This window comes from Macrotis lagotis, chromosome 1 (genome assembly GCF_037893015.1).
Source record: "Macrotis lagotis isolate mMagLag1 chromosome 1, bilby.v1.9.chrom.fasta, whole genome shotgun sequence".
In the NCBI taxonomy this organism is placed as follows: Eukaryota; Metazoa; Chordata; class Mammalia; order Peramelemorphia; family Peramelidae; genus Macrotis; species Macrotis lagotis.
In genome coordinates this window covers 426804035-426948213 of record NC_133658.1, presented here as the reverse complement: position 1 = coordinate 426948213, position 144179 = coordinate 426804035, and the positions used below count along the sequence as shown (strand labels likewise).

The window sequence follows — 144179 nt, the reverse complement described above, 5'->3', positions numbered from 1 at the left end:
AGGATAGTTAGAAATTTACATAAATAGAAGGTATGGATGTGAGTTGACTATGATGGGATGATTTACCAAAAACCAGACATAAGAAAGAGGGATGCACTAGAAGATGGGAAAAGTAAGAGATTGAATAAGATAAATTATCTCACATAAAAAAAGCATGAAAGAGTTTTTACAATATAGGGGAAGATTGGTCATGGTGGTGAAAGGGTGAAAGGCAACACTTGAACGTTACTCTCATCAGGATTGGCTCGAAGATGAAATGACATACACTCTCAGTTGGTACTAGAAATCTCTTTCTCTTCAGGGCCCTAGTGAATGGTGAGGGACGAAAAAAGGATAATAAGAGAAGAGAAAGCAAATTAGGAGAGATTGGGGTCAGAAGCAAAAGAAAGAGAAAAGGAGAGATAGAGACATCAGAGAGACAGAGAGAAAGAGAGAGAGAGAGAAAGAGAGTGACAGAAACAGAGACAGAGACAGAAACAGAGAGAGACAGAGAGAGAGAACTTAGACAGAATGAAAAGAAATATGCAATTAGTAATCATATCTATGAATATGCATGACTTGAACTCACCCATAAAATGGAAGTGGATAGTAGAGTGGATTAAGAACCAGAGTTTTACAATATAGTATTTACCAGAAACACATTTGAAACATGGAGATAGAGTCCATTATGCTTTAGCTAAAGCACAGAAGTTAGGATGGTAATCATAATTTCAAACAAAGCAAAAGCAAAGATAGATCTAATTAAAAGCAAAGAACAAGAAAACTGCTGTTGCATCCCATCTTTTCAGCTGTATTGAACTCTTTATGAGTTCATTTGAGATTTTCTTTGCAAACATACTGGAGTGGTTTGCCATTTCTTTCTCCAGTTCATTTCATAGATGAAGAATTAAGGCAAGCAGGATGATATGACTTCCCCAGGATCACATATCCAGCAAATATAGGTATCTGGATTTGGACCAAAACCTCCTTATCCCAGAGCCACCACTCTATTCAATGTGCTATAAGTAAAGTAACAGCATCTTGCTGAAAGGGACCATAGACAATGATGTAATTAAGCAATACTAAATATACATGTACAAAGTGGAATAGCATCCAAAATTTTAAAGGTGACCTTAAATGAGTTACAGGAGGAAATATAGAGTAATATTGTACCTTTGGGGACCTCAACTTTTCCCTCTCAGAATTAGCTGAATAAGAAACAGGTTAAGAAGGTAAATAAAATTTTGGAAAAGTTATATATGATAGACCTCTTGAGAAATGTGAATGGTAATAGAAAGGAATATTCCTTTTTCTTAGCAGTACATGGCACTTACATAAAATTTGATCATATATTAGAACATAAAAATCTAATAACCAAATTCAGAAAAGCAGAAATGTTAAATTCATCCTTTCAGATCATAATGCAATAACATTACATTCAATAAATTGAAAAATGAATTTGAAATTAGAAAATTCAATAAAATTAAATACTGGTTAGAAAAGAAACAACCTAATCTTGAAGAATGGATGGTTCAAAGAAAAAAAAACAGAAAAAAATCAATATTTACATTAAAGAGAATGATAACAATGAGACAAAATATCAAAATTTTGGGAATGCAGTCAAAGCATTATAAAGAGGAAAATTTATAATTCTTATTGCTTACATCAACAAAATTGTTGGTGGGTTTGTTGTCTGGTTGGTTGTTGTCCTTTATTCTTGAAAAGGACCAAACTGACAGCACTGAATTGAAGTCACAATAAAGTGGGTCCAACTGACTGATCAGACCAAAATGAACTCAGAATGTTCTACCACATATAGGACATAAATGGAATGAAAGAGTCTCTAAATTTGTGCATCTCACATTTCTTTTAAACTATTGAAATTCTACTTTGCTTATAGTGCACAGTGTCTTCTTTGATGAATGCGAGTACTTGACTCATGTGATATCTCTGTAAAATAGATTTTTTTGGGCGATATATGTTTGACATTTGAATAATATGAGTGGTCCATAACAATTGCTCTCTGTAGTGGAAATAAAGTACAAATCAGTAAATTAGACATGCAACTAAAACAAGTAAAAAAGAACAAATCACATATCCCCAGTTAAGCACCAGATTGGAAATCCTGAACAACAAAGCAGTGATTAATAAAATTAAAATAAGAAATCCACAGAACTAATAAACAATACTAAGACATGATTTTATGAAAAAAATAAACCATTGGTAATCTGATTTTAAAAAAGAAAGAAGAATACCAGATTACCAGTATCAAAAATGAAAAGGATGGCATCACCACCAATGAAGCAAAAGCTAAAATAAATATTAGGAGCTATTTCTTCCAAACTCTACTATCCACTTCCATTTTTCCAATAGCTCTAACAATCTGAGTGAAATGGATGAACAGTTGCAAAAATATAAACTGCCCAGATTAACAGGTGAATTCAAATATTTAACACTATTCTTAGAAAAAATTTGAATAAGCCATCAATGAACTTCCTAAGGAAAAATTCCCTAGGACCAGATGATTTCCCAAGAAAAATTCCAAAAATAGTTAAGGAATATGTTAATTCCAAATATTCTATAAACTATTAGGAAATCCTACCAAATTCCTTTTACTATATAAATGTGGTACTGATACTTAAACCAGAGCAAAACTAAAGAAAGAAAACTATAAACTAATTTCCTTAATGAATATTGATTCAAAATTTTAATACTAGTAATGGAATTAAAGCAATATATCACAAAGATCATATACTATGACCAGCTAGAATTTATGCCATAATGCAGGACTGGTTAGATAGGAGAAAAACCATTAGCATAATTGAACATATAAGTAACAAAATTATTAGAAATCATATGATTATCTCAATAGATGTAGAAAAAATCTTTTGACAAAATACAGCACCATTCCTATTAAAAACACAGTAGAAACAAACAAAACTTTCCCTTAAAAGATAAATAGTATCGATTTAAATGCATTAGCAAGAATTATCTATAATGGTGAAAAGTTAGAAGCCTTCCTTATAAGATCAGGGATAAAACAAAAATATCCATTATCTATTAGAATTGCTAGTTATAGCCAAAAGACATTCTAGGAATTAAAAATAGCAATGAGGAAACAAAATTATTACTTGTGCAAATGATAAAATGATATACTTAGAGAATTTTAGAAAATCAACTCAAAAGGAAGTTGAAACAATGAACAGCTTTAGCAAAGTTGCAAGATATAATAAACCTACATAAATCACCAGTATTTCTATATATATTAGCAAAATGTCCAGTAACAAGTGATAAAATAAATTTCATTTAAAATAATTACAGATAGTATGAAATTCTTGGACATAGACCTCCAAGAAAACCTAGGAATTATATGAACATACTTCAAAAACACTTTGCACACAAATATTGTTCATGTGTAGACTGAGCCAATATAATAAAAATGACAGTTCTAAGTTAATTCATTTATTCAGTGTCATACCAATAAAAATACAAAGAAACCTATAGAACTAACAAAATAAATTCATTTGGAAAAACAAGAAAATCAACAGAATTAATGAGGAAAATGTGAAAGAAAATGCCCTCAATGTATTACATCTCAAACTATGTCATAAAGCAGTAATCCTCAAAACAATTTGGTACTGACTAAGAAATAGAGTGGAACAGCGTAGGCATACAATACACAGTAGTAAATTACCATAGTAACCTAGTGTTTGATAAACACCAAGAGTAAACTTTTGGAATAAGAACTCACTATTTGACAGAAACTGGTGAGAAAACTGGAAAATAATAAGACACAAATTAGGCATAGACAAACAATAATTACTGTATATCAGGATTAAAGTAAAAAATAGAACATGATTTAGAAAAAATGGTGATTCCCCAGCAAATTAGGGAACATCGAATGGTTTACCTGGCAGATTAATAGATAAGGGAAGGAGCTACAACTCAATGAGAAATAGAGAGCAATGCAAGATATTAAAAAGGATAATTTTTATTACATTATATTAAAGAGGTTTTGTACAACATAAATTAATAATTGGAAAAATTTATTTATAGGAAATGTCTCTGAGAAAAGTCTTATTTTTCAAAGGTTTGGAGAACTGAGTCAAATTTGTAACAATACAATCCATTCCCCAATTGATAAATCATCAAAGGATATGAAAGGCAGTTATCAGAAAAAGAAATCAAAGTTATCTATAGTTATATGGAATAAACACCCTAAATCAGTGTTGATTAGGGATGCAAATTAAAGCAACTCTAAGGTACTACCTCATGTGTAACAGATTTGTAAATATGAAAGAAAAGGAAGATAATAAATGTTAGAGGGAATGAGGGAAAATTTGGTCACTGATATGTTGTTGGTATAATTGTAAACTGATCTACAGTTTTGGAGATCAGTTTGGAACTTTGCCCAAAGAGTTATAAATCTGTATGTACTTCTTGACTCAGGAAAAACAGTTAAAATCTGTGTTCCAAAGAGGCCAAAGAAAAAGGATAAGGTTTTGTATTGCAAAAATATTTATAACAATAGCAGTTTTTTTGGTGTGTGTTGGTAAAGAGTTGGAAATTGATCAGATGTCTATCAATTGGAGAATGAATGGACAGGTTGTGTGCATGATTATAATGGAATACTAAGAATTTGCAAGAAGGATACTTTCAGTAAAAGCTGAGAAAACTTACATATGATGTAAACAGAAACAGGAAAGCATTACACTTAGTAAAAACAATCTTGTATCATGATTGATTGTGAATAAATTATCTATTATCAGCAATACAATGATCCAAGACAATTCCAAAGGATTCATGATTTAAAATGTTATCTACCTACAGAAAAAGAATTGTTGGAGTCTGAATGCATAACAGAACACACTACTTTTCTCTCTAGTTTTTTTGTGAGGAGAGTTTGTGTTTTCTTTTATAACATGACTAATGTGGAAATATGTTTTATATGATTACACATATATGGTCTATATCAAATTGTTTGTTGTCTTAGGGAGAAAAGAAGGAGGAAAAGAGAATTTGGTTCACAAAATAAAAAAAACCATCATAAAATTGTTTTGCCCTATAACTGGGAAAAAGTAATCATTATTTAATCAAAGGATGCCCAGAAGAGGTTAAAGTATAAAAAACTGAGAAGGCAGTAAGTGGATCGGGTTGTAAGAAGCATTCAAAACTGAACAAAGGAGTTTGTAGTTCATTCTAGGGATGAAAAAGAGTCACTGGAGATAATTATGATTATGTGTGTGATGATAGTATTGTTATAGTGATATAGTTAGACCTACACTTTAGAAAAATTACCTTGGAAGTTATATGGAAGATAGATTCATTTAGGGAGAGACTTGGGGGAGGTGACCTACTAGAAGATTATGTTAGTTCTCTTGGTGATAGGCAAAAAGGGTTTGAACCAGGGCAGTATCTAGTGACTAGACAGAAAGAGGCATTCGTGAGACATTCTGTGACATGATACCATTGGTAATGCATTAAACATAAAGGATGAATAAGTGGTGATGGTAACAATAAAGTTTCGAACATGAATGACTGGAAAGATGGTAGCACATGAAAAAGGGGGAGTTTGGAAGAAGTAGGCTTGAGGTGGAGTGGAAGGGGGAAAGGTGATGAACATGTAGAGTATGAGAAATCTATGGTGCATTGCAATAGAACTATTTAATAGATATTTTGTAAAGGATGACTGTCACTTAGAAGGAAGACCAGAGTTGCATATATAGATTTTGAAATCCCAAAGCAATGATCATTGAACTCTTGAGAATTGGTGAAATCATCAAGTCCAAAAATGCTAAGAGAAATGATAAGGTGGCCTAGGATAGAATTTTGGGGGTACCTACAGTTAGTGTGACATAGATGAAGATCTAATAAAGGATGTTGACAAGCAGTTGTCTGATAAGTAGCTTAGATGTAGCCTAGAAGAAGAGAGAAAATCAGGAGAGGTTATAATCATGAAAATCTGGTAAGAGAATATCTGAGAGGGAAAGTGAGTAATAGTGTTAACTGATGGTTGAGAAACTACTGTTTGAGAATAATTTCAGTTTTTTGAATACCTAATGTGTCTTCATCTCTATGCTCCTCATTTTGCTTATTGGTATGAGAGCTAGACTTAAAGTAGTAGAGTTCATACCCTGGTTCTGCTACTCATTACTTGTGTGACTTCCTTCAAGTCATTTCATTTCCCAATTGTCCCTCTACTCCATATACCTTGCCATTTGTCCTGCTAGTGCCCCCAAGTTTCTCCACCTGAAGCAGTAGCTCCAAACAAAATATCAGAATTGTTCACTCTGCTCCAAAGGGAGCTAATCCATTTAGTTTGGTCTTCCATTATGGACTACAATGCCTTCATTTTGAATGACTCAATTAGTTTACTATGTCTTGTCAGACCTAAATATTGGATCAGATCAAGCTTTGCTTTCCATTCAGTCATGCAATGTAGCTATCTTTTTATTGTTCCTCCATCTGTGCACAAAAATTATCACACCTATCTCCATCAGTTTCTATATCTTTTTCTGGGTTCAATAAACAAATCAATACTAACATATTAATATTCCTAGAGTGGTCATATAACCTGAAAAACCTTATAGATCAAATCACTTTCCTAATGCCTCTCTAGATTCTGTCATCCATGTATTATGTCTCACCCTCTAAGAACATAAACTCCTTGAATGTAAAAATTGTCTCATTTTTATGTTAGCATTTGAATATTGTGCTCAGTACATAGTAAGCATTTAGTATATGCTTTTGTGATATCATTTCTCTGGGTCTGATTTCTCCTTTTCAAATTTTTGTAAATTTGAAGGCTGTAGATTAGAGATTGAATTGAATAATTTCCAATGCCCTTGCTGCCTCAACTTCTGTGATCCTATTATTAGTTAGAATAAGTAAAATATTTTGTAAATCTTAAAAAGTTTCACTAATGTGAGTTATTCTTATCTTTGTATCTATGGCCTAATATCCCTTCTACTCCTAACATTTCATTTTATGATTCTAAGGCTCCTTCCAAGTTAGCATTCTAAGACTCTATGACTTCTGTGTCTGGAAAGAGAATATTTTTACCCTTATGTAACCTCCTCAGTGTTTCAAATTCAGCTCCAAAAAGTCCTATGAGAACACCAACAGCTGAATAAACAGCAGAACTACAGTGTGCAAAGATTACTCATCAAGGTACTAAATATTTGAGCATATGACCCACTAAGCAATGAACTTCAGAGGGGAGAGAGAAATGTAATGCTGCAGATCCATATGGAAAGAGTTGGTAAGGACCAGGAGGATCCTATTAATGACTTCCAGGGAACTGTATGTTGGAAAATAGTGAAAGAGGAGAACACTGAGGGGAGCAAAGCAGCTTCAGGGGAAATCAGGTCAAGTCCATCCCTTAGAAAGTTTGAACTTCATCCCAAGATTTTCATTAGAAATATAAGCAATTTTTCAATAAATAAATAATGCAGAAATCCCACCGAATTTTAAGCTTTGACATGAGCCCTTTGGCTGGGCTTAGGGCATGAGAGGTGAGGGAGAACCCAAAAGATGGAAAACAGCAGGCTGAGTACACATTATGGAGCCTGTGTTTGTGCAAATTGGCAAACCTCCAAGAATGTCCTGGACAGCGGGTGGTCGAATGGTTGTGCTGACACTTCAACATCTGTTGAAGTATGGACTTGGGTCCCCTGCCAGTAGAGTGTTTTGTGTTTTTTGTGGGTTTCTGTGAGTGTATGTTTTATCATCTTATAAAAATATGTGCTAGAAAAAAAATAAAACCCGAGTAAGAAACCAAGAAAGTTAGAATAAAGATCAATGGTTTTGGTGAGGAGAGGGAGAAGGGCAATGAGAGAATGTTCTTCACTCATTTCAGTCACCTCTGATTCTTTATGACCCCATCTGGAGTTTTATTGGCAAAGAATGTTTTGTGATTTCCTTTGCCAGATAGTAAGGAGTTAGGAAAAATCACTTAGAGGAAATCGAGTCCTCTATTCAGTTCATTAATTTCCTTCACCCCAAGATCCTCCCAGGCATTATTGATATTAAATGTTACATACTAAGTGCCAATTAGTAAAGGAAGCAACACTCAGAGATAGACACAGTATAAACAACACCCATCCAACCTCCTTTATCACTAATAATTAAAATTTTCCAAAATGGAATTGTTCCAGGAAGGTAAAAGAATACAACCCGTAATTCCCTCAAGACAAATAAAAAGTCATTACCCATGTTGCCTTTTTCTGGATTAGAGAAATCCTGTACCCCTTCACCAAACACTCTAGCCTCAGCCACATAATTGTGATAGAGATGGTCAAAGAATAAAAAGCTAGCCTCTGCTATGTGCTGTGTGGATTATTGACCATATAACTTTCCTGTCTTCCACCTCTATCCAACTCCCCCTTACAGAGAGGTATAGTACATAGATAGCTATATTTGAAATCAGAGAACATGTCTTTAAATCCAGGTTTAAGTTATTTACTACCTGTATAACTTTAAGCAAGCCACTGCACCTCTCAGGGTCTTGATTCTTTATCTGTAAAATGAAGGGATTTGGTTACATGACTTCAAAGGTCCCTTCTAGCTTTAAATCTAAAATCTGATCAGCTATATATTCCTATGAATATTTCCCTTGTCTTCTAACCAGCAAAACTCTATCTCTTGTTTCCCTAATCTGTCATTCACATTCATCATCTCTTAAGTTGTAGAGCCCTTTGCTTTGCAAGTTGACAACTACTTCTTTACAATTTCTTTTCTTCACCATCTCCCTTTCCATGTATGGTACCCATTGTAATCTTCAGCTCTATCATTAATGAACTATCCTTTTATGTAGATATCTTCACACTTTCCATCTTTTAACATTCTTTAAATTCTGAAATTCTCAGGAAAAATATATTATTATTTGATACCTTCTATAGAAATTCTATCCAATTGTACTCTTTGCTATCTTTATAGTAGACCATTTTTGATACAACAGCAAGCAGCAAGGCATTGGTTGGGTAGTTACCCAGTTGGGTCAGAGGTTGACCTTCAATAGTTTGAGAAATAACCTTGATACATTAAAAAGAAAAAAACCCTGACCAAATAATGTTAATACCATATTACCAATGTTAAAGGACAAATTATAAATAATTTATGTTTTTCAGGTAATGTTCTTTGTAAGAGGGTTTCTTGGATTTTTTTGGAAAATACCTTGTGGGTTAAAAACAAAATGATTTATTAAAAAAGAAATAGCTACTAAGGAATAACCTTAGTAACTGTTTTCATAATATTATCATTAACATTATCTCAAGGTTGTGGCAAATGATGTGATAGATGAAAGAAATTAATATGCTTAATTTGCTATTCACTAATAGGACAAAGATAGTTATAGTAAGAGTATCAGCATTTAGAATTAGCAGGAATGAATTCAAGATAAATAAGCCTCATAGTTCTGGGGAAAGAAACTGGATATGGAGTCAGAAGACTTTAGATCAAATCTCAGATTTGTCACTTACTCTGTGACTATGGATAAGTCATTTAGCTGTTCTGATTCCCAGTTTCTTCATTGGTAAAAAGAGAGCTTTAAATTAAATGACTTAGCAATAATTACAGTAATAATAATAATAATAATAATACAAACACTGAAATTTAATTCTATGTAATTAGTATGGCCAAATTAGCTTTGGAGAAGATGTTTTTGTTTTTGTTATTACAGAGATGGGGAAATACAGAGGTGGAATATTGCATCTGCTGTCAGGACAAGTTGATGTGTTGATTTGTTTTATAGAATTGTCTTCCTGAAAAGAATATGTAAAGGTTTGCCAGTTGATAACTAAGTTGTTCTATTCAATGCTCAGAGAAGAACAGATAATCTGAGAATGGACAATGCCATTGAATATAAAAAAAAACAGAAGAAACGTCTTCTCTCATTTCATGTTCAATAGATTAGAAAAGAAACCAGAGAGAATTTATTCCCATCTAACAAGAATCATAAGAAGGCAATTTCCAAGTGCCATTAATTACTTCTGAACTAATCATCCTACAAATGTCTATTCAGGTTGATTCTTGTTAGGAAGGAGAACTTCTCATTCCTTAACAATAGGCAGCAATGTCTTACCTTATGAATTCTATCATCTACAAGATTAGAAGGTGATTGGAACTATCTCTGTTTTAGAGATAATTTTTAATCAAATGAATCATTACCAGGAAACAAATAAATCACCTTTAGTCAATATGTTTTTTTGTGATTCTATTTCTCTAGCTGGAGCTTAGTTGCAACAGGGGTGCTTTATTAAGATCCTCATTCCAAACCTTGGTGAAAGTAGAAGTTAGAATTCTGCCAAAGATAGCTAGGTAGGAAGGTTTATAATACCTCAGAAAGTCATAGAAAAGAGAAGACTAAAGAGCTTTCCTTGATGTACTGACATAACTCTGTTACCACCCCTCATTTGAGGTTTGCTTCATCTGTCTAGAAGATTTTGTTCCAAGTTTGTGTTACAATTATCTACTATGCTCCAGTTCATTTTACCTCTTTACACAGGGAGTTTAATTACCTAGATGACCATCTTTCTTTCCATACCAATCCCTGCCCTCAACTTTGATGAATGCAGTTTCCCACTGATGTAAGTTTGATACCCTAGAACAGGGGAAGGGAACCTTTTTTCTGCCAAGGTTCATTTGGATTTTTATAACATCATTCATGGATTATATTTGGTCAAATATTAAATTAAACCACCTATAAAAAGTATCTAGATTTATTGAATTTTGAGTCCCCACCTGCAGTTTCTTGCCAACATCAGACCAATATGGTCAGCTGGCCAGAGGCTTCCCACCACCTGCCCTAGACTCACAGTTCGTTAACCTTCTAAGGCTTGCCTGCCTTCAATCTCTGTCCCCCTCTCTTAGTACAATGTGGTGACTTAGATTTTGCTATCAAATTGGAAAAGAAATTGAATTTTGTAGAAATTTGTAGAAAATTTGTAGAAATTTGTAGAAATAGCTACATCTATAGGTATATATAACACATGTATCACAGCTTGCAACAAAAGCTTTTTCCTAGATATCTCCATGATATTTATCTCTTTCATTTTCTTCTCTGACCACCCTTTCTTGTCCTGCCATGCTTCCATCTCTCATTCATGTCAATCCTATTTATTGTCCCCAGCATAATCTCCAGTCTCTACATATCCCCCCCTTAATAATCATAGATACAAAGAATCTTAAAATTCAGAGGAGCTCCCAAGACCTAATCTAAATGGAAAAGGAAAAAATATACCCTCTATAAACATCTCCCAGCAAAAGTTCAATAATCTTTGGATTAAAGCCCTCTAGCCTGTGGGAACCTAATACATTCTGAGGAAGTCTTCCTAATTGTTAAGATCAAAATTAAATTAAAACCTTCCTATCTACAACTTTCAATCATTGTTCCTAGTTCTATCCTCTGTGGCCACGAGGTACAAATTAATTTGTCTTCTTTAAAATTTCCTTAGACACTTAGAAAATTATTATCATTTCCCACTAAATCTTTTATTCTCCAAGCTAAACATCCCAATTCCTTTACTTGACACTCATATAGCATGATTTTAAGACCTCTATTTTATTTTTTCTCTGTTCAATGAATTCAAGCTTAACTATGGATTTAAAAAGCCTTTTTGTCTAGCTTATACAATATACCTGAATAGAAAATATACACGCATACACACACACACACACACACACACACTCACACACACACACTCACACACATACACACACATATATATAGTATTTGCATATATGTGTGTGTGTGTGTGTGTGTGTGTGTGTGTGTGTGTGTGTAATGAGCAAACAAATATGAAGAAAACCAATATTCATGTTGGTTATGTCTGAAAATATATATCTCATTCTCTTAGCCAGGAAATGGGAAATATGATTCATCATCAATATTCCACAGTCATTACTGATCCTTTCATTGATCAGTCTTTCACAGTTTTTTCCTTTAAAATTATATTGTCATTGCATAAATTGTCCTCTTTATCCAGTTTAACTTCTCTGTCTATCAGTTTGCAAGAATCTTACCTTTTTTGAATACATCCTTTGTACCATGAGTTGGTTGTGCACTTTTCAGATAACTGGCAACCTTTTGGTTGGTCAGTGATTTGCTATAATAGAAAATGACTATGAATTTTTTTTTACATATGAGCCCCTTACTTTTTTTTACCTACTTTAGAATGTGCACCTAGCAATAATAATAATAATGATATAATAATAATAATAATAATAATAATAATAATAATAATAAGTCTAAGATATGCAGTTTAATGACTTTTAGGCTATAGTTCCAAAATGTTTTTTAGAAATGACTATATAACATGACTTATAGGCAACTGTTTTTTTTTCTATGACTGCACATGTATAGTCTATGCAAATTGTATAATCTTTGCAATGGGAGGAGGTAAGAGAATTTAGAACTCAAAATTTGAAAAAAGAACATCAAAATTATTTCTGGGGGGGGCAGCTAGATGACATAGTGGATAGAGCACTGACCTTGAAGTCAGGAGGACCTGAGTTCAAATCTGTTCTCAGACTCTAAATACTTATTTAGCTGTGTGAAATAGGGCAAGAAATTTAACCCCATTGCCTTGGAAAAATAAAAAAAAAAGATGTGGCATTTCTGTAATTAGGAATTCTATAACTAGGAAAACTAAAATATTAATTTATAAATTAATATATAAATGCACAACTCTACAAAGTGTATAATTGCATTCATGATCTTTCATAGTCTCCCTAATAATTTTAATTTTCATTTTTTGCCCTATTTGTTGATATGATACAGTAGGGAATCAGTACTACTTTAATTTATAATTTTCTTAGTTTTAGTGTTCAGAGGTATTTTTCATACAGTTCTCATCTACCTAAGATATGAGATCTTTATCAGAGAATGTATTGCAAAGCTTTTTATCTTATTAAGTCTTTCTTCTAATCTGAAAAGAATCAACTTTGTTTATATAAAATTATTTCATTTTTCCAAAACAAAAAATTCCATGATCCTTTCTTACCATTGTTTAAGAACTTATCCATAGTTTGAATTTTTTCTCTTTCTCTTCTCTAATAGGAAGTTCTTAACCACATTAGCTGGAATGCTTGACTTAATCAGACAATTGAGTACTATATTCAATTGCTTCTGAATGTTAAAGGTAATCTGTTTCATTGATCAAATTTTTTATTTTTTTAAAAGCAGAACCAAATAGCTTTAATGATTTTTTTTCTAATATTGTCTGAAGTCTACTACTGTTAAGACCTCTTCTTTATTTCTTTCCATTTTTTTCTTTGAAATCCTTGACTTTTTGTTCCTGTATCTGAATTCTGTTTATTTTTTCTAAATATTTAAGTAATACTTTGTTAATTTGTTTCCTTTGACACAATACTTGTGACAATTCAGGTCATAATCAGGGAACAGGGAAGGGAACAACCTTTGTCCCTCTTAGCACAGAACTTCAAGAGTAGCTATCAAGAAATGCATAGAAGGGAGGAAGCTTATAGAACTAAAGAGAACAGCATCCCAAAATGCTCATAAATAGTCAAAAGGCAGACAGAAAAAGATGTTCTCCAGCAGCTTTGGGAAATTAAAGAGAATGGGAAAATATGAAAACTTGAGTGGAAGAAAGATTTTTCATGCTTTACTAAGTTCATTGGGCTTCTGACAAAACTGTATTCTAGCAAAAATGCATCCTAGGCCAGAGGGATTCATTCCTAAAAAGAAAAACAGAATTCAAAAACCATAACAGAAAAGCCATAACTAATCACAGGAAAGGAAAGAAGTATAAATTCCAGAGAAGGGAGGGGTCTGCATAGCAAAGCTATTTTCACTTCATGGGGATAGCCCATAGCCATGGGGGCTCCACTGGCTTTATTGCACTGATTTTTCTACAAGAAACAATACTTTAGAGCCCATGATTTTTTTCTTCTTTTTCTTGTCAATCTTCTGTAAAGTGAAAGTCTGGTATAATGAAAAAATGTAAAGTCAAGAAAACTGAAAATGAATCCAGGTTTTCTCAATTTTTGTTTGTGTAATCTCACACAAGTTGCTTCAGCCTTCTGAGTCTCAGTTTCCCTATCTGCAAAATAGGCATAGTAATACTTGCAATGTTATTATCAGAAAAGGTCAGTGCTGAGTAAATGTTGAATAGAATTATTCTTGTGAAGAAGAAGAGAACAAGAAAAGTTGCAATTCATCCATTCTCTTTCACTTCTTCTGCATCAGTAAATCCTAAGATAACTATTCAAAGAGAGTAAGACATACAAATCTACGAGCTGTTAAGCCTTTAACTTTAAAGCCTGCTCTTTTGTTTATTACTTTTACTTCTTTGCTTTATATTTTAAAAAGAAAATACAAACTAAGGTATGTATGTGCTTGGAGGAGAGGAAGTATGACTTAGATGGCAGAGAACCAATGACCATGACATAAATCAAGGGTGTGCTGGAGTCACAAAATATATTATTAAATATTTAGCATGAACATCTACACTTTAAAAATCAGCAAATGTCACAAACCAGGGCTTGAGTTATTGTTTTGTTGATTATCAAGACTTAACAAAAATGCAAAATAAACTTAAGATGTTTCCCAAATTTTGTAGAATCAGCACATTCCTTTGTACAAACATATATGGAATGACCTGGCAATGGTTAGTCTGGAAAATAAAAGACCACGGATGAAGAGAAGGTTATTATCAAAAGATTCCAGAGGATGCAATGAGAAGAGAGGATAGGAAGAACATTTACCTCCTTAGTTTTAGAAGAGAATTTAATGTGATTTCTTTGCAAATGGAATATTCTAAGAATATAAGGTATTCTAGATGATACTACACTTAGGTGGATTAATAACAATTTGAATGATTAGATCCTTAAATTTTTGATGAATGTGATTTTAATCTGGAGAACAGCCTCAAGTAGAGAAACCCAGGGATTTAATCTTTGCCATTTGTTGATCCACATTTCTACTATCAGTTATAAAGTAGAATGTAGAAAGCATCAATTTGTCAGGAAAGACAAAGTTGGGAGAAATCATTTACAAACTACATGGAAGAATCAGGATGCAAAAAAGATTATAGGCCAGAACACTGGGCTAAAACAAATATTCAAAATGAACAAAGCTTAAGATGGATAAATGCCCCTAAAACTGAGGATGTAGAGAAGTGGGAGAGAAAGGTAAAAGTTTCCAGAGGATAAACAATATGGATTTTAATGAAATTGATTTAACTTTAAGAAGAGGTAGCCACTGAGAAATAAGAGTAAAAGAAATGTCTGGAAATGGTTAAAATGGACAAGAAGCATTCCAACTCCTTTTTCTGGTCCTATGTATCAAGAGATATGAAAAATTATACAGTCAGTCATAGAGGAAGTAGAAACAGGCAAATTCTCCTTAGGAGAAGCTTAAGTTTCAGTGAGTACCAAAAGATGAAGGAATATGAGAGGGACATCTAAGAGAATGGGTAGTTTCTTGCTAATAAAGGAGTACTCCAGAAGGCAAAATGGAAAGGGAAGTCAAAAGAGGAGAGTGCTGAGATAAAGTGGCTAGGCAAGAAAGTGAGGGGAGAGATTGCAGATGGAAGTGGTTTCCAATAGCTCTGAATTACTGAGATGAGAGAAGCAGAAAACAGAAATTCACTAATAATAGCTCATGATCAGTACCAAATATAAAGATGCTAAATAATAAATAAATAAAGCTTCTAATAAGAATGAAATGGAAAATTCTTCTCCAGGTACTCATTTGGATTTTCTCTTCCCATCCCAAGTCTATCCCCCTGCTATTCAGAAAAGTAACAAAATATAATAGAAAGATCACTGATTTGGAATCAGGCTAGATTATGATTCAAAACTTATTTCTAAACATGCTGGTTATGTAACCATGGACTAATCACTTAACCAATTACCTCATTTAGAAAACACTTGACAAATCCATCATGAAGATCTAATGAGACAATAAATACATACAGAGTGCTTTGAAATATTTAAAGTATTTTTTAAATATCAGCTACCATTACATTGGGGGAAGGTGGGACACAGATTATTTGTTTGGCATGAAACATACCAACTGTTGGCCTATCTATCACCCTTACACTGAATCCTTTTCCTGCAGGGTCCTTCATTCACTGCTCAGAGACCTAAAAGAGAGAGAGAGAGATGTGTGAGACATTTCATACTTCATTTAGTTTATTATGTGGGTTTGTGTTGTGGGGGTGGGAGGGTCAGGTGTCTATTATAATGAGCAAGCCATGCAGGATCATGAGCTGCCTACATTTTGGAAAGTGGAGAGGGAGACCCAAGAAGAGATGACAATCACAAAACTTCAGGAAATCAAAGATGAAAAGAATCAAGGACGTAGCAGTTGAGTGGAGCTTAAAGCACTGGGGATGTTTAGGCTGATGAATCTAATCTTAGAGGCAAATGATTTTGAGGATGTCAAACAGTTTAACTTAGTGCACTTAGTTTGAATCACAGATCTATAAGTCACATAGAGGTGTATTTTTAGTAGATCATTAATTACCCTTAAGGGTTTTTTTTTGGGGGGGGTGAACATGTTTTGGAATCTTTCTGCAGAAGGGAATATATAGCACTTTCCTCAAAGTATTTTTAATTTTACAAAAAATATGTCTATGAAATTGAAATTTAAACTATAATAATCATGTGGAAAATGCTCCAAATCATTATTGATTAGAGAAATGCAAATTAAAACAACTTTTAGGTATCATCTCACACCTATCAGATTGGATAAGATGACAAAAAGGGGAAATGATCAATGTTGGAAAGGTTGTGGGAGGATTGGAACATTAATGCATTGCTGATAGAGTTGTGAAATGATCCATCTATTCTGGATAGCAATATGGAACTATGCCCAAAAAGAAATAAAACTGTTCATAGCCTTGGAGCTAGCAATTCCAATTCTTTATAAATCAATATCCAGGACAAATCATAAAAAATCGTGAAACATCCCACAAGTTCCAAAATATTCATAGCAGCTCTGTTTTGTAGTGGCAAAGAATTGGAAGTCAAGGGGATACCCATCAATTGGGGTATGGTTAAACAAGTTATGATACATGAATATTATGGAATATTATTGTTCTATAAGAAACCATAAATGATCAGGATCTAGAGAAGCCAGGAATGAATTATACAATCTGATGCTGAGTGAAGAGAGCAGAACCAAGAGAACAATGTACACATTAACAACAACATTGTGAGATGATCCACCTTGATGGATGCACCTCCTCTCAGCAGTCCAGAGAGCTAGGGCAACTGTATCTGACTAGTTATGGACTACATCATGCCCAGCTAGAGGAAGAAAAACCAAACAAAACAAAACAACAATAAAAACAATCCTCAGATTCTGAACACTACATTAAATTTTTTAAAAATCTCTTATTCTTTTCTTTCCCTTAATCCTAATTCCTCATACCAAAAATGACTAATCTATAAACATGTTTAACACAGATATGTTTGTGTGATATTAACATGACTGCTTTCTATTGAGGGGAAGAAGGTGGAAAGGAAGGGTGGAAGGAAATTTTGAAACTTAAAAATATACATAGACATATGGATGATGGTTGAAAAACTTTCATAGCATGTATTTGGAAAAATAAAATATTGATAATAAAAACCTTTGTGGAATTGAATATGGTGAACTGGAGAAGGTGAATGAATGGCAAAAATTTAGGAGCAATGAATAAAAGTTACAACTAGGCAGAATTGAGGTTGATATAAAGAAAAATTTCCTAAAAATTAGATCTGTCCAAAAGTGAAATTGACTGTCTCAGTAGGTAGAAATGTATATATGTACATGCTGTGCTATACTGAGCTTTTCTCAATCTCCATTATCCTTGACCTTTCTACAGTCTTTGATACCACTCATCACTCATTCCTCCTTGAAACTGTCTTCTCTCTAAGTTTCTGTGATACTCTCTCCTGAATCTTCTGTTACCTCTGTGAACATTCCTTTGCTGCACCCTCTTCCAGATTCCCTCTAGTTGTAGGAACCCCTCAGGTTGTCCTGTTCTCTCTCTCCTCTCTATATATTGCTTCACTTGGTAAGCTTCTTCAGGTCCCATAGATTTAATATCTATCTCCATGATTATGATTCTCAAATCACCTGTCCCAATCTCTCTTCTGACCTCTAATCTCACATTCTTAGACCCTCTCGAATTTAATGCTTTACCCTGTTGTTTCCTGTTTATCTTTATCTATATTTTTCATATATATTTGTTTTCATGTTGACTCCCCATTTAGTTTGTAAATTCATTGAGACCAGGAACTGTTTTTTTTTTACCTCTTTCTGTATCCTTAGTGTTTAGAATTAGGCAGTTAGATGGCACATTGGATAGAGTGCCAGACATGGAGTCTGGAGACTCATCTTCCTGAGTTCAAGTCTGGTCTCAGACAATTGATCCATAGTAGGCACTTAAATAATCTTTTTGCTTGATTCATTGATTAAAATACAAATTGGACTCATTTAACCTTCAACATTCCTTCCTTGGAAGAATCACACTCTGCATGTGATTATCTAACCCATGTTCTTTGCCCACAAAACTGCTATAATATTACAACTCTACAGCATTCCACTGAGTCCCATCACTCAACGTATGCAGTTATTTGATGTCACACACTAAACACATACATTTTCAGACAAAACCAAGATCCAGGACAATGCCCCAGATCAATGAGGTGGTGTTGTTTTAGCCAGCATCTGATAGGAGGACTAATGAATATGACCAGATTCACTGATTTCATTACAGTAGGAACAACAAATCAAAAATGCATATTTATTCAGTGACAGGAAAACCTTTACTTTCCTTTTTGTTTCTTTTTGGATAGAATGTCAAGGCAGCCCCATAAATGGTTTTGAAGTTGGGCTCATGCTCAGCTTTGGCAAAGGACAAATGATTTCAGGTTTTGAAAAGAACACTTTATAAAACATTTGTTTATTACCATGAGTTCAATTCCCCCACATCTTATCCAAAGTTCCTCAGGGTGAGAGGTTTTCGAAGAAAGAAATAAAATTCAAATTTCCATGAGTGAAAACATGTTTACACCTTGGCAAAAGTAAGAATTGATTATACATATCTCTTAATGAGTTATAGAGTGGGCAGAGGGAGGCCAGGCATGAGAAGAATCAAAACAGGAACAGGGTGATCATTTATTTCTCTATTATTCTATCTCTCTATTTCCCATTTCTGAGAGAATATTTGTATTCTGAGTTACTTTTGGGCCCTCAAGTCTCTCATTTTTGAAAGTAAGAATCAAATGTAGTCATGGGTAAGGGAGAGGAACATAAGAGAAAGGAAAGATGAATCCCATTCAGCATGATATTCCATATACCTGGCAAAACCTCTAAAAGAAGCACTTGAAGGTTAAAGAAAAAAAGACACAATAATGATAGTTGATCTTCATTTGCATAAAATAATTATTGGATCAGATAATAGGTTTAAGGACTTGTTAGGGATTGTTGTGTGTGGGAGCACTGTAAATCATCTTCACCTAGTGTCCTTGAGCACCAGAGCCTTATTTTACTAAATGCCACAGGAATGGGAGTAGATTAAGGGACTGGGAAGGATATTTAAGCTGGTATTTGGTTCAATAAATGGAGAACTTGAAGATTTTGGTGTACAGGGAGAACTTGTCTCTCTTGTCTTCCTTGTCTCCCACCCCTCCAATGCTTGCCTGGGGAAAAGGTAAGAGAGTCCAGAAAGGGACTCAAAATATGACATCTGAACTGGTACTCAACATATATGGCACCCATACAGGGACAGGAAGGCAGAGTTATCTGAGTAAAGTCCAGTATAAGGAAACAGCAGATACAAGCAAGAGAACAAGGGAACATCCCAGAGCAGAGCACCCTAGAGAAAGTAACAGGTAGATTTGTTACTAGGGGGCTGATTTTAAACAAAGAGGCATAAAGAGAAAGTAAGAAAACAATTGGGTATTTAACACTGAAGAGTCGGCAGGAAGTGGAGCCTCCCAGACTCTGCAGCAGGAGACAAAGTTACTCCTCTGGAACAGTAGGTGTAAAATGAAAGTGAGAAGACAAATAGTGTCTAGCATTGAGGAGTCAGCTGGAAGTAGAGCTGCAGGGGACGGGGCTTCCTGCTCATCAGGAGTCCAAACTAGCACCACAAATATTATGCAGAGGACCGGGCTTGCTGGTCCTTTTGGCCGGGCTGCCGGCCTGACTGTGCTATGTGTGTTAAGTACCATCCAAACTCCTAAACCTACAGGCAACTTTTGTCCTTTCTGAAGACCCTGACGGCAGACCCTGAGCCTACAAGGAATTTCATTTCAGAAGTCACAAGTTTCACTTTCCAGCCTATAGCTGGGGGCACTTCAGCCTTTGCTCTGGCACCAGAGGACTGTGAATTGATTTGAACACTAGCTGTGCTGCCTGTGTTGAGAGCAAAGGTGCCACATGCTATTGGACAGTTTATTATGGTGATGGCTACTGTTCATGGGGTGCAACAACTCCAGATTGAACTTCAACATATTAAGTAATTTCAAATGCTTTCTCTCATTCTCTGCTGTTCCCACCCTCTACAGAAGGAAGGGGGAAGGAGAAGGGAAATCTTCCTTTTGGGACCTTCGAAATTCCATCTTATGTCTCAGATGGAATTCAGGCTTTCCTACAAGGAGAAGACCCAGAAATAACGGGGCTCCCATGCCTTCTTCCTGGTTCCAGGAGGAGGGGGGCTTGGACAATGATTATACTTTTCAATAGGTTTTGGATTAGGAAGCTTCATTGTTCATTTAGTTAAGAGAAAAGGGGAAGAAGATTTTTTCTGGGACTGGGAAATTTAGATTTTTGTCTTTCGAATGAAGTCTGTGCCTATGGCTAATATTTTGGTGTGTTATATGTGTATATGTGTGTTTAAACATCTATAGGACATTTTACATCTCTCTATTGGCCTGGAGAGGTCAGAAAATGTTTCTATATTCTGAGATCTGATACTGGCCAGGGTATCAATCTCAGCTTGGTAAATGTGATACAAGAGAGTTGTTTCTATGTTTATGGTACTGTCTAAACTCGTGTGTGTGTGTGTGTGTGTGTGTGTGTGTGTGTGTGTGTGTAAATCAAATCTGAAATAGTTAAATGTTACCTGAATTAAAGGTTACTCCTTTTAGCTTGGATTTTGAATTTGATTGCTTTGAAAGGTTTTTTTTTGTTGGCAAAAGAAAAAACTTTGTAATCTTTGTTTGTAAGTTGGGAATAATATGTATTTCAAGGAATTTGTAAATATTGTTTGACATTTGTTTATATTACTTTGAACTTTTGTTTGCAATTTATGTATGTGGTATTCATTATGCAATAATTTTGTTTCAAAAATAAGGACAAGAAGGGAGATATGTTAGGGAATGTTATGTGTGTGAGAACACTGTAAATTATCTTCACCTGGTGTCCGTGAGCACCTGAGCCTTAGATTAAAGGACTGGGAAGGATATTTAAGCACTGGTATTTGGTTCAATAAATGGAGATGTTGGTGTAAAGGGAGAACTTGTCCCTCTTGTCTTCCTTGTCTCCCATCCCTCCAATGCTCACCTGGGGAAAAGATAAGAAAATTCAGAAAGGGACTCAACATATGACATCTGAACTGGGACTCAACAAGGACTAAATGGGACCCTTATTACCATAGATCATTGAATGATCACAAGAGAGAGTCCTTAGAAACAAAGAACACAGATTGTCAGAGCTGCAAAGGTCTTATAGATAATACAAAATAAAGTATCATAGATGGCCATAGAATAATCAAATATAGAATGCTTGTTATAAATATTGCTAATTATTAATTAGATTATTATTAGAATCATGATTTAACTTCAAAAACTGTAGTAAATTTGGTATATCTAGAACTTAAAAGATGAGTTCATCCATCCTCCTAATCTCATAAATGGGAAAAATCATATATAATTAGATATTATAGATTAAATTATATATAACAATAATTATAAATATGTAATAACATCCTATAGATAGGAAAATTAAGATAAAACAAACTCATTTCCAAAATCATTCAGTTAACAGAGACCAAAATTTTTCAAAGAGGCCTTTGGATGCACAATCATTATTCTTTTCCCTCTACCATAATGAAGTAGAGGAAATATTGGACAGAAAAAATATGTTTTGTAATTAATCTTTTTATTCTGTACTGACAAGTTTCTTACATCTTAGATTGCTGAAAGTAAAGTATACCCCTACTCCTATTCCAGTGTTCAAGTTATTGAACCTTAGTAAATGAACTTTTAGTAAAACATCTTGGCCCTCCCTGTCAAGCTCCTATTAATAAAACAACAAATCTCTGCCCTGAATGGATTAAGTCTTTGATCTATATATTCAAAGGAAATTGATTATGCAGTCAACTCTGAACAATGAGGGTACAGAGTGCTGGTAACCATACACCATGTTTGGAGAATTTCTAGCAACTGTTTCTAATAATACACCATGAGGGGGTTTCTAGCTGCAAAAAAGGATGAAGCTGTTATAAAGGATGGGGGGGATGCAAAATGGAAATTGGAATGACAGACCAGTCTTTGGTGACTGCTTCCTAATGATGAGAGTGATAAAGGACCAAAATCAGGCAACAACTTGATGTAGGGAAATAGGGTGTGGAACAACAGTTAGAATTTTGATATGAGAATTTTTGCAATAGAGGAGGTGATGACCCATTTCCACAAAGGAATAGTGCATCTTTAGAAGCAGTAACAGAAAAGAGTTTTCCGAGTAAAAGGTAGGCAGAGTTTCCTGAAACCAAGGTATATTCAAGTTAAATAGATCTGAGAGAGTTGCAGGGCCATTGGGAGGTTCAGAACCACATTTGTCAGTAATTTAGAGTTCTAGAAATAGCCTTTAACAGTATCATAAGCAAAACTTATGCTGTCAGGGAGAAAGGAAACTTTGAGACAGCAACTGGTTCCAAAGGTGAAGGTGGTAACCTTTAGTGGCTGCTCTGCTGGGATGGCCAGAACTGTATTGTCTGGTTTGGACCTAGAGAACCGTTTGGATAGGGTGCCTATGGATCTCGTGATGTGGGTGATCTCAGAGAGCTGACTATTGATAGATCAAGGCTTTTACAATCTAAGAAGCCTGGAAACAGAAAGGGAATTGAGCATGCTGATGTGGGGGTGGGAAGAGGATATCAAAATAGGGGATTAGGATAAACCATGAAATGTAACTCCCAATTCAGCTAACTCTTGAGGAATCTTTGTAGATTCACAGGGATTTTGCTAGAAAAATTACTGTTACTGTTGTCTTTGAGTCCCAATTTTTCACTCTGGGGGTTATGCAAACAGAATTACCATTTCAGGGTACAGTCAACCAGAAGACAGGCTAAGAAAATGAATTAGTATCATTAGCAGTTAGAAAAAAAGAGGACACAAATGGGAAGTAGAGTAAGGAGCAATTAGGAGGATATGACAAAAGTATATTCACAAGGACCACATGTATCAATAATTTTGCGGGACAAAGTAGATGACAAACAAGAGGACAAGCAGAAACAGAAACATCTGCTAAGAGATCATCAAAGGAAGGAGGTTTCCTCTTGAAGAGAAGGCAAAGGTCTTCAACTTGTGGTCTTTTCCTTGATATATTCAGTTTAGAGTCCAACATATTAGGAGCTGATAATATATTTCAGCAATAGCAAGAAGAAAATCAATAATAGCAATACAGCAAAGTGTGGATAAGAAAATAGTATGCCATGAATTTGGTGATTGATAATTAAGTCAAAGTATCTAGAAAATATTATGAGATAATTATCCAATCCAGACAACATTGGTCTTGTCAGTGTAGGGGAACACTGTGTGATAGATACCAGGTAACATTGTGCACACACCCATTTCTTTCATTGGCTAGGTGTTCTCATTGTAGAAATCTGCTAAAAAGAGAGAAGAAAAATCTGGGAATTGATTAAAACAAAATCAAATTGGTTTTTGGTAACTCTTTCTCTAAACATATATATATATATATATATATATATATATATATATATATATATATATATATATATATACATACATACATACATACAGGAAGATTGAATATCTTTAGCTCTCTTGATGTTAGATCAGTATGACAGTTAACAGTCAGCCATACAGTCATGGCTCAGTATTAAGCAGGTTGGAAACACTCTTTTTCAAAGGAACTTAATGGGGAAACTGAACTAGAAGGAACCTCTCTTGAACCAAGACCAAAGATTCTTCTTTCAACCTATTTATGGACATCTCCACCTCTGACAGTTTAGCTTCACATCTGCTCTGAGTAGGTTTGACAGACAGAAGAAGTTCTTCTAAATAGTATATTACTGACTTAATGATCCATCAGACTACCATGCCTAAAGTCAAAACCTTAAAATAAAATGTATCATAGTCCCAAAGTCTTTTATCCCAAATTGCAAACTCCACCAGTTACAGTTTAAGATTAGATACAGTTGTTTTTTCTCATGGGTTGTTACAAGTAATATGTTTCTCAGTTCAAACATACATAAATTCATTTATATTTATTTTCTCCTTCTGCAGTTTAAATTTGTCCTGATATATAAAAACAAAATTCTAGAAATAATTTCTGTTGCTATTACTGTATATAATGTTTTCCTAGGTCTGCTCATCTCAATCACATCAGTTCATGTAAGTCTTTCCAGGTTTTACTGAAATCATGATTTCTTATAGAAGAATAGTGGGGAGCTAGGTAACCCAGTGGATAGAGAACATCCTGGAATCAGGAACACAGAAGACTGAATACAAACTATGACACTTACTAGCTGTGTGACCTTGGGCAAGTCACTTAGCCCTCATTGTAATACATCCAGGGCCATCTCCAGTCATCCTGATTCATATATGGCTACTGGACTCAGATAATTCTAGAGGAGAAAGTGAGACTAGTGATTTAGCACAGCACCTCCCTCACTGAAATCCAATTTATGTGCTTATCATGGCATCACCTCCTTGATGTTAGTCATCTTTGAAAATAAAGATCAAACATTATTGTTATAGAAGGATAGTATTTCATTATATTCATATACAACAAATTGTTTAGTCATTCTCCAATTGATGGACAGACCCTCAATTTCCAATTCTTTTGCACCACAAGAAGAGATGCTATAAATATTATTGTGTTTACCCTTTTCCCTTTTATACAATCTCTTTAGGATACATATCAGATCTAGTGTTAGTATTGCTAAATCAAAGACAGTATGATTGTCCTTTGAGCATTGTTTCAAATTTGTTTTCTAGAATGGTTGGAACAGTTTACAGTTTTACCAACAATACATTAGTGTTACAATATTCCTACTTCACCAGCATTTATAATCTTCCTTTTATGCCATATTAGTCAACCTGACAGGTGCAAAGGGGTTATATCAGAGTTGTTTTAATTAGAATTTCTCTAATCAAAAGTGATTTAGAGCATTTTTTCATATTGCTATGGATAGCTTGAATGTCTTCATTTATAAACCACCTGTTTATCAATTGAGCACTTATCAATTGAGGAATGACTTGTATTTTTCTAAGTTTGACTCATTTCTCTATTAAACATAATGTATTTTTTAGGGTTTTTTGCAAGGCAAATGGGGTTAGGTGGCTTGCCCAAGGCCATACAACTAGGTAATTATTAAGTGTCTGAGGCTGGATTTGAACTCAGGTACTCCTAACTCCACAACCGGTGCTCTATCCACTGCACCACTTAGTTGCCTCAAGAAATAATGTATTTGTTAAAATTATAAATAATAACTTTACTAAAAAAAACACTGGCTATAAAATTTGTTCCCCAACTTTCTGATTCCCTTCTAAATCTTCCCTAGATGGGGTTTTGTTTAATCAAAGTTTTTTTTTATTTCAATGTAATCAAAAAAGCAATCTTGCATTTCATAATGTTCTCTATCTCTTATATGGTCATAGATTCTCCCCTTCTCCATAGATTTGATAGATTCCTTGCTCTCCTCATTTGCTTCTCATATCATCCTTTATATATAAATCGTGCACTCATTTTGACTTTATCTTGGTTTACAGCATAAGATGCTGGCCTTTCCATCTTTCATCTGAAATTTTTGTCAATTTTTGTCAAATAATGAGTTCTTATTCCAGAACCTGGAGTTTATAAAAGGGATTACTATTGTCATTTACTACTGTATCTATTTATCTAATCTCTATCTATTTATCTATTTATCTAATCTACTGATCCACCACTCTATTTCTTAGGCAGTATCAAATTGTTTAATAATTGATGCTTTATAATATAATTTTAGGTCTGTTATGGCTAGGCAATCTTTCATTAATTCTTGACTTTTAATTCTATTTAATTATATTCTTCACTTTTTGTACTTTCAGATGAATTTTGTTATTATTTTTCTAACTCTGTAAAATGATTTTTTGGTAGTTTAATTGTTGTGGCACACTGAATAAATCAATCTAATTAGGTAGGACTTTCATTTTTATTATAATAGCTTGGCCTACCCATCAGCAACTGATATTTTTCCAATCATTTAGACATGATTTTATTTGCCTGAAAGTGTTTTGCAATTATGTTCATAGAGATCCTGGTTTTGTTTTGGCAGTTAGACTCCCAAATATTTTATGGGGACTACAATTATCTTATTTTTTAATAGTTGAATTCTTTTTAACACATATACATTTATTTGTCTTCTGGCTTGTTGAAGCAGTAGGTAAGACAACACTTGCCACAATAATGTCTGTCAAAATGGCTAGCCATAAAGTTTCCAGCACCACATTCATCACAAAGGCACTCCTGTTGAAGGTGGCTCATGTTGCCATTCTCATCAACCTTGTAGTACTTCAGAACAGCAAGTTTAACCTTCTTCCTCTTATGTTTGTTCTTTTTGGGAGTGGTATAAGACTTCTTTCTCTTCTTGGCACCACTCTGAAGCCTCAGAACAAGATGAAGGATAGACTAGTTTTGTATGTTGTAGTCAGACAAAGTACATCCATCTTCCAGTTGCTTGCTAGCAAAAATCAATCTTTGTTGGGGGAATACCTTCCTTATCTTGTATCTTGGCCTTGACTTTTCAATAGTATCAACCTCAAGGGTGATGGTCTTCCCCATCAAAATCTTCATGAAAATCTGTATCTTGGTGCTGGGTCCACCCATTGAAGGCAGATTTGGAAGAGAGCAACAATTATCTTAAACAGAATTTCTCCTTTTATCTCACTTCTGGAATTTGCTGGTAATATATAGAAATGCTAAGGATTTATGTGGATCTATTTTATATTCTACAATTTTGTTAAAGATATTTCAAGTAGTTTTTCAGTTGATTCCCTATGTATGCCATCATATCATCAGTAAAGGGAAGTAGTTCTGTTACCTATCTTAATTCCTTCAATTTTTTTTCTTCTCTTTTTGTAAAGCTAAAATGTCTAGTATAATAATGAATAACCGGGATAAAATGAATGTTCTTGTTCACTGCTGATCCTATTGGGAAAACTTCTAGTTTTTCCCTACACATATAATGCCTACTGATGATTTTAGGTAGATATCATTTATTATTCTAAAGAAAACTTTTTTGTTTCTTGTTGTCTAGTGGTTTTTTTAGGTTTTTGCAAGGCAATGGGGTTAAGTGGCTCACCCAAGGCCACACTGCTAGGGAATTATTAAGTGCCTGAGGTCAGATTTGAACTCAGGTACTCCTGACTCCAGGGCTGGTGCTGTATCCACTGTGCCACCGAGCTGCCCCTGCTGTATTTTTTTCAAAAGCTATTATTAGGTAGTACAATGGATTGAGCATTGACCCTGTTGTCAGAAGGACCCGAGTTTAAATATGACTTGAGACTCCTCATAATTAACTAGCTGTGTATCCTTGGTCAAGTCATTTAACCCCATTACCTTGAAAAAATCAATAGGAAAAAGAAAAAGTTATTATTTCATCTATTGAAACAATCATGATTTCTGTTAGTTTTGTTTATGATATGGTTCATTTTCCCAATACTTTTCCTAATATTGAAACAATCCTACATATTCCTAACTATATCATATTACTATATTATACTCATGATAAATTATTGTAGTCTCTTTATTTATATTTTATTTGAAAATTTGGTATCAATATTCTTTTCTTTTTTAGATTTTTCAAGGCAATGGGATTAAGTGGCTTGCCCAAGGCCACATGGCTAGGTAATTATTGTGTCTGAGGTAGATTTGAACCCAGGTACTCCTGACTCCAAGGCTGGTGCTCTATCCACTGTGCCACCTAGCAGCCCCTTGCATCCATATTCTTTAGGCAAATTGGTCTGTAATTTTCATTCTTTGTTTTGATTTTTTTTTGGTTTAGGTATCAGTACCATATTTATGTCATAAAAAGAATTTGGCAGGAGTCCTTTATTTTTAAAAATAGTTTACATAGTATTGGAATTAATTGTTTTGTAGATGCTTGCTACAATTCAGTTGTAAATCCATCTGGACCTGGAGATTTTTTCTTAGGGAATTCACTGATGGCTTATTCAATTTCTTTTTCACAATTATGATTTCTAACTGTGCATTTCCCTCTATCCTATTTTTCACATACATTCTTTATTCTGTATTTTCTCCTTTTACCCTTCTGTCTTGATCAGTGTTTTACTTCTGATCACCACCTCTCTTATTCTATCCTTCCTTCTATCAACCCCCACCTTTTATCCTTTTCCCATCCTTCATCTGATATCCCTTCTGCCCTTCCTTCTAACAACACCTACCTCTCTTTTCTTTTTGCTTTCCCCTCCTATTTGTGTAAATGGTAAGATAAAATTTCTATATTCAACTGGTGTATATGTTATTCTCACTTTGAACCAAATTAGATGAACCTTCTTTTCTTCTACTGAAATAGGTTTTTATACCTCCTTATATAATGCAGTTTACCTTATTTGGTCTCTTCTTTTCCTCTTGTCCCAATACAATCTTTTTTTTTCCACCCCTTGTTTATCATCACATCAAAGTCAACTTGTATCCACAGAACTTTTCTGTGTATACCCCTTCTTACTCCCTTAAGAGTTACAGTTCTCAGGATTATAAGTATCATTCGCTTATGTAGGGATGTTAACAGTTTAACCTTATTGAAAAACATTTTTTTCTTTCCTATTTACTTTTTTTATGCTTCTCTTGAGTCTTGTATTTGAAGATCAAATTTTCTATTCAACTCTAGTCTTTTTATTAGCAACATTTGAGGGGCGGCTGGGTGGCACAGTGGATAAAGCACTGGTTCTGGAGGCAGGAGTATGGAGTACCTGGGTTCAAATCCATTCTCAGACACTTAATAATTACCTGGGTGTGTGGCCTTGGGCAAGCCACTTAACCCCATTTGCCTTGTAAAAATCTAAAAAAAAACATTCGAAAGTATATTTCATTGATGTCCATTTTTCCCTGATTATGGGGATTTTTTGCTAGACAGTTGATTTTTGGTTTTAATCCAAACTACTTTGCCTTCTGGATTATCATTTTACAAATCCTCCAATCTTTTAATGAAGAAGTTGCTAGGTTCTGTGTAATCCTATGACTCATTTAAATTGCATTGCTTGCAGTGTTTACTTCTTGAACTGATAATTCTGGAATTTGGATCCAATAATCCTTGCAGTGTTCATTTTGGAATCTCTTTCATTGAATTGTTTCAATGGCTATTTTACCATGTTGTCATAAGATATCAAGGCAGTTTTCCTTGGTTATTTCTTGAAAGATGCTTCCCAGGCTGTTTTTTGATCATGGCTTTTAGTCTAGTAAGCTTAAAATTAATTTTCCTGGATCTCTTTTCTAGGTAAGTTGTTTTTCCAAAGAGGCATTATATATTTTCTTTCATTATTTACTTTATTTTGTTTGACTGATTCTTTGTTTTAGTTTTTTTATTTTAATTAGTTAATTTATTTATTTATTTTGAATTCCACAACCTTTCACCTAATCTTGCTTCCCCACCCCCACCCCACAGAAGGCAGCCCTTTATATTGTTTCCATGGTATACATTGATCCAAGTTGAATGTGATAACAGAAATCATATCCTAAAGATAATAGTCTTTGGACTCTGTTCAAACTCCACAATTCTTTATACATTGCTAAAATATTCTTGTTTAAGAGCAAACATAATACCCCCTCCCCCACAAAAATATAGAATTTCATGAGAAATAAAGCAAAAGAAAGAGGACAAAAGTGTGTTTCAGTCTGTGTTTTGATACCATCAGCTCTGTCTTAGGGGGATTGCATTCTTCATCATAAGTCCAGTTGCCACTGCTGACTGTAACTCCCTCCATCCATTACTCTCCATTATCATATACCATATTCTCTCTCTCCTTTGACCCCATCCCTCTTCCAAAATGTGCTGTAGGGCAGCCAAGTGGTGAAGCGGACAAAGCACTGGCCTTAGGGCCAAGAGGCCCCTAATCCCACATACCTCCCCAGAAACCCAGCAAGTACCCAGCCCCGTGGTCCCAGACAGGTCACCTAATCCCAGCACCTTGCAAAAAATAAAAAAGATAATGCATTATATCTGACTATTCTCTGCCATTATCTACCCTCTCCTCCAAGACCCATAATCCCTCTCTTCCTCCTGTCCCCCTTCTCTCCTCCTTACTCCAGAAGTCTATACCCTATTGAACATGTATGCTGTTTCCTCTATAAGCCATTTCTAATAAGAGTGAAGGTTTCCTCTTTCCCCTTTTGCCTTCCCCCCTTCCATATCATTGCAAAAGCTCATTGCAAAAAAAAAGGTCTTTTATATGAAATCTTAGTCTATTCCACTTCTCCTTTCTCTTACTCCCAGTACATTTCCCTTTTAGTCATTAACTCCATTTTTACATTACATCTTCAAATTCAGTTCTTTCTGATGCTTCATCTATAAAAGTTCCTTCTACCAGCCCTACCAAATGAGGAGTCTCATATAAGCATTATCAGTATCATCTTTCCATGCAGGAATACATACAGTTCATCATCATTAAGTCCCTCATAATTTACCCTTCTCCACTCTCTATGCTCCACCTATTTGAAGTTTGGACTTTCTGTTCAGCTCTGGTCATTTCAACAGGACCATTTGAAATTCCCATATTTCGTTGAATGTCCATCTTTTCCCCTGGAAGAGGATGTTCAGTTTTGCTGGGTAGTTGATTCTTGTTTGCATTCCATGCTCTTTTGCCTTCTGGAGTATTATATTCCAAACCCTGTGATCTCTTTATGCAGTTGTTGCTAAATCCTGTGTGATCCTGAATACAGCTCCACAATATTTGAATTGTGTCCTTCTGGCTGCTTGTAATATTTTCTCTTTGAATTGGGAGTTCTGGAAATTGGCTATAATATTTCTAGGGGTTTTGGGGGGGGGATCTCTTTCCAGGGAGATCAATGGATTTTCTCAATTTCGATTTTGCCCTCAGCTTCTAGGATATCAGGGCAATTTTCCTATAGGAATTCTTTAATAATGAGGTCAAGGCTCTTTTCATGATCATGACTTTCAGGTATCCCAGTAATTTTTAAATTATCTGAAGTTTCTTCACTCTGGTGGGCCACCCCTCTAACCCCATGGAATATTTTTTCCACTATTTTCCAGGTTACCTTAGGTTGGAAAACTGCCTCACTGGATCTTTCTGTGGGTTCTGTCTCTCAAAAATTTAGTTAGAGTCATATTTTTTAAGATTTTTGAAATATTTTAGAGAGCGCACTTAGGAGAGGCTTTTCCCCTTCTGCTATCTTGGCTTCTCTCCTCTGTTATCATTCATCAAGTTGTTAACTTCCACTTACACATTTCTAATTTTTAGGAACTATTTTCTTCAATGAGCCTTTGTACGATTTTTATTCTATTTTAGGAGTTATTTTCTTCAATGGATTCTTTTTTGTAATTTGGGTAATTATAATTTTTAAGCATTTGCTTTCTTCAGTCAGTTTTTGTACTTCCTTTTTACAATCTGTAGACTCTCTCTTATTACTTTCATTTCTTTTCCTAATTTTTCTTCTACCTATCTTATTTGATTTTTATAGTCCTTTTGGGGCTTAAAACTAATTCATATTCCCATCTGAGGTTTCACATAAACATTTTGGCATTGCTGCCTTCTGAGTTTGTATTTTCTTCCTCTCTATTGTCATAGTATCCATCTGTGGTCAGGTCCTTGACTATTTTTTTTTGTTGTTGGTTAATTAGTAGCCTATTTTAAGACTTTTAAAGTTGAACTCAGATTCTGGGACACAGGGCACATTATCCCACATTTTTGTACTGGTTTTCTCTGCTGGTGCTTCAGATATTGATAGATTACTTACTGGGTTGGCCTATTTGTACCTGTTGTTCCAGGGGTTCTGATGCTGGCAGTGTACTTCCTGTACATGGACTGAAGGCCTCACAGCTGACCTACTATGCCACTGGTCTGCTGAACCAGGATCTAGGTGGTCTCATTTGTTGAACTGTGCTATGAAAAAAAGTCTCCCCCTGACTTCCCTGGACATCATCAGCATGGAACCATGCTCCCATTTTACCCAAGTGGGACCAATCTTTACTAAAATCCATCTAAGTTATCTTAAGTTGGGAATTTTTTTCACTGTGTTTTTTTGTAGGTTCTGTTGCTCCAGAACCCATTTAGATTCTTGAATTATATAGTTTCCGAGGAAAATAGGGGAGAGTTTAGGCATCTTTCTGGCTTTTCTTTGATATCTTAGCTTCACCGCTCCAAAAAAATTATTCTTAAAACAATAAAATTGAGCAAATGGAATCTAATACCACCATGGAATTTCAAAAAGCAATCAAAATCAAAAGAAAATGAAAAAAATGTTCAATATATCCTCAAGAAAATGACTGATAGGGGCCATTGGGTGGTGAAGTGGATAGAGCACCAGGCCTGGAGTCAGGAGGACCTGAATTCAAATCTGGTCTTCTGATTACCTAGTTGTGTGACCTTGAGCAAGTCACTTAACCCCCATTATTTTGCAAAAAACAAAGCCAAAAAGAAAAAGAAAACAACTGACCTGGAATACAGATAAAGGAAAAATAATTTAGATATTATTGACCTATATGAAAGTCACAATCAATAAAGGAACCTAGGTAGTTATATGAAATCATAGATAATCTTAGATCCAGGGTATAATAGAAATTCAAAGAATCCACTGACCATCTCCTGAAAGAGTTTTCAAAATAAAAACTCCTGAGAATTTTCAGAGCTCTTTGTCAAGAAGAAAATATTGTAAGCAGTCAGAAAGAAACAATTCAAATATCATGGAACCATATTTTCTTTTAACATGGTAGTCACTAAATCTTGTGTGATCCTGACATACAAGATATATTGACTACCTTGTTAAAAAAATATGGCTGCAAATATGAAATTCTAGAAAGAAATGGAGCTAAGATTAAAATCAGTAATAGCATGCCAGGAAAACTGAGTATGATATAATTTTACAGAATGGGAAATTGGTATTTAATGAAATAGAAAACTTTCAAAATTCTTGATGAAAACACCAGAGATCAATAGAAAATGTGGTTTTCAAATATGAAATTCAACAGAAGCATAAAAAGATAAATATAAATGACAAATCTAAAGGCTTCTATAAGATTAAATGTTTATATTCCAAATGGAAAGATGACAAATGTAACTCCTAAGAATTTTAGCATTAATGGGACAGTCAAAAGGAGTTTACAGAGAGGAAATAGGTATGAATTAGGTATGTTAGAATGATCTCAAAGAAGGAAAAAAAATAAAGGGGTGAAAAAGGGGGAGGGAGAATGGGAAAAGGGGTAAGGGAGAGTTTGGAGTGAGAAATTTTTCTCACATAAAATGATCTATAAGAAAGACATTTAATAGTGAGTAGAAAATTTGGGGAGGTAAGAATGACAGAAATCTAATTCTCATATGAGAAGATAAAAGGGAAGCAGTGGTTAGAATCAAAATAGACATTTGAGGAAGGACAGGATAAAAGCAGAGAAGGAAAGCTCATTCTCTACTTCTCTCATTGTTCTCCCTATCTTTACCTCTCTTCTTCTCTCTCCCTTCTTTTCTCTTATTCTTTTCATCTTTTTCTTCTTCATCTCTTCATCATCATTATGTTCATCATCATCTTTATCATGTTTTTCTTCTTTCTCCTTTTCTTCTTTTTCCTTCTTTCTTCTTCCTCATCTTTCTTCCTTTCTTCTTCTTTTTCTTCTTTTTCTTCTTTTTCTTCTTCTTCTTCTTCTTCTTCTTCTTCTTCTTCTTCTTCTGCTTCTGCTTCTGCTTCTGCTTCTGCTTCTGCTTCTGCTTCTGCTTCTGCTTCTGCTTCTACTTCTGCTTCTCCTCCTGCTCGTTTCCTCTCCCTCTCCCCATATGCCTTGCCTGGTGAAAAACCCTGTGAAGTGTCCTGGTACTTCTGTCAATCACTTCCAGCACCTCTCTTCCTTAATTTATTCTCAGAGTTCCAAGCCTTCCAATCTGGAAATGATAGCTGAGGCTATTCGACCCATCCAGTAGTAAAATTAGCATCCTCAGATCCCCCACAAAAGTCCATCATGGATGAGCTTTAAGAGGGCTCCAGTTAGGGGAGCACTAGCAGCCCATTCCACATGTTTACCCCTCTAAAAAACATTAAGTAAGACCCTAATGATATGGGACATTAGAGGAGAGAGTAAAGATTGAAAAGCAAAGAAACTATAACTTCCCCCCCAGAAGGAATGTAATAATAAGTCATGGAATCCTAATCTATTTCATGTGTAATATGACATGAGCACCCCTTAATCCTGAAGTAGGTAAATAGGCAAGCTTTGGTACCATCACTGAGGTGAGCAACCCTCATGGAGAATGGGCTTGACATCTCTGCCAACAGTAGAGATAGAGGGAAAAACATAGTAATATAACAATCATAACTGTGAATGTGAAGGGGATGAACTCACCCATAATATGAAGGCATAGAGCAGAAAAGATTAGAAAACAGAATCCAATAATAGGTTGTTTACAAAAAAAAACACTTGAAAAAGAAAGACACACAGGGTTAAAGAGCTAGACGAGAATCTAATGTTCTTCAAAGGAAATTAAAAATAAAAAGACAAGTCAAAAAGTAGAATTAATTGAAAGAGATAATTGAAAGACATTTTGCCAAGTAGTATCATGTACAATGAAGTAATACCAAAAAAATTACAGCAAGTTTTTTTGATAAAGACCTAATTTCCCAAATTTAAAGAAAACTAAGTCAAATTTTAAAAAATGAGAGCTTTCTTAATTTATAAATGTTAAATGATATGAATAAGCAGTTTTCAGGAGAAGAAATCAAAACTATTTGTAGCCATATGAAAAAATGCTCTTAAATCACTATTGATAAGAGAAATGTAAATTAAAACAACTCCATTTCACATCCTTTAAAAATGGAATGCTGGAAGAGAAAAGGGAAAATAGGTACACTAATAAACTGTATGTGAAGTAGTGAACTGGTCTAGCCAATCTGGAAAAACAATTTGGAACTATACCCAAAGGAATATAAAATTATGTATTGTCTTTGATCCAGAAATACCATTACTAAGTTTGTATCCTAAAAAGTTTTTTTAAAATAGTATTTTATTTTTCCCCTATACATACTAAATTTTTTTTAACTTTGTGGGTTTTTAAGTTCTGAGTTCCGAATCTATCTCGCTTTCCTTCTCTCTCTCCTATTTCCATTCCTAAGAAAGTAAAGAATTCTTTTGAAAGGAAAAGGACCTATATGCACAAAAATATTTATAACATCTCTTTTTTTGTGGTAATAAGCAATTGGAAATTAAGGGGCTTTTCATAATTTGACAAATGACTAAACAACTTGGGACATATGATTGTGTTGGAGTACTATTTTACTAAAAGAAATGAAAAAGGGGATGGGTTGTTTCAGAAAAAAACATGTTAAGACCTATTTGAAATGATGCAAAATAAAGTGAGAAGATCCAGAAGACCATTGTGCTTGGTAATAACCATGTTGTAATGGTGATCAACTGTTAAAGACTTGGCTACTCAAATTAGTACATCTTCCAAGTCAATTCCAAATAACTCATGTTGAATAAAATACTGTCCATCTCCAGAGAGAGAAATGATTATCTCTGAGTACAAGTAGAATATAATTTTCTCATTTCATTTTTCTTTTACTCTTGCAATATGTATAATATTGAAATACTTTGCATGATTTCATGCATATAATTTAAACCATATTCTTGCCTTCTCAATGTATAAGAGGATAGGAAGAAGGGAGATAATTTGGAACTCAAAATTCAAAAGGAAAAGATTGCTGAAAATAAATAATATATTTTATTTTAATATTTTATTTTTCCCCAGTTACATGTAAAAACTTTAACATTCTTTTTTAAAACTTTGAATTCCAAATTCTCTCCATTCTTTCCATCCTAGTTTCCGACCTCACTGAGAAAGTAAGTTATTTAATATAGTTTAAAAATGTGTAGTCATGTAAAACACTTCCATAACAGTCATGTTGTGAAAGGAAACAGCACCCCTCCCTATGAAAAGCAACTTCAAGAAAAATAAAATATAATAAAATATAATAAAAAGTATGCTTCAATCTGTATTCAGACACCAGCAGCTCCTTCAGAGTTGTCTTGTGTGACAGAATTGCTGAGGAAAGGTAAGTCATTTACCATTGATCATCCTATATCATATATATATATATATATATATATATATATATATATATATATATCCATCCTATACTTTGTATATTATATATTTTCCATGGCATCTGCTCATGTATGTCTTTCCAGGTTTTACTGAGAGCATTCTGTTCATCATTCCTTGTAGGAGAATAGTGTTCCATCATAATTACAATTTATTTAGCCATTCTCCAACTGATGGGCATTCTCTCATTTTCCAATTTCATTTTTTTAGGTTTTTTTGCAAGGCAAATGGGGTTAAGTGGCTTGCCCAAGGCCACACAGCTAGGTAATTATGAAGAGTCTGAGGCCAGATTTGAACTCAGGTACTCCTGACTCCAGGGCCTGTGCTTTATCCACTGTGCCACCTAGCCACCCATTTTCCAATTTCTTGACACCAGAAAAGAATTGCTATAAATATTCTAATACATATTGGTACTTTTCCATTATATTTTTCATCTCTTCTGAAACACAGACGTAGTAGCAGTATTGCTAGGTCAGAGTATTCATATTTTTATAGCCATTTGGACATCATTTCAAATTGTTCTACAGAACTGTTGTTAATTACCTAGCTGTGTGGCCTTGGGCAAGCCACTTAACCCCATTGCCTTAGAAAATCTAAAAAAATAAAAATAAACATAAAAAATAAATAAAAATTACTTGTTCAAAAAAAAAGAACTGTTGAATCATTTCACAACACCTCCAGGTGTATTAATGTCTTATTTCTACTACATTTTCTCCAACATTTTCATTTTCCCTTTCTATCACAGTAGTTATTCCAAAGGTATAAGGTAGTACCTCAGAATTATTCTAATTTGTAATTTTATCAATCAATAATGAATTTGGACTTTTTAAAAATATAGTCATAGATAGCATTAATAATCTTATCTGAAAACTGTTCATATCTTTTACTCATTTACCAATTGAGGAATGACTTATTTTTTTAAAAAAATTGATTCATTTTTTTATATTTGTGAAATGAGCTCTTTATCATAGAAACTTGTTTCAATATTTTTTCCCATAGTTACTATTGCTAACTGAATTTCCCCTCCCATTTTAATACTCTCAACCTCATTTATTCTATTCTTTCTCCTTTCCCTCTGTCCCTCCTCAAAAGTGTTTTGTATTTGGCTACCTCCTCCCACAATCTTCCCACACTTCTATCATCGCCTCCTTTCTCCCATTTCCTTCCCTTCCTACTTTTTTCTAGGGCAAGAAAATTTTCTATGCCCAATTGCCTGTGTATGATATTCCCTTTCTGAGAAAATTTCCAAGCTCTTCCTCAATTCCCTCGTTCTCCCACTCCACTGTAAATGCTTTTCCTTGCCTCTTTTATGTGAAATATCTACTCCATTCTATCTCTCCTTTCCCCTTTCTTCTAGTACATTGTTCTCATCACTTAATTCATAGTTTTAATATATTATCACTTCATATTCAACCCCTACCTGTCCCTGGAATATATATGCTCCTTCTAACTGCCTAATAAATGAGAAAGTTCATATGATTAACAGAATCATCTTCCTATACAGGAATATATAGGCAGTTGCACATCATTAAATCCTTGTAAATTACATTTACAATTTACCTTTTTATGCTTCATTTGAGACTCATATTTAAAAATCAAATTTTCTGTTCAGTTCTGATGTTTTCTTCAGGAAAATTTTAAATTCCCCTCTTTCATGGAATGCCCAAATTTCTCCTGAAAGTGTATGTTCAGTTTTGTGTGGTAATTGATTATTTGTTCCAGAATATCACATTCCAAGTCTTACAGTCACTTAATGTAGAAGCTACTAAATCTTGTGTCATCCTAACTGTGGCTCCACAATAATTGTATTATTTCTTGCTCACTGCTTATAATATATTTTTCTTAATCTGAGAGCTCTCAAATTTGATTATAATAATTCTGGCAGTTTTCATTTTGGGATTTATTTCAGAATATGATTGGGAGATTCTTTCACTTGCTATTTTATCCTCTGCTTCTAGAATATCAAGGCATTACAGAAGCTAGAGATTCTGGCCTCAAATCAATTCTTGAAAATTTCTCAAAAGATGATATATAGGGTCTTTTTTTGATCATGGCTTTCAGATAAACCAATAATTTTAAAATGATCTCTTCTAGATCTATTTTCCTAGATAGCTGATTTTTCCATTGAACCATTTTCCATTGTTGTCTAGTTTTTCATTCTTTTAGTTTTGTTTTATTGTTTCTTGAAATCTCACAAAGTCATCAGCTTCTCTTTGCTCCATCCTATATATTAGGTAATTATTTTCTTCAGTAAGTTTTTGTATCTCTTTTTTTATATAGTCAATTCGACTTTTTAAGGCATTCATTTACTCATTGACTTTTTGTACTTCTTTTTCTATTTTATCCAATGTGGTTTTTAAGATGTTATTTTCTTCTTTATTTTTGGGGGTCTTTCACTAAGCAGTTGACTTACTTTTCATGATTTTCCCTCAACACTCTCATTTCTGTTCCATATTTTTTCCTCTACCTCCCTTACTTGATTTCAGCCTCCTTTGTAAGCTCTTCCATAGCCTGAGACCAATTCACACATTTCTTGGAAGCTTTGGATTCAGAAGCTTTGACTTTGTTATGTTCCAAGTGTGTATTTTGTTTTCCTTATCACCATAGTAACTGTTTCTGGTCAGATTTTTTTCCTTCTGTTGTTTGCTCATTTTTCCAGCCTATTACTTGATTTTAACTCTTTGTTAAGGTAGGGCTCTGCTTTCAGTAGGGCAAACTGTCCTCATTTTTTTTTTGGTTTCTGCAATGGGTTTAAGTGACTTGCTCAAGGACACACAGATAGGTAATTATTAAAAGTCTGAGGCCAGATTTGAAGTCAGGTCCTCCTGACTCCAGGGTCTACACATTGAACCACCTAGCTACCCCAGGTGTTTTGTTTTGTTTTGTTTTTTAGGTTTTTGCAAGGCAATGGGGTTAAGTGGCTTGCCCAAGGCCACACAGCTAGGTAATTATTAAGGGTCCGAGGGCTGATTTGAACCCAGATACTCACTCCTGACTTCAGGGCTGGTGCTCTATCCACTGTACCACCTAACCACCCCAGGTGTTTTTAGTAGTTATTTTCAGAGATACCTCAAGGGACCTGCAAGTTTTTAGTCGTTTCAGGGTGTCATGATTTAAGGAGAGGTTTTTACTACTCTCCTGATCTGTATTCTGTTCTCTGGGTGATTAGAAGCACTCCTTTCTACCCTGGAACTAGTAGGAAGGCTATCTTCCCCTGGGGAAGTAGCCTTTGTTGTGCTACTGTTCCTCTTCTTCCTATAACTGGAACTCAGGCTGAGACCCCAGATCTGACTCAGATCTGAATATGAGCAAAGCAACAGAGTTCTGCCTCAAATAGATAAGAGATCCCTATAAGCTTCTTCTGACTCCCTTACTGTCTGTGGACCAAGAACTCTAGACATAGCTCTCTCTGTTCATTCAGTAACTCCAAGAGATTAATCCTGGTTCCCTTGGACAGAATCTGCTGCGGTGGACTCTGCACTGTTGATACCTGTGCTGGTTAGTGCTCTACTCTTACCCTGGTGGAGTGGCAGACTTTTCCTGCTAACCTTCCAAGTTGTCCTTGGCAGGCTCTTGACTGAGAAGTCTGAAGCCAGTGACCCTGTTACATGTTAATGGATTGTTAGGATGGTTTGCTCTGGTGTGACCAAACTGCCCTGTGTTCCTCTCTCACCCTGAGGCAAAAGACCCTTCCTGCTGTCCTTCAAGTTGTCTTGGACTGAAAAATTGCTTCATTCGGTCTTTCATGGGTTTTGCTGCTTAGAATTTTAGTTATATTTAAAGGTATTTGGAGTGGTTTGGAAGAACTTGGGAAAATACTTGCCTTTACTCATGTGGTTCCCCCAATATTATTTATATAAAAGAAACTTGAGATCAATGAACACACTATTTACTAGAGGAATTTAGTTGTATTCATCTTAATGATGTAACTATAAATAAAACAAGACAAAAATAAATTATGAATAAATGAAAAGAAGGTTCTCTAGGGTCTTTATGGAATGGTAAGTAAAGGAAATGGTAGAAATGGTTTAACTGTGGGTCCAAAATCAATAGGAATAATCAATTCAAGATATCTTTGATCAACTACTACAAAGTTGATGCAGCAGCTAGAGTGCTGGGCCTAGAGTCAGGAAGAACTGAGGTTAAATATTACCTTACTAGCTGTGTGATCTTGGGCAAGTCACTTAACTTCTTTCCCTCACTTCCCTCAGTTATAAAATAGGGGATAATAACAGCAGCTCCACACCTGTGCTGTGAGGATCAAATGACAAAAATGTATGTAAAACATTTAACATGGTGCCTGACAAATGGTAGGTTCTATATAAATGTTTTTCCCCTCTTTCCCTTCCTCTTTCTGAGAACTGCATAGTGCAATTCTTATAATAAGTATTCAGAAAAGAACACCATGAAAATAATGACAAGTTATACATCATTATCCATTATGGAGGAAGAAGTGGTAGAAAATTTCTACTAGTATTCCAAATTAAATCAACACAGACATTAATGTAAAAGTTACATGAAATGAAAGTAGAAAAAAAGATCATAGGTAGGAAGCATGGATCAGGAATAAAGAATGAAAGAGCAAAAGACTTGCAAACTACAAAGAAATCTAGTACCTATAAATCATGAATAGTGAGAAAAGACTTAGAACAGGCCCAGAAGAGCTAAACGATTGGACACCCCTGAATTAGAATGTGCTAGACAAGACAAGATCCAAAATACATCACATAAAAAATAAAATTGACTATGTTTTAACAGATGGAGAATGACTTGATATTAATGTGGGAGTTATTCTTTAATCAGTTGTCTGTGTACCATCAGATTCTTAACTTGTTAGAGAAATGATCAAAATTATTTTGAAAATGGAAGAAACTAAATAAAAAATGTCAAGCAATTAAAACAACTAGAACCTGATGTACTTGAACAAGTCATTATATTTTAAAAAGGAATATGGTCAGAAGAAAAGACACATCAATTACAATAAAAGCATATTTAAGTTTAGATAAATCATTACTCTAAAGAGATAATCAAAAAAGTCCAGAAAGTATCTTAGTCAGAAAATGCTTGACTAACTTGCCAAGTGGGAATATATCACAGTCAAACAGTACTAGTTTAGAGTAACCACATTTATATAATCTTAAATAAAAAGATCATATGTCAAAAAAGTAGTAGCATCTCACAAAACAGAAAGAAGTTAGAGAAGGGTAAAATAAGTTTAAAGGAAGCTTTTTGAGAAACCCAGATAAGCAAAATTATCCTTGTAAAATATAAGGATTAACATGGTAGAAAAACAACAAACTTTACTGTCAAGTAAAGTAGAAGAATTTTAGAAGTTTAATTTCAGAGTTCTAATAAGTCTAAATAGAAGGTTAAGAGGAAACAAATAAAGAACAAAAACAAAAAAAAAAGCATTTGTACAGCAACAAATCTAATAGAAGAAATTAGTGCTGAAGATAATACACCTGTGAGGATATTAGAAGATTAGTCCACAAGGTATTGTGGGAAAATAAAAAAGAGGGAAAACAGCAAAGTTTTAGGGAAATATCAGACCAAAATAATACCAAAAAATCCTCATTGAATCACAGATTTAGAGCTGGAAGGGATATTAAATTAATTGAGTCCAACATTCACATTTTAGAGAGGAGGAAACTCAAAAATAATAATTAAAAAAAAAGATTAACTTGCCCCGTGTCACAGAGATTTTGGGAGACCTGAGATTATCAAGAGGCCATTAACAACCACTAATCTGTATCCCTACTTTGCTTCCTTATAAAATTTTATGTTAATAATACAATCACATTGATATAATCCTTGGTTAGGTGCATAAATAATAGTAAGAGTATGATAAGAGCATGAGTATGAAATAAGCTTTCACAAGGGATATTCAATATTAGACTACTTGTTTACCACTGCACAATTGCATAAAAGATGTGTAAGACAAAAGATCCAATTGCACTTCTTAAATTCTAATTACTAACAAGCTTTTTATTCTATCAAGGAAAAATTGAAAGATCTTTCTCCATTGAGTTTCTTGTGAACACATGAAAAGGATATAACTTTCTTGGAAAATATGACAGCAAAGATAAACTTGACAGAGAAAACATAAAAAAGGGACACATATGCTGACCAAATTTGCTTGATTTTGTCATTGAAATGATGTAGGATAGAGTACATGTTGAAGAGGCATTCTTGATAGATGATAAGATTTTGCAAATACTTTAATTGGTGAGTGATGTTGTGATGTTGGCATCAAGATTTCTAAATCTAAGGGACTATTGGATAAGATAATCATAATGAACCTTTATATAGCAGTTTAATAAAGCACTTTGCAAATATTATTTCATTTAATCCTCACAACAGCCCTGGGAGGTAAGTAATATTATTATCTATATTTTAAATATAAGGAAACTGAGACAGACAGGGGTTGAGTTACATGCCTAGGAACAAATAGCTAGTAAATGTCTGAGACTGGATTTGTACTCAGGTTTCCTATCACAAAGTCTACCACTCTATCCACCAAATCATCTAGCTACCTTATAATCTGTCACATGAATCCGCTAAAAAGAATTTGGAAGAAAACATTATATTGAAATAAAACTGTCTGAAGAGAATATTCTTAGGTAAGATATTATATACATGTTTTATATAAATATGTGTATATATATATATATGTATATATACATATATATATATATATATATTCTTGCCTTCAGATATATGTATATATGTCTATGGATGGCAGTTCAAAATAATATTGTTTTGAATACCAGAATAAACATGAGGGAAAGAGGTGATTGAATTACTTTGGTGTAGTTAGAAAAAATAGCCCCAAATATTTCCCTAAAGCAAAGACTCATCTTTTTTGTAAAACTGACCATCATGGCCCCCACTGTTGGAAGCTGAGGTATTTCACCCCACCCACACTACATGTTGATCTCCAGTGTCTTTTTTTTTTTGAGTTCTGAGTTTTACAATTTTTCTCCCAATCTTACTTCCTTCCCTGCCCCAACAGAAATCAATCTGTCAGGCTTTATTTTGTTTCAGTGTTGTACATTGATCCAAATTGAGTGTGATGAGAAAGAAATCAAATCTTTAAGGAAAAAAACAAAAAGTATAAGAGATAAAAAGATCAGACAATAAGATACCTGTTTTTTTTCTAAATTAAATGGAATATTCCTTGAAATTTGTTCAAACTCCACAGCTCTTTATATGGATACAGATGGTATTCTCCATTGCAGACAGCCCAAATTGTCCCTGGTTGTTGCACTGATGGAACGAGCAAGTCCTTCAAGGTAGAACATCACCCCCATGTTGCTGATGGGGTGTAAAGTATTTTTCTGGTTCTGCTCATCTCACTCAGCCTCAGTTCATGCAAATCCCTCCAGGCTTCCCTGAAATCCCATCCCTCCTGGTTTCTAATAGAACAATAGTGTTCCATGACATACATATAACACAGTTTGCTGAGCCATTCCCCAATTGAAGAACATTTACTTGATTTCCAATTCTTTGCCACCACAAACAGGGCTGCTATGAATATTTTTGTACAAGTGATATTTGTACCCTTTTTCATCATCTCTTCAGGGTATAGACCCAGTAGTGGTATTGCTGGATCAAAGGGTATGCACATTTTTGGTGCCCTTTGGGCATAGTTCCAAATAGCTCTCCAGAAAAGCTGGATGAGTTCACAGCTCCACCAATAATGTAATAATGTGCTAGATTTCTGATAATGTCTCTAGGCTCTCCCCATTGAATATAATATTGTTGATGGTTTCAAACAGATACTGCTAATTATTCTAAGGAAGAGTCCATTTACTCCTACACTCTCTAATGGTTTTAGTAGAAATGGATGCTGTATTTTGTCAAAAGCTTTTTCAGCATCTATTGATATGGTCATATAATTTCTGATAGGTTTGTTGTTGATATAATTGTGTATACTAACAGTTTTCCTAATATTGAACCAACCCTGCATTCCTGGAATAAATCCTACTTGATCATAATGTATTATCCCAGTGACAACTTGTTGTAATCCTTTTCCTAAGATTTTATTTAAGATTTTTGCAGCTACATTCATTAGGGAGATAGGTCTATAAATTTCTTTCTCTGTTTTAACTCTTCCTGGTTTAGGTATCAGCACCATATTGGTTTCATAGAAAGAGTTACACAGAGTTCCATCTTTCCCTATTTTTCCAAAGAGTTTATATAGAATTGGAACCAATTGTTCCTTAAATGTTTGGTAGAATTCACTTGTGAATTCTTCAGGCCCTGGAGATTTTTTCATAGGGAGTTCAATGATGGGTTCTTGACTTTCTTTTTCTGAGATAGGGTTGTTTAGGTATTTAATCTCCACTTCATTTAACCTGGGCAATTTATGTTTTTATAAATATTCATCCATTTCACTTAGATTATCAAATTTATTGGGATAGAGTTGGGAAAATAATTTTAAATTATTACTTTAATTTCCTCCTCATTGGTGGTGAGTTTACCGTTTTCATTTATGATACTAGCAATTTGGTTTTCTTCTTTCTTTTTTAATCAAATTGACCAGAGTTTTATCGATTTTATTGGTTTTTTTCTTAAAAGCAACTTTGTGTTTTATTTATTAATTCAATAGTTTTTTGCTTTCAATTGTATTAATTTCTCCTTTAATTTTTAGAATTTTTAATTTGGTATTTAATTGGGGATTTTTAATTTCTTCTTTTACTAATTTTTTTAGTTGCATGTTTAGTTCATTGATTTCCTCTTTTCTCTAATTTAATCATGTAAGCATTTAAAGATATAAATCCTGTGAGAGCTTTGAGTGAATCCCAAAAGTTTAGGTATGTTGTTTCATTATTGTCATTATCTAGTATAAAATGGTTAATTCTTTCTATAATTTGTTGTTTGGTCCACTCATTATTTAAAATGAGGTTATTCAGTTTCCATTTGGTTCTAGGTCTATATCTCATTGGCCCAACATTGCATATGAATTTCATTGCATTGTGATCTGAGAAAGATGTATTCACTATTTCTTTTCTTTCTGCAGTTGATCATTAGGTTTTTATGTCCTTTTATATGGTCAATTTTTATATAAGTCCCATGGACTGCAGATTAAAAGTTATATTCCTTTCGATCCCCATTCAATTTCCTCCATAAGTCTACCATACCTAGTTTTTCTAACAATGTATTTACCTCCTTAACTTCTTTCTTGTTTATTTTATGATTTGATTTATCATCTTCTCCTCTAAGAATTTGGATGATATCCTAATGGGTGCATACATATTCAGTATTGAAATAACTTTATTGTCTATGGTAACTTTTAGGAGAATAAATTTTCCTTCCTTATCTCTTTTAATGCTATCTATTTTTGCAGCTGCTTTGTCTGAGATAAGGATTGTTACCCCTGCTTTTTTCACTTCAGCTGAAGCAAAAAATATTTTTCTCCAACCTTTTACCTTTACTCTATATGTTTCTCTCTGCTTCAAATGATTTTCTTGTAAGCAGCATATTGTAGGATTCTGGTTTTTAATCCACTCTGCTATTCGCTTATGTTTTATTGGAGAGTTCATCCCATTCACATTCAAAGTTATGATTACTAATTCTCTTTTGCTCTGCATGCTATCTTCCCTCTCTTTTTATTTTCCCCTTCCCCCCTTTATCCATATTCCCCAGTATTTTGTTCCTGAATATCACCCCCTTCAGTGTGTTTGCCCTCCTATATCACCCCTCCCCTTTCTTTCTCCTTTCCTTTTTTCCCCTTTTCCCTTCCCTTCCTTTTGTTAGTTAAACTTTTTGTCCTCACTCTCCCTCCCTTTCTTTATCCACCCCTCCCATTTTCCCCTTTTCCCCTTTTAATACTTGATAGGTTAGATGTTTTTTAAGTTAACTAAGCATGTGCAAATTGACTTTAAGCCAAGTCTGATGAGAAGAAAATTCAGGTGTTTCTCATCTCCTCCCTCCTTCCCTTCTATTATCATAGGTATTTAGTACCTCTTAGTGTAATGAGATTTACCCCCATTCAATCCCCTCCCTCCTCCTGTCTCCTTCCTGTCTCCATTTTTAAGCAAGTAGTGTTTTTTAGACCATTCTGAGTCATAGAAAATTCTGAGTATCTGTCACTTCTAGCTAAGTGCATTCTATCTAATAGAGTTCACATTCTTAAGAGTATTAGAGTCTCTCTCCCAAGTGGGGTTAAAGCTAGTTTCATCCCATTGGATAGCAGTCTCATGGATAGGTCATGAATCCCCATCAATTCTGACTAGTTATATTGTCTCTCTTAGAGTTATAATTCCTCAAGATTTATGAGAATCTTTTTTCCCCATGTTGGGATATAGCCAGTTTCAACTTATTGGGTAGCAGTTTTTTCTCTTTTATGCCCCCCCTTTTTATCTTTTCATGTGTCTCTTGAACCTCCTGTTTGATGTCCAGATTTTCCATTTAGCTCTGGTCTTTTCATCAGGAATTTTTGGAACTCTTCCATTTCATTAAATGTCCTTCCTTTTCCCTGGAAGAGAAGGTTCAGCTTTGCGGGATAGTGGATTCTTGGCTGCATGCCAAGCTCCCTTGCTCTTCGAAATATCTTGTTCCAGGTCCTTCGATCCATTAATGTTGATGCAGCCAGACCCTGTGTAATCCTTACTGTGGCTCCTTGATATTTAAATTGTTTCTTTCTGGCTGCTTGCAGGATTTTCTCTTTTATCTGATAGTTCTGGAATTTGGCCACAACATTCCTTAGTGTTTTCATTTTAGGAAATTTTCTGGAGGGGATCAATGTATTCTTTCAATAACTACTTTGCCCTCTGGTTACATGATATCAGGGCAATTTTCCATCACTAGATCGTGTAATATTTAGACCATGCTTTTTTTCTCTTCAATGTTTTCAAGAAGTCCTGTAATTCTCAGGTTGCCCCTCCTCGACCTATTCTTGAGGTCAGTGGTTTTGCTGATGAGGTATTGTACATTTTCTTCTATTTTTTTTTCTATTTTTTGATTTTGTTTAACTGGCTCTTGCTGTTTCATGAAGTCATTAGTTTCTGAAGACTCCATTCTTTTTGGGGGGAGGAGTTTTCTTCTTAACCTTTTGCAACTCCTTTTGCAATTGGTTAATTCTACTTTTGAAAGAGCTGTCCATTTGACCAATTGAGGCTTTGAGAGAATTATTTTCTTTTTGCATTTTCCCAATTGAGGTTCTGAGAGAATTATTCTCATTTTGTATTTGTTCAGTTGATGATGTGAGAGATTTATTCTCATTTTGTATTTGTCCAATTAAGGATCTGAGAGATTTATTCTCATTTTGTATTTGTCCAATTGTATTTTCTAAGGATTTGTTTCCTTGTTACAAAGTACTAATTGTCTCTCCCAAATTTTCCACTTGATTTTTAAACTCCTTCCTTATTTCTTCAAGGAAGGCTTTCTGTGCTGAAGACCAGATCATATTCTCCTCAGAGGTTCTAGGTCTCTCTGAATTAGAGTGTTTTCTTAGAATTTTTCTATGGATTCACCTTTCCACTGACCTTTCTTCATTTTGCTAAGATCTTGAGTTGGGGAAGGGCTGGTTCACAGGGGTTTGGGATTGCTAGAGGCTTTACTCACTGAATGCCATTTCTCTGGCTAGTCAATAGGAGGTGCTGGTTGCTTTCTCTGGACTGTCTGTGACCTTGATTGGGGCCTTCTCCCTTAGGTTGATGGGAGCAATTAAAGCTATTAAATCCTTTTGCCATCAATCAGTGGTGGGCTTTACCCTGGAGTGAGGTCATTCTTTTCCCTATTGTCAGCTGGGATGGTTCTTCTGCTCACATACCTGTGCCTGAGGCAGAAGTTGTCTGCAATTTTTTGTTCTGGGAAGAGGCCTCAGCCATAATGGAGGTGTGAACTAAGATTTCCTCTGACCAAAGGAGCCCAGGGATGGTGTCTTCAGCTCTCCTGCACAGGAACTCTCCCCCCCAGCCCAGTTGGCAAGCTCCAGAGTGTTAGCGCCAACAGCAGTCCTCTGCTCCCTAGATGACTCAAGCCCCCGTGGTCTAGCCCCACTGCTGATCCAGCAGGTCTGTTTCTTGGGCTGTCAAACTCCCTGGCTCCAATACAGCTGCTAATCTATCTGATCCATGGCTGACCTGCCCTCTGTGCCCAGACTCACCCACCCTGGATTCACCCCAAGGCTGCTGCTGGAGACAAATCCTGAGGTAGATGTTCTTTCTCCTGGCTTTTCTTTCTGGTTTTTGTGGGTCAGATTTCTGTTAAGACATTTGTTTCATAGGATAGGTAGGGAAAGATCAGGAAACTTTAGAACTTTGTCTGTCTTCTCTCTGCCATCTTGGCCAGAAGTCCCCGATCTCCAGTATCTTTAAAAGGGATTTCAGGTTTAGATTGTCTGCCAATTTGCCCACCTCAAGTGTTGGAATTCCCATAACTGTATAGGAGCTTTCCTATACCCCAGGTCCATTTTAACACTTATAATGAGATTAGCTTTTACCTAAGAATATTTTCTTCAGAGAGTACAATTACAACTATACAAACACTTGGGAAGTATAATTCCTCCTCTCTTCCTTAATTATTACAGTCCTTGGGGAGTGTAAGGGAATTAGATTGATAGCTTAACTCAGGTCCTAAAGAGCTTGATTCTACTTCCAAGTTCAAACCCACCTCAGGTTTGAATCCCAGGTATCCTGGCTTCTCTGAGTTTTCCTTTTGATTTGGCTGGTTTCAACTTCCCACCTGGAATCCTGACTCCACCATAACTATTATTTCCAGTGAGTTTAATGGGAATCACCATTAATACCTAAGCCTGAGAAATATAAATGAACAAAGACATAAGACCTTTTTTTACAGAGCCAGGGAAAAAAGAGAGAACAAGGGATGGACATTCTTCCCTTCTTACTTGTTGATTTCATTATGTCCTTCCTTTGGATAAGCTGTAATCTTTACCTTTCAACATAAGAAATACTGTGAGTCAGAGAAACATAGCATTAAAAAAGAAAAGATCATTTAGAAAAAGATGTGCCACCTTAGTCTTGTTGTTCAGTCATTTAGTCATGTCCAACTCTGCATGGCCTGAATAGGGTTTTTCCTTGCAGAGATACAAGAGTTGTTTCCCATTCCTTTCTCTAGCAGTTTGAGGCAAATAGTTAAGTGTCCTGTCCAGGGTCATACAGCTTGTGAGTGTCTAAGGTTGAATCTGAACTCAGGTCTTCCTGACTCCAAGTCCAGTACTCCATCACTGAGTCACCCAGCTGCTTCTTGGCATACATCGTAATCTAGTCAGTCTTAAAGATGACTTCTAGCTCTGGTTATGCAGTCAATCATAGCAGGGTACACTTACCTTCACCATTGAAAGAGATCATAGCATTTTTCCAAGCTCCTTCTGAGTATTTTCATGTTAGAACACCTTGGAAGAATATTGTAAATTACAAAACAAATGCTTTGGATTACATTAAATTTAAAAAGGTTTTGCACAAACAAAACCAATGCCATAAAAATTAGAAGGAAACCAGAATATTGGGGAAAAAATTTATAGCCAGTGTTTCCTGATAAAGGCCTAATTTCTCAAATATATAAAGAACTGAGTTAACCATATAAGAATACAAGTCATTCCCCAATTGATAGTCAAAGAATATAATCATATGAAAAATTATCTAAATGACTACTTATTAAATAAAGGCAAGTTAAAACAACTCTGAAGAACCACCTCACTCCTATCAGATTGACCAATATGCTATAAAAGGAAAATAATAAGTGTTGGAGAAGATATAGGAAAATTAGAACATTGATGCATTATTGATGAAACTTTGAACAAATCCAATAATTTTAGAAAACGATTTGGAACTATGTCCAAAGGGCTATGAAATTTCACATACCCTTTAATTCAACAATACTACAACTAGACCATACATATACCAAAAAAGATCATAAAAAGGGGGAAAGGGGTCACATATCCAAAAATATTCATAGCAGTTTTTTTGTAGTGGCAAAGAATTGGAAATTGTGGGGATGCCCATTGCTTGAGGTATGACTGAACAAGTTGCGGAATATGAATGTAATGGAATACTATTGTTATATCTGAAATGATGAACATTTCTTATATAACCTGGAATATCTTGCATGAACTCATGCTGAGTGAAATTAGAACATTACATGCAATAATAGCAATACTGTACCAAAATCATCTATAATAGACTTAGCTCTTCTCAGTAATCCAATGAGCAAAGAAAGTCTCAAATGATTCATGATGGAAATGTCACATGCAACTAAGGAATAAACTATGGAACCTGAATGCAAATTGAAGCATATTATTTTTTATTTTTTCATTTTTCTTCTGATTTTTTCACAACTTTATTAATATGAAAATGTTTAACATGATTGTACATTTATCTCAAATTGCTTGCTATCTTGAGAGGGGGTTGGGAGAGGGAGATAAGGAGATAAATTTGCAACTTAAAATCTTACATAATTGAATGTTAAAAAATCATCTTTACTTGTAATTGCAAAAAAATCACTTTTTTGGGTGGAACTTCTAAGAGTCTTTCTATTTTTTTCCATTTTAACTGAAGCTTTAGGCTAACAGAAATTCCCAGTGATAATAATAACTCAAGAAATGCAGGATAGTGTATATGATGGTTTGATACTGTGCCATTAAGTGGGACAAATGTTTTCACATCCCTCTTGAGATATTTACTCGCTGTGTGTTTTAAGTTTTCCAAATTCTAATTTTATCTTCACAGTAACCCTGGGAGGTAGGCAATATTACTATCCTTGTTTTAAATATGAGGAAATTAACACAGAGAGAAATTAAATGATTTACTCAAGGTTAAAGAGCTAGTAAGTGTCTGGGGCTGAATTTGAACTAAGGTCTTCCTGACTTCAGATTCACTGCTGGGTCACCTAGTTGCCCCATATTTTTTCCCATTGGAGCCTCATAAGGTGGGTACTACTAGTACTGTTTTCTTCATTTTATTGATAAGCAGTGATGTAGTTGACTAGTATGTGTCCCAGCCAAAATCCACACCAAATTTCTCAGATTTACAAATCTTGGTCTCTTTAAACTAAACACTGATACTGAAAATTGTTGGGAAGAGAGGATGCATAAAAGTTGGGCATAAATATGACAAAATGAGCAGAGTTTTGTTCCAGAACATCACAATTTAAGGAACCAAAAAAATGTAGCTCATTCAATAATGTAGAAATAACTGATACTAGAACATAAAATTGGAACATGCTACTCTGAAGGAATTATTAATGTATCACCTGTGAACTGTCCATCATAACTAATTATTGCTTTGATCAATTATATTTATCTTAATTACTTGTTTTCATGTCATGAATAACAAAGGTAATTTGAAGATTCATTTCATACAACTCTCCCTGGGCTCTAAAATGACTAGTTGCAGTTGTAGTTAAATGATCACTACTTAGAGATGTTGGTAGAGGTTCTGTTTAGATATGAATCAGATTATAGATGTTTTTAGATATTCTTTCTATTTCTGATAGTCTATAAAGGTACTGGAAATGAATCAATGGCCTTGTATGAAGAATAGTTTGCAAAAGCAAGAACAGTTCCAAAAGTCCCAGAAGACATATTACATGAGAGTAACTGGGGCTATGGGATTGATGTTCAAAAGAAAACTTAAGAATTTCAAAGGAGTATTATTTGAGTTGTCAGCCTACTTGGAGGTTACCCTTGTCTAGGAGGGTTGTTAGAGATCTTCTCTTCTTAGAATACAATGTGTACATTTGATTAGAAAATGGCAGAACTGCAGAAGACTTTGCAGGTAGATCACTACCTACTGATAGCTAAAGTCAACTTCAGGAAGGAGTGTTATGGAGGGTAGAGGGTGGAAGCAGTGATCAAAGGCAATGGCACAGGAAGAGCCAAAGAAATAAATGGTCATTTGAAGATGTGGAGGAAAAAAAATGTTCGAAAGCAAACCTCAATTGATCACTGTTGATACCTTACACAAGAAAGTACTATAATTCACTGAGACTCTAGTCATCCCTTGGAGGTAGAGTTGCTTCCTGATGGGAAATTTTTGCGAGCTCAATTGTTAAAACTATCTGTTTTCATTTTCTTATAAGTAAAGTCATTTATGTTTTAAAACTTGGAAGCCTGTGTATTTGAAAAGGGAGCTTTCAGCACCCTTGAGGTGTGTCAATTGATAAAACTTCATTAACTAAATGGAGAAAATAAATCAAAGAAATAAGAATTCCCAAAGTATACATAAGACCCTTGGTATCCAAAGAAAGTTCTGCCCTCAAAAGTAAACTCAACAAGTTCATTTCTGTAAATGTTCAGGCTTACAAAACACCTTCTTAACAACAACCCTATGAGGCAGAAAATGAATATTATTGTTCTTATTTTTTAGAGGAGGAAAACTGAGACTCAGGGTGGTTATAGTGATTTACCCATACTCCTTGCAACTAGTATCAGACCTGGTATATTAATCCACAGTTCTGAACTTTAAACCTAGTATCCTTTGAATGAGCATGTGCTGCCTTTCTAGGAATTGGAGATAATCTAGGACCAGTCCATGTTGCAACATGACATTCTAATTTCACACAATAGAATCTAAATATATACTAGTAAATCAGATTTCAGGATTAGTGCTACCTCCTACATGAGATTTACAAAATACTTCTTTTGTCTATCTTGGTGTATTTTCTTTGGCTTTCAATGTTTTTCTATCAAATTTCATTCTCTGGCAATAGAAGGTCACCTTCATGTTGGATCTATCCATGTGTAATTGAATGCACACTCTGATTATGGGAAAGCATTCTTAACATAACTTTAAAATGTAGTAGACTTTTATTTGGAAAATTTCCCTTTCGAAGAAGTGTCCAAGAAGGTTGGCACAGTAAATAGGTGGCAAGGCAAACCTGGCATTATTTTTTATTGATAGTGCCAACAGCTTATGGTAATAAGAAGAACAACTTCCATTTATGTAGTGGTTTGAGCACTTTTTTGCACAAAATTCTCATGAAGTTATATTTTATAGGTAAAGAAACAAGTAAAAAGGAAATTACTTTCTTGGACCACACAGTTGGTACATGTCAGAAACAGCCTTGGTCTCAAATCTGGAATTCTTTTAGCTATTCCAGGTGGTCTTTTTTGTGAGAATAATCTTATCTGATCCTTTCATTGACTCAGTCTGTTCCAAAGAGTTTTCCCTTGCTATTCCAGGTCTCATGACACCCCTCCAGTAAATGACCTATGATACTTAAAATATGTTTCACATAATTTAATAATGAGTTTTATTTAATTCACAAAATTTCTGAGATGGAAGGGAAGTCAAAGAGAATTCTGGAACAGAAATCACACCTTAAATCATGTCAATGACCCTGTATTTAACCAACTAATCCTTCAAATAACAAACATTAATTCTGCATCTACCAGCAGCCAGATACTAAAGTGTAAATTGGGTTTAGATCATCATGATAAGAACAGGGCTAGGCAGAAAATTTAGATGTAGTTTCTGTCTTCATTGATTTTATAATTAAATAATATGTCTATTGCCAGCACAGATTATTAAAACACAATATTCCATGATAAATGCCTTAAAGATGTGGGAGGTAGGGTGGCAGAGGTGTCCTGCTGTAAACTCCACTTATGAATAGAAGGAATCAAGAAAGATTCCCTAGGGGAGCTAGGATTTTGGTATCACTTTAAACATTAGGTATCTATTCAACAGAAGGAGAAGTAAAGGAAGATGCTGGAAAGCAGAGCAAGGGCATGAAGTAAGGACCAAGCAAGGAAATTCTAGAAAACATGACATTGTCCAGTTTGGAAAATGTCCACAAATTTAAATTTGCATCTTGCATTGTCACTTTTTTAGTAGATAAGGAATGACAAAAAAGAAGAGGAGATATTTATTGGGGCAATTTGCTTAAGAAGATGAGAGAGGATGGCATTAAAGGCTAGCTTTGGTAAGGAAAAAGTATAGCTCTTTGTCAGAGACTGAAGTAAAAGAGGAGATAGTAGAAATTGAAGTTTAAAAAGTTGTTATATATACAGAAGGGAAAAGATATAACATGGCAAATGTTCTCCATTTTCTCAATAAAGTTAGGAAGTATATTCCTTATCTATGAGGACAGAAAAGTGGTAGGAGGGGCTAGAGGATAAAAAGAGGCTTTAAATGATCACTGTAGGGAATAAGATAGAAAATTAAGGAGGAAGAAGCATTATCTGGCTGTATTATAGAATTAATTGACATTATTTAATATAAATTTTCAGTTTATGAGTAGGAGAGGATTTAAAGTGTGCAAGTAATGCAAGTTGAATGAAACCTGATAAGGAACAGGCAGAGAATGGGGAGCAAGAAATTTAAGAGGAGAGGAAATATGAAATATAAATGATTAAAAAGTTAAGATGGGGAAGAAAAAGTGTAAAGTCAGAGTAAGGTTACTGACATGGAGCAGTACTGAGAATGGAAGGATCAAAAGGCATGGTGTGGAGGAAGAATGAGTTTAGGGAGATTAAAACATATGGAGATCTTAGCATAAGGAGATCTATAAAGATCAGAAATGAAGATTAGAGATTTTCAGAAGATTTGCATATGGAGTTATTGTGGGTGATGAACAAAGGAAAAGGGTATTATCATATCATGTGACAATCTTTAAAAAATTAGAGCTAATGATCATGTGTAATACATATGTACATATACATACACATACGAATTGTATGGATGTATCTAGTCTCTAGTCCTCTCATCATCATTTATACTCTATTATGCTCTCTAGTTATTCAACATTCTAAGATGTTGTGATTAGAACTTAACAAAATATTCTAGATATTGACCTGACTGCTACAGGCTACAGTGGAATTATTTCCTTCCTGTTTATAAATCCTTTTTTTAAAATCTCATTTTGTATTTCTTGCCAACTTGTCACATTATTCATTCACATCAAACTTATATTCCTCTAAAATTCACAGATTTTTCACAAAGTGCTTTCCTTATTCTACTTGGTGTATTTTTTTCAAATTTAATAATATTTTATCTTTATCCCAAATTACATATCACAAAATTTTTACTATTAATTTTTGCAAGATTTTGACTTCCATATTCTTCTTCCTCATTTCCTCATCCATCTCATTTTCTGAAGATGAAAGGAGTTTGATATTGTTCATCCATGTGCAATTATGTAAAAATATTTTGAGTTTAGTTTCAGTTATGTAAGAAGAAACATATCAAAAGGAAAAACTATCTTTAAGAAAGAATGAAGGAATTGAAAAAATATGCTTTGATCAGTATTCAGAGTCCAGCAGTTCTTTATTTAAATATGGATAGCATTTTCCTTCATCAATCTTTTGTGTTGTATTTTTCAGAAGAGATGGGTCATAGTTGATCATGGTTGATATCATACAATTTTACTAATACTGATTAGATTAGTTTCCTGGTTCTGCTTGTTTCACTTTGCATCAGTTTGTTTAAGTCTTTCTAGACTTTTCTGAAATCTGACTGTCCATCATTTCTTGTCACACAACAGTTTTCCATTGCATTTATATGCCTCAACTTGTTCAGCTACTCTCCAACTGATGGGCAGACTCTCAATTTCTGATATTTTGCCACTGTGAAAAGACCTGTTTTAAATATTTTTATACATTTAGATCTTTTCTCCTTTTCTAATGATCCCTTTGGAATACAGACCTAAGGTATGCAGTTTTATAGTTCTTCGGGTATAATTCCAAATTGCCTTCCAGAATGGTTGAATAGGCTTATAACTCCACCAACAGTGCATTTGTGTAACAATTTCCCAAATTCTTTTCAACAGTTATCAGTTCAACAGTTCCTTTATTGTCATATTAACTGATAGTTGTGAGTTGTTTTAATTCATATTTCTCTAATCAGAAATAATTTAGAGCAATTCTTCATTTGTCTATAGACAGTTTTGATTTCTTCATCTTTAAGCTGCCTATTCATTATCAAAGGAGGAATGGCTAGTATTGTTATAAATGTGACTCATTTTGTTTATATCATTGAAAAATAAAGTCTAATTTGTTTATAGTATGACATTTTATGTCTAATTCATGAATGAATTTTGACTTTATTTTGATACACCAAGTAAGATGCTGGTTTATAACTTCTTTGTATCCTGCCCCCCCCCCCAGTTTTTCCAGAAGTATTTGTAAAATAATGAGTTTTATAGCAAAATCTGGGGCCTTTGTGTTTATCAAACAATAGGTTACTATGGTCATTAACTACTGCATAATATATTCTACTGATCCATCACTCTATTTCTTAGTATTCAATTGTTTTGATAATTTCTACCTTAAAATATAGTTTGAGATCTGGTATTGTTAGCTCACCTTCCTTTCTATTTTTTTTTTAATTCCTTGATAGTCTTGATGTTTTTTCTTCCAAATGAATTTTTTTGTTATTTTTGACCAAGCAGTTTGATTGATATGATACTCTATTACCAAATTAACTTAGGCAGAATTGTCATTTTTATTATATATTGGCTTGGTCTTATCCATGAGCAATTGAAATAAATTCAATTATTTAGATCTACCTTTATTTGTGTGAAAAGAGTTTTGTAAAGTTTGTAAAGTGTTTGTGTGTTTATAAAGTTCATGAGTTTATCTTGGTAAGTAGACTTCCAAGTATTTTACATAGTTTGAAGTTACTTTAATTTAAAGTTACTTTTTTCTCTTTCTATTTCTTGCTGCTAGGCTTTGTTAGTATTATAAATACTGATAATTTGGGTGAGTTTCTCTTATATCCTGCTAGACTGTTAAAATTGTTAGTGATTTCAAGTAAGTTTTTAGTTGGTTCTCTAAGTATACCAAATATCATCTGCAAAGAGTAATTTTTTATCTATTTTCTCAATGCCAATTCTAATTATTTGATTTCTTTTTCTTCTCTTAAGATTTCTAGTATAATACTGAATAACAGTGGTGATAATGATCATTGGTGTTTCACCCCCAATCTTACTGGGACTGCTTCTAGCATATTCGCATTATAGATAATGCTTGCTGATAATTTTAAATAGATACTTCTTATTGGGGTTCTTTTTAGGTTTTTGCAAGGCAAATGGGGTTAAGTGGCTTGCCCAAGGCCACACAGCTTGGTAATTACTAAGTGTCTGAGACCGGATTTGAACCCAGGTACTCCTGACTCCAAGGCCAGTGCTTTATCCACTACACCACCTAGCCACCCCTGCTTATTGTTTTAATGAATATTTCTTTTATTTCTATGCTTTCTAGTGTTTTTTTAAAAAAATAATATATTATTTCCAGTGTTTTTTAAAAAGAATGGGTGCTGTATTTTTTTTTAAATCTTTCTCAGCATTTGAGATAATCATATGATTTCTGTCAGGTTTACTACTGATATGATAAATTAGATTTCTTAGTATGGAATTAATCTTGCATTTCTATTATGAATCTCACTTGGTCATATTATATAATCCTTCTGATAAATTGCTATAATTAACTTGCTAGTATTTTGTTCAAAGTATTTGCATTAAGATTTTAGGGAAATCGATTTATAATTTTCTTTCTCTGTTTTGTCTCTTCCTGGATTAAGTATCAGCACCATATTTGTGTCATCAAAGGAGTTTGGTAGGATTCCATCTATTTTTCCAAATAATTGCTATAGTATTGGAATTAATTGTTCTTTAAATATTTCATAGAATTCACTTGTGAAGCCATCTGACCCTAGAGGTTTTCTTTTCCTTTGTCTTTCCTTTTTCTTTTTTATAATCCCAACTATATGCAAAAGCAAGTTTCAACATTTACTTCCAAAACATTGAGTTCCCAATTCTTTCCCTTCCTCCTACCCTACTCCCCCTATTGAGAAAGTAAGTTACTTGAAATAGTTTAAATATGTGTAGCCATGAAACACATTACCACAATCATCATGTTGTTAAGATAAACAGAACCCCCACTCCCATCCCCATTCAGAAAGAGAAATCTCAAGAAAGAAAAAGTGGAAGAAAAAAGTGTGCTTCAGCCTGTATTCAGACACGATCAGCTCTTACTTTGGGATAGATAGTGGTCTTTATCATACGTCCATCAGAGAAATTGCTTAAATATGTTTTTATTTCCCACAGTTGCTATTACTAGTTGTATTTCCCTCCATCCTATTCCCCCCACTCTCATTTACTCTATTTTCTCTCTCTCCTTTCACCCTGGCCTCCTGAAAACTGTTTTGTATCTGATTACCCTCTCCCATGATCTTCCCTTGCTTCTATCACCTACACCCACTACCCTTCCCCACTTATCCCCTTTCTCCTATCCCTTTCTTCTCCTATTTTCCTTTAGGGTAAGATAAAATTCTATAGTCAATTGAAGTGTATGTTATTCCCTCTCTGAGCCACTTCCAATGAGAGTAAAAGCTCACTCACTTCCCCTCATCTTCCCATTCTTCCACATCTTAAATATTTTTCTTGCCCCTTTTCAGTGAAATAACTTGCCCCAATCTACCTCTCCTTTCCCTTTCACTCAGTACATTTCTCCCCTCCCCACAACTCCATCATTTTAATATATTAAACCTTAAAATTCAACTCCTTCCAGTGACTTATCAATATATGCTCCTTCCAACTTCACAAATAAATAAGAAGGTTCCTATGAATTATCAGTATCATCTTCCCATGCAGGAATACAAGCAATTCAGCATCAATAAGTGCCTCATAATTTATCCTTCCCATTCATGCTTTCTATACATCACCTGAGTCCTGTACTTGAAGAATAAATTTTCTGTTCAGCTTTGGTCATTTCATCAGGAAAGTTTGAAAATCCCCTTTCATTGAATGTTCATCTTTTCCCCTGAAAGAGTATGTTTAGTTTTGCTGAGTAGTTGATTCTTGCTTATAATCCAAGCACTTTTGCCCTCTGGAATATCATATCACAAGCCCTGTTGAGGCCTTGATGTAGAACCTGCCAAATGTTGTGTTATCCTGACTGTAGCTACACAATATATGAATTGATTCTTTCTGGCTGCTAGTAATATTTTCTCTTTTACTTGGAGTTCTGAAATTTGAATATAATACTTCTGGCAGTTTTCATTTTGAGATCTCTTTCAGGAAATGTTTGGTAGATTCATTCAAATTCTATTTTACCTTCTGCTTCTAGGATATCAGGGCAATTTTCTGGAGAATTTCTTGAAAAATGAAGTTTAGAGTATGTTTTTTGTCATGACTTTCAGGTAGCCCAAAAATTTTAAATTATCTCTCCTGCATCTGTTTTCCAGGTAAGTTATTTTTCCAATGAGATATTTCACATTTTCTTCTAGTTTTTCATTCTTTTGGTTTTGTTTTATTGCTTCTTAATTTCTCAAAGACATCAGCTTCCTTTGGCTCCTGTCTACATTTGAAGGAGTTATTTTCTTCAGAGAGTTTTTGTTTTTTGTATCTTCTTTTCTATCTGACCAGTTCTGTTTTTTTAAGGCGTTCTTCTCCTCATTTTCTTTTGTACTGTCTTTTTCCCCATTTGACCCACACTGGTTTTCAAGATATAATTTTCTTCAGTATTTTGTCCTAATTCCTTACTTGATTTTCCTTTTTTTGATAAGTGTGGAGACCTTTATTCCCAGGGACTGCCTTGGGATGGAATATCCAAATCAGACAGTACCTGAGTGTTCAGAGGATAGGGTTTTTATAGTGTTTGGGGGGGATACTGAGAGCAGACAGGATACAGAAGCAAAGATCATCTTATCATATGTAAATATGGGTTTCCCTACAGACAGAAAGGGTCTTTGTTTGAACATATTTCCTGAGATAGGAGGAGGTACATATTCATGAGCTTCCCACAGGTTTGAGGAATTTAGTACATTATTGTTCCAGTCACACCTGGTGAAGGGGGAGGAGTCCTGGAATTTAACAGCTACAGCAAGATAATTAGGCTGATGAAGGTGCTTTGTGATTCTTCAAAAAATTTAATGCTATATCCTGGCTCCCCAGGTCAAGTACTTAAGTACTTGATTATTTTGAAACCCAAAGGCACCTGGCCAAATTTATATTTCTAAGGAATTCCTCAGGGCCCAGAGGATGTTGGAGACCCCTTTCCATACAGGGATTTCATAAACATTGATACTGTACTTCATTCCTCACTTTTTTTTCAAAATGACTCAAACCCTTGAGTTATCATCTTCATAACCCGGACAAGCATGAACTATAAGCATCTTTACAAAGGATCCAGGTATCATCATTACATCTCAATCCACATATCTCTTTAAGTTGTACAGGCCAGCTAAATCAGAGATAAGACTCTCCTTAGATAGGATATAAACATACCACCCAATAGTCTCCCTCCTTTTCTTTCAATGGAGAACATTTGCACCCTGCCTCTCCTCTTCATAAGGGGAAGGGCATAAGTTAGGGGTGTCCCACTTACAGAATCAAGGGGGGGCTTACAAAAACAGATCCTTTCACTATACAATGTATATAGGTGAGAAATCGTAGAGATGAACTGGTCCGGTGTCTCTCCTTTCTTCTCTTCTCTCCTGGAGAGTTCCAATGTCCTTCTGCATCTTCTGAATTTGTTCCAAAAAGTCCTTTCCAGCTCAGCTGACTAGTTGAGACTTTGTCTTCTGGTAAAGAATCTGCTTAACATTTTACTCAGATCAAAACACATGTTTTCCTCACAAGATAATGAGATTTTGGAGCTTATTGCAATTTACATTTTCCCTTATTGCCATATTGATGCACATACTTAACTATAACACAATAAACTTTCATTAGTGTTTTACTATATGAGCAAACTCCCAATGAGAATTGTCATACTGACCTAAGCTTGTAACAGACATACAACAATTATCTTAGTTCAGAGTACTCCGCATATAGTTTAAAATAAAAAAAAAAAAAAACTTTGCTCTTATTACAATAATGGCTCAAACATCCTTAACCAAAATGAAATTTTTCAAAATGTTCTCAAATAGACCATTGATTTTCCTTTTCCTGATATACCTATATGACTCACATTCCTTTCCTTAAGCTAGACCTTAAAAATATAGCTATCCTTCGAATCTCCTATTCTTCTTACCTAAATACCCCTTCTAAAAATTAAAGAAACTTAATTGCTATCTTAACATTTAGCTGTTAGCAGGTGTCAGAGTCACACACCTAATACCCCTAACTTATCTCTGGCTATTAGATCCAATTCACCTAAAATTTCTTTTTCTACTTTGCCTAGTAACTATAAAGATACAGGACATTTTTACAGATATAAGTATTAAATGTCAGTGTCCAGGCAGAGATCACATGGGTAAGTCAAATAACTTAGGCCATATTTATTCTTCCAGGTGAGATATTATCCAAAAGTCATTTTGGGGAAATCAAGTCAAAGGGGTCCAACCTCAGCCATACTTAGAAGCCGCAACTTTGGCTGCCCATCCCAGTCACCTGACATCTTGGCTTCCTCAGCTGCAAGAAAATGACATTTACCCAGTAGCATTTCCTTTTGCTTACCATCCTGGTATCTGTTATAAAAAGAAAATTCATTAAAAGTCCCATGATCTAAAAATGCTCCCTTCCTTATACACATATCACATATATGTACTCTGAGTGTCCCTGTCATTGGAATACATTAAATAGGGTTACTTTCTAAACATTCAAAAAACAGTCAAGTTCTCCCAGTATCTGGAGTATTCCTTGAGAGATTTTAGCTGTAAAGGCAGGGCCATTGTTTGACCTGATTCCTAGCAGAAGGTCAAATCAGAGAGGGGCTCCTTTAGAATTTTTAAACTACTTCCAAGGCTTGTTTCATTAGATTCTACCCATTCTGACAATGTGACAAGAAAAACCAAGAGATACTCAAAACCTGCTGCAGGGGATTTTATTGTCTCTCTCTTTCTATTGTTTTTGAGATAAGAATGTTTCTTCCAGTTCACCACCATCCTCCTGCTACCCTCTTCTCCCCTTTTTATTCAGGGAAGGAACCTTTTGAGGAGGGAGTAGACTGGTTCAGGGGGAAAGGGAGACAAGTCTAGGAATGTTGATTGAATTCCCTGCTTTCCTTTTCCCCACTTTTGATCTAGCTAAGGAATCTTCCAAGGAGGAACAGATGGGACCTGGTGATGGGGGAGGGGGGGAGGGGGTTTAGAAATTCAGGGGCTGAGGTCTCTAAATTTAACAAAACAGTAATAAGTGTAACACATTAAAAACTATATTTCACAAAATAATCTTTCCATTATTACAGTATACCTGGACCTACAGATCTAGAGCAAGGTCCAACACATCATTTAAAATTTTGGGGAACCCAGGGGGTCATGCTTTGATAATTTCCATCATTAACAATCATTAATTCCAGCTTTGACATCATTACAGTAAAATAGTTTACATTTCCATAAGCAGATCACATGCCTGACACCGCCCTTCAATTTTACTTATTGGTAAGTCATCTAATTAGGGTTACATAATTTTCAATTTTCTAATCATTTTCCAAAACCCCTCACCATTATTCAATATCATTGGAAAAGGTATCTTGCAGTTAAGAAATAATGAAAACATTAAATTCTTAACCTACATGAAACATAACATGCTGACATCTCATTCTCTTAAAGTTAACTTTATAATTATCTTCTACACACAAACTTGTTCTGAATTTTTTGCTTCATAAGCTTTTTTTATCTCTTCTTCCAAATCCACTTCTATTTTCAAAGAAAATAAGATTCTCTATCAATGTTAGTTTTATACAATAATTTCAAAAGCTCAATGTACACTTATTACCCATGGCAGTGTTACAGTTATATGTATAATTTCCTCTTTTTAACAGATAATAAACTACATTGATCTCACATATCAATATTCCCTTTCATAAACATGAGGTGAAAAACAAAGCCTTTCACAAATTTTCTGGTCCAAAAAGACCTTTGAAAACTATAATCCATTGGCAAGGTATTCTTCTAGTTTTCTTTCTCATAACAAATCTTTAAAAATGTGATAGATGAAACTTCAATTCATTCATAATTTGTTATTACAAAACAATTTTAATGTCTCAAAAAGTATAGCTTAAATTGTTCTTATACAAAGTTTACTAATTGTACACAGCATATTTCAATTACATGTATGCTTTCTTTACTCCCTAAAACTTTAAAAATACAAAGAATTAAGACCAATTGTTGCTTTAAAAATCCCTTCTTATGACTACAAGATTTTCTTCATACATCTCTTAAATTCCAAAAGTCATATTCAAATTAGTCTTAAACCATTTTCTTTTCAAAAGCCTAAAAAGTTTGCAAATTCTTTTTATCTTTATCAGTGAAATTCTAATTTCTCAATGCTCTCACTGATAAGAGCTTTCTATAATTACTGACCAACATTTCTTAATATTAGAATGTGCTATGTTCTGGGAAGTGGAGATTCACTACAGTTTGAGATATCAAAGTACTATGTACTAATTCTTTACCTTTACTCTTTATTATTACTCACTCACTCCAGATTTTTCCCAAATACATGAACTACATTCCAATCAGTGTAAAATATTACCTTCCCCTTCTTTAGTTATTCTAAAGTTAACTCGCAAGTCTGTCCTGACTCCCATGACTCTGGAGGGTCCATAAAACATCAGAATCCAAACTCAAGCATATTTTTCTGAACCCCTTAATTCAATTTACATGTATCTTTAGATTATCACATTATAGGAACAATAATAACATAATAAAATTAACATTTACCTAGCAATTGCTTTCATATCAAACTTTTCACTTTATGGGGTTTATTACTTTTTCATTCAATTCATTGCCAAACATTGCAAAAAGTACCAATTTAATGCAATTTTTAAATCACCCCAACCTCATATAAACACAAATCTCCCTATAGACTTATAGTTCTATACTTCCTTTTTTTTCTTACAATGATTTGTAACCCATTTTCCAAAGTTCCCCAAATCCATCTTTGGTGTACAATGTTAACCCTGCTCAAGCCTTCTATCTACATGCTTTTACCACTTTCCATACTTAACAAATGGTTCAAAAGCCCCAATCGTCTTCATGTCTGGATTTTCTTTCCAGTTCTTTCCAAACCTCTGTCCCAGACTATACAGCTTAATATACTGTTGCACCATTCCTTTTCATTAGCTCTTCTTAACCTTAATTCATACTGTTCTGAACTAGAGTCACATAGCTTTTACAGCTATATAAACCACAGATATGCTTTCACTTTTCACAATACATTTTCCATTCCAAGGTTTTAATATTTAACATTTCTTGATTATAACTGCTAAAATCCTGGAGAAGGCAAACAGTCATTCAAAAACTCCTTAGACTAATTAGAATATTCCCTGCTCCCCTTCTTCAAATAGAGTAAACTGAATAACTTTTATAGAGAGACTATCCTAAAATCTTTCTGGGGGGGGGGCTTGATCTTCTATTCTTCAACCCTTACATGTCCTATAATTTTCTGTAATAACTAATATCTGAATCTACATTGATAAACTCCTGAAGTTCTAATGATGCCATGTCATTCTGGAAAAAGACTATTTAGTTTCCCCTATACTTATTCAAAATAAGGTCCCTTTTAACACTTTACTAATTGTTCCTAAAGGAACTCTCTCTCTCCTGAAAGGGGGAGGGAGGGGGAAACACTAGGGCAGCACAGAATCAAGGAGAATGGGAAAGAGAAGGGAAAATAAACAAGGAATAGGGGGCCCTTCTCATAATAGTAAAATAACATGGTGAGTCATTTGGCCTCAATCAATTTAACACTAAAATCCATTCCTTTTTTAAATAAAAATTTTTAAAAATCCCTCTAGGAAGTACTCAAGAGACAATGCAGGGGTGAGGAGGGAGGGATCATATTACCCACTGTAACACAGGTAGAAAGCTGGTTCAAGGGCATTAGATGAATACTGCCTAGAAATAAAGAGCAACAATTTAAATGAAGCAATCCAAGGAAATTTTTAGGGGAACTTTTCTCCCCATTTAACAAATCAATAGAAGAACCCAAACACACACATAAATAGACAATCTAAACACATAAAGAAAGATGAGGCACAAGCACAGATCACAGAAATGCAACAGAATTTTCCAAACTGACAAGCTCAACACATATCTACAAACACAGGCCAATGGCAAATTCCTGACATCTCAGGAATTCTGTGAGGGGAGATTTCAGCATTGCATCTGACTAGCTCTCCCTCCCAAAGGCTGACCAAATGTGTTCCTTGCTGTTTGTTGTAAGGAGCACCCAAAAGACGGGACCTGGACATCACATGTGATACAGAATTCCCCTGCAACCCAATGTCTAGACTCAGAACCAGAACAAGCTTACCTCTGGAGGTATAACAGGATCTCCACTTAAGCTGAATGGGGGATTGCAGTCAAGGAGAGGTCCATACTAAGACTATGTCTACCTAGTCCTGGGGCCCTGGAACATCCTCAGGGGCCAGGTCCCATAGGAAAGGGAGAGACAGTCCATTCGAACCTAAACTCAAGGCTCCCATGGTCTCCTTTGGTGACACAAAACACCAAGATCTCTCTGGGGCCTCCAAATGTTGAGCGAGATGGAGACCAGAGTTTGATAAGTGTGGAGATTTTTATTCCCAGGGACTGCCTGGGGATGGAATACCCAAATCAGACAGTCCTTACTTGATTTTCAAAATCTTTTTTTGAGCTCTTCCATAACCTGAGACTAATTCTTATTTTTCTTGCAGATTTTGGATATAGAAGTTTTGATGCTGTCACAATCTAAATGTGCAATTTGATACTCTATAGGAACATTGTAATTGTATATGATCAGATTTTTTGCTTTTGTTGTTTGCTCATTTCCGCATCCTATGACTCGATTTTAAGTCTTTATTAAGGTGGGGTTCTGCTTTAGGGCAGGGAGGGGGGAAGAGGACTCACTGTTGCAAGCTTTTGAGGGTTTTTGGAGCTATTTTCAGGAACACCCCCTAGGAATCTCAACTCCTACAAGGTCTTATGAGAGACAGTGACTGCTAGAAGAACGGGCCTGTTTTCTGATTAGTGGATAAACACAAGACTTCCCCTCTGCCCTGGAACTGTGACGAGGGTCCCTGATCTTCTTTGACAGAAAAACTCCTTTTCCTGAGACTGGGGCCCCAGGCTTTGATTTGGATCTGTGTATGGACAAAGAAACAGAGTCCTGACTCTGAGAGATCAAAAAGACCTCTGCAGACTCCCCGATCCCCTTACCATTAGTGGGCTGAGTACTATGGAATCAGTTGCAGGGTGACTCCCTGCTGGGTGTCTACCAGGTCTGCTCCTGGTTCCCCCAAGGCTGGAACTGTACTGAGGCTTCTGCTGGACTAGGCTGTGCTTTCACTTTGATGTGACAGAGTTTTCCTCCTGAGCTTCCCAATTATCCTTGGCAATCCTTGGACTGAGAAATATGGCAATCACTCCAGCTGCCATGCACTCAAGGACCCCAAGGGACCCTGTCCTTAAGTATGTGCCTGGATGCTGGTACCAGTATGCTCCAGTACAGTCTGGACTGCGCTGTGGACCCTTTCTGACTATGGTTTAACACATCCTTTCCATGGATCTTCCAGATTGTCTTGGGGTGGAAAATTATTTCACTTGCTCTTTTTTGTGGGTTCTGCCACTCTAGAATTTGGTTAGTCTCATTATTTTAAAGGTATTCAAAGTGGTCTGGGGAAGAATTTGTGGGAATTCCTGCCTTTACTCTGTCATCTTGGCTCCATCTTCAGTTTCTTTTTTCTAAGATGGGATCATTTAGGTATTTTGTTTCTTGATTTCTTAATCTATGCAATATATATTCATATATATATATATATATATATATATTCATTTATTTTCCACAGGTTGTAGATGTATTGGCATAAAATAGGGCAAAATATTTCCTAATCATTGGCTTAATTTATTTTTCATTAACAGTCATTTCATTCTTCTCATTTTTGAAATTCAGTATTTGGTTTCTACTTTCTTGTTTTAAATCAAATTAGTCAATAATTTATATATCATTAGATTTTTTTTGTATAACTCCTAGATTTATTTATCTGCTCAATAGTTTTTACTTCTTTCAATCTTATTAATATCATTTTTGATTTTGCAGGATTTCCAAATTGGTGGTCACTTGAAGTTTTAATTTATTCTGTTTCAAGTTTCTTTTATTTCCATGCCCAATTCATTCATCTGTTCTTTTTGTATTTTGTTGATATATAAATTTAGAAAAATGAATTTTTCCATAAGTACTGCTTTGGTTGCATCACATAAATTTATTTAGTATAATTTTTAAAAACTTAAATACAAAATTTCAGAGTTGTTCATATTCTATTGTTGTAGCCCACAGAACTCTTTTGTAATCTTAGGATTTTCTTGGATATGCAAATTTTGTTTTACTCCTACCCTTGTCAATCATTAGGGATGTTCTAACTCTTAGTAGCTGACCCAAAATAGGAGTCTTTGTGCTTTCCCACAAACTGTATTTTGTTGAGTTAGGCAAAGAATTCTATCCTGGATGAATCCATTTGTCAAGTTAATATGTTTTTGGTGTTTTGTTAGTATAATGAGTAGAACCATCATCCAAGTACCCATGTGGAAAATAACACAATAGTACATATAACTGGGTCACAAGCTGTATTTCTTTAGAATGAAAACACTTACTGGGAAAAATTGTCAAGATTTTATTTCCCTTGAGATTGCATGTATACAATGTTGGGTTATTGTAACATAAGGAATTCATAGGAAGAGAACTTTGGTAAGGCAGAAGCCAGGTTTTAAGGTCAGTGCAAAGGCTAGCTAAGACTACAATGGTTTTAATATAGGAATCAAGAAATCCCAGAATGCACCAGAGACCCTATAGAGCAATCAGCCAGTTTTGAGAATGGCAAGATGAGTCAGAAAAGTATGATACCAGCAGATATTGTCTTCAAGCAAGTATGATTTTGAATATTGAATGTGTATATGTGTGTGTGTGTGTGTGTGTGTGTGTGTGTGTGTGAGAGAGAGAGAGAGAGAGAGAGAGAGAGAGAGAGAGAATGAGAGAGGATTCCTATTTTTCAGATATCCATCTTGAAAAAGTCTTATACTTTGCATTATTTTAAAAATAATTTTGTTGTCACTAGATCTTTGAGGTATTTATGTCTTTTATTTATGTCTTTCTCTTGGAGTTACGATTTTTCACACTGGGTAATCTTCACTTTAGCCCCTAGTTATCCTTTGTTCAATAGCATAGTTTTCTAAGATAGTCTTCTTTGCCCAAAAAGAGAGAATTTGTTTGGAAAAAGCCAAGCTGATGCATATCACAATGGTGTGATTTTAGGCATAGAAGCACCAAAATCCTAGAAATGGAAGGGTCATAAGAGAAATTAGCCCAGTAGACCAGGAATTTTTAATCTGGAGTCCATCCATGGAGATTTCAACTATCTTTCAAGGCAAATCTTTTCTAGGAAAGACCATTCCAGACATAATGACTTCTGCATTCCTATAGTTCCTATACTTCCTGAGTTCCTTTTAAATTTAGCAGTACTAGAAAATGTCACAGGACAAATTCTAAACAGGTTTTTTGCATATTTATTGCTCCCTCCCTTGCTAAAAAGTAAATTCCTGAGAGCAGGATCTGTTCCTAGCCAGCTAACCATCTATTCTATTCTATGGAAAAACTCTATAGTAGACTTTTACAAGTTGGTCAGCTGTGACCTGTATTCCTCCAGAAACTACATTTGTTTTGTTGTTTGTTGGGTTTTTGTTTTGTTTGTTTTGTTTGTTTATTTTAAGGTTCCTTTCCTTAGCTTTTATCCAGAAAATTAGCTAACAAATATTCAATTTGGCTTAATTAACTGTATTGCAGAAATAGAGGCCTGAAGTCAACTGACAGATGTGATAATTACTGGTAGAGAGAGCTGCAGGAAAATGTTGCTGTTATAAATTAGTCTTAGTCATTTCTAGAGGAAAAAAAATCTTTGACAGCCAAAGGGGGTGCTAGATTTACACCATACATACAAATTCACAAGTATGAAAAATGCTCCTGAGGGAAGAGGACCAATGCATAAATGCAAGGAGGGAAGGAGGGAATGTTTTAACTAGATTGTGAATCATATACATTAGTATATTGAATTAGAGTTTGCAAACGTGGTGGAAAGAAGAGTCAAAACAAAAATAACCTGAATTTCTATAACACTTTAAGTTCTACAAAACTCTTTCCTCACCAAGATCCCAGGAGGGTATTATTGCAAATATTATCATTCGCACTGAAAAGATGAGGAAACAAGAGCATCAGGAATGCCTGTCAGGCTTAGATAAAGAATGGCACTTGAAGAGGGAGAATAAGAGAAGAGATTTGACTGGGGTGGGGTCAAATGCTGAGAGATGCTGAGAGAAAATAAACCATGCAGTCTCTGATCAGTACACTCACTTTATTTTTTCTAACTAGATTTTACCCCACCTCTATCTTTTGTTTTAGTTTTTTTTGAAAGGCAATGGGGTTAAGTGGCTTGCCCAAGGCCACACACCTAGGTAATTATTAAGTGTCTGAGGTGGCATTTGAACTCAGGTACTCCTGACTCCAGGGCCGGTGCTCTATCCACTGTGCCACCTAGCAGACCCCATACCCCTCTATCTTTATCCATTTTTCCTTTCTTCTTTTTACAAAACTGTTCACACACTTCATTCCCTTCCCTCCCATCCTCTTCCATTCTCTCCTCTTTTCTTCTCTCCTCTGCAACTTTTACCACCTAAAAACCCAAAAGAGAAAAGACTGTGGATTTGAGATGTGTATTTTTTTTTCAATAGAAAGCTGCAGTTATGGTACTGCAGTAGGTTGAAAATAATGATAATAAGACATATTTTATATTTTTATATAGTGCCTTCAGATTTGCAAATACATGATTTCATTGGAATAACCAAAAGAACAGACACTGTACTAAGGAGGCCTATTGTTAAGTCTAGATAGATTTTGTCAGCAGCTAGTTCTAAGACCTTGGGAAATTATTCCTTTTCTCTTTGAGTCTTACTTTTCTCCTTTATAACTTACCCTTGTCTGAATTGATTCCCACCACCCACTTGCATTTTCCTGTATTTTTTAATTAGTAATTATAGAGCCAATGGTCCCAGGAGATGTTACCATAAAGGTCAGTTGTCAAAGCTGATCAAAAGCACTAATTAGTGTTTCTGATGGGCCTTTAAAAATGAGATACAGTGCCTTATGGCATTCATTTTATTGGCATTCATGCTTTCTACTTGTTCCCTGTCATTCAGACTCCTGGATACAGCTATGACTTAGGGAGAACATAAGGAGCATGGGTTACTTTAAAGGGAATTTTCTTGGGTCAGACTATGAAATGCTGGGTATCAAATTCACTCTCACACTTCCATTGGATATGAGAAGAAAAAGTTGACTTTTAATGATTGACTCTGGAGACAGTTTGCTATATCAGTCATCAGCTATACCTGGCTTCTAGCAGTGAGGCAGTCTCTCTAAGAGTAGGGTCAGTTTGATACAGCAGGGGAACATGATTTTCCTTACTCTCTGTCATTCAATCATCAAGAATTTATTAGCTGTTCATTATGAGCCAAATGGAAGTGATTAGATGGCTCAGTGGATAGAGGGTTGGGAATAGAGTCAGGAATATCTGAGTGCAAATCCATCCTCATATACTAACTAACTGTGTGGCCTTAAGCAAGTCAATTACTTTCCCTATGAAAAATAGCCCATGTTACTGCTAGGTTTCCTTAAAAATACATTAATATCCACATTAATATGTATATATATTTTTGTCCCTAAATTCTTCTGAGCCACAGTTGATCTTTTAAGTGAATTCTTTCATGTTTGCTTAAACCCCTGAAACCTTTAGTAAAGTGTGATAGGGATATGTCTCCTGCAGATGGTAAAATTTGACCTAAGTCAAGAAGAAAGGGAAATTATGAGAAAGAGATAAGGAGAATGATTCTAAGATGTGGGGGTGAGGGGATAGCCCATCATATGTTCTCCCTCATACACACAGGCCCAAGGAGATAGTCTTAGCTCATTAGCAAGGTCAAAAGATGGGAAAGTTTCATGTGCAAGGAATAGAAATTTGAGCAATATAGTTAGAATGTGGAATGTGTGCAGGGCAGTAAAGTATAAGAAGACCAGAAAATTAGGAAAGGTATGGGTGATGAAGAGATTTAAATGCTACACAGAGAATATTTTTATTTCATTATGGAGAAAATAGTGATCAGTCCACTGTTCTAACTTATAAAGATGTTTTCATCTTCCAAATATGTTATTAATAAAGTTGTTCCCATCCAGAAGAAAACTACTAGAATGGTGGCTGTAGTGGAACAATGCTGTTGAATGTGGGAAAAAGAAGATTGAGACTGAGACCAAAAATGCCTAGTAAAACAACTTTTAGGTCATTAGTTTTACCATAAAAATTCAAGGACAAATTACAGAAGACAGGCTACAGATATTGATTGAAAATTAATACTATACCATGGTGAGGGCAGTTTCCCAAGACACTATGATGTCAGTGCTATGAGTGCTATCATTTTTACCATAGTATAACATTTCAATCTATGTGCTGATTGAGTAAAGGGGAATAGAGGTGGGAGAGGGAAGGAAAACTAACCAAGAAGGGAGGTGATTTGGAATCCAAATTGATAAGAGAGCAGAGTCAAGACAATTCTGATTAATTTTTATTAAAATATCCTTTCCACTTTAATTTAAAGCAGAGAATTCAGGAGCCCTAGGAAGGAAATAAGCTATTTCTTTCAGATACAAAAGTTGAAAATGAGCTAGCATTGCAAATTTCAAGAACTACCTATAGGCATGCATCCTGTTGCTATAAGCCACACCTTCTAGGAGAAACACCAATTCCCTACACTGAATGCCAAACTCTGTATGATAAATTGACCAGGTTAGTTTTAAGTTCCTCTCATTCCTGATTTTCTATGATTTTATAGTTAGGAAATGAAAACTGAGCAATTAGTTGGTCCTTTGAATAAACCAAACTTATATATCCATTCTAGCATCAGTTTCTTGCCAGTCTTTGTCTCCATCAATCACAGAAAAAGGTCAGCATTGCTCATCTCCCAAAGATGGAAACCAGAATGTGAATAAAAAGAGACTGATAGGACCAGATGTTTCTTTTCTACAGCTTTTCCCTTCTCACTAAATCCTCCTCTGTCCCTTATGCTGGTTTGAGTCATTGAACTCCACCAATGAGGAGAAGATTCCATATCAATGGATTTTGGGTCTTGGGTTACACTCAGATCAACTCTTCCAATTCTATAAAATATATTTACATAAGGAGGAAAATGTTGCTATAGAGTTATTTCAGCATTTGAAGGAGGAAAGTTTGAAGTTTTGTATAAAATTTGCTTTGATATAAATTATTAAAGAAATGAATGAATCAATGAATCAATAAATACCGAAACTATTACAATTTGAAGAGTTCTTAGAAAAGAAATGTTACACCAACCCAACAGAGTGTGTTGGAACAAACCAAAGATAGAACTTTAAAAACTGAAAAGTGTCTAAGCATTTTGGAAACTTTTGATATAACTGCATTCATGATCAATGTTAGATCTTTGGGAATTTTAGCATGCTATTATTTTATGAGACAAATGTGTTTAGCTACAGAAGGTTTTGAAAATAGGCCAGGACAGGCAAAGACCCAAATGATTATGAAGTCATTTGGAGAGCAAGAAAATTTGGGATTGAGGCTGACTGACTTGTCCAGGCAAGTTGGGCCAACTTGAATACACAGAGGCAGTATGAGATTGGGGTCTGTAAATAATTCAATTTGGCTGGGTATTATAGTATAGGGATGTAATGCAAGATAAGGTTAAGAAGGGAGTTTGGAACCCGGTTTTAGAGGGCCTCATAGACTCAGAGTCTCAGAATTAGAAGGAATATCAGAGTCATCTAGTACAATTTATAGGTGTCTATACATAGGTGTAGATATACATATATATCTCTTGTAAAACATCCCTGACATGGGGCGGCTAGGTGGCGCAGTGGATAGAGCACCAGCCCTGGAGTCAGGAGTACCTGACTTCAAATCCAACCTCAGACACTTAATAATTACCTAGCTGTGTGGCCTTGGGCAAGCCACTTAACCCCATTGCCTTGCAAAAACCTTAAAAGAAACCATCCTTGACATGTGAGTTTCCTCTTGAAAATCTCCAAGGGATTGGAATATTCCTTTTAGAGTAGTTCTTTCTACCTTTGAACAGTGCTAGTTGTTCATCAAATTGAAGCTCAATATACTTTCTCTTTAACTGTCAGCCACTGGTTTTCATTTTGTCTTGAACTCCAAACAACAATGAGGGAAAGTCACCTGATTCTACATACTGGCGGTTGCAAGGAACCAACATGTAATCATTATGGGGAATAACAACTAACATCAGAGCTTCAAGAGCTGATGCATGTTTGAGATAGTATGGACACTATCTCCCTGCTTAATTAAGCTGTGACTAAGATATCAAAAAGATCTCTAGTCAAGAATTACTCATTGGAAGACAAATTTATCTTTCCAAGATGTCTGATACGAGATCTACTTTTCTTTCTTTGACGTTTCAATAAAAATTCCCTTCTCAGATTTTGTCAGGTGTTTTCTTACTTGTTGTGTGACCCTGAGAAGGTTACTTAATCTGTGTGTCTGAGACAGCTCTCTAAAATTATATTAAAGGGAGATTGTGAAGAAAGAAGTCTCATCCTTAAAACAGGGTCATCTTTGCAATGGTAGAGAATGGGGAGAGAGAGAGAGAGAAAAGAAAGGGCTGTGTATATATTTTCCCATTTTCTCTAGGATCCAAAAGAATAGGACAAAGTCTTGAAATATGTAACACATGGATGACACTACTTTTAAGATTATTATTTTTGGCATCAGTTTCACTTCCAAATATGTCCAAGCTTTCCCTTGAAAGTCATCCCTTGTATCAAAGAATAAAATTAAAAGAATTGAGGAAAAATATCTATTTGGCAAAAAGTAATCATACAACTACAAAATCTGATAGCATGCAATTTTACAATTTTCTTAACTGTTAACAGGACAAAATCTGGTCATACTAGTGCATTCAATTTGGAACTCATTTTTATTATTTTACTGTAACATTTCCATTTCCCTATTGTTGTATCCATATGTTTTGTCTTTCTGGTTCTGTTAACTTCACTTTGCATCAATTTATATGTCTTCCTTGTTTCTCTGAATCATTCATTATAAGCTCCTACAGCTCAGTCACATTCTATTGGATACAATAATTTTATGATTTTGATCTCTCAAGACTCTTCTAGTTCTTAAATCATATTCCATAATTATCAATTTTTAATCTTTCCATTCAATTTGTTAGTAAATTTATTTGACTGATCCTTTGACTTTGATAGGGACTCATTTGTATTGAATATAGGAAAAAAATTAAGTTCTTCAAATAACTTGTTCCTCTTTCCAGTCTTTAGACCTAGATCTTAAAAAAAGAAAATCCTCCTAGAATCGTGGCATGAGATATTGTGTTGTATAGGTAGACTTTTAAATTTACAAATACCCAGGACATGAGAAAATAATTTCACAATTTTCTAAAAATTATTATAGTTCATACTCTAAAGTAAACCACTGTTTCTTAAGGAGAAAATAATAGATTAAAAAATTCTAAAATCAGTAGCTTTGGGAAATGGGGGGAAGGGGCAATTTTAAGAAAAGGTAATCACTTAATTTCTTAAAGAAATATTTTTAATGCCTAATAACTCACATATCCCCACTAAATCTGTGTTTTAAACATTTTGTTAGCTATTCAATTCAACTGTCAATACTTTGTAATCACTTTGATGCTTTGCTTTGACACAAGAAACTTTCCAACAAATGCCCAAAGAAATCTCACACAAACTATAAATTCCCCAAATAGTTATTGAATCACATACTGCATGGACAATGGATAATGTCATAGTTTAATGTTTAAGATAAAGGAAGAATTCTTTAACTGTAATCATTTAGTATGATGGTGATCCACCATCTTTAAGATGACTCAAATTCTGCTGCCATTTTAATATTGCTTAGTAGTGGTGGTAATTAGCAGTAGTAGGAATATTCTTATGTTCCTATTATGTGTCATGCTCCCTGGTGGTGCTTGAGATAGAAGAATGAAATAAGATGGCAGCCCAGTTCTAAGGAAGCTGGCCTGAGTGTCCTAGATTATAATTACACAGCATTGTGTCATCTATTTAGAGCTGGAAGTGGCCTCACCAAGCATCTAATCCAACTCCCTAACTTAATGGATTTATAGTCATATAGTCAATTTTATGGAGCAATTCAGTTCTGAACTCATCTCCTCCAAGTCCAAGATTTTTGACTCTACCATAGATTAAAACAATGTTTCTTGATCTATATTCCATATAAATGATTTTTTCATGGAATAAAAAATAGCTTTAAATACCTTTTTTTCTCCAGATGAAATTATCCCAAATCCCTTGAATCCTTCTCCAGAAACCTTACTTTGTCATTTTGAAAAGACCTAAATACCAGTTGCCATTTCCAAGAAGGAGGTGATGCAGGATGTCCTTCTCTTTGTCAAATGAATAAAATGAGTTTTAGGGGGAGATGATGTGTACAATTAAGCAGGTGGTGATAAGTAGATAAAAGATGAGGAGTCAGAAAAACTTGAGTTTAAGTCTGGACTCAGACACTTCCTAGCTGTGTGATATTAAACAAGTTACTTAACTTCAGTTTACCTCAGTTTCCTTATCTGTAAAATAGAAATAACACCTTCCTCACAGGGTTGTTGTGATTATCAAAAGAGATAATGTTTACAAAGCATTTAGCATAACTCTTAGCATATGGACAGTACTTAAATACTTATTCCTTCTACCGTTCTTAAAAAATGTCATGAGTGCATATAAGTAGCAGAGTCAGGATACATACATGCATACACAGATATATAATGTCAAATATGTATGTATATATTTGTGTCCCTAAAGAAAGGTATCAGGAGCTCATCAGTTTCTAAGGTTTAGAACTATATCATTCAGGTCAAACTTTTCATTATTATTATCATTATCATTGCTGCTACTGTTGCTGCTGATGCTACTACTACTAATTTCTGAACCTAGTTCCTACTACTACACTACTACTACTACTACTACTACTACTACTACTACTACTTACCCAAAATTTTGTTTTTTATGATAATTTCCCAATCAACAGCATAGTATCATAGACAAAATATTTTAATTTTTTTCTAATTTGTATAATTATTAACTGAATTTCATATTTTGAAGTGACTTTGCTGCTTTTGCTAATTCTTCCCTTTTAAAATGTTGATTGATTTTTTTTACATAACTTCATTTCTGAATTATATTCCTTCCTTTTGCCTCCTCAGCTAGAAATCTCTGAAAGAAAGAGAAAAGAAGGAAGGAAGGAAGGAAGGAAGGAAGGAAGGAAGGAAGGAAGGAAGGAAGGAAGGAAGGAAGGAAGGAAGGAAGGGAGGGAGACAATTTAGCAAAACTAGTCAGACCATCTATTAGACCTGACCAGTTCAAACTTTTCATTTCAAAGAGGAGGAAATTGAGGACCATGGAAAAGCGATAACCCCCTTAAAATTATTTAGGAGTATTATTTGAGAGTCAAGATTTCAAGTCCACATACCAAATTGAGTGCTCATTCCAGCATGCGATGTTTGTTTCTCTCAAAGTAAACTTAAAGTGCTATATAAATGTGATTTAACATTGTTATTATTATTTAAAAGAAAAGACTCAAAGTGCTTGCAATTGATTCCCAAATCATATGGAGTGAAGGTTCTTAGGGCCAAACAGCTGTGATTCCCATCACCCGCACGCAACCTGTGTAAACTTACATGCCACTGATATTTCACAGAAAATGTTCATTTTCTCTCCACCCCTCATGGTATACTCATGCAGTTGTTTGTATTCAAGTCAAATTCTTTATGTATTGGATACAGATGTCTCGGCTCAGTTTGCATTTAGTTGTCTTTGTTTCCATGCTGCACTATCCTCTCCATAGACATCAGAATGCTTTTTCTAGGTTAGTAAGGTTCAAGGGGCCAGAAGCTGTGTTCTGTCAGACTTTCTCCATTCAAAAATAACTCTTCAAGATGGGGAAGTGGAGAGGTATAGGCCAGTGTGTTTAATTAAGATAGTTACATGGCTCTCCCTAGAACTTACTGCTGATTCTTCATTATGAATAATCGTGAAAGCTGAATCAGTGGAGGATAAGTTCTGGTAAGCTCAATCAAGGTAAAATAACTTCAGCACATTGAAGAGCTGTATGTCTTCCTTCTGACAACCAGACTAGAAGGCTGTCTACAGGTTGTCCTCCATAGGACTGACAACCAGGTATGAATTCTTTTTTTCCATTTAGAGCAATTCATAGAATCTCTGGTTGCTCTTCATCCTCAAAGAGGAGGAAAATGACAACCCTATGTCAGGGTCAAAATACAATGTGTCCAACTGTGACTGATCATACTAGCATAAGTTCAGAACATTCTACCATAGGTCAAGCACAAATTGTCCATCTGAACATTTTAAACGGAGATGTCTAAATTTTCATTTCTCATGTTTCTTTGGAGCTACTACAATTCTGCTTTGCTCATAAAGCACAATGCCTTTTTCATGTAGGCACCCCATGCTAGATGGTTCTTTGTCAGTGTCTCCCATTTCTCAAATCAATTCTAAACTTCTTCAAAGATTTTTTTGGGGGGAGCATCCTCATATCATTTCTTCTGACCTCCAAGTGAATGCTTAACTAGTGTGAGTTCTCTGTTAAAAAGTCTTTTGGGCAAACACATTTAGCATTCAAAGTGGCCAGAGTTGGACTCTTGACAGCAGTGTTTATGCATAGATATTTTTATTTATTAACTGAGCAATGATTCTCATTGATTTAAGATTTGCAAAGTGTTTTCCTCAACACAACTTTATGAAAGAGGTATGTAACATTAGTATCTCCATTTTATAGCTGGAGAAACTGAGATTCAGAGAGGTTAAGAAAGTTGTCCAAGGTTACTAGATAACAAAGATCTGTATTAGAGATATCTTTTAAGACTCCTTATTATATGTCATATAATATATATATATATATATATATATATATATATATTTGCCACCTTTATGCATTACACATTTTCAAGTTCCATTGATTCTCAAAATTACATTTCCAAGTATTGAATAAAACTTATTTTCAAATGCTTCAAAACTCAAAATTAGTTTCAGAGAACCAAGGGAAAAGATAGCAATCAATGGATCTTGTTACTCAGTTGGCCACTTCATTTAAGACCTCATTATAGCAGCTGGTTCTTGTTTATCCACACACAAATATACACATTGAATATATAAATATATATATGCATTTTATACCATATACACACATATACATAATATTTCCTTATACGATCTCTTTTATTTTACTAATTATTAAGTAATAGAAACAGAAACCTCCTTCCATTTTCAGTATAAGAAATAGTTATATATTAACAAATAATATAAACTCAATTGCTTGTTTGTAAATCTATTTTCTTTCCAGTTTTCCCTCTGCTTTCCCTTACCAAACTCTTCTCTTTGTCCACACTATGATCTCCAACACTTCAACCCCTCAGCTCTTTACCAGACCATAACTCCTTCACTTGCCACTTTTCTTTAACCCATATTGACCCCTTAGTGAATCAGTTCAACTCCACTCTGTCCTAATCACAACCTTCATTTTGGATCACGTCTACCATTTGGCACTTTTTTTTGGCAACAAGTATAGTTCATTATTGGGAAAGTATGATCATCCTGCAAGATCCTATCAGCCTTTCTGCTTCACCTCATCATTTCCCTCAGTCCCTCAGATTGAAGAGGGGATCCAAGAACTCCAAGCCTTCATTTAAGTAAAGAGTTCAACTTTAGAATATCTCATTTCTCATTTACCTGCACTACTTTGGAACTTCTATAATTTTCCCACCATGCTTTAGAACGTTTCTACCCCTCAATCCCCTTTCTAGGTACAGTTTATATGTTCTTTTCCTCCATTAAACTGAAAGCTTCTTGAGGAAAGAATGACATTCTTCCATTCTATCTTTCTTTTCTCTTTCTTTTTTTGTTTCTTTGTTTCTTTTTTCTTTGTTTCTTTCTTTTACTTTCTTGTATCCCAAGTGTTTAGCACAGAACCTAGAACATGGAAAGTGATTAATATTTATTGATCTAATGATTTATCTTACATATAACTTGTTTTCTTATTGCCTCCTCCATTAAACTGTGAATTCCTTTAAGGTATAGGTTATATTTTGTTCCTTAATAAGTACTTTTTGTTTGACTTATTAAATTGCCAGTGTCATACCCTGTTTTGAACAAGTCTTTGTTTACAGATATGAGCTTACATAGATAAATAGTCCTCATCCATTCCCTCCAAAATATCTCTTCCATCATTTTCTACTCAAATTAGAAATGAGAGATATTATTCTCAGGGAATATATTCTTTCCCAAGTACACTTTTATTATGATCATAAATTTATTAGTGAAGAAATATGTATTTTAAAACTCCATCTGTTTGTTAGAGTTCCCATTTCTCTCTATTCTCTCCCTTCCTTCTGGGAAACCGTCTTGCTTGTGGACACCTGCCTAACAGAGAAGAAAAATAAACCCCTGGTGTGTAAAAAGGAACAGAGTTTTTAAAAATGATTATTTAATTTTCTAAATTAAAATTGGGATAAAAAGCAATATCTATTTTAGTTAGAAAATATGCATATATGTGCATATGCATATTTTCATAATTTTCTATAAAAATTAATGGTGACTTTATTTCCCCCTGGTTGAAATAACCAATGCCTTTTTAAGGCTCTCTCTGTCTCTTTCTATCTCTTTCTCTTTTGTATAATTTGGCAATAGCAAAAGGATCTAATATATAAACTGTCAATGTGTAATTGCTAAGATAGAAATTTTGCAAAAGCGTTATATGATGGAAATGTGTGGAAAGTGATATCAAATTACTCACTGTCATGGGAGGGAGGGGAAAGAGGTAGGAGGAAGGAAGGAGGAAGAAAAATTTAAAATTCAAAAGCTTACAAAAAGATGAATATGAAAAAGTAAATGAAATAACATTCAAGAAAATATTATATGAAACACCACCTGTATTTCTGGTCTGGGTAATTATTTTCAGTAGAACTAGAAAGTGCTTATTCTGTGTAGCTTTAATACCTTGCTTCTTTTAAATGTTCCAATAAAGCCTTTGCTCTCTGCATTTGGATTCCCAAATTAAAGTTTTAGCTTCTACTCTGAGTCCCATAAGATATAGATTTTTAAATTGGGAAAATTGTGAAACAGAGATCTATATCAGAGATGGAGCTTTTCCTGTATATGAAAGGAAAATTAAAAAGTCATCTTTTCATCTTCTTCCTTAAAGCTGGAGACATTGTACTTAAGTTAGGGTAGGCTCACTGTTGAGGGTAAAAACTGGAAACCCCTCAAGTTAAATAAGGATCACTCTCAAACTTCAAAGGTCTAGAGGACCTGATCCTTTTGGGGATTTTAATACCCTCCAAAACATTTTGACTAGAGTTTCACAAATTTTGTTCATGATCTGCCTTTCAGTTTTCTGTTATATAATTGGCTTAACACAAAAATCACCCTTTTAGAAAAGTATTTCCTAATAAAAGGTAGGGAAAATACACAAAAGAGTCTGATTGTCACTCTCATTCTCAGTAAGTCCCTGGACTCTTAAATTAGAGTTGTTTCAGAGTTTGGGCTGGAAGCCAGTGACTACAAGTTTTCTACAATACCCCTTGCACTAACAAAAGGCACATTTCTTGACACTATCTTTGAATTCAGTTTTAAAGCAGTTTCTAATATGATTGTTCATATTTTTTTCAGAATCCATTTCACTTCCTTTATATAAAAAAGAAATTTCTTGAAACAATATACCACCTAAATATTCTCTACAGCAATATGAGTCTACCTTCCCAGTATTCCTGTCCCTTTTAGAATCCCAGCTTCCTTTAAGGCTTTAACTCAATGACTGCCTTATATTTCTTTATCTCTCTGACTGTTTGTGCTTCCCTTACACACACACACACACACACACACACACACACACACACACACACACACACACACAAATACATCACCTTGTATTCTATGATAAATACCTCGTATTGGTTGCATGTATGCTCATGTATTATTTTCCCAGATAAAATGCAAGCTCTTTGATGACAGGGATTTTTGTCATTATATTGCCAGTATTAAGCAAAGGAACTGACTCTTAGTAAGTATTGAAGAAATACTTTCTCATTGACTGACTAGGTCTACTTAAAATGCCCCAACATTTTTCTAAGCTCCTAGAGATAATGGAGTACTATGAATCAAAGAAATGGAAGAGGGTGCAGGAATCACTGTGTACAGCAGGAAGATCCTGTCACCCTGAAGCTGTCATAGATAACTGAAAGGAGTAGTAACTAATTCCTCTGGTACTTCCTTCATCTTACTTAGGAGGACTTGATAATAGGAAAGAACTGGTTTCTATGGAATGAAACTAGCTGTAGTGTTGTGAAGAGAGAAAAATCCTATGATAAAAATTATTGGAGTATAGAGGAAGGAAACCAGTACTGGAAGAATTACTCATGTTACCTTGTGCTAACAGGAGGCATCCCTGTGTATTATGATAGCAGGGGCATGATGTTTATTTAGGGTCTCATGCTGTTCCAAAACCAACACAAAACAAATAAATTATAAAGATAAGAATGATGATGGAAGGATCCAGTCTAGTATCACCTGTCTGAATGGTACCACCTGAGTTGTTTTCTGTTTTCCTGTCTGTGGAGAAGGGTGCTGGTTATGGACATCACACTATCACACTATTCTCAGGGTGAGAGCTCCCTCATGAGTTTAATAGCTAAGGGGAAAAATTCTATGTTAGGAGACAAGGGAGAGAGAGAGAGAGAGAGAGAGAGAGAGAGAGAGAGAGAGAGAGAGAGAGAGAGAGAGAGAGAGAGGTGGAGGTCATGCCAAAGTCTATGTGAATGTGCCACCTAAAAAGTTTGCCAAGAAAGACCATCTCTTTTCCTCTCTGTGGTAACAGACTGGCTCAGTGGTGGGGTTGTTGGAGGGAGCAAAGGGGGAGGGTGTCTCTGTCAATGTGGAGGTGTCCATCACATGGTCATGGGAACAGCAGGACCCTTTTCTCTGGTGCTGAGTCTGGAGCCATTGATTCAGCACATTGCTTGGCCGTGACTTGGACAGCTTTTGGGAAAAAGCCCCCTCTCCTGGGCTACCATGCAGAAGAGACTGTATCTTGTTGAATGGAGTCCATGTAGGATTCCTCCTTTGGTATTCCTCACCCATTCATCAGAGTGCCCGTTCCCAGGAATCAGAGGGGACGGAAGCCTTTATCAGGGCCCGTGCAAGGCTAAGCTCTGTTTTGCTGTTTCTAAAGAAGCTTTATTGTCTTTGTTCTCAGCACTGAACAGTGTAGTGTGGTGGAAAGGGCATGGGACTGAGAGTCAGGAGCCATGGTCTCCTAGTCCCTGTTCTGCTAACTTGCTATGTGTAACATCGCATAAGCAACGCCTTTCAGCCTTTCAATCTCTTCTCCTAAAAAGGAGGGAGTTATACAAGAGCATCATCTTCCATCTTTAAAATTTTGTCTTTCTAAGAGGGTAGAAGATTTCCCATTCTGCATTCATGTCACACCCTAACAGTCCCACGACCTTAACTCTCCCAGTGTCCCCTTCCTTGAGAGCCTGCCACTGCCTTCAGTACCAGCCATGAAAGAGTGGGGATGGGAGGTGGGTTTGGGAGGGAGCAAAGTTAAACATTCGTTTCTAAAGCTTTAGTAATGACAATAAACATTCTTCATTATTTCAAGGAGAACGGGCTAAGGAAGAACTGTGACTTCTCTTTGGACACAAATATAACCCCTTTATCCTTTACTAAATGGTTTCATGGTTAGCCGTGGACCAGAAATATTGATCCTCAGCTCACCAATCTTCTGCAGAAGGTTTTGTGCACTTAGATGAGCAGGTCTTCAAACTGTAAATGTCATCTTGCCCAAGGGGGAAACCATCAAAGTTTGTTGAGAACCTGGAAAGATTATCCTCTCATAGCCTTTAGAGTTAAGTCAAATTAGTAAATGTTTAATAAAAGCCTACTGTGTGCCAAATAAACTATGAGGTAATGAAGTCCTTTTTGTAAAGGAGATGACTAGGAGAAAGAAGTGGGGTAGAGAAATAATAAGAAAGAGAGGGAAGAGAAAGAGGAATGAGAGAGGAGGAGAATAATATAAAAATATTTTTGTTGTTGTTGATATTTAGACTTGCCATTTCACTGGTGTAGAGAGTGCCCAGCATGAAAAATCTTTCCATCAATGTAGAACAATGGCCTTTGTGTAATATATAATTGAGAGTTTTCTGTGCATACTAATATATTATATCACTAACCAAGGGTTACACAGCTAGTGAGTATCAGAGTAATTACTTGAATCTAGGCCTTTTTGACTCCACTATGCTATAAAAAAGGGTGGCTAGGTAGTGTAAGGATAGGTGCTGGACCTGAAGTCTGGAAGAATCTTCTGCCTGACTTGAAATACAGCCTCAGACACTGGGCAGCTATGTGATCCTGGGCAAGTCACTCAATCTTATTGGCCTCAGTTTCTTAATGAGCTAGAAAAGGAAAGGGCAACCCACTCCAGTATCTCTACCAAGAAAACCCCAAATAAGGTCAAAGTCAGCAATGACTGAACAACAACAAAAAGCTACAAAAACAGATGAATTTATTTGTATCACACTTTATAGAACACTTTACTCCCAAAAACACTATTAGGGATATAGTGCAGGAATTATTTTCACTTTATAGGTGAGAAGATTGAGACTCAACAAAGCGAAGGACTTGTCCAGGGTCACTTGGCTAAAACATATCAAAATCAGAGCTGGCTCTTTCTACTAAATTGCTCTGCCTCTTCAGCTAAGGATTGGAAAGAGGGCTTTCTGGTGACTATGTATTTTGGATGGGATTTGAGCCCCCGCCCCACCACAACCTATTACAGACCTCAAAACTGACTCATGCATTTGCAAAAACAAACAAACAAAAAAACAACAGCAAATCATTTTGGACTCAGCTATAACAAGCAGAGCCAGGTGCCTGTTCTGAAAGACAAAGAAGCCTATTCCTCAAAAAAGTGACATTTACAATAAAGAAAGGTCCCATCAATTAGTATTCTGCCTTGAGGCATAGATTTATTCCGCAGTGTTTACCTATGCCTGTAGAACTTAAGAATGTTTGAATATGACATGGACATGATGGCTCAGTGCTAACCTCCGTCTGAAAATGAGAGGACAACTCAGCAAATAGCCCCAGAGAAATATCACTGGCATAAGATATGTCTCCAATGCAAGTCTTCAAACTCCAGAGTAAATAAAGAAAGAATTCTGGAGAGAAAAGTGTTGTATATTTTGGCAGAGACCCCTCACTTTTGTGTAAAAGGCAACATGCAAACTCATAATTCCACGAGGGAAGGACATGAAGACAAAAAACTCATTTAGCCTGGGCACAGTCAAATGAACCTTTTCTGTGAAATTTCAGGGCAGTGATGTTTGCCAGAAGATTTTCCAGGAATTATTAACCTCTGAAGACTGTAACCACTATTTCTCCCCATCTGCCCACGCCAAAATCATCCTCCAAAAGCCATAAAATGAGAGCCTAAAAAAAATCTGCCTGAAGAGCACTGGGCTTTTTTCCCCCTTTTTTTAAAAGGGAATTTTTTTTAAGTCTCTAAGCTTTCCAGGAGAACCCAATTAGAGGCAGTGGAGGCTTTTCCCTCCTTGACCTCTAAGGACTACAGGATAAGTAACAAGTGGCATTTTTCCATTTGGGTGGTTCCAGATGGTCAGTGAAACAGAATTAACTTTCACATATTATTCAAGTATTTATAGCTAATTTTATCCTTCTATTTACAACTAAAAGAGACATTAGAGATCATCTAGTACAGCCCCCTCATTTTACAGATGTAAAATGGAGACCCCAGAGAGAGGGAGATCAAAAGGAGAGTGACAACACAGTCACAACCAAACAAGGGCAACTTGGGCTTTTTCCTAGGACACTGAAATTAAAAGACCTCTGACAGCACCTGTACTGCTTTACCAAATAGAAACAGTAGGGATTATTATCCAATAATCAATAATAATTAATAAAACTAGAAAGCTACTAGATGGCATGCTTAACTTCTCTAACCACAGCCATCTCCCTCCTACCCTAATATTCCAGATGAACTTCTTTCCCACTTGGTCCTTTGCCTGCTTCCTAACTTAGTGACCCTCTCCTCACTCTCAAACCCTGTCCCAACTTTGTCTTGAAAATGATTGAGTATCCTTCTTAACCCCAGTTTGTTTTATCTTGTTGATTCCAGGAACCAGAATTAATTACTAACTCTTCTTCTGAGTGGCAGTGTCAGAATTCAAACCATCATTTTTTGACTCCAAAATGGCAGCTAGGTGGCCTTGGAGGTTGGATTCTGCCTCACCCCACTTAACCCTGATTGATTGGCATCCAGGGCCATCTCCAGTAGTCCTTATTTATATCTGGCCATTGGACCCAGATGGTTCTGGAGGAAAAAGTGAATTTAGCACAGCATTCCCTCACTCAAATCCTACCATGTGCTTCATATAATGTCATGATCTTTTTAAAGATCAAAGGACAAACATTATCATCATCATAATCATCATCATCATCATCATCATCATTAAGTGTGCTTTCTAAATCATGCAACATCCTTCTCTGCCATATTTTTTTCCTCTCTTTTTCTCTTCAAATACCTCATTGTTGAAAGTAATGCTCAGTGTAAGCTTCCTTCCTCCTCTCTGGGATTCCAAAGTCAGAGCATTAACCAACACAGAAAACCTAGCATCACTAAATATTTAAATATTTAACAGTTTCCTGAGGTATGGATGGACTACAGTTTCCATTTGTAGAGGAAGGAAGGATATGTGCTGATGAAACCACAAACCTACCTCTTCCCTTATAAATTATTAAAGAAAATAGATTGAGAATGAAGGTATTTTGACTAGCCCAACTAGCCCAATACCTGGGTCACCTCTGTCCTTCTTCCTACCTTCCTGTCTTCCTTTCTTCTCTAACTTTTCTCCAGTCGGGGGAATGAATATCAAGGAGCATATATTCAAGGAAAGTCTGCTTTGCCAAGAGCTCAAGGATCTGGTATTGAATATTCCATAAAATTATTCTTAAATATTTTAGGGGAATAATTATTATTAGTGAAAAATGCTTATTTATACTTTTTGATATTATTTATAATATATTTATTTTATGTTTATATTATTTATATTTATTTATTTTAATATGTATGCAATAATATATAATATTATTATAATTATTATACAAATATTATTTATTATTCCTATTTATTGAACAATAATTATATAAATGATATATACAGCTGTTAAATATTAATTTAATATTGATGTTATTTATATTTTATATATTCAGATATAAAAATAAATGCTTATTTATAACTTCATTCTCAACATCAGGGGAGGTGATAACATGACATTAACTTGAATTGGATTTGAGTGAGGGGTTGCTGTGCTAAGTCACCAGCCTCAATTTCTCCTCCGGAGCCATATGGGTCCAGTGGGCAGATATGGATCAGGATGATTCAAGATGACCCTAAAAATAAGATAATCAGATTTTAGTGACTAGCCCAAGGTGACATATCTAGGAAGTGTCAAGTGTCTGAGGACAGATTTGTATTCAGGTCCTCCTGACTCTAGAACTGGTGCTCCATCTGCCCAGCTGCCCTTTATAATTTTGTAGACCTTCAGGTTTTTTTTTCCATAGGCCTTTAAACCTTCATAATGATTTACATATGTACCTTATTTGCCTTGATGTTATTATTGTTCAGTTATGTCAGTCATTTCAGACTCTTCATGACTTCATTTGAGTTCTTGGCAAAGATACTGAGTTGTTTGCCTTTTCCTTCTCCAGTCATTTTACAGATGAGGAAACTGAGACAAACATGGTGAAGTGAGTTGCCCAGGGTCACCCAACTAAAAAGTGTCTGAGGCCAGATTTGAATTATGATCTTCTTGAATCCAAACCCAATACTCTATCCACTACACCAATTGGTTGCCCCATTTTGACTACCCGTTTTGCCTATCTTTCTAGAAATGCAGATGCAAAAAAGATAAATGTGGACCTAGATCTAAATAAAGAGTCAAATGCACAGATTTGCATCTTTACCAACCCATCAATCCCATATGAGAAAAATTACATCCACTAATGTAAGTCAATACCTTTTCTGAAATGCATAATCTTAGAGAGCTACTTAGAATAGAGAGATTAAGTAATTTGTCTAGTGACATACAACCTTTGTGTGTGAGAGGCATGACTTAAACCTAAATCTTCAAGGCTGGTCTTTTTAGTCCATTATGTAATTCTGCTGATATAGACAAAGACATAAAGATATATGTGGTATCCTTTCTAGACTCACTCTCTCAAATTAGTTTCACACCAGTAGTTTGGCTTTGTCTCAGGGTTCTAGGGTATTATTCTGGACTGCTGGATCCTAACTACCAGGTACCATATTATCAGTCAAGTTCTATTAGCTTTTTGAAAAGACATTTGCAGAAAAGGTACATCAAATTGTTATAGAACAATATTCCAAACCATACACACACACACACACACACACACACACACACACATATATATATATATGTATATATACATATATATATGGTTCCATATATACATACATATATTTTTGTGTATGTGTATGTGTAAAAAGAAAACTCAGCTTTTGATCCAGGAAGTCTTTTTCTCTCTTTATGTCCCTTCATGAAGCCTTCATGAAGCTCCACATAGCTCTCTGCCGGTCTTTGAGTATATATCTGCCTTTCTGGATTTTATAGCTAGCTTTTCTGATCTCTGAAGCTGCTGCAATCTTTGTCTTTAGTAGATGTTCTTTCCATATCTGTCTACAGGCACTTTCTCTGTTAGCCTCTACCACAATGGTGACTTCTACTATTACTTTCAGTCAGTGGTGGGAAGTCTTCAAGAATCTCAGTGTCTCTCAAACTCTCACAATTATTTGGTCATTCCTTTCTTGAAATATTCATTCACCTAGGACCAAGAAAAAAATATAAGAAATAGTCACCATGTGCTCACAGATACACAGTGACCATAGGGGGATGAAACCTACTATTCCTCCCCTATCCAGTAGCTCACAACAATCCTTGTCTTTCCCAGTACCAAGAAAGAAAAGAGATCAAGAGACAGTCAAGTCAAATCTTTTGTATATGCCATGTTTTGGCTCAGTAACTCTTGAAACAGGTTGTTCTGCTGCCATAACCAATGAGAAAAATCTTCATCACTGTACAGTACCATTCCCTCAGTCACACATGTCCACAAACAGATATTCTTTGTTGGATGTGAATCAGGCAGGGAATATCTGCGAATGTTCTATTTAACCCTCTGGAAATGGTAAAAACAAGTATATATGTCTTTAGTTTAGCAGTTTCCTCCCTATCCTATTGTATAAATATAAATTATGTAGACATGTTATCAAGAGAGAAAGATTATATAGAAATAACTAAAAATAAACTGAAGTCCATTTTTTAAAAAAAATTATAACTATTTTAAAATAATTTATTTCCTTTGTAATACTCTGAAGTTTATTTTGCATATTTAAAAACATTATTCTGAAGAGTCCATGGGCTTCTACTACTTCCACAGTGATCCATAATCCTAAAAAGGTTAAGAATTCCAGATACAACTATAGATAATATATAGTTATGGATTCAGGTACAGAGAGGAATATAGGTATATTCACTTGCAGATTCACTTTTGCATGTAATAGGAGAAATTTTGAGAGAAGAGAGAATGGTTTGAACCTAATAGGGAAAAGAAAATTGTATGAGTCATTTGGAGGGATTTGGAGTTGTGAAGGATAACAGAAAATAAATTTTGTGATGAGAAATTTTAAGAAATCTGGCTCATATTGAAGAATATTTAAAGGACAAAAATCTCCATATCCTGATTCTCTTCCTGTCTTCTTTAGGAAAAGATTGAAGGAAGAAGAGAGGGACATAGGAGAATTCAGGAAAATTTGCAAGTGAATATCTGATGAGAAGGTCTCAAGAAGGAGATATAGAGAAGGAAAAGGAGAAGGGAAATCCCAAGGAAAGTAAGAATGAGATGAATATAGCTACGCTGGTAGATAAAGCAGGTTTGGAGAGTGGGGCAAGTTGGCAAAACCGCAGATTGATATAAGGGAATGGAAAGTTTGAGTTACAATTATGGCATTTCTGAGACTAAGAAAATGAAGTTGTATGTAGCCATCAAGTAATTTGGAAGTGATAATGCATTATAAAAGTTTTAAATAGATTTTGTATGTAATGTTTACACAAACTACCTACAAATAGTTTTAGGAAAAAAAACTTAAAAGACAAGGTTCAAAATCTCCTTCAGCAGGGTGAATTTTATATTGTCTTTCAATATGCTCAATATTTGCACTTTTACCACAGTCAAATTGTTGCCATTTATGTTTTAAGTACATACATATCTCTCTCCTTAAAAAGAAGGTGAAGGGATCCTATAAACAGCTCTCCATATTTCAAGTTATCAAAAAAAATGAAATTCCAAAAGAAACTAAACAAAGCAAACAATGACACAACCAGAAAAAAAATTCACTTTGGGCATAAAAGGAACCTGAATTGGCAAAGAAGAAAAATTATTTTTTTCAAGAAGTTGGAAAGTAGAATATCACATAGAATATGAAGGGAGGAGAGGACAAATGTACACCTGGAAATACAAAAGCCAAAGTTGAGACTATTTCTGAAGATGAGAGAGCTGAATACTCTTGAGAAGAAGTGGCTTCTTGCCCTGTTAGGAATGATGGAGTAAGACAGAAACATATGAAAGAAACATATGAAGAAGATTTTACATACACACACATATACATGCACACACACATACATACAGTGTATTGGAGATATTAACATCTGGCTAAGAAAGTGGCATCTGAGAAAATAGTAGGATAATATGCTTTTGGTCAAAAATAAAGGTTATCTAAGGAAAGTCGTGAAAGTATATATGCCTGACGTTTTACATCTCTAAATGTCTCTAAACTAATAAGGACAAGAGAAAACTATTCAAGTTTATCTAGCAAGTTAGAAACCATATAGACTAAATTGAAATAGAGAGGATAACAGTTGAAATTTTTCAAAGTAAATGGGAGATAAAATTTAAGAAAAGGATTCAGAAGTAAAATCCATGATCTCAAATGCCTGTACAAATTTTCACTATTTAAAAACTAAGAAAGAAGAATCTGGGGTCTTAGTGCAAAGCGATGTAACTAAGATATGTTGGGATAAAACACATTCCTGGAATAGAGTATAAAATGGTTATCCTTTTTTTCAAAAGTAACAGATAAGCAATGAGAGTGTAGTAGTATTGTATTATTAAGAAGACATAATTGCAAGAGTAAATCCAAAAACTAGAAGGGAATGTGTTATAGAGAATGTCGGGATATAATTTAATTTAGGGAGGAATATAAGAGTTTTGACATCAGAGTACACTTCAGGTCACCTAGGGAAAAAAATCAATGAGAATTGGGGAATAGATCACCAGTCTAGTAGAGAGGCATGCAATAGTAGCACATACAAACTTTGATTATCTAGATATCTCTGGGATCTTCCTACCAGAACAAAGTAGCTAAAACCTTCTTTTTCATTAATTAATTTTCATCCATATGCACGTGAATACTTTTAAGTTACAAAATTTCCTTCTACTCTCCCTTCCCACCCCCCTCTCCTCAGCTGTGAACAGTAAGGTTAGCATTTTACATACATATATTTGATAAACATGTTTACAGATTAGCTATTTTCATAAGAGGAATTAGAACTAAGGGAAAGAGATTCATAAGAGATAATTTTTATAAAGTGTTCATCAGATTCTGAAGGGTTGCGGGGTTTTTGTGTGTGTTTTATGTTTTGTTTTGCTTTTCTTCCTCTGGATGGGGATAACATTGTCCATAGCTGGTCTCTAATACCTTCTTGAAATATTTTAATGATAACTTCATCCTTCAAAAGGTAGAGTAATCAGCAAGGAGAATACCAGATGTGAGTTGAATTAATGAGAACAGTTTAAAGCATAGAAATGATTGAAACTTTTCACTCATTTTTGGAGAGTTGTAGAGAGTGTGATGAGAAATGATTACTCCTTCTTAGAATTTGTAATAGAAGAGAGGAAATCTAGGTATACTATGACCTGTCCCTATAACTGAGAAAAGTTGATTTTAAACGTTCAGAAGAAGGTTAGCATTCCAGGTACTACATTTCTGAAAGAAAAACAGTCCAGGAGAGATGGGAAGCTCCCAGAATAAAATTATGAAAACAAAAATTGAAATCATTCTATTGAAGAGGAAATGTAGGAAAAAGCTGAAGAAATCACTATAGATGTAATTTGAAGTCACCAACCACGCTATCTTTGTAAAAAAAGATTTATACAAAAGATAAAAGTAAGAATGGATAACAGAGGATATTCTAAAACAAGTGTAATGAGTACTGATGTTGAGGATAGGCTGAGGTTCTAAAAAGAAACTAAGGACAGCAAAAAAAAAATTGGTTAAAGTTCTAATGGGGAAAACATGAAGTCTAAAGAAGAGTGAAGATTGTTTCTTAGAGTGAATGGGATGGTGATAATTTGGTAACAGGGAGAAGACAGAGCTGTTAATTTTTGTTTGTTTTTGGTCTCACACCCATCCCCACCCTGCCAAGGTAAATAACTTTTGATCTGTAAATAACAAATATGACTAACAAGGAATTGATAAACAAGGTAAGTAAGAAGAGTATAAGAGTTAATTAATTAGTTTTGATGAATTCAAGACACTTGACCCAAAACTTCAGATATTAGAAGAACTTGCAGATATGACTGAATAAGCCACTATTAATGAGAAATGAAAGATCAAGAAAAATGGGAAAGGGGCCCACTGGTATAGTGAAGGGCAATTTTTAAAAACTTGAGAATAGAATCTGTTAACTGTAACCAATGAGTTTGACTTTGATTCCTAGCAAAATTCAAGAAGAGATCATTAAACATGATTTTTCTAATTTTGAAGCTAGTCTTTTAGCCACTTTTTGATACTACTATAGAAGAGAGAGATAGATATAAATATAAACATAGATAAAGGTAGCTTTAACCTTACTTGTCTTTATGTCCTCTACAGTACCTCTCCTCTTTTTCTCTCTCTCCCTGTCTCTCTCTCTCTCTGTCTCTTTCTCTCTCTCTGTCTCTGTCTCTCTGTCTCTCACACACAGACACACAAACACACACATATACACACACAAACACACATACACACACCTATCAATCCATCTATACAATTTTCATTTATCTATATTGAAGCCACACATCTGTCTCCTTATCTCTACCCACATCTATATACCTCTGACCATGAGAATCTCCTTTCAAGATCTTCAGTTTCCTATCTGTAGAGTAAAAGGATTAAACTAGATGCTCTCTAAGTTTCCTTTTAATTCTAGAATCTATGAGCCTATGATCTATATCTGGAGTGTGTATATGTGTACATAAACAAATATCTGAGTATGACCAAAGAAAACTCCTAGAGCAATTATGTGCTTGAAATATTGGAACTGGTGCTAGATGTTTCCTATGTGGCTGTTTTGCCTTCATTTTAATTTTTTTCTATTTTTTTGCCTGCATTTTTACAACTCTTTTAGAAACACCAAATAAAAGCAGTGTGGATGATGAAATGCCCTCCAATTGCTGAAAGCGTTTGGGAAACAATACAAAATGATTTTTTATTTTTTTAAGGAGCAAGATTCAGGTTCAATCAACTCTGAAGTCTAAGCTTAGGTTGGCTAGGGTCCAGTGACTTTTGGAAAGCCACAAGGAAACACAAGGTGGGAGGAGAGGAGACTCACAGGAGACTTGGTCAGTCTCACAAGTTCTAGGAAAATGGGAAGTTTTCATAACTCACCCAGGAAAAAAAGATGTAATTCAAATAGAGTTGTATATTTTGTGGTCGAGCTGGAAAGAGGCAGAGTAAGGGCTCCAGTCTATGCATTTGCCTTAGCCAAATTTCTGTGCTACAAGTAGAAGGATATATTGGTAAATTTTCTCTCAATTTTGGCTTTTTCAGAGGACCCTAGAATTTTAATTTAACCATAGTTATAATAAAGATATAGTTTAAAGAGCACAGGTCAGGATTCTTTGCTCCCCAAATCTCCCCCTACTCTCAATCCTTTAGTGGCCTGTTTACCCATTTCCATTTTACCTCAAAGTTTCTTAAGGATTTCCTTTGTCACAACCTTAGGAAATATGGAGAGCAAAGATTATTTTGTAAATTACTTTGTAAATGAAGAAACAGAGCAAGTTAAGGAAACTCTTTAAATAACAAAGAGCAAGGAAATCAAATCCAATTATAATAAGGATGAAGGAGTTGTACCAGAAAGAGTACTTGCTTTGGAATCTGTGGATTAAATCTTGACTGCTAATTACTATGGTTATGCTGGAAGATGAGTCTCTACTTCTCAAAACCTCAGTTTTCTTAATTAAATAATGAATAGGGCACTTACTATCTCATGTATGGTCGAGAGCCTCTGCAGTCCCTCCCAGCTTGAAAGCTGAGACTATGAATCCACCCATTTTACAGATGAGAAAACTAAATACTTAGAAAAGGGAAATGATTCCACAAATGGGCTTTGAACCCAGATCTTCTTTTTTGTTTTTAGGGGTTTTTTTTTGCAAGGCAAACGGGGTTAAGTGGCTTGCCCAAGGCCACACAGCTAGGTAATTATTAAGTGTCTGAGACCGGATTTGAACCCAGGTACTCCTGACTCCAGGGCCAGTGCTTTATCCACTACACCACCTAGCTGCCCTGAACCCAGATCTTCTAACTTCAAATTCAGTGTTGTTTATATACCAACCTATTTCCTAATTTTCCCAGAATCTGGACTCCAACCCAGATTTTTTAACTTCCACTTTATATTTACTTCCCCAAATCCTTCCTTCTTAATAATTCTATGAAATAGGGTACCATTAACAATTCTTTTTCTGAGACATAAAGGCTCTTCAGTCTCTTAAGAAGTTTCTAAAAGTTGATGTGACTTGACATCTTAACAGGCATCAATTCATATCAAATTTAAAACAAGACCTTCAGGGAATGTGACACAGGATACACTGAGGGGAGAGAGGATGGAAAACTGGAGGTTGTGGAAGGCTGCCAAAAGCTAGACTGTTCATAATTCACAATTATGCCAAGGCTCCAGCTGTTTGCTGTCTCATTTACTGGAAGATCCCTGATGTCTGAGTACAAAACTGTTGTTCATTGATTCATGTCTTTCCCTTTTCAATGCTGGAAAGTGATTTTACTAGACAAATCTATTTCATCCAACTCATTTCAAAGGAAATTTTTCATTTCCAAAGGAGAATGAGAATCCTTGATCCTTGTGGTTGGTGTTATTCTTGCTATTGCTGAAATGATCATTTTCTCTATTAACTGTCAAGCTTTTTATCTGTCAATAAGATAGATATCTTAGCATACTAGAATATTTACCATATTAGAAATGAAACATATTGAGATTATTCTAAAAACATCAAATCTAGCAAAGTCCCTGAAATGTTTGCAGAGATCTTCACTGATTCTGGACCACATTTTGAGAAGACCTATTCTAACACTTTCATTTTATAGAAAAGAACATAAGACCATTTATGGGAAATGACTTGCCCAATGACATAGTTGGAGAGCAGTAAAACAGGGACTAGAACCCAGATCATATTATACTCCATTGAATGCTCTTGAAAAAAAAATCCCTATACTATTTTTTGAATTTTAGAACTGCTTTGTTTATATGACACTAAAATAACTAGCCACTTAAGTGAAGGGAAAAAATGCCTTTTAAAAAATCTGAATGTGTATTGAGTCAATAGTATTACTATACAGAACTGAACAATTTTTAGGTTTCATATTTTACACAGTGACTCTGTCTGTAGGGAATTTCCATTCAGCAGCTCAGACCGCTTCCATAAGAGCAGCAGTACATGTCCATTTTCAGAAATAGCCTGTTAGAATGGGTAAAAATAGCACTTACTTGTCTTAGATTCAGAAGCCTTTAGTAATTTGGGGCCCTTGGATGCATTCCATTCTAAACTCAGTTTTCTTTTGGATTAAGACCTGGCTTCCCAATTTCCCTTCATCAAACATTAGTTTTCCCTAAAAATTAACAAAACTATTCCAAAGAAGTTGATCAACTAAGGACATAAAATGTTTCAACCACATGGTGTCAGATCTCCTCCAATATGATGGATCTTTGATGACAATAGGAGTCACCATAACATCTACTGATTAAGATACATTTCTCTAGGAGAAGGGAAGGTAGGTGGGGAAGTTGGGAGCAGGATATAAATGTATCTATAAAAGTTATGTGTCCCACTGTTCTTTTTGAATATTTTTGTTGTCTTAGGACAAAATAAATCTTTTGTTAACTCTTCAATAATGTGAATGCCTCATTCCAATCCAACACTGAACTTGAAGTAAAAAGGTGCTGATGTTATGCTCAACCCTACCATGTGGGTACTACATCAGGATGAGATGGCCTCATGGATCATATCTGGTTGAGCTAGGGGAAGGGCTATGCAAATGTGGAGTACAGTATGATCAGATCATGGATCACTGCTTGTCACTTCATTATAAGAGTCATCTAATCATTTGTAGGAAATTTTCTCTTTGGTATAGGTTGTGACAGTGAATTTGGGTGGTGCCACCCAAATATCATGGTTCTTTAAGTAAAGAACTCACAACTAACCCTGCAAGTGGGAAATGATAGATTTTATTCACAAGATTGCAAGGTTCATCACTGGGCCACAAGGCACAAGTAATTCACAGACTAAACTTAATCTGGAGAGTCAGCAAGTTATTTGAGGATAGACTGAATAGTTTCATTGAAAGAGAGAGAGAGAGAGGTTTAGAAAAACATAAATCTAGGAAAGAACTTTGGGAAAGAAGGGAGAAGAAAATGATACATAGTTCAGGAGAGGAGAGAAGAAAACTGTGGATCAATATAAATTCAGTCAAATGGAGTTGGGATCCTATTGCTCCAAGAGCACAGCCCACAGCATGCTGTACTGGCTTTAGAAAGAGAGAGAGAGAAAGTTAGCAGCCCTGCCAGAAATTCAACAAAGAAAGATCCTTCCACCCTGGAAGAATTTGCTTAAATGAATTTTCATAGTGGGTAGGACAAAGTTGGTGCTTGAGGAGTGGTTTAGCACCTGGTTTGCATTCTCCCATGGGTATGCCATAGGGTGGCTACCAAAGAATGATTAAGACAATACTCATTACTCTTCGATGATGGTTCTATGCACTAGTCTTTCCTGCTCCATATGGCATAAAACCTTCCAGTCTAATTTGCGCCTTGCTTCATAGACATTGAGTTCTCATTCATACAGGTGATTAATTGGATAGTTGCTGGAGAAAGCTTTCCAGTAGAAATAAAAAAAAAATCATCAAGTCCAGTATTCCATGTCTATTATTGGCTGTCCTGAAGAAGCTGTACTGACTGCATAATAAGACTGAAAGTCAACAGGATTAGAAATTCAAAAACTGGAGATAGAGCTTTCAGCTTTGAGTAGTCATGCAGCAACAATCAAGTATCAACTAATGTAAGTAGTGGTCACACAAATGAGGGAATCTTTTTCTATTTTTTTCTTTTTTGTGGGAGGAGACAATCATTCAATTTTTGAGTTCCACATTCCCTCCATTCTTTCCCTTTCTTCTCTCTCCTTCCTTCCCATTGTGAAGGCAAGTATTATGATACAAGGGATCTTTTCAAAAGATGGGGAAAAATAATAGGCTGCAGACAGGAACTCACCTAATGGTTCTGGTTTCCACTGAGATTAGATCCATGAGTTGGGAGAATGAGGTTGGAAATAAGGAAAACCCTATTAAATGTCCAATGATGGTTACAAAAACAAACAATTATATAATTACTTCTTCAAGGAGGAAGTCAGTTCATTGCATGAGTTCAAACACAGGAGTCAATGCTTAGAAATTTTCTGCAGTTGACTGGAATAGGATGGGAGAGATCACTGAGATCTTACTTCTGCAAAGTTAGCTACATTTATTAGAACCTCTAGAAGGAGACTATCATTTATCTCTATTTAGGTGACTTAAATTAGGAACTATTTTTATCTAATCCCATAGAGATAATTTCATGTCTGGCTACAGGAAAAAGGGTGAAGTTTCAAAAGGAAATGAATTTTATAGAATGAGTTTGTATAGTCTACCTCTAACTTTCAAGTCCTGCTATAACAATGCCCAGTCTAACTCTAGGGCAATTAGGTTCAATCTTGTGGGTGGAACCCCATAAGAATGACTTCAGACTTTAGCTATGGGTCTGCCCTGCCCCACAATTGAACAGGTTTGGATGATTAATTGGGGAAAGTTGAGTAGGATGTGGGGACAGATTTAATTAGTATGAATAAGAATTTTGGAAATAAGAAAAGTCACAGAGTCAACTGTACAGCTCAGGCAGAAAGCAATGACACTATCTCATAGAAAGAGATCCTAAAACATGTTACTGATAAGAAAGTAGCTGATAGCCAATCCATGGGGTTGCTCATAAAATTGTACAAGGAAATTCATCACCAGAGCACTTTGGTTCCTGCAGTTCCTTCCAAACCTAAGGCATTCTTAAAAGCCCACCCTATTTGGATCATTTAAGTGATATTCTACATGGAAGACTTGCTATTGTTTTTCCTTCATTCTCTTGAGAGTAGGAAGGTGATCTCATGACTTGCAAGTGAATTGGATTCACGTGAGGCAGGGATAATAAAATGGAAACCTATAGAAAGAAGGGGAATTATGGGTTCAGTATCTGGGTGCCCTTTTAGCATCTTCCATGCATGCTATTGTGAAAAGCTACTGGAAAAGTTACTAAGAGCATGTTCCTAAGAAGAAGAGGTAAAAGGTATTTCTTTTCTAGTGAAGGAAAGAAAAGAAACATTTATTATAGCAACTCAACTTACAGCCACTCTGTGTTACCCTGAGGAAAGCAGATAACACCTGGCAGCTTACAATGAACTACAGGAAACTGAAAAAAAGATGTCAGGTTCATCACTTTAATTCCTCCTGATCTTGGCAATGTTGTAGACCAGTTAGTCCAGACCCAGAATCAGCAGTATGAAGCTTACTGACCTCATCAATGCTTTTTTAAAAAATCTATTCTCATGGTTAAGACTACTCAGGAAGGGTTTGCTGCTAAATGAGGGATCCAATATATTTTCTCCTTTCTTCCCCAGATTTTCTTGACATTTTCTTCATACTGCCACATTATGGGGTGAGAGGCTTGAAAGAAATCTCTTTTCCTGAGCATTTCAATGAACCCCTGCTACACTGGTGATATAATTATGATTGCCACAGTGGCAGAGATCATAGATCAAATGGTGGTCCATAGGAGGAATAAGCGTTGAGAGTTAAATCGTTTCTGCTGATATAAGTTTCATGGGTTAAAAAGATTGTTTCACCTCATCTTTTTTCCTAATTCTGCTATTTTGCTCTGCAAAATGCTTATTTTGAGTTTCTATGTGTTTGGAGGTAAACATAGGAGAGTTATGGAAACATACTGCTTACTCCACCATCTTGGCTCCCAAAAGTCCTATCTTTCTTTTTGCTTTTTCTCATCCCTTCCTACCTTGCTTCTTTTTCCTGCCTCTCTTAAATATTCTTCTTACTGAGAAACATAAACAGCTAAGACCTGAGGGAATTATAGCTACATATAATAGTGATAAAAATAAAAATGAGGAAAGAGCAATAAGATCATTTCTAAGAACTGGTGCCAACCTAAATACCTATATCCTTCAAACTACAATAACAAGAAAAATTTTAAATATAGAGAGATAATAGTTGAAATCAAAATCTTGGAGGAATAGAATGAAGTACATGCCATTTCTGTTTTCCTCTCTGCTCTTGGGCTTCATCCCTAAAAATAATAATTACTTTATTTTCAAGTCTAGATTAGATGAAAGTGAGAAAATACTGAAATCTGAAGACAGAAAAGTTGAAATAATTGAGTTCATTGAAAATCCTTTTTTTTTTTGAAGATAATTTTAAACTCGATTATTTAGAAAGTTAAGTAGTATGGTAGCTGGAATATGGGACATGAAATCAGAAAGACTTGAATTCAAATTCATACTCAAATCCTTACTTGCTGTGTGATCCTGGCTAAGTCACTTAAACTGTCTACTTCACCTGTAACAGATAATTAATAATAACATCTACATTCTAATGTTATTGTGAGGATTAAATGAGGTAATATTTATAAAAAGCTTTGCAAACTTTGAAGTAGTCTATTAAATATTATTAACAAAATCTTCAGGAACTAAGCACAATACTGAAATGAACATTATCTGTACCTCAAAAGAATTTGAAAATGATCTGGTCATATTTTTAGTGTGATATTGAAAAGCTCCTTTTGAATTTGATTATATGAATCCAACTAACTGACCTATTATACCCAAAACAGTCATTTTTAAAAAAAACTGGCATTTTCAATAATTCCCAGATATGAATACCATCTCCCACAATATTTGAGAGAAAATAAAATATTTCAAGACCTGAACAGCACATTCAGAATCAATCATTACCATTAGAATTGTCAAAGAAAGACACAGCTCTCATGGAACATCCATTCAAAAAGGACATCAAACACTATGCCTACATTAGAAATTTGGGAAAGATTTTGAAAATATTCAGAAAGCCACTGGACAATATCTATCTATTATTGAAGGAGTAACCTTGACTATCATATCATTCTGTTAAAGGCAACAATGACACAAAAATTATGTTGAATGGAATCTGGTAAGCAATATTGAAATTCTAGTTTCCCTTAGTCACTGTTTTAAAAGAAACTTAACAATTTAAGTTTTTAAGGCAGTACAAAGAGTCAGAGAACAAAATAATTCAATAGTGATTTTGACAAAGTGAGATATGGAAAAATTTGGTTTCCTATATGATCAGAGTAGTCTAGAATAATAAAAATGCAAGTGAACAAAATTCAAACAGAAAATTTATGTACCCTTCATATAATGAGTGATAGAAAATTTACGTCAAAAGAAGTTACTGAAACTTTAAGCTTTTATGAAATACTGAAAAGTGTCAGAATAATGTATGAATTATTAGCAAGGGACTTAAACAGCTTCTCAGAAGTAAGCCTAATCACATTTTTCTTAATAGAAGGCTTCACATACATAATTTCAGTCATTCAAACACTAATGAAACCTCCAAACCCAGGAAAAATACATGCATGTGCTTTATACAAAGCATTCATATCTTATATTACTAAAAAAAAATCTACATTTAAGAAACATTATATTGACAGAGAAGCAAAAATGGTGTGCCCAGAAATCCCATGACTGAAAAGAGTGACTTACTATCAATTTGATAATTATTGAACAAGCTGTCTCAAAGAGACCTACCATGTATAATGACTATGGATTATTGAAAAGTCTTTGAATCAGTTCCATACTCATGATTTATTCATGTAGTGTAAACATATAAAAGAGACCAAATTATAGCAAGAATACTAGAACATTTAATTTCTACATGGGGTGGGGTGGCTAGGTGGCATAGTGGATAAAGCACCAGCCTTGGAGTCAGGAATACCTGGGTTCAAATCTGGTCTCAGACACTTAATAATTATCTAGCTGTGTGGCCTTAGGCAAGCCACTTAACCCCATTTGCCTTGCAAAAACCTGAAAAAAGATAATAATTTCTACATGTGAATCTGTTTTTTATTTAACATAACACTGACACAATAATGCCAAGAACAATTAATGATTCGTAGCATATTCCAGGGAGACTTTCAGCCTATATTGATTCTGCTTTAAATCCATGATCATTTCTAATAAGTATAACTAAGTGTGGCTTCTACATCATTGAGGAAATTGAACCAAAACATATTGTTAATCCTCTATGACATCAAGATATATATACCTTTATCAAAAAACTGTACTAAAAAGTTTTTTTTCAAATGATATCAAGATGTCATTTGAGAATGATTCTAACCAAATCCTAAAGTGACAGAACCCACAAAAAGATAGTGAAACAATTTTCCAGTCCAAGATATATGGTAAGATGCCTGTGAAGGATCTGTTACACTGAGGATAGAAAGGACCTACAGAGCAGCCCAGATCATGCTAGAGGGAACCAGCTTCAACTTTCCAAGAACAGACCATAGGGTGCCTAGGTCAGCAGCAGCAGTGGCAGATTCCAGACCTTTCAGCCAAGGGAATTCCAAGGACTACTTGGAAGGTAAGCAAGAAAACTCTGCCATACCAGGGTGAAAGAGGAGCCCCCAGTTTAGCACAGACCTCAACAGCAGACCCAACTCCAGTGAACCAGGAACAGGCTTCAGGTGCTACCTGGAAGCCGCTTCCTGAGCCCTCAGTCCACAGATGGTAAAGGGATCTGAAGGAGATTACAGGAGTCTCTATACTATACTTGAGGTGGGACATAGTTGCATTGCCCACACTCAGATCTAGTTCACAACCTGGGACCCCAGTCTCAGGCAAAGGAGCAGAAGCATAACAGAGCTTACTGCCTGCAGTAGAGCAAGGACTTTTCCCCACAGATCCAGAGCCCAGACCAGGAGAACAATTATAGACTCTCATTAGATGTGGGAGGAATTGAAAACTTGCAGGTCTCTGGAGTAGCACTGAAAACAGCTTGAAAAACCTTTCAAAAGCTTGGGGAAGTATGTCTCCACTAAGGAAGCAGAGCCCACCTTAACAAAAAGTTAAAATCAAGCCATAGTCTGAGAAAATGAGCAAGCAAAAGAAAAAAAAAGATTATAGACAATTACTTTGATCAAAATACACAATCAGAAGATGACAAAGTCAAAGCTTCTGCATCCAAAAGGTCCAAGGAATATATCAATTTTACTCAGGTCATGGAAGAGCTCAAAAAAAGACTTTGAAAATTTAGCAGGGGAGGTAGATGGAAAAATGAAGAAGAGAAATGAGAGTGATACATGATAATCATGAAAAGCACATCAACACTTTGAAGACATAGATACAAAAAACACTAAAGAAAATAACATCTTATAAATCAGTTTGGAGCAAATGGAAAAAGTGGTCCAAAAGACCAATGAGGAGAAGAATGCCTTAAAAAGCAAAATAGGCCAAATGGAAAAGAGATATAAAATTGCTCTGAAGAAAATAATTCCTTAAAATATAGAATTGAGGTCTCACTCAGTGGTAGCCGGCAGCACTTGCAGGCTACTCCAGATGGCCCCCCAATCACCCCCTCTCTCCCCTGGCTCTTGGTTCTCAGACTTGGATGCTGTGCAGTCTCAGATTAAACAAAAATGGAAGAAGAAATTGCTGCTCTTGTGATTGACAATGGCTCTGGCATGTGCAAATCTGGCTTTGCTGGGGATGATGCTCCTCAGGCTGTGTTCCCCTCCATTGCTGGATGCCCAAGACACCAGGGTGTCATGGTGGGAATGGGGCAGAAGTACAGTTATGTTGGTGATGAGGCCCAGAGCAAGAGAGGTATCCTGACTCTGAAATATCCCATTGAGCATGGCATTGTTACCAACTGGGATGACATGTTGAAAATCTGGCATCATGCCTTCTACAATGAGCTTCGTGTAGCCCCTGAAGAACACCCTGTTCTGTTTACAGAAGCTCCTTTAAATCCTAAGGCCAACAGAGAGAAGATGACACAGATCATGTTTGAGACCTTCAACACCCCAGCAATGTATTCAGGCTGTGTTGTCTTTGTATGCCTCTGGTTGTACCACTGGTATCATCATGGACTCTGGTGATGGTGTCACCCACACTGTGCCCATCTATGAGGGTTATGCCCTTCCCCATGCCATCCTCCATCTGGATTTGGCTGGCTGTGATCTGACAGACTACCTCATGAAGATACTGACAGAAAGATGGTACAGCTTCACCACCACAGCTGAGAGGGAAATTGTTCATGATATCAAGCAGAAGCTGTGCTATGTTGCCCTGGACTTCGAGCAGGAGATGGCCACTGCTGCTTCATCCTCTTCCCTGGAGAAGAGCTATGAGCTGCCTGATAGCCAGGTGATCACCATTGGCAATGAGAGGTTCAGGTGTCCAGAGGCCCTCTTCCAGCCATCCTTCCTGGGTATGGAATCCTGTGGCATTCATGAGACCACTTTCAATTCTATCATGAAATGTGATGTTGATATTCGAAAGGATCTATATGCCAACACAATATTGTCTTGTGGTACTACTATGTACCCTGGTATTGCTGACAGAATGCAGGAAGAAATCACAGCCCTGGCACCTAGCACAATGAAAATTAAGATCATTGCTCCCCCTGAACGTAAGTATTCAGTCTGGATTGGTGGTTCTATTCTGGCTTCTCTCTCCACCTTCCAGCAGTAAGCAAGAATATGATGAATCTGGCCCATCCATTGCCCATCGCAAATGCTTCTAAATGGACTGCTAGAAGATGCATAGCATTTGCTGCATGAGTATTCACAAAGTAAAAATTTGCCCTGGCAAATATACACCTCATGTTAGCCTCATGAAACTGGAATAAGCCTTCTTTGAAAAGAAACTTGTCCTTGGGGACGTTTGTATCTGATATTAGACAAATATCAGCACTTTTTAGATTGTTGAACTGTTACTGATTTGACCTCATATTCAAGTTAACAGTTGTTCCCGTGGTGTACATTTTAGCATACCTTGTACATATCTTTGATCTAAACTCTGATACAAGTCACTTCATTTTGACAGGTAAGGCTAAGAGTTAACTTCTATAGAGAATTGACCTGATAATACAGCAATATAGTATTTGGCTGGTTGACATTCAACAGCTTACAGTTTAGTTCTATTAAGCATCAGATCTGTACAGGGTATCTAAAGGTCAGATTTCCAGCATCTAAAAGAGCTGACTAGCAGAATTTCTGTCCTATGGCTGGCAAGAGTTATTAAATGTGTGTTATATCTTGCCTTCATCCTAGTGGGAATACATATTGAATCCAAGCCTTAGGAACCAGTTTTTTTTCTTAACCCACTGTTTTCCCCCCAATGTCATGGGGCTAAGTTACTCAACCTTGAGTTGCAAAAGTTTGCATTTACAACCTGTAAATTTGTGCATCTAGTTAATTTATGTAAGATTTTTGTACGTTGCCTTAATGTTCTCACATGACAGTAGAATACCAAAATTTGTAAGTCATCCTAAGAGTTGAGAATTGTAATGCCCAACACATCATTGTGTAAGGAAAATAAAAGTGCTGCAAGTAAAAATAAATATAGAATTGAACTAAGGAAAGTTGATAACTTTTTGAGAAATCAAGAAACAATAAAATGAAAACAACATGATGAAAAATTAGAAGAAAATGTGATACATCTCATTGGAAAAACAACTGACCTGGAAAACAGATCCAGAAGAGATCATTTTAAAATTATTGTACTACCTGAAAGCCATGACCAAAAAAAAAAAGACTCTAGACTTCATTTTTCAATAAATTATCCAGGAAAACTGCTTTGATATCCTAGAAGCAGAGGATAAAATAGAAATTGAAAGAATGTATCAATTACCTCCTTACAGAGATCCCAAAATGGAATTTGGCCAGGAATATTATAGCCATATTTCAGAACTCCCAAACCAAGGAAAAAAATCCTACAAGCAGCCAGAAAGAAACAATTTAAATACTGTGAAGGCAGTCAAGATAACACAAGTTCTAGCAGTTTCTACATTAAAGGATTGTAGTTCTTGGAATATGATATTCAAGAAAGCAAAAGAGCTTGTATTACAACCAAGAGTCAATCTTCCAGCAAAACTGCTGGACATGCAATGAAATAGGGGATTTTCAAACTTTCCTGATGAAATAGCCAGGGCTAAATAAAAAACTTGATCTTCAAATATAAGACTCAAGTAAAGTATCAAAAAAGTAAACAAGTGGCAGCTAAGAGGCACAGTGGAAAGAACACTGACTGTAGAGTCAAGAGGACCTGAATAAATCCTGCCTCAAACATGTAATAATTACCCAACTGTGTGACCTTGGACAACACTGTTGGCTTGCAAAATAAGGTAAATCATAAGGGACTTAATGATGCTGAACTGCTTAGGGCAGTTAGAAGGAACATATAAAAAACAAGCCATTCCCCAATTGATTAATGATCAAGAGCTATGAACAATTTTCAAATGAGATAATCAATGCAATCTATGTAAATCATCTTTTAAAAATGTCCTAACTCACTATTGATAGAAGAAATGTGAGTTGGAAAAATTCTAAGGTTATACCTTATACCTTTTAGATTGGCTAATAGGACAGAAGGAGAAAATGACAAATATTAGAAGGGATGTAGGGAAATTGGGACATCAGTGCATTGTTGGAGGAGTTGTGAAATGATTAAAATATTCTGTAGAGCAATTTAGAACTATGCTCAAAGGACTATCAAATTATACTTACTCTTTGACCATCCAGAAAAGATGAAATATGGGAAGAAAAGAATCTATATGTACAGGGATATTTATGGCAGCTCTTTTCTGGTGGCAGGGAGTTAGAGATTGAGGGCATGCCCAGTGATTGGGGAATGACTGAACAAATAGTGGTATGTGATTGAAAAGAAATGCTATTCTATTTTGGAAAATGTTGAGCAGGATGCTCCAAGTAAAAAAATAAAATAAAACAAAAATTGAATAGATGAAATGGGAAATGTTCTTTATATAAACTAACAGCCATATTGCAGAATGATCAGCTATGAATGACCTACCTTTTCTCAATAATACTGTGACTCAAGAGAATTCTGAAGGATTTATGATAAAAAATACTATCCATTCCAAAGATAGAGTTGATGGTGACTGAGTACACCATTTTTTCATTTTAATTTTCTTGAGGTTTCTCTTTTTTTTAGAGGGGGGGATTATATTTACTTTTGCAACATGACTTATAGCAATGTTTTTCATGACTACACTTACTTCAACTGGGGAAAATTGAATCAAATTAAATTTTTAAAAAGTTATCATTGGAACTAGATAAGTGTGAAACTCTTAACACACAAGGAAAGAGAAAGATTGAATGTTTGAGCTCGAAAAGTAAGACTTTGTAAGATAAAGGTAAATATGATAACAGCTCATTTATACAATGTTTTACATTTGGTCAGATATTTCATATATATTCTTTGCTCCTCACAGCAACTCTATGAAATAGGTTATTAAGTATTATCCCCATTTTATAGATGAGGAAACTGAGAATGAGAGATATTAAATAACTTTCCCAAATCATAAATTTTAGTGACAGTTTTCAGGTTCAGATTCTCATTGCTTCAGCTTCAGAACTTTCTCCACTATACTTCAATCAAAGAAAACTGGGCATAAAAATATCAACAAAAAGAATGTAACTGAATATTTAGGAGAGTGATTTCAAACTCAAATAGAAACAAGCATCACTTATCTTTGCAAAAGGATTCCTTCAGACCACATATTGACATAGTATTAACAGTACTACCTATATCATAAACCAATGTTATCTATAGTTTCTTAAATTTTATTAATTTTGTTAAATATTTACAAATTACATTTTAATATGATTCATACAACTTTCAAGAGTACTGTGGGTCACATGTGTCCCACAGACTAAATATTTGACTTCTCTTCCTTAGAAGTTTTAATCATGTCCTCAATCTAAAGCTGAATAGGAAGAACACATTTAAAGTAATTTATATATTTAGATATAATGTATATTATATATATATATATATATTTATATATATATATATGAAATACTGGCCTTAATATACACTTTTCGAATTATAAAAAGGACCTTAACAGTTTTGGGAATCAACATAATGAAAATATGCACTATGTTAAGGAAATACAGAGTTTATCACTCCATAATATCTATAAAAAATTAATATATTGCATCAAATTGAAGAAGATTCATCAATATTCTTAGAGTATATGACAAAACAGGTCAAAATTGCTAATTTTAGATTAAGCACATATTTCTCCTCTAGGTGCTACTGAAAGCTAATAGAATTTTATTTGTTGAATTTACCTTAAAATGGATTTATGAATGGAATCCATAAAATTACTAAGGCCCAAGAATGGACCCCATTTCTGCATTGCATTTACACTAACTTTTATCCAACAATATATTGACAAAGAAGAGTCAGGAAGATCTGTTTATGGAAATAGAGAAGTTTATAATGGCAATTCACAGCCAGTTCACGGATACCAGTTATTATAACAAGTATGTGCTTATTCAATTATATCATAATGACTGAAGTATAGTATGCAAAGAAATTGTGGAGATGGAACAACATATCATTGTAGGTAAAAAATATTGTAACTATAGAATACCTGGAAAGACATGAAGAGGTTGCTGGAGGTGTTTTTAGAAACTTATTTTCTTCCAAAGACTGATAAATTCCAAATTTCTATGCTACAAATAGAGAATTCTAAATGTCATGGAGAACTCAAATCACTAAACTTTACTAGAACTGGACCATCATCACAGAATGAACTCTAGCTCACAATTGCATGGATATAACACTGATTCGTAAGAACTGAAGAACTTACAAATTTTTAATAGCTATCAACATCTCAAATAGGTAATCAGCTATGGAAATAATTTTATCCAACTATATAAGAGCATGTAGAATATTGAACATAAAGGAACAATAAAAAGCAAGTAAGTAACTTACTCTAGCACCATTTCTGTCTGTACTTCAGAAAAATTGATAGAGAACAATATAAAAATCAGAGGAATTCATTGATACTTTAATATTTTCTCCATTTCTCAGTATGTGCCAGTGTGGCTATCTCATTTATTCTTCTGATAGACCATTGAAAATGGCTAACAAAAAATAATTCCTTCCATCTATGGAAGGAACTTTTTAACATAGAACATAGATTGTTGGGACTGGAAGAGTATTAGAAGGGATCTATATCTATACCTATGTCTCTTCAATATACCAGACTCTTCAAAGCTTTTAAAAGCTATTGAGTAAATAATGTGCTCTTCTACATGGGGGAAAGGGTTAATGCGTAGGAAGCTGTAAATGTGATTTTACAATGGCACAAACCTATTTCTTCAGGGAATATTCACTGTTGAAAAATGCTTTCTTTATAATTTCTCACATTTCAGTAGCTTCTTAAATTTTACTGAACTTTATAATGTCTTTGTTCACGTCCATATCCATATCTGTTTTTAATATACTTAAAGTTGTATATGTGTACACATATATGAATATACTCATGTATATAGATATATAGATCCCTAATAGACACTGTAATCAGTGTTTTATATGTATACATATATATATATATATGTGCCTAGTATAGACCTAGTCTAATATCTGTATATGATCTCTATATTCTCTGTACACCCACAATACTGTTTATTTCTGCTGCAACTTCATTTAAAAAAGGGCATTCTGATCTTCATATAAACCAGACAGAGTGTTATGGAAATTGCAGCTCGGAGAACTAGAGGTAAAGTTTCTAGTCTGCTTTCTCCATGAAGATACTTATATACATTTTATAGGTTTTGATTGGAATTATACCAAGATCAAGATCAGATGCAGACAGCTCAGCATGTTGAAAACCTGGTGCCATTACCTTTTTCTTTATCATAAAAAGACTTTTACATCTGCAAAAACATGACAGACTCTTCAAAGCTTTTAAAAACTATTGAGTAAATAATGTGCTCTTCTACATAGGGAAAAGGATTAGTGCGTAGGAAGCTGTAAATGTGATTTTGCAATAGCACAAACCTATTTCTTCCAGGGCATATTCATTGCTGAAAAATGCTTTCTTTATAATTGTCCACATTTTGGTAGCATCTTAAATTTTATTGAACTTTATAAGAAATTATTGTTGAGGGAGGAGGAAAGATGGCATTCTGTAGATAGAGAGCTGGGTGGAGAAGCAGACTCATTAGGTCCTAGTTAAGAAAAAGTGATTCCCTGTGACCTCTCAGGTTTGTGGAAGAAAATGCTATTTTGGGAATTCCCTATATTAAAATAACAAATCTTTCCCAATGTTTGGTTTAGAAGAGTATTAGGGTCATGCTTAACAGCTACACCCTATTAATCAGGTCTGATGTGATGAAATGAGGCATTCAAAGTATTAGAGCAATTAAGAAAAGGTAGATTACTTTGCCCTAATATAGCAAGATATTTAAAAAGGATCATTCAGCACTCAAATTCTAGACACTTGTTCTCCTTGTTTCCATATGCAAGCAATGTGTAAGCAAAGCAGAGTATAGTGACTCATGTGATCTTAAGATATTCACCAAGTTGGATGGACCCCAATACCACAGAGTTTGGATTTTTTTTACTTAAGGCTGCCAGTAAGATGTGTCAGTGGAGACAGAGGCCAATCAGTTCCCAGGAATGGTTCTGTTGTCTTTTGGGGAAAATTAATTCCTGTTGTGGGAAAATGTCTTATCATAAACCACAGCCAAAGTGACAAAGTCCTAAGGCTTTGTTATAATGTTTTCAGGGCTTTTACTGGATAATCACTACCAAGTGTAATAGAAACAAGAAAAATATATTGTATGCTCCTTTCCCAAAAAATGTTTCCATAAAGAAAAAGAAAGAAAAAGTAAGGAAGATTAAAAAAGCCAAAAATATTAGTCTTTTTTCCTCTCCAAGTCTCAGATCTCAAATATCTTTTCCATTAGGTAGATAATGTGAGATTTTTGCAGTTTACACTGTCTTCTAATGTAAGGTAGTGATGATGAGTAAAAGAGTTGATGAACCTGCTCAGCATTAAGAATATGAGGACATAACACAAATGATGACTTTAGCCTGACCAAAAATTCTTTAAATCAGAGTCATCTGCAGATAAGTGGTGAGGTTAAAAATACTGGATATCCTGAATCGCCTGAGGTTCTTCCAATTCCTCTACTTATTCAGCAATCCTTGGTTCACCCATCAAACCACTATCCCCTCCTTAAGATTCACATTAGTGGAATGATATACCTGATCCTTTAGAGACTTATATGGAGATGTTGCCTCTTCACAGAAGTTGAATAAGGTTTCTTTTTCCCTCTCTACCCTTCCTCAAGGAAATTAAGAATCACCAAAAAGCAAATTGAGGGATTTCTTTTCTTTCAAGTAAATAGAGATTCACCATATTTCTATAGCAAGAGTTTCACCTTTTTGGTAACTCAAATTTTTAGAAAGTAAAGCTCTGTGCATTTCCAGGAATCAAGATGGCAGAGTAAGCAATAAATCCCCATAACTCTGCTACATTCATCTCCAAACAATCAAAAAGAGTATCCCCAAACAAATTCTAGAATAGTAGAACCAAAAAAAAATAAAAAGTACTTATGTACGGCTGCCTCTCTTGAAAATATATATTTCATAAATGATTTGGCATTGATTATTGATATTTTAAACACAATTTCTCTTCTTTCAAATGCCCTACAAGCAAGAAATATAGATGTAATAAAGGTTGAAAAATTCATGATAAGATCTATTAAAGCATTTCAAATGTTTGGAAAGGAGAAAGGAGAAAGGTCCATACAAAAAAGTTAATTCATTAACTACTTCAGAAATCTTCAAAAATATAACATTTGCAGAAAATCATTGATCTGTTGAGCTTCCTTGGGAAAGACTTTTAGAAAGCATCTTGATGAATTTGAAAAAAAAAAGGCCAGTGGATTATGAATGTTTAAAAGTAAGTTGTAGCCAGTTTCAAGATAGTAATAAATTATAATTTCTCAATTTTTGGAGCCAGATTACAAGTGGAAAGCAACTGAATAACAATTGCTTGTTTTTAATGATGAATTACCAAACTGATATGAATGATTATCAAGATTTTGTAGAAAGTTTTTTTTAAAGTCCCCATAACTATGTAATTTCTTAAAGTGTTCAAAGAGTTAAAAATATTGTGAGAACAATTGCTGTAAGTTCAAGAGAAGCAGAAAGAGGTTTTTCAAAGTTTAATATTATATGTTCAGAGAAGAGGAGCTGCCTGTTTTAATATATTAAATACAATGATTATTAGTCTAATTGACCTACTGCTAAAGGTGTAGAATCCTACTCCTACAGTAAAAAGATGGTTAAGATAAATCACACAGTTGATCATGCTTGGATAAAAGTGAAAAAAATTGCAAGTGAAGATGTCAATCAAGAAGCAATATGAAAATTTCTTAAATAACGGTTTTTTTGCCAGGTGTCAATATTTTTATTAATTTTAAAAACTTTTATGTATCTCTTTTATTATTCTTATTTGAAGAAGACCACATCAGGGAAGTGATACCATCACACGCATGTGAATTGGATTTGAGTGAGGGGGTGCTGTGTTAAGTCATCAGCCTCACGTTCTTCTCTAGAGTCACCTGGTCCAATGGCCATATTTGAATCTGAATGACTGGAAATGGCCTTGGATGTGAGGCAATCAGATTTAAATGATTTGCCCAAGGTCACACAGTAAGAGTCAAGGATCTAAGGCTATATTCAAACTCCCATCCTCCAGACTCCAAAACTAGTGCTCTATTCACTGCACCACCTAGTTGGCCCCCTCTTATTTGAATATTAAATTCATGAAATATTAAACTATCTTTGGTATGTCATTTTGTATACTTAAAATGGTCTTTAAGGCAGAAGATCAATTATTAATTTATTTGAATCCCACCACTGCATAGGAGGCTTGCTGGTAGAGCCCCAGCATGCTGGGAAAGCTCCAGCACAGATACCCAGAACTTCCATTCACAGTGAAGTTGGTCTAGATGCCTGACCCAGATGGCAATCCCCTGGCATTCCTAACCTAGAGCCCCTGATGCTCCTGGAGCACCTGTTATTTCTGCACAAACAACTCAAATACAGCCCTAGATGTTCACACATACCCCAATGAGGGAGTGGGAGACAAACACCCCCCACTGTTGGTCCAGAGACAGCCCCTGACATTTCAAACCAGGACAGCCTAGTCCAGTGACTGTGCTGCTTAACAGCCCAGAAACTGCCCCAGGCATCTCCAGCACTCCCAACAGTCCAGGATTGGGCAAGTGACATCTCCAACACAGACAGTTCAGAGAAAGAGTCCCAGTTGTTCCTTACTAGTTTCTCCACTAGTTTCTGGAGGAAGGGGAAGACAGAATAGGATATATTACATTATTGAAGAGGTACAAAGGACCTGTTTCAGTAGAGGGAGAAGGAAGGGGTAAGAATTGCTATAATCTTATTGCAAAGTAAGGAGTCAAAGAGGGAACAACACATATGTTCACTTGGGTTTAGAATTGTATCTTACCCTTCAACTATTAGGAGGAGAAATGTGGGAGGGAAAGGGAATGAGGAGTTGACAGAAGGGAGGTAAAGAAGAAGGGGGAAAGGGGGAAAAAAGAGAAGAAAAAAGGAGGATGACTGATAAAAGGAGGGGATTGACTGAAGGAGGCAGTCTTCAGAACTGTTTACTGGTGAGGAGGCATAGGGTGAAAGGAGGGGGGAAATATACAAACAGAGGGGAGATAATGTGAAAGATAATAAAGAATTAGTCATTTTACTGTGAATGTGAATGGGATGAACTCTCGTGAAACTTGAGTGGATAGCACAGTGGATTAAAAACCAGAATCCTACAATATGTTGTTTACAAGAAACTTATTTGAAGCAGAGAGATACAGACAATCTAAAGGTAAAAAACTGAAGCAAAATATATTATGCTCCAACTGAAGTGAAAAAAGTAAGGGTAGTAATCCTTATCTCAGACAAAGCAAAAGCAAAAATAGATCTCATTAAAAGAGATAAGGAGGGACATGACATCCTTCTAAAAGGTCCTATAGACAATGAAATAATTTCAATACTAAATATATATGCACTAAATGATATAGAAACCAAATTCTTAAAGAAAAGCCATAGGAAGACATAGACAACAAAACTATACAAGTGGGGTGCCTCAAACAACCTATAACATAATTAGAAAAATCTAACCATAAAATAAATAAGAAAGAAGTTAAGGAGGTGAAAAGAATGTTAGAAAAGCTAGATATGAGAGACCTCTGAAGAAAACTGAATGGGAATAGAAAGGAATGTACCTTTTTTCTGTAGTACAAGGTACTTTCACAAAAATTGACCATGTATTAAGGCATAAAATATTTGGTCTTCATTTTCAAAGACCATGACATCAGGAAGGTGATGCCATGACAAGCATATGAACTATATTTTTGAGTGAGGGGTATACTGTGCTAAGCTACCAACCTCATTTTCTTCAGAGCCATTTGGATCCAGTGACCAGACATGAATCAGGATGACTGGAGATGGCCCTTGATGAGAGACAGTCAGGGGTTAAATGATTTACCCTAGATCATACCGCTACTAAGAGTCAAGTGTCTGAGGCCAGATTTGAACTCCTGTCCTCCTAACTCCAAGGCCAGTTCTCTATCCACTGCTCCACCTAGCTTAATAAATGCTTATTGATTGATTCAGGTAATAATTTAAATTCTGTATAGTTGATTTGAATTTATAGCAACATATAACAAGTATAAATTTGATTAGGTGGGATTTATACCAGGAATGCAGGGTTTGTTCAGTGTTGGGAAAACTACCAACATAATTGACTATATCAATATCAAAACCAACAGGAATCATATGCTTATCTTAATAGCAGCAGAAAATCTTTTGACACAATACAGCATATGTGCTAGTAAATCTTAAAAAACTAGAGACCTAAAGAATAAAGAGATTGCTCCTTTAAATGATAAGATGCATTTGTGTAAAGTTATTAGTATGCATTATCTAGAATGGAGATAAGTTAGAAGCCTTTCCAATAAGATCAGGGATAAAGTAAGGATGCCTGTTTTCACCACTATTTTTCAATGTAATACTAGAAATTTTAGCTATAAGAGAAGAAAAAGAATAGAAGGAATTAGAATATGCAATGAGGAAATAAAACTCTCTCCTTTTGCAAATGAGAAGATAAGATAAACCCACATAAGTCATCAACGTTTCTTTTATATAACCAGAAAAGCACAGTAGCAGGAGACAGAAAAAGAAATTCCTTTTAAAATACCTGTAAGCAGAGGGGACAGAGTCAAGATGGCGACAAGAAGGGATCCAGTCTTAGGTGCTCTCTGATAAAACTTGAAACTAAGGACTCTAACTAAACCTTTGGGAGACAGAACACATAAAGCGACCCAGTGAGGCAGTTCTCCTACTCAAGGTAACCTAGAAAAGAGCATAAAGGCTCTGCTTCCCGGGGTCGGAGGGGCGGCCCACCAGAGGGGTGGCCCACCAAAGCAAAAGAACTTCAGCCACCCGGAGGCAGCCCCAGGGCACTGGGAGCCGTGGCTCACAGCAGCAGGGGAGTCTCCTGAGCTGCACCCTGGGGAGCACTGGGCACAAAGTGGGGGAACAGCGGGGGGACCTCTGCCAGAGTGAGCACATGGAGCCCAGCCCTCAGGTCACACAGGGAGCAACTTGGTCTTCCACAGCACAGATCCAGAAACAGAAGCAGGCAGAGCCAGTAAGCAGGAGCCTCCAGGGCATGAGCCCATTGAGCTGAGGGAGGGGAGTGAAGAGAGACTGCAGAGCTCTGTCCTCTGCCTCTGGAAAAGGACTCTGGGGCTCTGACCACATTCACATCCTGAATAGAACATAGAACAGCAGTGCCCCCCCACCTCAGCCCAGTGGCAGAGAGGGGCGCTTATGGTCATTCACAGATCAGGAGGGAGGACAGAGCCTCACACACTGAAACCCTTGTGGGAGAGTCCTAAAAGCTCAGGAAGCACCCCAAAACCAGGCCCAGGCTGGGAAAATGATCAAGCAGAGAAAAAAGAGAAAGATCATTGAGAAATATTTTGCATATGAGCCCAAGACGGATCAAAATACTCAGTCTGAAGATGAGAAAACACAAGCTCCTGCATCTAAAGACTCCAAGAAGTCATAGAGAAAATATTACAAGCAGCCAGGACACAATTCAAATATCATGGAGCTGCAGTCAGAATCACATAGGACGTAGCAGCAACGACATTAAGGACTTGTAGGATTTGGAATATAATATTCCCAGAAGGCAAAAGAGCTCAGAATGCAACTAAGAATCAACTATCCAGAAAAACTGAACAGCCTCTTCCAAGGGGGAAAAGTTGGACTTTCAATGAATCAGGGAAATTTCAATTCCTTCTGTTGAAGCAACCAGAGCTGAACAGAAAGTTTAATCTTCAAATACAGGACTCAGGTAAAGCCTAAAGAATGGAGGAGAAGGATAAAATATGAGGGACTTAATGATGATGAACTCCATGCATTCCTGAAAAGAAAAATGATACTGATAATACTCGTGAACCTTCTTATTTAATAGAGCAGGTAGAAGGAGCTTTTATAGATGAAGCACAGGAGAGAGCTGAATTTGAAGATATAACATATTGTAAAAATGGAGTCAATGGCTAAAAGAGAAATACAATGGAAACAAGAGAAAGAAGAGGTGGAATAGGCCAAGATACTTCATATAATAAGATTTTTTAATTGCAACGAACTATTGCAATGTTATGGAAGATGAGGGGGAATGAGGGAAACTTCACTCTCATCAGAGGTGGCACAGAGAGGAAACAGCATATATACTCAATTTGATATAGACATCTAGAGTAAGAAGGAAATAATGGGAACAGGGGGATGGGGGATGTGAGTGATGGAGGAGAGGGTGGACCATGGGGGAGAGTGGTGAGATATAACACATTTTCTTTTTTACTTCTTGAAAGGGGCTGGGATTGGATGGCCTGTAAGGGACAACAGGACTGGGTGGGTGGTTGCTGGGCATTAGAGGTGGTATGTGTGGGCTCAGGACTTCTTAGCCCCAGGGCCAGTGATCAATCTGCTGCACCACTCAGCTACCCTACAGCACATTTAAGAAGAGGGTCAGAGTGAAAGGAGAGAGAGAAAATATAGTATATGGTAGTGGGAAGGTATGAATGGAGGGAGTTGTGATCAGCAATGGCAATAGGGGAAAAATATGGAAGTAGCTTTTGTGATGGACTTATCATAAAGAATGTGATCTACCCCAGATAGAGTTGGTTGTGTTGGAACACAGACTGAAGCAAATTGGTTTTTTTTATTTTTCTTTTTCCTTTATTGCTCATGAATGTCTATATTTTGGGGGGCAAGTGGGTATTATATTTACTCTTTTTTTCTTAGATTTTTCAAGGCAATGGGGTTAAATGGCTTGCCCAAGGCCACATGGCTAGGTAATTATTAAATGTCTGAGGTTGGATTTGAACTCAGGTTCACCTGGCTCAAAGGCCAGTGCTCTATCCACTGCACCACCTAGCCGCCCCATTATGTTTACTCGTAAACAAGAATATTTTAGTAATGTATAAAAAACATTATTTGTACAAAAATAAATAAACAAAATACACACACCCAATACTGCATGCTGATTAACTATGAATGTCTCAGTTATTCTCAGAAAAACAATGATCCAAGTCAAATACAAAGTATAAAGACCTTTTTTTCAAATTTTGAATGCATATTGAATCATAAAGTTTTTCACTAACTCTTTTTTTTTTTACTTTTGATCTGTTTCTTTCACAATGGCGACTATGGAAATATGTTATATAATATATGATAGTATATGTATAACTAAATCTAATTGCCTACTATTTTAGCAAGAACAGAGGGGAGAAAGAATGGGAGGAAAGTTTACACTCAAAATCTTGTAAAAATGAATGTCAAAAATTGTCTTGACATGTAATTATAAAAAATAAATATATTATAAAGGACAAAAAAGTGTTTACACACTTTATATTTGAAATTTCTGCCATCTAATTTGCCAGCCTAGGTCCAAGTTAGCATTATAATATAAAGAATCAAAAACCATATTGTTGTCCTAACCAAAGTCACTACTGTGTACACTATTTTGAAAATTCATTGATCACCTTTCAGTTTATTTTACAAAATGCAAATCTAAGGCAACTGTACACTATGATAAGGAGAATCAGATTCATCAATAATCTCCAGCAGGGTTAGCTGTCTTATTTAAAGCCCCATTTATAGCACTATTAGGAAGCTGTCCTCTGATATTCAACTTAGTAAAAAATTCAACAGTCTCTTTCTGTTCATTATTCCTCTACTTCACCTTCAATCCATTGTGTGTGCAAGAAAATCCTATAAAGGAAAGGAAACAAAAGAACATATGTGTATGTGTTTTAATGTGAAAAAAGAAAGAATTAAACATTGCAAATATTTAATATAGGGATTGACACTAGTCTTTACTCTTTTGCCACATGGTATGTGAAGAATCTAGAGAGAAGAGTGGGTGTTTAATAACACTCAAGTGTTGACAGTGTCACCCTCATTCCTTCATTTGCTTTCAGCACATTTCAGCATATTGACACTTATGTGTGCCCAATTAAGTGAATTTAGTAATTGCATTTACTAGTGCTATCCCTCATAAAATGGGCAAGTATTTTTTAAAATTCTTACAAGAATCATAGATGAAAATGATACTAATAATGTAGTGACAAAAAAATGGCAGAACTGGTGCTTCTGCTTCATCAGTGAAATTATAAGACTAAAAACAATGAAAATCCCATCAGATCTGGCAGGGAGTAGACCTTAGAAAGCTTAAATATGTATTTATCTTTACTATAATTAACAATAAAGCTGGGGTTGGGGGCCAAGATGATGGAATGAAGAAAGCATTTCCAGGAAACTCCTTCCCCAAAAAACTCCAAAAATCATCAAATTATGATTCTAGCCAAAATTTAGAGGGTCAGAACCCACAGAAAGACTGAGTGATACATTTTCCCAGTCCAAGATAACTTCAAAGTTCCACAGGAAAAGTGTATTTTACCAGGATCAGGGGTTAGAAAAAAGCCCCTGGCCAAGCAGCCCAGGGCAGCCCAGCTCAGCTCAGGGATCACTTGGAATAGCTTGAAGGGACAGTGAGAGAACTCTGCTGCACCAGAACACATGTGGATTGAGGAGCACTGGCCTCACAGCAGCCCTTTGGAGATAACCTGCAGCAGGAATAATGGAAAACCAGCCTGCACCTCCAGAGCACAGCCCACAGACTGTAAGGGGATCAGAGAGACTGCAGAAATCTCTCTGCTCTCGAGATTTTGAGGAGGGCGGAGCCAAGATGGTGGCAAGAAGGGATCCAGTCTTAGGAGCTCTCTGATAAAACTCTTCAGCTAAGGACTCTAATTAAACTTTCGAGAGACAGAACCCACAAAGGGACCCAGTGAGGCAGTTCTCCTACACAAGGTAACCTGGAAAAGAGCAGAAAGGCTCTGCTCCCCAGGATCGGAGAGGCAGCCTGCCAGAGGTGTGGCCAGCCAGAGTGAAAGAACTTCAGCCTCCTGGAGGCAGCCCCAGAGCGCTGGGAGCCACGGGTCACAGCAGCAGAGGAGGCTCCTGAGCTGCACTCCGAGGAGCCCTGAGCACAAAGTGGGGGAACAGCGGAGGACCTCTGCCAGAGCAAGCAAGTGGAGCCCAGCCCTTGGGGCACACAGGGAGCAGCTTGGTCTTTCTGCAGCCCAGAGCCGGAAACAGAAGCAGGTGGAGCCAGGAAGCAGGAGCCCCCAGGGCATAAGTCCATTAAACTGAGGGAAGGGAGTAAAGAGAAACTTCAAGCTCAGTCCTCTGCCCCTGGAACAGGACTCTGGGACTCTGACAACATTAAGATCCTGATCGCAGTCTAGGCCTCCCCATAGAACAACAGGGCCCCCCCACCTCAGCCTTGTGGCAGAGGGAGGTGCTTATGGTCATTCACAGACCAGGAGGGAGGATAGAGCCTCACACACTGAGACCCTTGTGGGAGTGTCCCAAAAGCTCAGGAAGCACCCCCAAACCAGGCCCAGGCTGGGAAAATGAGCAAGCAGAGAAACAAAAGGAAGACTATTGAGAAATATTTTGCAAATGAGCCCAAGAAGGATCAAAATACTCAGTCTGAAGATGAGGAAGCACAAGCTCCTGCATCTAAGGACTCCAAGAAAAACAGAAATTGGGCTCAGGCTATGACAGAGCTCAGAAAAGACTTTGAAAATCAAATGAGGGAGTTGGAAGAAAAACTGGGAAAAGAAAGGAGAGAGATGCAGGAAAAACATGAAAATGAAGTGAGCAGCTTAGTCAAGGAAATCCAAAAAATTGCTGAAGAAAATAGCATGCTAAAAACCAGCTTAGGTCAAATGGATAAAACAGTTCAAAAAGTTATTGAGGAGAAGAATGCTTTAAAAAGTAAAATTGGCCAGATGGAAAAAGAGATAAGAAAACTCTCTGAGGAGAACAAATCCTTCAGACAAAGAATAGAATTCAGGGAGATTAATGAATTTACCAGAAATCAGGAATCAATACTTCAAAACAAAAAAAAATGAAAAATTAGAAGAAAATGTGAAATATTTCTTTGAAAAAACAACTGATATGGAAAACAGACTTAGGAAAGATAATTTAAAAATTATTGGAATATCTGAAAGTCATGATCAAGAAAAGAGCCTTGACATCATTTTCAAAGAATTACTACAGGAAAATTGCCCTGATATTCTAGAAGCAGAGGCAAAATAGAAATGGAGAGAGCCCACCAATCCCCCAGAGAAAGAGATGCCAAAGAACCAACCCCTAGGAATGTTATAGCCAGCTTCCAGAATTCCCATGTCAAGGAGAAAATGTTACAAGCCGCCAGAAGCACACAGTTCAAGTATCATGGAGCTGCAGTCAGGATCACACAGGACTTGGCAGCAAATACATTGGAAGCTCATAGGGCTTGGAATACAATATACCGGAAAGCAAAAGAGCTTAGAATGCAGCCAAGAATGAACTACCCAGCAAGGGTGAATGTCCTCTTCCAGGGAAAAAGATGGACTTTCAATGAACCAGGGGAATTTCAAATGTTCCTTTTGGAATGGCCAGAGCTGAACAGAAGGTTTGATTTTCGGGTACAGGAAACAGGTGAAGCATGGAGATTGGAGGAGAGGGGGGAAATATGCTGGACTTAATGAGGATGAACTACATGTATTCCTGCATAGAAAAATGACAGTGATAATACTCATATGAACCTTCTCAGTTAATGGAGCAGGTAGAGAGAGCTTTTATAGTTGAAGTGCAGGAGAAAGCTGAATTCAAAGATAAAATATGGTGTAAAAATGGAGCCAATAGAAAAAAAGGGAAATGGAATGGGAGAAAGAAAAAGGAGAGGGGGAAGAGTCCAAGATATTTCACATAAGTTTTTTTTTTTATTACAATGAGCTATTGCAATGATATGGAAGGGGGTAGGCAAGGGGGAATGAGGGAACCTTGCTCTCATCAGAGGTGGCTAGGAGAGGAAACAGCATATATACTCAATGGGGTATAGGCATCTGGAGTAAGAATGAGGGGGGGAGCAGGGGGAAGGGGTGGGGATGTGAATAAAGGAGGAGAGGATGGACCATGGGGGGAGAGTGGTCAGATATAATACATTTTCTTTCTTACTTCTTGCAAGGGACTGGGATTGGAAGGCCTGCCCAGGACCATAGGGCCAGGTGGATTCTGGGCCTAAGGGGTGGTATGGGGGCTCAGGGCTTCTTGGCCCCAGGACCAGGGATCTGTCTGCTGAGCCAGTCAATGACCCTACAGTAGAGTCAGAGTGAAAGGAGAGAGAAAATAGAGTACATAGTAGTGGAGAAATAAGAAAGGAGGGAGTTGCGATCAGCAATGGCAATGGTGGAAAAATATGGAAGTAACTTTTGTGATGGACTTATCATAAAGAATGAGATCCACCCATGACAGAGTTGTTGGTGTTGGAACAAAGACTCAAGCACATTTTTTGTTATTATTATTTGGGGGAGGGTGCAGGGCAAGTGGGGCTGGATGGCTTGCCTGGGGCCACATAGCGGGGTGATCTTTGGGTGTCTGGGGCCGGATTTGGACCCAGGTGCTACTGGCTCAGGGGCCAATGCTCTGTCTGCCACCCAGCCACCCCTACTATTATTACAATTTTATATTATTTTGGATCTTTTTTTTTGTTTTTTGGTTTTTGCAGGGCAGTGAGGATCGGGTGGCTTTCATGTCACATGGCTGGGTGATTGTTGGGTTTACAAGGCTGGATATGGGCTCGGGTGCTCATGGCTCCAGGGCTGGTGCTTCATGCATTGAGCCACCTGGCCATACCTACAATTATTACTATTGTTTTTTTTTTAATTTTAATTTTTTTCTCTCCCCTTTACTTTTTTCACCCAAGCAAGTCTATCTATATTCATGGGGGAGGAGGGGTATTTTGTTTACTTGTAAACAAGAATATTTTATTAATGTAAAAAAAACATTTGTACAAAATAAGAATAAAAAATAAATTTAAAAAAAAAAAAAAGAAATCTCTCTGCTCTCCCTAGGACAGAACTCTGCTGTTTTCCCACACTCAGATCCAGGTTGCAGTTTGGTCTTCCATACTAAAATAGCAGGAATCCTCCTCATAGCTAAAGGACAGAGGGAAGTGGCTGTTGTCATCTACATATCAAAGCACAGGCAAGAGAGAAGACCTTGGAGAATAAAGGTCCCAGTTGGGTGTCCCAAAAAAACTCCAAAGTCTTGGAGTTGCTTAAATTAGTCTTGGGCTGAGGAAATGAGTAAACAACTGAAAAAGATGTATCTGATCAAAGAAAATTACTTTGGTCCCATGGAAGATCAAACCACATACTCAGATGATGACAAAAATTGAAGCTTCCATATCCAAAACCCCCAAGAGAAGTAGAAAATGGGCTCAGATTATGGATGAGCTCAAAAAAAGACTTTGAAAAGCAATTAAGGGAGGCAGAGAAAAAAATTGGGAGGAGAAATGAGAGTGATGCAGAAAAAAATATTGAAAACCAAATCAGCAGCTTGGTAAAATAAATACAAAAAAAAAAAAAACTGAAGAAAAGAATATGTTAAAAACAAGTTTAGGCCAAATGAAAAAACAAAACAAAAAGGAAATGAGGAGAAGAATGTCTTAAACAGCATAATTGGCCAGCTGGAAAAGGAGATAAAAAAGCTTGCTGAAGAAAATAACTCCTTCAAATACAGAATGAAACTAAAGGAAGCGGATGACTTTGAAAGAAATCAGGAAGAAATAAAACTTCTTCAAAAAAGGCAAAAATTAGTAGGAACTGTGAAATATCTCATTGGAAAACCAACTGATCTCAAAAACAAATCCAGAAGAAATAATTTTAAAATTACTGGGCTACCTGAAAGTCATGACCAGGAAAAGAGCCTAGATTTCATTTTTCATTAAATAGTACAGCAAAATTGCCCTGAGATCCTAGAAGCAGAGGGTAAAATAGAAATTGAAGGAATTCACTGATCACCTCCTGAAAGAGATCCCAAAAGAATATTATAGCCAAATTCCAAAACTCCCAGATCAAAGAGGAAACACTAAAAGCAGCCAGAAACAAACAATTCAACCACCGTGACTATGTAGTCAGGATTACACAGGATCTGGCAGCATCTACCTTAAGGGCTCATAGGGATTAGAATATGATATTCTGGAAGGCAAAAGATCTTGGTTTACAACCGAGAATCAACTACCCAACAAAACTGAACATCTTCTTTCAGGGGAAAAGATGGACTCTCAATGAAACAGGGGACTTGCGAACTTTCCTATTGAAACAACCAGAGCTGAACAGAAAGTTTGATTTGCAAGTACAGGATTCTGGTGAACCATAGAGGGAATGGATGAGAACTAATGAGAAATTTAATGATATTGAAATGTTTGTATTCCTGCATGGGAAAAAGATACTAATAACTCATATGAACTTCCTTATTTATAAGAGCTGTTAGAAGGAGAATATATAGACAGGGCACAGGAAGAAGTGGAATACAATGGTATAATATAGTAAAAAGATGGAGTCAATGGGAGATAAAAGGAATTACTGGGAGGAAGAGAAAGGAGAGGAAGATGGAGCTAAGAAATTTCACATAAGGGTCAAGAAAAAGCTTTTTCAATGGAGGAAGATGGGGGAAGGCAAGGGGGAAAGAGTGAGCCTTCATTCTCATCAGAAATGACTCAGAGAGGAAATAACATACACATTTAATAGGGTATAGAAATCTATCTTACGCTAGAGAAAAATGAGAAGAAATGGATGGGATAAGGAGGAATTGGGAGAGGGAAGGGAGGAATAGGTGACAGAAGAGAGGGAAGATTGTGGGAGGGCATATTCAGATACAACACACATTTGAACAGGGAAAGGATGAAAGGAGAGAGAGAGAGAATAGAATAAATGAGAGTGGGAAGAATAGAGTAGAGGGAATTACAGCTAGTAATAGTAACTGTGAGAAAAATATTGAAGCAACTTCTCTGGTGAACTTATGATAAAGAAGGCAACTCACACCAGAGACAGCCATTGGAATCTGAACCTAGACTGAAGCATATTTTTTTCTCTCACTATTCTTGAGGTTTCTCATCTTCTTAGGAGGGGTGGGGAGTTATGTTTGCTCTTATAATGAAATTATTCTAATAATGCAAACTAAATAAACCAAAAAAATCAAAATAAAGAAAGTGATGGAGAAAATGTTTTTAATGCAGATTAAATTTTAAAGAATTCCAAAAAAAAGCAGCACAAGAGAACAAAGGAATTAATTTGATGTTCCTTAAAAGAATGAGAAGTATCTATTTAAAACCATCAACAAGAGTTACATGTACTGAGGAGAAGCTAGAAGCATTCCCAAAGTATGGAAGGACTTAAATGGACTGATTCTGAATGAAATAAACAGAACTGGAAGAACATTATGCACATTAATAACAACATTGTTTGATAATCAGCTGTGATGGACATGTTCTTTTCAGCAGTCCAATAATCAAAGACAATTCTAAAAGATTTGTGATTCAAAATACTCTCCACATACAGAGAAGGAACTGTACAGTTTAAATGCAGCTTAAAGCTTATTATATTCAATTAAAAAAATCTTACCCAAAATGCATATTGTGCCCTTAAATATAAGCAAGTCATAGTATAAAACCAACCCTTCAAATCAAGACATTAAAAACTAAGCTTTTGTTGTCAAAAAAACATTGTGTATTCACTATAAAAACTCTCAGATCTGTATTCTTGAAGACCTTGGAAACAATTTTCTAGCCTGTTTTAACATCTCTCAAATGAAGAGTTTCAGTAGGCTTTAAATTCCTTTATTAAAAACATTTAAAAGTAAACAATTCCTGATTAATTTGCCAGAACAACTAATTGAATCTGTGAAAACAGAAATTTACTAACATAATTTCAATAAGAACAAGAACCATTTTTCATAGTGGGCAGATGTCATTGATAGAGTATCATGATTTAATAATCACAATATTACTGCTTATATATGCATTTATGAATTTTTGAGTTATTTTTCAGCTATATCAGGCATTAAAAGCAATTATCACCATAAAATAAAATTAGAAATGGAACTTTATTAAATGATTAAGCATATTTTATCATACTGTTCTCAGTAAAATATGATTGTTAATATTTGAATGAGAACAATAATTTTTATATATTGTTAACATAAAAATATTTTTGAAATATTGTTCACTTCATCTTCACCTCATCCTTTTAAGTTACTACTTGAATATGTTTTAGATGTACATTATGTCCAATAAAACATATAACTAATAAATGTAATGAATTATCTGAGTCTTTATTCAAACTTTCTACTCACACTGATAAGTAAGTTTATCAGAACTTAATCTCTTTCAATCTGTAGTGGTACTTTTGAATGATTATAATGTTTTGCTAGCACTATAGATCATGAGCCCTTATGGAAATTTTTATTCCCTAAAGAGTTATAATGAGAATAGGTTCAAAGCATTCCTCTCTCAAAGTCTGTTACATATCTCCAAACCAGTAGTAAATCAGGACATCCAGCCAAGAAAGTGAGCTCAAGTTATATGGCACTTATGACAAAGGGGTAACTTATAATCTCTAGTTGTTGGAAGCCCTTTTATTTTCTTCATTAGATACTCAAGAAGTCTCCCTTTGCTACAGTATAGAAGTTTTGCTGGATTCCTTGTGGAGCCACAAATCTGTATAGTCAATCTATCCTTAGGTCCCAATGCAGACTCTTACACAGACTGATTTATGGGTTCCATTAAAACACTAAAGATAATGTGGGAAATCCAAAATCTTTGGGACCCTTTGAAGCTTGCAAAATCCTCCTCTGAACAAAAGAGTTTGAGTTGAGAATACCTAGACAAAGGCCAATCCTAAAGTTTCTCCAATTTTTCTCCACAAAACAGTTTCTTCTTGTTTTTACTGGAATGTTATATTTCCTACAGTCTGGAATTCTAAATTTGATTGATATTTTATAGACAAACTCTAAAGCATGACCAAATTTTCTTTCCGCTTGCAACATCATCCCAATTCCAAGGACTTTACAATTAGCCTAAAATATATGATTGAGAAGTAATATCAATTCTAAACATATATGCAACAAATGGTAAGCATATAAATTTTCAGAGAAGTAAAATGAGTTACAGGATGACATGGATAGCAAAACAATTAATGGGAGATCTCAATCTCACTCTTTCAGAATTAGATAAATCTAACCACAAAACAAAGAAGAAAAAATTGAAGTGAATGGAATTTTAGAAAAGCCAGATATAATAGATAGCTAGGAAAACCTTATAGGTAATAGCATGGAATATATATATTTTTTTCTCAGTGGTACATGACACCTACACAAAAACTGACAATGTATTAAGGCATCTTACAAAAAAATGCAGAAAGGCAGAAATATTAAATTCATACTTTTCAGATCATGATACTTTAAAAATTATAGGTAATGAAAAGATAGACTAAAAATAATAAGAAATTAAATATCCTAATTTTAAAGAATGAGAGGATTAAACAACAAATCATAGAAACAATAATTGCCTCCATGACAATGACAATAATAACACATCATAATAAAACTTCTGATGTGTAGTCAAAGTAATTCTAGGGAAAATTTTATATCTCTAAATACTTATATGAATAAAATAGAGAAAAAGGAGACCAATGAATTGGGCATGAAGTAAAAAAGCTAGAGAAAGAACAAATTAAAAATTCCCACTTAAATAGAAAATTAGAAATTCTGAAAAATCAAAGGAGAAATTTTAAAGCTTTGCAATTAAGAAAATTATAGAACTAATAAATAATACAAAGATTGGTTTTATGAGAAAAAACAATAAATTAGGTAAATTCATGCTTGATTTGATTGATAACAACTGAAGTGGGGGAATTCACCACCAAAGAAGTAGATGCTAGTTGCAATTTGGGACTATTTTGCCCAATTAAATCTAACAAGCTAAGTGAAATGAATTAATATTTAGAAAATTACAAGTTTCTCAGATGAACAGAGGAAGGAATAAAATATTTAAATAATTTCATTCAGACAATGAAATGGAACAAGTCATTAATGAAATCCCTAAGAAAACATCTCCAGGAACATATGAATTTACAAGTGAATTATACCAAACATTTAAAAAACAGTTAACCGTAATTCTATATCAACTGTTTGAAAAAACAGGGGAAGTAGTCCTGCCAAATTTGTTTTATGACACCAGTATGGAGATGATATCTGAGCCAAAAAGTACAAAAACAGAGGAAAAAAATTATAGACCAATTGCCCTAAAGAAAAATTTTAAATAAAATATTTGTAAAAAGATTACAGAAATTTATCATATAAATTATATATTAGGATATGATATTTGATATTTGTACAATATGGCCAATATGGTTTTTGTACCTGGAATATAGGGTTAGTTCAATATTAGAAAAACTGTCAGCATATTTGGCCATATCAATAGCAAAACTACCAGAAATCATACGATTGTCTCAATAGATACTGAAAGAGTTTTGGACAAAATATAACCCATTTCTATTAAAAACACTAGTGTGCTAGGAATAATTGGAGTTTTCATTAAAATAATAAGAAGTATCTATCTAAAAATCAGTAGCAGCCATTACATGCAGTGGAGAGAAGCTAGAAGCATTCCCAATAAGATTAGGGGTAAAACAAAAATACCTGTTGCCAATATTATTATACAATTTTGTATTAGAAATATTAAGTGTAGCAGAAAGAGAAAAAAACTGAAGGGATTAGAATAGGCAATAAGGAAACAAAATTCATATTTTGCAGATGATATGAAGGTTTAGTTAGAGAATCCTAGAAAATCAACTAAAAACTACCTTGAAACAATTAACAACTTTAGAAAAGTTGTAGGATATCAAATACTCACATAAATCATCAGAATTTCCATTCCTAATAAAACCTAGCAGCAAGAGATAGAAAGAGAAATTCCATTTAAAGTAAATTTAGACAGCATAAAATACTTGAGAGTCTACATTCCAAAACAAACCCAGAATTTATATGAAGACAATTACATAACATTTTTTATACAATTACAGTCAAATCTAAGCAATTGGAAAAATGTAAATTTCTCATGAGTAGATAGAGCCAATTAAATAAAAATAAAAATTGTACTTAAGTTAATCTACTTATTCAGTGCCAGACCAATTAAACTACCAAAAAGAATTAGTTTATAGTGTTAAAAAATGATAACAAAATTCATCTGGAGGAACAAAAGGTCATGAATAATAAGTGAATTAATGAAAAAAAATTAAAAGGATGGTGGCCTAGCTGCACCAGATCTAAAACTATATTATAAAATGAAAATCTTTAAAACTGTTTAGAACTAGCTAAGAAATAGAGTGATGGATCAGTGACAACAGAAACAATAGTAAATGACTATGGTAATCGACTGTTTGATAAATTCAAAGACTCTAGATCTAGGATAAGAACTCACTATTTGACAAAAATAAAATTCTGAGAAAACTTGAAAATAGTAAGGCAGAACCTAAGTATAGACATACATCTCACACTTTATACAAAAATAAGGTCAAAATGGGTACATGATTTAGAATAAAGCTTGATACCATAGATCAATTAGAAGAACAAAGACTAGTTTATCTACCTCATCTATAGAAAGGGGAATAGTTTGACCCAACAAGAGATAGAGAACATTATAAAAGGCTAAATGAATAATTTTGATCACAAAAATGTCTATACAAATAAAATCAATGCAAGCAAGATTAGAAGGAATGTAGAAAGCCAGAAAATAATATTTATAGTCATCATTTCTGACAAAATATTAATTTCTAAAATATATAGAGAACTGAGTCAATTTAATAAGAATACAAGTAATTCTCCAAGTAATAAATGTTCAAAAGATATGATCAGGCATTTTTCAGATGAAGAAATTAAATCTCTCTAAAGTCATATGAAAAATGCTCTAAATCTTTATTGATTAGAGAAATACAATTTAAAACAACTCTGAGGTAACAACTCATACCTATCAGATTGACTAATAGGACAAAAAAGGAAAATGAAAAATGTTAGATGGGATATGGAAAAACTGGAACACTAATGCATTGTTGGTGGAGCTGTGAACTGATCCAATCATTTTGGAGAGCAATTTGGAACTATGCCCAAACAGAAATAAAACTATGTATATCTTTTGATCTAGCATTATCACCAAAGAGATCATCTATAGCCCAAAGAGATCACAAGAGACAGTAAAGAAAAAAAACTCACATATGTAAAAATATTCATAGCAGCTCTATTTGTATTGACAAAAGATTGGAAACTGAGGGAATGCTCATCAATTGGGGAATGGCTGAACAAATTATGGTATATGAAGTGTGATAGCATGAAATTTTTCTGTAAGAAATCTTGAGCATATGGATTTCAGAAAACCTGGAAGGACTTACATGAACCAATGCTGAGTGAAGTCAACAGAACCAAGACATGATTGTATATCTTAATAGCAACATGGTATGGTGATCCATTATGACAGATTTAGCTCTTCTCAGCAATATAATGATCAAAGACAATTCTAAAAGCCTTGTAATGGAAAATGTCTTTCACATCCAGAGAAATAACTATGGAGCCTGAATGTAGACCAAAACATACTATTTTCATTTTTTTAATTTTTATTTTGTTTTATCTTTCTTATGACTTTTCCCTTTGTTCTGATTCTTCTTTCATAATATGACTAACATGGAAATATGTCTTACATGATTGTACATGTATAATCTATATCAAATTACTCACATAATGGGAGAGGGGAAATGTAGAACTAAAAATTCTTGCAAAAATGAATTTTGAAAAATATCTTTGCATATAATTTAAAAATAAAGTCTATTATTGAGGTTAATTGATTGAAACTTGTTACCACCTTATTGATGTTTGGGGCATATTGTCACTTACTCTAAGTGAAATAAAATGACTTGGTTGTTTTAGTAATCATCCCATCCTCTTTTAAATTAGTATAAATATATTAGAGTGCATGATCAAATTATTTTTATTGCTAGAAAAACAATACGGTAAAAATACAAAATGATGAAAATATTTACACATCACTATATACAGGATAAAGTCAAAATTTTATAACTTAGAATTTAAGAAGCTATAACCCATGGTTACAAACCTCCTTTACTCTGATATTCCCTTTGAAAATTCTTAGTTCCAACAAATTACTTATTGTTGCTTGAACACACAATTGTTTGTCTTACTCCTGCCTCCAAGAATAGCATCTCATCTCCCAATTCTAAGCTTCAACCCCTGATTATCTCCACAAATTGAGATGGTATCCATCCTTCAGGATTTGACAGAAACATCACCTACTCCATGAAGCTTTCCATTATCCCCAAAATCATTAAAAGGTCTTTAGTAGATATCTATAGTATTTTATTATTCTTCCATATGTACTTATCATATTTTACTTGTTAAGAGTTATTCAAGTGCAACTCCTATCATAGTGTAAGCTCCTTGAGGGCAGGGACCATAACCTATTCATAGAAAGTGCATCAATGATGCTAATGAGTTAAGGGTTAGAGATACAAAGAAATATAAATAAAGGAATACATACTTTAGTAATAACACAGATCAAAGTATTTTGCTACCTTAGGTAGCACATTTGGATCGTTAAAGGAAAAAAAAGATTTTTGAATGGAACACAAATTTTAAAAATATTTTCATTGAATAAAAGACTGTTCTGAAGACTTGGGGGAAAATGTATCACAAATGTGCTGAAGTGCCTATTTTAAAGGCAACAATGGCTGCAATGCATTGAAGAACTTCAGTATGACTCATATGGCTGATTCTGGGATCTTGAGCATCACAACTGAGAGATGATAAATGAATTAATTGATTGGGCCCTTGGGAAAATTTAATATTATTGAGGTCATCATTGAAATAAAGTTGAATTTTTTAAAATTTCCCATTATAAGGTAGAATTGAGACATTAAATGAAGCATATTCCTAATCTGAGAGAGAAGAAGCTTTGTATACTGCTCTGGCTTATGAGAACCACTCATCACTAAAATAACACTTTCTCAGTGATCTGCCAAGAGTGACTGAGTGCTAAAAGAACTTCACATTGCATCAAAAACCCAAAATTGATAGAAAAGCAGGGGCGGGGTTTGCAAGACAATGAGATTAAGTAGCCCAAGATCACACAGCTAGGTAATTAGTAAGTGTCTGAGGTCAGATTTGAATTCAGTTCCTCCTGACTCCAGGACTGGTGCTCTATACACTGCATCACCTAGCCACCCAGAAAAACAGTTCTTAAGAGATATGGTATTTGATGAGTCACAGCCATAAAAGATGATGACAGGAATTTCATTTATAAATCATAAAATTTGACTGGTTTTGTGATTCCCTAAAGGTAATTCAGCTTTTTACACTTCCTGTTCAATTCTATGTCAGTTCATCATCTATTCCCAGTACCTATATAAGGTATGTACACTAAACATGATCTTTTCGTGAACTCATTGGTTTTCCATAAAATCACATATCACAGTTTATACAATGGACACATTTTTATCCATTTGACTTTTTTTTCCTATGAAAAGATGAAGCAAGAAGGATGGAAAATATATACTAATGGAAAAAATCTATAAGATTTTAATAACAAATGCTTTTCATGATCAATACCAGTGCAGTTACTACATAATGATCTTTCTCATGGTAATGTATAAATGATATTTAAGGGGAAAAAAGATGAGACCATTTGGATTAAACAGAGGATCTTGATCCATGTTAGAACTGACACAACTTTAAGGGATTTGAGATATCTCAAAGAGGGAAGAATAAAAGAAAGAAAAAAAAGAAATTATTAAAATCTTGGCATTTTTTAATACTAAAAAAAATTCCTTCAAGAATATAAAGGATTTTCAAAATATATATGCTTACTTTCTCATGTATGCAAATATTTTTCTAAAAATAATCTTATAGGAACCAAAGGTATCCTTGAAGAAGTTATGAGAATGGGCTAAGAAATCTTTAGAAATGTATACTCTAGGGCGGCTAGGTGGCATAGTGGATAAAGCACCGGCCCTGGAGTCAGGAGTACCTGGGTTCAAATCTGGTCTCAGCCAGTTAATAATTACCTAGATGTGTGACCTTGAGCAAGCCACTTAATGCCGTTTGCCTTGCAAAAACCTAAAAAGATGTATACTCTGTCACAAAATAAAGATGTAGTCACACAACTGACAAAGATGAATAAAATAAATGATTCTATCAAAGTTATTATCTATTAAAACATTTGATCTGGTTGGACAAAACACTACCTTAAAAACTCTCTTCCAAAATGATGTCCTATGCATGTATCAAAATAATATAAGATTATTTAGCATCTCAATCAAAGAAGATAACATTTTGAGCAGCCCTCTGATTACTAATATCAAGGAAGACATGAACTATGTTCACCAAAAGTGAACATACTATAAGTATATTTAATAAAATATCTACATGGAAGTGATATCCTGCCTAAATAGTGAGGTCCTCTGAACACTACTATTGGAAGATGACAGTGTTTTATATTTATCAAATAATGTAAAATTTCAATAAATGAAATAGTTCATTGTTTTTCTCTCATTATCCTTCTCCCCCCCCCAAAAAAAAGTGTAAACCAATAATCTAAAAATTTCAGCCCTGGCAGGAGCTTTAAATAAGAGGACATTAGAGATTGAAGAGTCCTTGGAATTATGAAATATAGAATGTCAAAGCTGGGAGGCTCTTAGAATCACAACTGAGTTGGAAGGGGCAATCTAGATCCTATAATCCAATGCTTCTTAACCTAGGATTCATGAGTTTATTTAAAAAATATTTTGATAACTTTTTTTCAAAATTATTGGTTCAACTTATAATTCTATGTCTTATTTTATGCATCCAAGAATATTATTCTGATAAGTAATCCCTTAGTCCTTACCAGACTGCTAAAGAGGCCCAATACATAAATGTTTGCGAGTTCTTGCTTGTCATTTAATAAATGAGGAACCTGAGGTTCAGAGATGACAAGGCATTTGGTCAAATTCACATAGTAAGTTTGTGACAGAAGTAGAAAAGAATCCACTTTTTGCATCTCTACACCATGAAATTAATTCTCTCAATAGGTCTGGATTTTTCTATCATTCATTTCTTTGGGATCTTTGGATAAGATCAAATTTATTTTATTCATTTAGGGAATGGTTTCCTTTAAGGAAATTCCCTCTTATTCATCAGAACTGCCCCTGCTTTCTACTTTATCTTCTTAGAGAATTTTCTGGTGTAGTGAGGGGTTAAGTGACTTGTTTGAGATCACATAGTATGTGAAAGTATTGAGGCATGACCTGAACCTAAATCTCCCTCACTTCAATGATGTTCTAGCTCTGCAATGTCATTTCTACTTTTAACAAATGTTAATATTTTTCTTCAATACTTTTAAAATTCCATTCTACTTTTCTTTTTTGAAAGATCAATTGAAAATTTTGACATTTTTAATCTCAACACCTCCACCCTTTTCTCCCAACAACCTTGTCTGATTTCATACTTCATATAATTAGAAGTTCTTTTAAGTAATTTCTTTTCCTGGTCATCCCTGGGTCTTAATAACCCATTCCTTTCATGGTAAAGTCAATGTTGGCTCCCAGGGATACATTCCACCACTCCACAGGAGGAGGTTTTTGATAAAATGTCTATGAAAACAAACTTACTTGGTACCAAATATCCAGCCCTGGCATGTGGAGCAGCGCATTTATTTTTGCAATGCTCCAGCTGACATGAAAGCTGCTCATTGTCATCTGTTACAAATAGAGATGGGACTTAGCAAAGTGGCTGGAGGTTTCACAACAGTTGGTGACCAGCTCCCTGGGGCTGCCCTTGGAATCTCAGTTAGTTCCTTTGAGTAGATCAGAGCCAGAATTAAGTAGGGGAATGCTCTCCACATGCTTGCCAATGCTCTCTACAATCTGGCGCCAGTCTACCTTCCTAGCTTTATTTCACATAGTCTACATTCCTGATAAATCAGACTATTCTCTATCAATGATCTCATTCTGCCCTTTTCCCATTAGGGACTATGTGCACTAATGGGTACAAGGAACTTTCCCTTTAACCTCTTGTTTTTATCTATTGAAGTTCTTTCCCTCCTTTAAAGTTTTATGTGGATTCCATTGCTTCCATGAAATATTCTGGAACCCCCAACAAGTTCAAGTAACCTCACCTTCATCAATTTTCTCCCTGGACTTTTCCTGGACCACTTGTTATAGTTTCATTGAATATCAAACCTAGAAAGGATCAGTTCAATCACTCACATTTAAGGATATTGAGCCCCAAAGAAGAGAAGGGACTTGCTTAAACTCACTTAAGGCAATAAGTAGTAAGACTGAACAACAATCCCAGATCCACTAATTCTGAAATTTAATGTTCTTTCCAATATATTACAGTCTCCTTTGGAATAACAATTATTATTTAGGTAGAACTTAAAGCTTTTGCTTAATGTTTTTTTAACCTGATTCTTTTCACAGCAATGCTATGAATAGATATCATGACTACCTTCATTTTGTAAAGGAGAAAACAACCAGAGAAAAGTTAAGTCACTTCTCCAAGCTCATTTAACTAATGAATATCTGAGACAGAATTCAAAATCAAGTCAGCACTTTATCCACACTATGGTATTGTTTTGCTTTGCTTTTTTGTTATACTGCTATATGGATCCTTAGTTTCTGAACTTTGCTGAATTTAATAGTCAAACTACTTAAACAGTAAATATCACAGAATCTCAAAATATTAGAAATTGAAAGCATATGAAAGTTCATTTAGTTGCATTCCTATCAGGGAAATTCATTTATTTCACCTCATAAATTTTCATATCTACTATGCAAAAGGGCATACTAGGTGTAAATATTTGAAAATGAAAAAAATGCAACAATTCTTTTCCTCAGGGAATTTACCTTCTGATAGAAGGAAACTGTCAGTGACAAGCTGAGAAGTGATATTGTAGCATTTGATTAAAAACTTCAATTTAAGGAGTACCCACTATTTCCCATGATAGACTTTCCATGTTAAAACAGTTCTTATTGTTAGGAACCTTTGAGTTGAAATTTAAATCTTGGAAAATAAAATTTCTTCTATTTCTGCAATCCAGGATGAACAAGATAAGTTAAACCATCTTGAAGTCTTTTAAGTACTTGAAGGTCTTTATCTTCTCTAGATTGAAAAACTCCAATTCTTTTTTAATCCTTTTGATACTTTTCTGATCTAGTTGATCCTTTTATAGCATAAGATCCAATTTCTATCCATCTGGTCATTCTTGCCTACACAAACTCCAATTTTTCAAGCTACTGTAAAAGAAGTAACAATACTTTGCCAGTACTCTGATACTATAATATAGCCCAGTTGTCCTTTTTGCTTCCTGGAATATACAAAATACATAGACCAGAGTAAAGAAAAATATTTACACAAAAGGGAGACCTTATTAGACCAGATGAAGCATAATTGATGATACAGTCCACAATATTAATCCTTACTGAAAGCATTAAAATATGGGCATCAATGACAGATGATGCTATGGCACTAAGTGATGAAGTCAAATTTAATAACAGAGAAAGTATGGAGGGGAAGAGAGATAAATAGATGATAGATATAGTGTGAGATTCTTTCATTAAAGTCATCATAGTTTGGAACCTTTAAGCAATGGAAATCATGATGTAGATTTCCTAGCAAAAGTTTCTATCAGTGAAAGTAGTAGTAACAACAACAACAACAATAATAATAATAATGAGTTTCTATCAGTTAAAGCTAAGAATAATGTAAGCCAAGATTAATGTAAGTAAAAAGAAAATACACCGACCAGTGCAAGGCCTTGTGTGCCTGGGACTCTAGTCAAAATAGTAATCATATGGTCCCCAGGTATCTGAGACCCCAGTCCAATGATAAACAGAGTAAGACCAAAAATATCAACTAATTCACACTAACAAACTCCATAATTCTTCCTCCCTTTGTCTGATTTCTATAATTATAGAAACTATGGGGAAGTTTGCAGGAAATCAAATATTTTAACAGAATGCCCCAATATGAGTATCCACTTCCTGTTCTCTTTCTCTGGTATTATGTTAAACCCCTTCTTTGTGGTATAAATTTGAATATCCCACTATAGGCATATTTGGAGGCTAGATAGATAGATGAGATGAAAAGGTAGAATGAATGATTGGATCTGATGGATGGAGAGAGAAAGGGAGAGACAGACACAGAGATGATAATAATTTATTAAGAGATTTGTATGTGTCAGGTAATAAATTAAATGTTAAGATGCAAAATTAACAAGATAAGATAGTTGTCTACTAACAAACAACTTCTATTCCAACATCTAATAGAGGAATATAAGATAGCAAAGGGAGACAACAGAGATAGGAGAAGTGAATCAGGGGACTTAAAAAGGACCAAAAAGCCAATGTAAAAGTTAAATGGTTCAGAGAGAGAACCAAAAATAGAGAGTAAGCAGTATGACTGGGCTTTCGCATGACATTGTAATAATTATTGAGTCTGTATCAGGTTAGATTGATACTCAGGGCATCATGTAGCTGGTATGGAAGTAGAGTCAAATAGAGAAAATCATAGAGCAAACTGAAAGTAAAAGTGAATGTTACAGATAACTGACTGACTGGTCATTCCTCAGTAGACCAAGTTTCATGACACTGAGGGTCCATCTATTATGCTTCTCCTACAAAACAACAGTACTATGAAACTAAGAGGAAAGGGACTGAAAGACCTTCATTATCCATAAGTGAAGGCAAATTTATGAGATCTCCACCTGGTATCCTTTAGAAGATAACTAAGCTATGAGTTCCATGGATTGTCTGGATCTTGAGCCAAACTCATTGCACTTCAAGCAACAGCTGTCAGCTTGTCAAGAAGGTAAAATTAGTGGCCAAGAAATTCCTCCCTTTCCCACTCTATTTTGCTACTAACAAGTTACAGATGATGCATGGAACATCTAATTTACACTTCCCAAAGAGAAACAACAAACTAGAAGTGTAGATATTAGAAATACAATTTTCTAGTCCTACAGATTTGGAAAAGGAGGAGATGGTTTTTCTTGGGTTATAGATGTTGGGAGCCCTTGGTGCCCATGTATTTCTTTAGAAACAGTGAATGAGATCAAAAAGAACACTGGATTTGTCATTAAAGGATGTCTCTGAATTCTAGTTCTATCTCTTGGCTACCTATTTTTCTTGGACAAGTAAGCAAAACTCTGTCTTCAGGTTTCTCATTTTTAGGATGAGCAGGTTGAACTAGATCACCTTGAAAATTCCTTTCAACAGTAAATATGTGATCCTGTGATAATTAGGGATAGAGACCAGAAGTGTGGTTTCACTGGCACAACAGACTCCTGATGAGTAAACTCTCTTTACCAATTTAGATCAGCAATTTCTTTCCAACTTACAGAGTTGCTTAGAGAACACTAAGAGTATATAAGTGATTTGTCCAAGTTCACACATATGTGTCAGCTTTCAAAGGTTGTCTCTATTTACCATTCTACCCTGATTCTCTGTGATAACTGCTGTGCTTTTATTAACTGCCTAGCTCTTTTGCTTTTGATTACAATGAAAGGCTAAGTAATTTGTTAGTAATAGATAACATTAAAAAAAGCTAAATGTTTGCTGGTGGATAGAGGTGAAATTAAAGTTTCTGAAGTCTAGAAGTAATAAGAACTGTTTTTGTTGTTCAATATGTGACCTCATTTGGTATTTTTCTGATGAAAATCCTGGAGTGGTTTGTCATTTCTTTCTCCAGTTCATTTTACAGATGAGGAACTGAGGCAAGCAGAGTCAAGTTACTTAGTCAAGGTCCCCCAGTAAGTGTCTGAGGCAGGATTTGAACTCAAGAAGATGAGTCTTCTTAATCCTAAACCCAGTACTCTCTTTCCACTGTACCCCCAAGCTGCCTAACACAGGTTATACCTTCCATTAAACTTGTAAGTGACAGAAGGGGAAATAAGAAGTAGTTCTACTCCATGGCTAAAATATTCCATATCTACCATACTCCAGAACTGAAGCCAATTTTTCAAATAATTAAAATATAACAGATTATTATTGAAAATTTCCAATATCTATATTTATTTATTTAAAACCCCATCACCATGACCTTTCTGGGGAAATTCAAAACAGTTGCCTTTAAAAGTAAAGTAAGAAAAAGAGAAAGATATGAGGGAGTGAAAGAAGAGGGAGTAGGGCAGAGCGAGAGAGAACACAATAGAACTAGTGGGACATCCAAGACCCATTTCTTGGAAAATCAATTTTATGCATACCATACATCCACATGCACGCACGTGCACACATATGTATTTTATATGCCCACACCCAGATCCCATATAAAACACACAATCATGTTCTTTATATTCATCCACACCCAATAACTCTTACAACACACTTGAGTATATATTTTATGTGTACTTATACCCACTAAACCATAAAGCCTATGCACGCACACATACTTTATATATCCACACCCAGTTCTCATCAACTACACTCCTATACGTGTTTAGAGAGTATGGTGTAGCAATAATGTTAATAATAAGGGAAACAATTCAATTATGCTTTAAGGTTTTCAGCTCCCTTGCCTCATAATAGCTCCCTGAGAAAGGGAATGCACATACTAATATCTCAAAGAAGAGAAGGGATTCACTCAACACCCCTTCTGTTACATGAATGTAATTCAAAATCAGGTCATAGACTTCTATGTCTACCTTATTTGATCCTAATCAAGTTCATGGCAATATGGTCAAAAAAAGTGAATAGGATGAAACATCCACTATTATTTCTTAATGTGATATTGCAAGAGTGAATTCATCTCTCTGATCTGTAGCTTCTTCTTTGTAAATGAGAGTTTTGACTGACTCCCAACACTAGAATTGTAAATTGGATGGGGGCATAGTGAGAGAGAAGGACAGAGAAATAGAGAGACAGACAGACAGAGCCAGAGAAACAGAGAAAAAGAGACATAGAGAAAGAAAGAGACAGTCAGAGAGAGAGGGAGGGAGACAAAAATGAGAGAGAGAGAGAGAGAGAGAGAGAGAGAGAGAGAGAGAGAGAGAGAGAGAGAGAAGTTAATCCTAGGTTTACAAGTGAGTTTGTCTGGAATGTCAAAGTCATCATCATAGAAAATGTATTATAAAAACATAATGACCTAATATCTGAGCTTATTTAAGATAGGGAAAGCTAAAACCTTTGCTAGTCTGATTTCAGAACTTCATAAACTCCTCCTCTAACTCTCGGGCAGCAAAGTGTCTAGGTATTTGCTCTCCACCTTTCTCCATTTTCACCTTGTTCTCAGGGAGTGGCATACAAATTAAGCTCATCTTTGCAGTTTTGTCAAAGATATGACAATATGTTGCTTAATGACTCCATATAGAATCCCTATACTTACAATTTGAAAGCAGGATAGGAAGAAACTCCTTTCCCCCACCACCACTCACAGTTACTTTATTCCTATTCATATCTATCTTATCCTTTCATTGGCCCTACCCCATTCTTCATACCCTTGTACTGTATCCTCTGAAACCCCTTTTCTGTTGTTAACAGATTGTGCTTCATATTAGTTCTATGCCTTTCCCTAGGAAATTCCTTTGTTATGTTTTACACTTATTGTTTCCTCCAAAAGACTATAAGTTGCTGAAGGGCAAGCACTGTTTAATTCTGGCTTGTTTTCTACAACACTTTGCTTTTCATTAAATTGTATTGAATAGAATTGCATTATCATTCTTCATCCACTTGATTTTCCTTAAGTTGAGTAAGATAGAACTTATTAGTATTGTTAAGGATGTCATTTGGAGGTTTGCAGTGTTCTAGAAGGGCTTAAAAAAAACAAAAAATGTGATCAATGATCTTCAAAAGATAACAAATAATGGGCATGGTGCTATAGGAATAAAGAAAGGAAAATGATATCCTGAGTTTCAAAAGCTGAACATAGATGGAGTCAAGGATGGAATTAATGAATTTGTATTCCTTTCCTGTCAAAATTTAGAATAAATTGGGACTTCCAGTCAAGATGGCAGAGAGAAAACAGGCACTGTGTTAAGTGCTCCTGGTTTCCCTCAAAAATAACATCAAAGAAACATCTTAACAGAAATTTGATCAACAAAACCCAGAAAGAGAATCTAGGAGAAGAACACGAACAACAAGGTCTGTCTCAGGGGACCCTGGGTGAACCAGGAGCAGAGACAGAGGGCCAGCACAGGGACAGCAGCTGGGGGTAACCAGAGGACCGACCTCAGCCGCAGAGGCTTTGGTGCATGGTGGGTCTGAGAACCAAATTTAGGTGCAGAATCTTTGCCCAGGGGAAGAGGAGCAATGGGAGGTTGAGTTTCACCACAGAGAGTTTAAGAGCATGCCTGGAAAATGACCAGCTAAGCAAGGGATCTTAGCTCCATACTTTCAGTGGAGCCCTATTCCCAAAACTATCAGCAAACACCCCACCCCCCACCCCTCAGGTTCAGGTGTGGGCAACAGAGTTCATTCAGCTGTAAGGGAGATTAACTCCCTCCCCTAAGGCCCAGCCATTGTTCAAGGTCAACTCAGACCTAGCTGCTGAGGGCCTCAAACACTCCAGAAGCAACCAGCACCACCTACTGGCCAGTCCATGGAATTACTAAGCTAAATAAGCAAAGCCTCTAGGGTTTTCAAAAGCAAACCTCTGAGAGCCAGCCACCCCAACACAAGATCCGAGGAAGATGAATAAAGGCCAGTAAAAGGGGTCCCCATGGAGAAATACTTAGAAGAAATAGATTCTAACTCAGAGAGATCTAGCGTTTCTGAGGCAAATAGGAATTGTTCTCCAGCCCAGAAAGAGTTCCTTGAAGAAATCAGGAAGTAGTTTAAGAATGAATTGGAAAAATTGGGAAGAGAAACTCAAGAGAAAATTAACACATTGCAAGAGAAAATTAAGACCTCGCAACAAGAAAGAAAATTCTTGGAAAATACAATTAGACACAAAATGAGAATGACTCTCTCAGATCCTCAATTAGGCAAATACAAAAAGAAAATAATTATTTCAGATCCTCAATTGGGCAGATGCAAAAAAGAAAATGATTCTCTCAAAACTACAGTTGGGCAAATGGAAAACTCCTTCAAAAATAGAATTGACCAACTGGAAAAGGAGTTGCAAAAAGTAACTGCAGAAAATTCTTCTCTAAAATAAGAAGGGAATCAGTGGAAACTAATGACTTCATGAGACAACAAGATTCTGTTAAATAAAATCAAAATATGGAAAAAATTAAAAGAAAATATAAAATACCTCATCAGCATAACCACTCAAGAATAGATCAAGATCTGGATTTAATATTACAAGATTTAATGATGGAAAATTGCCCTGATATCATGGAACCAGAGGGCAAAATAGTTATTGAAAGAATACATAAGACTTCCTACCAAGATGGTGGAGAGAAGCCAGGTGCTGTGCCAAGGTTTCCTGATTTTCCCACATAAACAATATGAAATAAACCTCTTTATGGAAGTCCTATACACAAAAACCAGAAAGAGAAGCTAGGAAAACATCCCATACCTCAAGGTCTGTCTTCAGGGATCAGGGGTGTGGGGTGTGCAGAGAGCCAGTGGGGGAGGGGTGAGAGGAGGGCTAATCTAAGATCAGCCCTGGGAGATTTTGCTGTGGGAACCACATTGCTGTGGGAATCACTGCATTGTGGGAACCACATAGCTGTGGGAACCAATCAACTGTGAGAAGCACTTAGCTGTGGGAATCACTTCCCTCTGAGAAACAACCAGAGACTTGAGGCATGGCCATGGGACTGACAGTCTGGGATTTACAGGAAGGGCTGAAGAGTAGGTTACAGCTTCTAGTACCCCTACTGGCTGGGAAGAGATATTACATCCATGGAGAAAAGCCTCCAAAGCTCCCAGAAGCCATTCAGTGAGCAACCAGAATCCCCTACTGGCCACCTGGAGATATTATACCCAGTAAGTAAAGCCTCTAGGCATCTCAATACCTAACCTCTTTGAACCAGCCCCCTCTACCAACACAAGATTGTAGGGGACCATAGAAAAATTCCTAGAAAGAAAAGATCCTAATTTAGAGAGACATAGAACCCCTGAGGAGAATATGATTTGGTCTCCAGCACAGACAGATTACCTTGAAGAAATCAGGAGGGAGTTTACAAAGCAATTGGAAAATTTGGGAAAAGAAACCCAAGAAAAAATTAACACCTTGAAACAAGAAAACAAATCCTTGGAAAATACAATTGGACAAATGCAAAAAGAAAATAATTCTCTCAAAACCTCAAATGAACAAAGGGAAAACTCTTACAAAAATAGAATTGACCAATTAGAAAAGGAGTTGAAAAAGGTAAATGAAAAAAATCCTTCCCTGAAAAAAAGAATGGAGCCTATTGAAACCAATGACTTCATGAGACAACAATAATTGGCTAAACAAAACCAAAAAATTGAAAAAATAGAAGGAAACCTTGTCAGCAAAACCACTGACCTCAAGAATAGATGGAGGAAACATAACCAAAAAATTATTAGTCTTCCTGAAAAGATTGAAGGGGGAAAAAAGCCTGGACTTAATATAAGAGTATTTAGTGATGGAAAACTACCCTGATATCATGGAACCAGTGGGCGAAATAATTATTGAAAAAATACATTGATCCCCTCTGAAAAGGGATCCCAAAATGAAGACACCAAGGAATGTTGTAGCCAAATTCCAGAACCATCAGATAAAAGAGATAATCCTGCAAGCAGCCAGAAAGAAACAATCTAAATACCATGGAGTCACAGTAAGGGTTACACAGGAACTGGCAGCATCAACATTAAAGGATTAAAGGGCCTGGAATGCAATATTCCAAAAAGCAAGGGAGCATGGAATCCAGTCAATAATCCAATATCAGGAAAAATTGAGCCTTCTCTTCCAGGGAAAAAGATGGACATTTAATGAAATAGTAGACTTTCAACTTTTCCTGATGAAAAGACCAGAGCTTAATAGAAAAGTTGGACTTTAAACAGGCGACTCAAGAGACACATGCAAAGGCAAAATTAAAAACAAAGGGAGGAGGAAGGGAAAAAACTGTGATCAAATAAGATGAAAATGGCAATATCCCTACCTGAAAGAAAGACTTTAACAACTCTCAAGAATTGTAACTCTATTAGAGAAAATTTAGTCAGAAGAGATAGATATGCAGATATGCAAATATAAGAAACTGTTATACAATAAGAAGAAACTGGATATATTCTTACATGGAAGAAAAACTCTAATAACTCTCACTAACTGTAATTCTGGTAGAGAAAATAGCCAGAAGTGAAGTACATTCATGATTTTTCTGTGACTCAGATAGAAGAATTTAAAAATGATACCTCCTTAAAAAGGAAGACAATAAAGAGATGGGAGGATGGAGGGGACTGAATGGGGTAAATCTTATTACATTAAGAAGTACAAATGACTTATTGCAATATAGGAGAAGAAGGGAAGTGAGAACCACCTGAATCTTACTCTTATCAGATTGGCTTAAAGTTACCATACACACAGTTAACTTAAGAAATTTTTCTTAACCATTAAAGTGTTAAAAGGAGAAAGGGGGAGGGGGGAGGAAAGGGGGAATCAACAGAAAGAAGGGAAGCAAGAAGGGGCAAAGGGAAAGGGAGCAAAAGGGGAAGGGGTGTTGGATATAGGAGGGCAAACACACTGAAGGTGGTGGTATTCAGAAATAAAACACATATGGATAAAGGGGTAAAGGGAGGGAATACAAACTGAGGGAAGATAACATTCAAGGCAATAAAGAGTTAATAATTATAACTTTGAATGTGAATGGGATGAACTCTCCCTTAAAATGTAAGAGAATAGCAGAATGGATTAAAAATTAGAATCCTACAATATGCTGCTTACAAGAAGTTCATCTAAGTAGAGAGATACATATAGAGTAAAGGTAAAAGGTTGGAGCAAAATATACTTTGCTTCAGCTGAAGTGAAAAAAGCAGGGGTAGCAATGCTTATCTCAGAGAAAGCAGCTGCTAAAATAGATAACATTAAGAGATAAGGAAGGAAACTTTATCCTCCTAAAAGGTACCATAGACAATAAAGTGATTTCAATGCACAAATCATAATGAAATGAAAAATCTTTTGCAATATTGGGCCAAGGAGATATAGACCTAAAATTAACTGGAAACTGAATAATTTCATTTTAAAGAATGAGGGGAGGGAGAAGGAAGGGCGCAGTCAGGGAGCGAGGATGGCCGGCAGCATGTCACACCTTCCCATAAAGCTGCTGTGCAAGAAAATCGAGAAGTGGAATGAGAAGCTGCTTCAGAGGAACCAGCGACTCAAGCAGAAAGAGGCCTTGAGGGCCAATATATCAGAAGTGCAAGATGAGCATGTATCAGAAGAAACAGTAGAAGAAATAAAAGTAGAAAAATCTCCCATGAAATCTACAATATTAGCAGCCAATGAAGAATCAACTGCACTGCTTCCCAATTCTGAATTAAAAAAGAAAAGGAAAAAGAAAAGAAAAAATACAGCTGATGCAGGACCTGAAAACAAACAAACAAAAACTGAAGACCAAGAGGTATCTGATGATGAAGGTGAGAAAGATCCCAAAATAAAAGAAAACACTGTGGAGGATCAGAAAGCGGATGATGAACTGCCCAGCCTTCCTCATGGATTAA

The 144179-nt window shown here is 35.3% G+C and overlaps 3 pseudogenes; 2 read left to right on the top strand and 1 right to left on the bottom strand.

The window, feature by feature from the left end:
* Positions 1 to 26581: 26581 nt before the first annotated feature.
* Positions 26582 to 101976, bottom strand: LOC141504270 (ubiquitin-ribosomal protein eS31 fusion protein-like; annotated as a pseudogene).
* Positions 101977 to 102655: 679 nt separating this feature from the next.
* On the top strand, positions 102656 to 104599 carry LOC141518699 (actin, cytoplasmic 2-like; annotated as a pseudogene).
* Positions 104600 to 143758: 39159 nt separating this feature from the next.
* LOC141518693 (ATP-dependent RNA helicase DDX18 pseudogene) overlaps positions 143759 to 144179 on the top strand; it is a 1955-nt pseudogene continuing 1534 nt past the window's right edge.